This window comes from Blennius ocellaris, assembly GCF_963422515.1.
Source record: "Blennius ocellaris genome assembly, chromosome: 1".
NCBI classification, from domain to species: Eukaryota; Metazoa; Chordata; class Actinopteri; order Blenniiformes; family Blenniidae; genus Blennius; species Blennius ocellaris.
Window position 1 is genome coordinate 3,434,397 of NC_137650.1, and position 124,388 is coordinate 3,558,784.

General features: G+C 46.0%; 3 protein-coding genes across 3 annotated transcripts; 2 read left to right on the top strand and 1 right to left on the bottom strand.

Annotated features, from left to right (window-relative positions):
• Positions 1-1,663: 1,663 nt before the first annotated feature.
• On the top strand, positions 1,664-15,718 carry e2f8 (E2F transcription factor 8; the record flags this gene model as incomplete). Its single annotated transcript, XM_080519645.1, is given in 13 exon segments — positions 1,664-1,837; positions 1,924-2,074; positions 2,188-2,499; positions 2,929-3,090; positions 3,252-3,389; positions 6,725-7,106; positions 8,902-9,007; positions 9,010-9,024; positions 9,026-9,319; positions 12,304-12,564; positions 12,645-12,762; positions 14,339-14,658; positions 15,557-15,718. Coding segments are annotated over 13 exon segments (2,595 nt in total).
• A 15,385-nt stretch (positions 15,719-31,103) lies between these two features.
• csrp3 (cysteine and glycine-rich protein 3 (cardiac LIM protein)) lies at positions 31,104-45,698 on the top strand. Its single transcript, XM_080499709.1, has 6 exons — positions 31,104-31,189; positions 35,195-35,306; positions 41,067-41,238; positions 42,407-42,539; positions 43,001-43,094; positions 45,194-45,698. Exons 2-6 carry the CDS (start codon positions 35,195-35,197, stop codon positions 45,256-45,258), a joined length of 576 nt encoding a protein of 191 aa, XP_080355835.1. The 5' UTR covers positions 31,104-31,189; the 3' UTR covers positions 45,259-45,698.
• A 5,348-nt stretch (positions 45,699-51,046) lies between these two features.
• On the bottom strand, positions 51,047-86,019 carry zdhhc13 (zDHHC palmitoyltransferase 13). Its single transcript, XM_080497223.1, has 17 exons — positions 85,977-86,019; positions 79,977-80,200; positions 75,355-75,477; positions 74,328-74,405; positions 74,001-74,145; positions 73,853-73,917; positions 73,507-73,669; positions 71,411-71,536; positions 71,210-71,343; positions 71,015-71,117; positions 70,231-70,353; positions 70,103-70,165; positions 69,911-70,004; positions 68,877-68,960; positions 68,588-68,745; positions 67,813-67,910; positions 51,047-51,648 (listed from the first exon to the last, which is right to left on the bottom strand). Exons 1-17 carry the CDS (start codon positions 85,998-86,000, stop codon positions 51,510-51,512), a joined length of 1,944 nt encoding a protein of 647 aa, XP_080353349.1. The 5' UTR covers positions 86,001-86,019; the 3' UTR covers positions 51,047-51,509.
• Positions 86,020-124,388: the final 38,369 nt, after the last annotated feature.

Here is a 124,388-nt window from a genome sequence, read left to right on the forward strand (position 1 = left end):
GGAGCACATACATAATCGTGGATATCTGCAGATACACCCCTCTTTATTTCATTACTGAACACACTTGCCCTGCGGGGTTCTGCGCCCCTCCCCGGTTACCGTGACGTCATCACGCATGCGCGTGATGGGCGGGCCCCAGACGCCGTCGCTGCTGCATTCATTCACACAACTGGGAAAGAACTTTTCACAACTGGAGTAAAGTTGACCGAGACACTTCGGCTTTCCCGCGAGGTTTGCGTCAAACGAGCTTTTTTCCTGTTAATCACTTTATTTACATTTTCAGTTTTCCAGTTTTCTCGATTCGCTCTGATTTGGGAAATCTGAACCGTTAATCCACTGCTGGGCGCCTTATCTTCTTGGAATAAACGTGGCTTCAAACTCCTGCACTTTGCCGCGAATATGGACAGTTTCGTCTGAATGACTACTTTACTTTGTTGTGAATTTGGGTGAGTAAGCTCCTTCTTTATTATCATCTACTTCAAAAGAGGAACAACATGAGAGTATTACATGACGTGGGTGTACATGGCGGTATTTTCAGATATTTACATTTATTATTAGGATGCAACTTAATTGTTACTTGGCTATTGAAGGGATAATATGTGTGATGGCTGAACACTGACTGGATCTACTGGTTTTACAGCATTTAATCACACGGGGCTCTTCTCCGCCTCTGACGTGGCAACAAACACTGAAAGTGAAGCGTTTTCAGCCACAATCCCTCCTAAAACAGTCAATCTGTCCCTGCGAGGCGAACGACGGCTGTAGATTTGCCACACATGTGTTAAAGTGAGATTTATCCGCCGCTGTTACCGGGAATGAATTCCGCGCCAAGGATTTCAAAAACAGTTTACCTGCGCGGGACGCTCCTCACTTCCGGTTCGCCGACAGGCGCCGCGCTCCCATTGGCTGATTCACGCTAAAAGGGCGGGACGGCCGCGCTCGTTGAAGCCGGCGATTCGACGGAAGACACGTCAGTTACCGCCAAGATTACGTCTCGTGTTTTGATTCATTTTTAAAATTGAAAAATGTTTTAATCGTGGGGCGGATGACGTTATTTAAAACTACTAGTATGTTTGATCATTGATGGAAGGTAAACTGCACCGAAAAAGTGGATGAAGGCGTACAAATATTTGTGTTGATTTAACATGAAATAGTTTTAAAATGTTCACTAATGTATCATCAGAAAATATAAGAAGGGAATCTTACGTATTAAATAAAAAAAATACCATTATACATGACACTTATAGCTGCATGTCACAGTTAATCTGCGCAATTTCTCTCCTGAAAGACTTTTCCCAACTTAAAATGTTCATTTTCCACCCAGTTAATTATGGGACAGATAAAGATTGAAGTTCTAACAATTTCCTATCTATAAATTCGTTTCATTTACTTTGAGAAGTTGCTTTCTTTCTCACCCTGATATTTTACTAAAGTTTATCTTTGTCGATGCCGACTTTGTGCTTTCCCCTTCCGTGAAGACGGGCAAAAACACAGATAGAAATACAAATCACACATTTTTGTGTGTGTGTCTTAAATCTCCCAACTGTCTCCTTTTCCCCTCCATGTCTAGGATGTTGTGTTTGTTGTTCCAGTCCACGTTCTGGTGAATGCTAAGAAGAAATCAGGCGACTCGTGTGCGGTCTGACTTGTGACCTGGCTCACCATGGGTCCTCTCGCTACGCCCAAAAAGGGAAGAGAAGGAGGCTCCGTTGATCCCTGGACTCCGACCTCCAACCTCAAAATGCTGATCAGTGCTGCGAGTCCTGAGATCAGGAACCGAGAAAAGGAGCTGGTCCTTCTCGACGGCGACGTGCAGGTGGGCCTCGACGCTTTACAGGTACGACACAATAACACGACGACCGACGGTGACGCCTGCTGATTTATCTGGCTTTTAATGGCTATTTCCTGTCTGTCTTTCTCTAGGAACTTGACAACGGAGAGGATTCTGAGAAGATAAGCAGAAAAGAGAAAAGTCTGGGGTTGCTCTGCCATAAGTTCCTCGCCCGCTACCCGGATTATCCAGACCCCAACGCCAGCAATGATATCTGCCTGGACGACGTGGCCACGGAGCTCAGTATGTTCTCTGTCGATCAGCGCAGATCACAGTTCCTACGTGTAGTTCCCATCTTTTCCTGTCACAGTTCTGCAATTCTTCATTTGTCGATGTTTCACGTCCGACCTGCGCAGGCGTGGAGCGCCGACGCATCTACGACATCATGAACGTGCTGGAGAGCCTCCACATGGTGAGCCGCTCCGCCAAGAACCGCTACAGCTGGCACGGCCGCTCCAAGCTGGCCCAGACGCTGGCCATCCTGAAGGGCGTGGGCGAGGAGCAGCGGTACGGCCAGCAGATCCAGCAGCGCTGTGCAGAGAAAGCTCTGGAGTTCAGCTGGAAGGAGAAGGAGAACGAGGCGGCGGCGGTGAGGCAGGCGGACGGCGAGGAGCAGGGGCACAAAGAGCTGTTCTTCGTGGAGCTGCCAGGGGTGGAGTTCAAAGCAGGTGAGGGTCCTGGCGCGTCGGAGTCAGATTGGAACGTCATCGTCACCCCCCCCCCCCAAATAAAAACCACATTCGCATTGTAGATTTGGATTCTCAAACAGGTCCGTCCGCTTATTGTGGAACCTTCTTGAAGTGGTGTTTGTGGAGCTGGTCCCAGGGGAGGATGTCTCCAGGCGGACTGGACCCTGGAGAGTCACCAGTTTTTCACAGGACAAACTAGGACAAAGGGACATTTCAGAGTCGCTTCTTAAGCAGACACACATGTTTAAGTGTAAATTCCTCAGAAAGGCTCCGTTCCAGCCCCAGCTGCCACAGAGCCCTCCTTTGTCAAGGTCCTGCTGATCCATTAAGAAGAATGTTTCAGAGAACAGAATCGCTGAACTGCAGGAACCCCTGGCAGGTGTTGATCCAGTGTCTCTGTCTGTCCAGCCTCTGTCAACAGCAGGAAGGACAAATCCCTGCGGGTGATGAGCCAGAAGTTCATCATGCTCTTCCTCGTGTCCAACCCTCGCGTCATCAGTCTGGACGTGGCTGCAAAGATCCTGATCGGAGAAGATCAAGACGCCTGTCGGGACAAGAACAAGTACAAGAGTGAGTGAAACCAACCAACACAGGCCTGAGTGGCTTTTCTATTGAAATGTCTCCACACTTCAGTGGATATACAGGACAGAGGATTCAAATGCACATGCTTTGTGTTTATTTGTTCCTGGATTTTCACCGTAACCAAAAAAGTTCTTTTCATTGTTTTGCAGCTAAAGTGCGGCGCTTGTATGACATCGCCAACGTGCTGCGGAGCCTGAAGCTCATCGAGAAAGTCCACGTGAACGAGCTGAGGGGGAGGAAGCCGGCTTTCAAATGGGTCGGCCCCGAGGAGTTCCTCCACCTGAAAGGTACCCTGAACCTGGTCCTCATCAGTCCCTGAACCTGGTCCTCATCAGTCCTGAACCTGGTCCCACCAGGGCCTCACTGGTCCCACCAGGACCTCACTGGTCCTCATCAGTCCCTGAACCTGGTCCCACCAGGGCCTCACTGGTCCTCATCAGTCCTGAACCTGGTCCCACCAGGGCCTCACTGGTCCCACCAGGACCTCACTGGTCCTCATCAGTCCCTGAACCTGGTCCCACCAGGGCCTCACTGGTCCCACCAGGACCTCACTGGTCCTCATCAGTCCTGAACCTGGTCCCACCAGGACCTCACTGGTCCTCATCAGTCCCTGAACCTGGTCCCACCAGGACCTCACTGGTCCTCATCAGTCCTGAACCTGGTCCCACCAGGACCTCACTGGTCCTCATCAGTCCTGAACCTGGTCCCACCAGGGCCTCACTGGTCCCACCAGGGCCTCACTGGTCCTCATCAGTCCTGAACCTGGTCCCACCAGGGCCTCACTGGTCCCACCAGGACCTCACTGGTCCTCATCAGTCCTGAACCTGGTCCCACCAGGGCCTCACTGGTCCTCATCAGTCCTGAACCTGGTCCCACCAGGACCTCACTGGTCCTCATCAGTCCCTGAACCTGGTCCCACCAGGACCTCACTGGTCCTCATCAGTCCCTGAACCTGGTCCCACCAGGACCTCACTGGTCCTCATCAGTCCTGAACCTGGTCCCACCAGGACCTCACTGGTCCTCATCAGTCCTGAACCTGGTCCCACCAGGACCTCACTGGTCCTCATCAGTCCCTGAACCTGGTCCCACCAGGACCTCACTGGTCCTCATCAGTCCCTGAACCTGGTCCCACCAGGACCTCACTGGTCCTCATCAGTCCTGAACCTGGTCCCACCAGGACCTCACTGGTCCTCATCAGTCTCTGAACCTGGTCCCACCAGGACCTCACTGGTCCTCATCAGTCCCTGAACCTGGTCCCACCAGGACCTCACTGGTCCTCATCAGTCCTGAACCTGGTCCCACCAGGGCCTCACTGGTCCCACCAGGGCCTCACTGGTCCTCATCAGTCCTGAACCTGGTCCCACCAGGACCTCACTGGTCCTCATCAGTCCCTGAACCTGGTCCCACCAGGACCTCACTGGTCCTCATCAGTCCTGAACCTGGTCCCACCAGGGCCTCACTGGTCCCACCAGGACCTCACTGGTCCTCATCAGTCCCTGAACCTGGTCCCACCAGGACCTCACTGGTCCTCATCAGTCCTGAACCTGGTCCCACCAGGGCCTCACTGGTCCCACCAGGACCTCACTGGTCCTCATCAGTCCCTGAACCTGGTCCCACCAGGACCTCACTGGTCCTCATCAGTCCTGAACCTGGTCCCACCAGGGCCTCACTGGTCCTCATCAGTCCTGAACCTGGTCCCACCAGGACCTCACTGGTCCTCATCAGTCCCTGAACCTGGTCCCACCAGGACCTCACTGGTCCTCATCAGTCCTGAACCTGGTCCCACCAGGGCCTCACTGGTCCCACCAGGACCTCACTGGTCCTCATCAGTCCCTGAACCTGGTCCCACCAGGACCTCACTGGTCCTCATCAGTCCTGAACCTGGTCCCACCAGGGCCTCACTGGTCCTCATCAGTCCTGAACCTGGTCCCACCAGGACCTCACTGGTCCTCATCAGTCCTGAACCTGGTCCCACCAGGACCTCACTGGTCCTCATCAGTCCTGAACCTGGTCCCACCAGGGCCTCACTGGTCCCACCAGGACCTCACTGGTCCTCATCAGTCCCTGAACCTGGTCCCACCAGGACCTCACTGGTCCTCATCAGTCCTGAACCTGGTCCCACCAGGGCCTCACTGGTCCCACCAGGACCTCACTGGTCCTCATCAGTCCCTGAACCTGGTCCCACCAGGACCTCACTGGTCCTCATCAGTCCTGAACCTGGTCCCACCAGGGCCTCACTGGTCCTCATCAGTCCTGAACCTGGTCCCACCAGGACCTCACTGGTCCTCATCAGTCCCTGAACCTGGTCCCACCAGGACCTCACTGGTCCTCATCAGTCCCTGAACCTGGTCCCACCAGGACCTCACTGGTCCTCATCAGTCCTGAACCTGGTCCCACCAGGACCTCACTGGTCCTCATCAGTCCTGAACCTGGTCCCACCAGGACCTCACTGGTCCTCATCAGTCCCAGAACCTGGTCCCACCAGGACCTCACTGGTCCTCATCAGTCCCTGAACCTGGTCCCACCAGGACCTCACTGGTCCTCATCAGTCCTGAACCTGGTCCCACCAGGACCTCACTGGTCCTCATCAGTCTCTGAACCTGGTCCCACCAGGACCTCACTGGTCCTCATCAGTCCCTGAACCTGGTCCCACCAGGACCTCACTGGTCCTCATCAGTCCTGAACCTGGTCCCACCAGGGCCTCACTGGTCCCACCAGGGCCTCACTGGTCCTCATCAGTCCTGAACCTGGTCCCACCAGGACCTCACTGGTCCTCATCAGTCCCTGAACCTGGTCCCACCAGGACCTCACTGGTCCTCATCAGTCCTGAACCTGGTCCCACCAGGGCCTCACTGGTCCCACCAGGACCTCACTGGTCCTCATCAGTCCCTGAACCTGGTCCCACCAGGACCTCACTGGTCCTCATCAGTCCTGAACCTGGTCCCACCAGGGCCTCACTGGTCCCACCAGGACCTCACTGGTCCTCATCAGTCCCTGAACCTGGTCCCACCAGGACCTCACTGGTCCTCATCAGTCCTGAACCTGGTCCCACCAGGGCCTCACTGGTCCTCATCAGTCCTGAACCTGGTCCCACCAGGACCTCACTGGTCCTCATCAGTCCCTGAACCTGGTCCCACCAGGACCTCACTGGTCCTCATCAGTCCTGAACCTGGTCCCACCAGGGCCTCACTGGTCCCACCAGGACCTCACTGGTCCTCATCAGTCCCTGAACCTGGTCCCACCAGGACCTCACTGGTCCTCATCAGTCCTGAACCTGGTCCCACCAGGGCCTCACTGGTCCTCATCAGTCCTGAACCTGGTCCCACCAGGACCTCACTGGTCCTCATCAGTCCTGAACCTGGTCCCACCAGGACCTCACTGGTCCTCATCAGTCCTGAACCTGGTCCCACCAGGGCCTCACTGGTCCCACCAGGACCTCACTGGTCCTTCTCATCAGTCCTGAACCTGGTCCCACCAGGACCTCACTGGTCCTTCTCATCAGTCCTGAACCTGGTCCCACCAGGACCTCACTGGTCCTCATCAGTCCTGAACCTGGTCCCACCAGGACCTCACTGGTCCTTCTCATCACTTCCTCTCACTCTCCCTCCGTTTGGTGTTCCAGATGTGGAGACCAGCTGCCCGTCCAAGAGGAGGGGGGTTCTGGAGTCCCGCTCGTCTGCTGACAACTGTGCCAAGAACCTGTTTTCATCGCCCAGCAGCAGACGCAGCTTCACCCGCCACGCCTCCCTCATCAAGCTGGCCAAGAGCATCCAGGACGACCGGCGCAAGATCAGCTCTGCGCCCAGCAGCCCCGTCAGGACCCCCGTCAGGACCCCCGTCAGGACCCCCGGTGAGTCGGCCAGCATTCCTTCACTGCCATCAGTGACGTTTCCTGTATTGAAGCGCTTTGCTTGGTCTCCAGGTGACTCGTCCAACGTGGACTTCCCCAACAAAATGGCCCAACTCGCTGCTATCTGCCAGATCGAGCTGGACCAGGAGTCCACGTGAGTTCAACCTGCAAAGTTTTCTTCTGAGAAAAATGGGAATATTTTTCTTTCCACTCTTGCTAATGTGGATTTGAGAGCTTCTATGTCAGAGCGCCCTGAAATGACTGTTTACAGGTGAATGAACTGACATTGAGTTGAGATGACGTTCCCCCAGGCCGCCTGTGTGCTAATTCATCTTTTCATTTCAGTTTGTTTTGAAATCCTTCTATGAAGATTCCCTCCTCGTGTCTTCAGTCTGGGTGTTGTGGTTCTTTCTAAGCCCCCCCCCACCACAGTGATGCTTCACGCTGACGCAGCTTTAGATACCAGTTCTACTTGTGTGTAACGGACATTCCTTGTGGTCGGTTACTGGAAAAGTCCAACCAGTTTAACGTTTGAGGGGAAATTCACAAATATGCTGAAATGAAATGGGACATTTAAACAAATGGATGAAGTCCAGAACCTATAATGTGCCTTGGAAAGCCTTGCTGGCCCACTTTGATGTATTGACAGTGGTTCCCTGCTGGCCCAGTGGTTCCCTGCTGGCCCAGTGGTTCCCTGCTGGTCCAGTGGTTCCCTGCTGGCCCAGCGGTTCCCTGCTGGCCCAGTGGTTCCCTGCTGGCCCAGTGGTTCCCTGCTGGCCCAGTGGTTCCCTGCTGGCCCAGTGGTTCCCTGCTGGCCCAGTGGTTCCCTGCTGGCCCAGTGGTTCCCTGCTGGCCCAGTGGTTCCCTGCTAGACCAGTGGTTCCCTGCTGGCCCAGTGGTTCCCTGCTGGCCCAGCGGTTCCCTGCTGGACCAGCGGTTCCCTGCTAGACCAGTGGTTCCCTGCTGGTCCAGTGGTTCCCTGCTAGACCAGTGGTTCCCTGCTGGCCCAGTGGTTCCCTGCTGGCCCAGTGGTTCCCTGCTGGCCCAGTGGTTCCCTGCTGGACCAGTGGTTCCCTGCTGGCCCAGTGGTTCCCTGCTAGACCAGTGGTTCCCTGCTGGCCCAGTGGTTCCCTGCTGGCCCAGTGGTTCCCTGCTGGCCCAGCGGTTCCCTGCTGGACCAGCGGTTCCCTGCTAGACCAGTGGTTCCCTGCTGGTCCAGTGGTTCCCTGCTAGACCAGTGGTTCCCTGCTGGCCCAGTGGTTCCCTGCTAGACCAGTGGTTCCCTGCTGGTCCAGTGGTTCCCTGCTGGTCCAGTGGTTCCCTGCTGGCCCAGTGGTTCCCTGCTGGTCCAGTGGTTCTCTGCTGGTCCAGTGGTTCCCTGCTAGACCAGTGGTTCCCTGCTGGCCCAGTGGTTCCCTGCTGGCCCAGCGGTTCCCTGCTGGACCAGCGGTTCCCTGCTAGACCAGTGGTTCCCTGCTGGTCCAGTGGTTCCCTGCTAGACCAGTGGTTCCCTGCTAGACCAGTGGTTCCCTGCTGGTCCAGTGGTTCCCTGCTAGACCAGCGGTTCCCTGCTGGCCCAGTGGTTCCCTGCTGGCCCAGTGGTTCCCTGCTAGACCAGTGGTTCCCTGCTGGTCCAGTGGTTCCCTGCTGGCCCAGTGGTTCCCTGCTGGTCCAGTGGTTCTCTGCTGGTCCAGTGGTTCCCTGCTAGACCAGTGGTTCCCTGCTGGCCCAGTGGTTCCCTGCTGGCCCAGCGGTTCCCTGCTGGACCAGCGGTTCCCTGCTAGACCAGTGGTTCCCTGCTGGTCCAGTGGTTCCCTGCTAGACCAGTGGTTCCCTGCTGGTCCAGTGGTTCCCTGCTAGACCAGCGGTTCCCTGCTAGACCAGCGGTTCCCTGCTGGCCCAGTGGTTCCCTAGAGGAATATGAACGGTGCTGCCTCCTCCCGTTGCAGGACCAGAGCGGTGGAAGTGACCCCCCCTGCCCTGAAGCTGCTGCCGGCCGCCTCCATGCTGCTACAAACCCCGACACCGGAGTGTGTGGTCACCGGCGCCGTGCGGCCCCCCGTCCAGCGGCCCCCCGCCGCCCCCCTGGCCTACCTCCCTGCTCAGTGCTCCCCCCTGATCCCGGTCCTGCTGCCCCGGCAGCGGGGCGACGGGCCCTGCCCCGTGTACCTGTACCCCTCCGCCAGGCCCCACCCCCTGGCCAAGCCGCAGCCCACCAGCCTGGCCGTGCGCTCCATGACCTTTGAGGAGAAGAGTGGGCGGGGCCCGCCTGCGGCCAGGAGCTCCTCGGACGCCAAACGCCTCCTTTCAGACTCGGCGTCGGAGAGCAGCCCCTCCAAAACCCAGAGGGTCGGCCCCGACTTCAAGGTACAGAGAAAAACTGCTTCTGGCACGTTTCCTTACAATCAACAGTTCAGTGTGACCTTCAGGCTGAACCACGCTGAGGACCAGCCGCGGTCTGGCTGCAGCTGGACGGGTGGGGGACACAGAGGACGGTGGGGGACACAGAGGATGGGTGGGGGACACAGAGGACGGGTGGGGGGCACAGAGGACGTGTGTGGGGGACACAGAGGACGGGTGGGGGACACAGAGGACAGTTAGGGGGCACAGAGGACGGGTGGGGGACACAGAGGATGGGTGTGGGGCACAGAGGACGGGTGGGGGACACAGAGGACCGTTGGGGGACACAGAGGACGGGTGGGGGACACAGAGGACGGGTGTGGGACACAGAGGACAGTTAGGGGGCACAGAGGACGGGTGTGGGACACAGAGGACGGGTGGGGGACACAGAGGACGGGTGGGGGACACAGATGACAGTTGGGGGACACATAGGACGGGTGGGGGGGCACAGAGGATGGGTGGGGGACACAGAGGACAGTTGGGAGACACAGAGGACGGGTGGGGGGGGCACAGAGGACGGGTGGGGGACACAGAGGACGGTTGGGGCACAGAGGACAGGTGGGGGGGGCACAGAGGACAGGTGTGGGACACAGAGGACGGGTGGGGGACACAGAGGACAGTTAGGGGGCACAGAGGGCGGGTGGGGGGGACACAGGACGGGTGGGGGGGACACAGATGACAGTTGGGGGACACAGATGACAGTTGGGGGACACAGAGGACGGGTGGGGGGACACAGAGGAGAGTTAGGGGGCACAGAGGACAGTTGGGGGACACAGAGGACGGTGGGGGGCACAGAGGACGGGTGGGGGGACACAGAGGAGAGTTAGGGGACACAGAGGACGGGTGGGGGGACACAGAGGACGGTGGGGGACACAGAGGACAGTTGGGGGACACAGAGGACGGGTGGGGGACACAGAGGACAGTTAGGGGGCACAGAGGACGGGTGGGGGGACACAGAGGACGGGTGGGGGGACACAGAGGAGAGTTAGGGGACACAGAGGACGGGTGGGGGGACACAGAGGACGGGTGGGGGACACAGAGGACGGTGGGGGACACAGAGGACAGTTAGGGGGCACAGAGGACGGGTGGGGGACACAGAGGACGGTGGGGACACAGAGGACGGGTGGGGGGACACAGAGGACAGTTAGGGGGCACAGAGGACGGGTGGGGGACACAGAGGACGGTGGGGGACACAGAGGACGGTTAGGGGACACAGAGGACGGGTGGGGGGCACAGAGGACGGTGGGGGACACAGAGGACGGTGGGGGACACAGAGGACGGTGGGGGACACAGAGGAGGAGAGCAGGTCTGCTGGCGACCTTCAGACCACTCCGGTTGAAGTGGCGCCACAGAAACACTCAGGAATATTTCTACATGTACTTTTCATCATTTGTTAAAAAGAAACAAGCAAATATTAGTTTTATACAATAAGAATCTCTTGGAGAATATCACCTAAGCTCAATGTCGCTGTATTTTACAAGTTTTAGCCACAAAAATTTAAATTTAAATGTCTTTAATAAAAAACAAGAGAACTTTGACAGTCCTGCTTGGATTTTTTAATGACTACGTAAAATACAAATGTCCTGCAACAAAAGTGTTTTTTATCAGAAACGTAATGCACCTTTACTGTTTCTGCCTTACTTTGAAAGAAACAAGGAGGAAACAAGTAACCATGAAGAGTGATTTGCTCATAAGGCTTTTTAATGTCACAATGACCATTTTAAATGAGATAAAAAGGAAATGTTTGCTCACTGCAGCTCGGTTCCCTTCACAAGTCACTGCAGAGTTTAGATAAGCGTCGCCCTGGTTCAAGGTGAAAGTGGGACTCACTGTTTCTGTGTTGGTGTCTCACCTGTTCTCCTGTCTGTCTCCTGTTAAAGTGTTGGTGTCTCACCTGTTGTCCTGTCTGTTTCCTGTTAAAGTGTTGGTGTCTCACCTGTTGTCCTGTCTGTTTCCTGTTAAAGTGTTGGTGTCTCACCTGTTCTCCTGTCTGTCTCCTGTTAAAGTGTTGGTGTCTCACCTGTTCTCCTGTCTGTCTCCTGTTAAAGTGTTGGTGTCTCACCTGTTCTCCTGTCTGTTTCCTGTTAAAGTGTTGGTGTCTCACCTGTTGTCCTGTCTGTTTCCTGTTAAAGTGTTGGTGTCTCACCTGTTGTCCTGTCTGTTTCCTGTTAAAGTGTTGGTGTCTCACCTGTTGTCCTGTCTGTTTCCTGTTAAAGTGTTGGTGTCTCACCTGTTCTCCTGTCTGTCTCCTGTTAAAGTGTTGGTGTCTCACCTGTTCTCCTGTCTGTTTCCTGTTAAAGTGTTGGTGTCTCACCTGTTGTCCTGTCTGTTTCCTGTTAAAGTGTTGGTGTCTCACCTGTTGTCCTGTCTGTTTCCTGTTAAAGTGTTGGTGTCTCACCTGTTGTCCTGTCTGTTTCCTGTTAAAGTGTTGGTGTCTCACCTGTTGTCCTGTCTGTCTCCTGTTAAAGTGTTGGTGTCTCACCTGTTGTCCTGTCTGTCTCCTGTTAAAGTGTTGGTGTCTCACCTGTTGTCCTGTCTGTTTCCTGTTAAAGTGTTGGTGTCTCACCTGTTGTCCTGTCTGTCTCCTGTTAAAGTGTTGGTGTCTCACCTGTTGTCCTGTCTGTCTCCTGTTAAAGTGTTGGTGTCTCACCTGTTGTCCTGTCTGTCTCCTGTTAAAGTGTTGGTGTCTCACCTGTTCTCCTGTCTGTTTCCTGTTAAAGTGTTGGTGTCTCACCTGTTCTCCTGTCTGTTTCCTGTTAAAGTGTTGGTGTCTCACCTGTTCTCCTGTCTGTTTCCTGTTAAAGTGTTGGTGTCTCACCTGTTCACCTGTCTGTTTCCTGTTAAAGTGTTGGTGTCTCACCTGTTGTCCTGTCTGTTTCCTGTTAAAGTGTTGGTGTCTCACCTGTTGTCCTGTCAAGCCAGATGTTTGTAACTCCCTGGTCTTCTTCCAGGACGCCTCCCCGAAGCTGTGTGAGCTCCTGCAGGCCCGGCTGAAGTCCCGGCGGGGGGGCGAGCTGACGAGCCGTCCGTCTCCCCGCGCCCTCCACCTCGACCCGGAGTTCGTCAACACGCCCGGCGGCGCGGCCAGCCAGCCACTAGAGGGCAGTCTGGAGGTCCTGCTGGACAAAGAGGACAAGGCGCTGAACTCCGACGGCGAGGCGGGTTTGACGCCCATCAGGGCGGCGCTGGCGTCCGGACCTCTGCACACCGAGGTGAAGACGCCTGCTGCTCAGCAGCACTTCAGTAACGGCCCCGTGTTTAACTTAACAAGGCCTCTGTTCCACTGCTGCAGACGCTGGTGCCGGCAGGGTATTTGATCCCCATCTCACAGCAGTCCTTCATCGCCTACAAAGACGTTCAGGACGGCAGCAAGGCTTCACCTTCAAACATCTACCAGACTCCCACCGCAGGTCAGACCATCAACCACGCCTCTTTACATACAGGAGGACACGTTCATGTTGGCTCCAAGCCACTATTTTACCATATTTTCTGCCCTATAAGGCGCACCGGATTATAAGGCGCACCTACATTGATTGACATAATTTACAACTTAGTTCTTATATAAAGAGCACCGCATTACAAGGCACATGGAATAGAGCAGTGTTCAGCAACCTTTATAGCTCAAAGCCATTATGTTACATTTTCCACTGATTCTAACACCCAGAGAGGTGCACACACTTTATTTTGATAGTCCTACCTGCAGCCTGTGCCAGGAGGACACTACACACAAAACCTTCTTCACTGCTGGTTGACAACTTACAACTACCGGTAATAAACTAAACTACATGAACTAAGCAACAAAAACACAACACAACACAATTATTACCGACACCACAAACCAAATAGAACCCCCAATAATTGCATTTAAAACGCCACAAACAGAAACTCCCATAATTCTTTGCAGCTATCGGCTGCACTGAGGAGCTCAGGATGCAAGGCATGATGGGAATTCATGTTTTGTGTTGTTGGAGGTTATTGTGGGTTGTTGTTGGGCTTGGTGTTGTGTTGATTGTGTTTATGTGTTTTTGTTCCCCAGTTTAGGGAGTCATTATTTCATCTAGTTTATTTTGGTTTGTTAGAATGTTGGTGTGCAACCATGAGTGATGAAGGTGTTGTGTGGAGTGTGGTCCGCTCTGAAGCTCCAGTAGCGAAGTTAGAGTTGTCAAAATAAAAGCTTCTGGTTGTTCAGCTGTCAAATAGCAGTCTTGAGTAGAGCAATTCTTCCATATATAAGGCGCACTGGCAGCTTTTGAGAAAATTTGAGGTATTTAGGTGCCTTATAGGGTGGAAAATACGGTACTTTATTCAAATGTAAATGCTTTGTACAGCTTAGTTGGTTTCATGTTCCACAGTGTTTGACTTTGATTTGGGATTCTATGATCGTACATGTATGGTAAGGTGTTTTACATTCCAGCTCGTCTGTATTCAAACGATAATGTCCCAACAATCATGCATCAGCTTTATTCATATTGTACTTTTAGGTTCACAACGTGCTTCCACGAAAATACCTTCAACATAAAAGCATCAACGACGTCCAACAAGAAGTGACAATAGTTAAGAATGTGTCAAATAGCTGGTAGAAGATAACACGTGTTAGATAATAAGCATCACTGTGAGAAGTTCGCCAGCAAGTCGCTGCTCATGATCTGCAGAGGAGTTTGAATCCAGGATCACAAAAGCTGCAATAAAACAATCTGACAAGCGACGTGAAGAGATGAAATAACATGAGTTCATATAAGCTGAAGCCTGTTAACGTGAAGACATTTCTGTTGTTTAAACCTCATGAGCTGGATTAATGCTCCTGCTACAAGCTTTCAAATACCGTTAGAATACCCTGCTGCTGTGTTGAGCAACTTTCCACTGGGAGGTTCCCAGCTCGGCTGCATTCTCCCACCTGGAAGTGGGAACTTCCCGAGTTCCTCCTCTATCGTTTTTAAAAAGTGCAACTAGTAGCTGAGGTGATGACCCTGCTGTGTTTGGCTCCAGGCTCGCGGCCCGGCCTCGCTCAGGAAATCACCCCCACCGGCCTCCGCCTCCCCAGAGCCGCCGCCTCCTCCCCGCACGCCGCCGCCGCCCAGCAGGCCCACCGCCTCCTCAGCCCCAGCCCCGCCATCCTCAACTTCACCCTGCAGAACCTGGGCCTGATCTCCAGCCCGGCCGCCTTCGCCGCCCCGCAGACGCCGGAGCGCGGCGGCGGCGTGGCGAGCCCGCTGAGCCTGCACCAGAGGGGCATGGTGTTCATCAGACCCGTGTCGCCGCTGCAGCAGGCGGCGCCGCAGCCGCTCGCCCTCATCAGCGTGCAACAGGTGAATCAAGTCGTCTGATCGGTGTTTATTCAACAAGTCCTACCTGTTTGACCTTTGACCTCTTTCAATACAGTGACATGACTTCCTGGCAGAAACATTCATTTTGTTTCTCCAAAATATGTTTATTGATTTTTAATAATCAACAATCTGGTAACATCAACCTGAACCAGAGGATATGAGCAAAATAACACGTGAGACGCACATTCATACATCCATCCACACACACACACACACACACACACACACACACACACACACACACACTTAGTGAAGTTTGCACGCGAAAATAAATAAACAATTTTAAACAGACCGTTGTACAGTACAACACAATGGTTTGGATACAGAAATATTGAAACATTAATTTTTAATGTTTTTTATATATATAATGTCCGCTTGGTTTAACCTGCAGGTCCCCGTCCCGTCTGCACGTCTTCAAACTCAACAATCAAAACACAAATCACTCATATTACTGATTAACTGTCCTTTTCTGTTAGTTTAACCTTTTATTGGGCAAATTGTGATGCATGGTAACTTCCTCACTTCTCCCAGATTAGAGGAGTTACTAACAATCACTAAATGCAGGACTGAATAGTTTTGAGAATAATTCTTTTTTTATCACTATTATTATTTATTTCATTCATTTCAAGCATGAATGATTTTTTTTAAATTATTCTCAAAGTTCTGACGTTCTGTTTTAAAAAGTTCTCCTAATCACTGAAGCACAGTTGTATCTCAGTGTTAAAATGTTAAAAATGATTTCATTATGTAATGTTGGACTAAAATACCTTTCATTACCACCTTATTTGGACAAACGTACAAATTAAAGACTAAAAGCAGAACCTTTCTGCTGGTCGTGTGTTGATGGCTGGACTGACGTGGCCGACCCCTCTCCCTCCAGATGACCACCCCCAAAGGGGCGGGACTTCCCCCGCACAGCTTCTTCCACACGCCGGTGTCCCTCTCGCCGCTGGCTGCCGTGGTAACCACCGGCGGACACCAGGCCGCCAAGACTGTTTACGTCCCTCAGAGGAAACTGGACGTGAACGCCGGGGAGTCCTGAGGGAACTTAGGGTGTGGGTGGGGCTGATTTGTGTTTCTGCTTACCTCGGAGATTTCACCGCCGCCCTGCGTTCAGCCGCGCCGCTCGGCAACACTGGTGACGTGCATCACTTTCACTAATTCTGCTTCTTCCCCAGAGACACAAGTTCATTTTTTTATTTCAATTTTTTGCTAATGTGGGTGAGAAATACACATTTTTTTAAAATCACCAATGTGAGTAAAATTCACCTCTGTGCTATTGTAAAATCTAATGACATCACATTTGCCTATTTGTATATTTAAACTGTTACACACACACACACAGTGGAATTGTTCAGAATATGTGAATATTTGTGATGCAGTGTCAAGTTGAATGACAAACTGCTGAACCTAATTTATGAGAAGATTGTTTCCGATGTTAAATGTAAAAATGCAAAATAAATTTTTAACATTTTTGTAAGAACGTCACGTTTCTTTTGAAATCAAGGACACATATTGATATTTCATAATTCATTATTTACATTAATGACTCATCATAAATGGACCAAATAAATTATCTGCAAGTGTTAAATTATCTAAATTCCTTCAGTCTAAATAGAAAAGAATTTAGAATTTGGACAAAAAGTAAAATAACATCTCTAAGGTATTTTTAGTCTAATTTCTCCAACATGTCAGTTGTTCAAGGAACTCATCAAATCAACTATTTAACGCAGCGTCCAATAGTTTCTCTGATTGTTGGAGCTCGTGAGGATACGTGAGGATACATGTGAGGCTTCATATGAGGCTACATGAGGATACATATGAGGCTATGTGAGGCTACATATGAGGCTATGTGAGGATACATATGAGGCTACATATGAGGCTATGTGAGACTACATATGAGGCTATGTGACACTACATATGAGGCTATGTGAGACTACATATGAGGCTATGTGAGACTACATATGAGGCTATGTGAGACTACATATGAGGCTATGTGACACTACATATGAGGCTATGTGACACTACATATGAGGCTATGTGACACTACATATGAGGCTATGTGACACTACATATGAGGCTATGTGACACTACATATGAGGCTATGTGAGACTACATATGAGGCTATGTGAGACTACATATGAGGCTATGTGAGGATACATATGAGGCTATGTGAGACTACATATGAGGCTATGTGAGACTACATATGAGGCTATGTGAGGATACATATGAGGCTATGTGAGACTACATATGAGGCTATGTGAGACTACATATGAGGCTATGTGAGAATACATATGAGGCTATGTGAGACTACATATGAGGCTATGTGAGACTACATATGAGGCTATGTGAGAATACATATGAGGCTATGTGAGAATACATATGAGGCTATGTGACACTACATATGAGGCTATGTGACACTACATATGAGGCTATGTGAGACTACATATGAGGCTATGTGAGACTACATATGAGGCTATGTGAGGATACATATGAGGCTATGTGAGACTACATATGAGGCTATGTGAGACTACATATGAGGCTATGTGAGGATACATATGAGGCTATGTGAGACTACATATGAGGCTATGTGAGACTACATATGAGGCTATGTGAGAATACATATGAGGCTATGTGAGACTACATATGAGGCTATGTGAGACTACATATGAGGCTATGTGAGAATACATATGAGGCTATGTGAGAATACATATGAGGCTATGTGACACTACATATGAGGCTATGTGAGACTACATATGAGGCTATGTGAGACTACATATGAGGCTATGTGAGGATACATATGAGGCTATGTGACACTACATATGAGGCTATGTGAGACTACATATGAGGCTATGTGAGACTACATATGAGGCTATGTGAGGATACATATGAGGCTATGTGAGAATACATATGAGGCTATGTGAGACTACATATGAGGCTATGTGAGACTACATATGAGGCTATGTGACACTACATATGAGGCTATGTGAGACTACATATGAGGCTATGTGAGACTACATATGAGGCTATGTGAGGATACATATGAGGCTATGTGACACTACATATGAGGCTATGTGAGACTACATATGAGGCTATGTGAGACTACATATGAGGCTATGTGACACTACATATGAGGCTATGTGAGACTACATATGAGGCTATGTGAGGATACATATGAGGCTATGTGAGACTACATATGAGGCTATGTGAGACTACATATGAGGCTATGTGAGGATACATATGAGGCTATGTGAGACTACATATGAGGCTATGTGACACTACATATGAGGCTATGTGAGAATACATATGAGGCTATGTGAGACTACATATGAGGCTATGTGAGAATACATATGAGGCTATGTGAGAATACATATGAGGCTATGTGACACTACATATGAGGCTATGTGACACTACATATGAGGCTATGTGAGGATACATATGAGGCTATGTGACACTACATATGAGGCTATGTGAGACTACATATGAGGCTATGTGAGACTACATATGAGGCTATGTGAGGATACATATGAGGCTATGTGACACTACATATGAGGCTATGTAAGACTACATATGAGGCTATGTGAGACTACATATGAGGCTATGTGAGAATACATATGAGGCTATGTGAGACTACATATGAGGCTATGTGAGACTACATATGAGGCTATGTGACACTACATATGAGGCTATGTGAGACTACATATGAGGCTATGTGAGACTACATATGAGGCTATGTGAGAATACATATGAGGCTATGTGAGAATACATATGAGGCTATGTGAGACTACATATGAGGCTATGTGAGGATACATATGAGGCTATGTGAGAATACATATGAGGCTATGTGAGAATACATATGAGGCTATGTGACACTACATATGAGGCTATGTGACACTACATATGAGGCTATGTGACACTACATATGAGGCTATGTGACACTACATATGAGGCTATGTGAGACTACATATGAGGCTATGTGAGACTACATATGAGGCTATGTGAGAATACATATGAGGCTATGTGAGAATACATATGAGGCTATGTGACACTACATATGAGGCTATGTGACACTACATATGAGGCTATGTGACACTACATATGAGGCTATGTGACACTACATATGAGGCTATGTGAGACTACATATGAGGCTATGTGAGACTACATATGAGGCTATGTGAGGATACATATGAGGCTATGTGAGACTACATATGAGGCTATGTGAGACTACATATGAGGCTATGTGAGGATACATATGAGGCTATGTGAGACTACATATGAGGCTATGTGAGACTACATATGAGGCTATGTGACACTACATATGAGGCTATGTGAGAATACATATGAGGCTATGTGAGACTACATATGAGGCTATGTGAGAATACATATGAGGCTATGTGAGAATACATATGAGGCTATGTGACACTACATATGAGGCTATGTGACACTACATATGAGGCTATGTGAGGATACATATGAGGCTATGTGACACTACATATGAGGCTATGTGAGACTACATATGAGGCTATGTGAGGATACATATGAGGCTATGTGAGACTACATATGAGGCTATGTGAGACTACATATGAGGCTATGTGAGGATACATATGAGGCTATGTGAGACTACATATGAGGCTATGTGAGACTACATATGAGGCTATGTGACACTACATATGAGGCTATGTGAGAATACATATGAGGCTATGTGAGACTACATATGAGGCTATGTGAGACTACATATGAGGCTATGTGAGAATACATATGAGGCTATGTGAGAATACATATGAGGCTATGTGACACTACATATGAGGCTATGTGACACTACATATGAGGCTATGTGAGGATACATATGAGGCTATGTGACACTACATATGAGGCTATGTGAGACTACATATGAGGCTATGTGAGACTACATATGAGGCTATGTGAGGATACATATGAGGCTATGTGACACTACATATGAGGCTATGTGAGACTACATATGAGGCTATGTGAGACTACATATGAGGCTATGTGAGGATACATATGAGGCTATGTGACACTACATATGAGGCTATGTGAGACTACATATGAGGCTATGTGAGACTACATATGAGGCTATGTGACACTACATATGAGGCTATGTGAGACTACATATGAGGCTATGTGAGGATACATATGAGGCTATGTGAGACTACATATGAGGCTATGTGAGACTACATATGAGGCTATGTGAGGATACATATGAGGCTATGTGAGACTACATATGAGGCTATGTGAGACTACATATGAGGCTATGTGACACTACATATGAGGCTATGTGAGAATACATATGAGGCTATGTGAGACTACATATGAGGCTATGTGAGAATACATATGAGGCTATGTGAGAATACATATGAGGCTATGTGACACTACATATGAGGCTATGTGACACTACATATAAGGCTATGTGAGGATACATATGAGGCTATGTGACACTACATATGAGGCTATGTGAGACTACATATGAGGCTATGTGAGACTACATATGAGGCTATGTGAGGATACATATGAGGCTATGTGACACTACATATGAGGCTATGTGAGACTACATATGAGGCTATGTGAGACTACATATGAGGCTATGTGAGGATACATATGAGGCTATGTGACACTACATATGAGGCTATGTGAGACTACATATGAGGCTATGTGAGACTACATATGAGGCTATGTGAGAATACATATGAGGCTATGTGAGAATACATATGAGGCTATGTGAGACTACATATGAGGCTATGTGAGACTACATATGAGGCTATGTGAGACTACATATGAGGCTTTGTGACACTACATATGAGGCTATGTGAGGATACATATGAGGCTATGTGAGACTACATATGAGGCTATGTGAGACTACATATGAGGCTATGTGACACTACATATGAGGCTATGTGAGACTACATATGAGGCTATGTGAGACTACATATGAGGCTATGTGAGAATACATATGAGGCTATGTGAGAATACATATGAGGCTATGTGAGAATACATATGAGGCTATGTGAGACTACATATGAGGCTATGTGAGACTACATATGAGGCTATGTGAGACTACATATGAGGCTTTGTGACACTACATATGAGGCTATGTGAGGATACATATGAGGCTATGTGAGACTACATATGAGGCTATGTGAGACTACATATGAGGCTATGTGACACTACATATGAGGCTATGTGAGACTACATATGAGGCTATGTGAGACTACATATGAGGCTATGTGAGAATACATATGAGGCTATGTGAGAATACATATGAGGCTATGTGAGACTACATATGAGGCTATGTGAGACTACATATGAGGCTATGTGACACTACATATGAGGCTATGTGACACTACATATGAGGCTATGTGACACTACATATGAGGCTATGTGAGACTACATATGAGGCTATGTGAGACTACATATGAGGCTATGTGAGGATACATATGAGGCTATGTGAGACTACATATGAGGCTATGTGAGACTACATATGAGGCTATGTGAGGATACATATGAGGCTATGTGAGACTACATATGAGGCTATGTGAGACTACATATGAGGCTATGTGACACTACATATGAGGCTATGTGAGAATACATATGAGGCTATGTGAGACTACATATGAGGCTATGTGAGAATACATATGAGGCTATGTGAGAATACATATGAGGCTATGTGACACTACATATGAGGCTATGTGACACTACATATGAGGCTATGTGAGGATACATATGAGGCTATGTGACACTACATATGAGGCTATGTGAGACTACATATGAGGCTATGTGAGACTACATATGAGGCTATGTGAGGATACATATGAGGCTATGTGACACTACATATGAGGCTATGTGAGACTACATATGAGGCTATGTGAGACTACATATGAGGCTATGTGAGGATACATATGAGGCTATGTGACACTACATATGAGGCTATGTGAGACTACATATGAGGCTATGTGAGACTACATATGAGGCTATGTGACACTACATATGAGGCTATGTGACACTACATATGAGGCTATGTGACACTACATATGAGGCTATGTGAGACTACATATGAGGCTATGTGAGGATACATATGAGGCTATGTGAGACTACATATGAGGCTATGTGAGACTACATATGAGGCTATGTGAGGACTACATATGAGGCTATGTGAGACTACATATGAGGCTATGTGAGACTACATATGAGGCTATGTGACACTACATATGAGGCTATGTGAGAATACATATGAGGCTATGTGAGACTACATATGAGGCTATGTGAGACTACATATGAGGCTATGTGAGGAATACATATGAGGCTATGTGACACTACATATGAGGCTATGTGACACTACATATGAGGCTATGTGAGGATACATATGAGGCTATGTGACACTACATATGAGGCTATGTGAGGACTACATATGAGGCTATGTGAGACTACATATGAGGCTATGTGAGGATACATATGAGGCTATGTGACACTACATATGAGGCTATGTGACACTACATATGAGGCTATGTGAGGATACATATGAGGCTATGTGAGAATACATATGAGGCTATGTGACACTACATATGAGGCTATGTGAGGCTACATATGAGGCTATGTGAGACTACATATGAGGCTATGTGAGACTACATATGAGGCTATGTGAGGATACATATGAGGCTATGTGAGACTACATATGAGGCTATGTGAGGACTACATATGAGGCTATGTGACACTACATATGAGGCTATGTGACACTACATATGAGGCTATGTGAGGCTACATATGAGGCTATGTGAGAATACATATGAGGCTATGTGAGACTACATATGAGGCTATGTGAGGACTACATATGAGGCTATGTGACACTACATATGAGGCTATGTGAGACTACATATGAGGCTATGTGAGGACTACATATGAGGCTATGTGACACTACATATGAGGCTATGTGAGCACTACATATGAGGCTATGTGAGGCTACATATGAGGCTATGTGAGACTACATATGAGGCTATGTGAGACTACATATGAGGCTATGTGAGGATACATATGAGGCTATGTGAGACTACATATGAGGCTATGTGAGGATACATATGAGGCTATGTGACACTACATATGAGGCTATGTGACACTACATATGAGGCTATGTGAGGCTACATATGAGGCTATGTGAGACTACATATGAGGCTATGTGAGACTACATATGAGGCTATGTGAGGATACATATGAGGCTATGTGACACTACATATGAGGCTATGTGAGACTACATATGAGGCTATGTGAGACTACATATGAGGCTATGTGACACTACATATGAGGCTATGTGACACTACATATGAGGCTATGTGAGACTACATATGAGGCTATGTGAGACTACATATGAGGCTATGTGAGGACTACATATGAGGCTATGTGAGACTACATATGAGGCTATGTGAGACTACATATGAGGCTATGTGAGGATACATATGAGGCTATGTGACGACTACATATGAGGCTATGTGACACTACATATGAGGCTATGTGAGGCTACATATGAGGCTATGTGAGAATACATATGAGGCTATGTGAGACTACATATGAGGCTATGTGAGGATACATATGAGGCTATGTGACACTACATATGAGGCTATGTGAGACTACATATGAGGCTATGTGAGACTACATATGAGGGAGGCTATGTGACACTACATATGAGGCTATGTGACACTACATATGAGGCTATGTGAGGCTACATATGAGGCTATGTGAGACTACATATGAGGCTATGTGAGACTACATATGAGGCTATGTGAGGATACATATGAGGCTATGTGAGACTACATATGAGGCTATGTGAGGATACATATGAGGCTATGTGACACTACATATGAGGCTATGTGACACTACATATGAGGCTATGTGAGGCTACATATGAGGCTATGTGAGACTACATATGAGGCTATGTGAGACTACATATGAGGCTATGTGAGGATACATATGAGGCTATGTGACACTACATATGAGGCTATGTGAGGACTACATATGAGGCTATGTGAGACTACATATGAGGCTATGTGACACTACATATGAGGCTATGTGACACTACATATGAGGCTATGTGACACTACATATGAGGCTATGTGAGACTACATATGAGGCTATGTGAGGATACATATGAGGCTATGTGAGACTACATATGAGGCTATGTGAGACTACATATGAGGCTATGTGAGGATACATATGAGGCTATGTGAGACTACATATGAGGCTATGTGAGACTACATATGAGGCTATGTGACACTACATATGAGGCTATGTGAGAATACATATGAGGCTATGTGAGACTACATATGAGGCTATGTGAGAATACATATGAGGCTATGTGAGAATACATATGAGGCTATGTGACACTACATATGAGGCTATGTGACACTACATATGAGGCTATGTGAGGATACATATGAGGCTATGTGACACTACATATGAGGCTATGTGAGACTACATATGAGGCTATGTGAGACTACATATGAGGCTATGTGAGGATACATATGAGGCTATGTGACACTACATATGAGGCTATGTGACACTACATATGAGGCTATGTGAGGATACATATGAGGCTATGTGAGAATACATATGAGGCTATGTGACACTACATATGAGGCTATGTGAGGCTACATATGAGGCTATGTGAGACTACATATGAGGCTATGTGAGGATACATATGAGGCTATGTGAGGCTACATATGAGGCTATGTGAGACTACATATGAGGCTATGTGAGAATACATATGAGGCTATGTGACACTACATATGAGGCTATGTGAGGCTACATATGAGGCTATGTGAGACTACATATGAGGCTATGTGAGACTACATATGAGGCTATGTGAGGATACATATGAGGCTATGTGAGACTACATATGAGGCTATGTGAGGATACATATGAGGCTATGTGACACTACATATGAGGCTATGTGACACTACATATGAGGCTATGTGAGGCTACATATGAGGCTATGTGAGAATACATATGAGGCTATGTGAGACTACATATGAGGCTATGTGAGGATACATATGAGGCTATGTGACACTACATATGAGGCTATGTGAGACTACATATGAGGCTATGTGAGACTACATATGAGGCTATGTGACACTACATATGAGGCTATGTGACACTACATATGAGGCTATGTGAGGCTACATATGAGGCTATGTGAGACTACATATGAGGCTATGTGAGACTACATATGAGGCTATGTGAGGATACATATGAGGCTATGTGAGACTACATATGAGGCTATGTGACACTACATATGAGGCTATGTGACACTACATATGAGGCTATGTGAGGCTACATATGAGGCTATGTGAGACTACATATGAGGCTATGTGAGACTACATATGAGGCTATGTGAGGATACATATGAGGCTATGTGACACTACATATGAGGCTATGTGAGACTACATATGAGGCTATGTGAGACTACATATGAGGCTATGTGACACTACATATGAGGCTATGTGACACTACATATGAGGCTATGTGACACTACATATGAGGCTATGTGAGACTACATATGAGGCTATGTGAGGATACATATGAGGCTATGTGAGACTACATATGAGGCTATGTGAGACTACATATGAGGCTATGTGAGGATACATATGAGGCTATGTGACACTACATATGAGGCTATGTGACACTACATATGAGGCTATGTGAGGCTACATATGAGGCTATGTGAGAATACATATGAGGCTATGTGAGACTACATATGAGGCTATGTGAGGATACATATGAGGCTATGTGACACTACATATGAGGCTATGTGAGACTACATATGAGGCTATGTGAGACTACATATGAGGCTATGTGACACTACATATGAGGCTATGTGACACTACATATGAGGCTATGTGAGGCTACATATGAGGCTATGTGAGACTACATATGAGGCTATGTGAGACTACATATGAGGCTATGTGAGGATACATATGAGGCTATGTGAGACTACATATGAGGCTATGTGAGGATACATATGAGGCTATGTGACACTACATATGAGGCTATGTGACACTACATATGAGGCTATGTGAGGCTACATATGAGGCTATGTGAGACTACATATGAGGCTATGTGAGACTACATATGAGGCTATGTGAGGATACATATGAGGCTATGTGACACTACATATGAGGCTATGTGAGACTACATATGAGGCTATGTGAGACTACATATGAGGCTATGTGACACTACATATGAGGCTATGTGACACTACATATGAGGCTATGTGACACTACATATGAGGCTATGTGAGACTACATATGAGGCTATGTGAGGATACATATGAGGCTATGTGAGACTACATATGAGGCTATGTGAGACTACATATGAGGCTATGTGAGGATACATATGAGGCTATGTGAGACTACATATGAGGCTATGTGAGACTACATATGAGGCTATGTGACACTACATATGAGGCTATGTGAGAATACATATGAGGCTATGTGAGACTACATATGAGGCTATGTGAGAATACATATGAGGCTATGTGAGAATACATATGAGGCTATGTGACACTACATATGAGGCTATGTGACACTACATATGAGGCTATGTGAGGATACATATGAGGCTATGTGACACTACATATGAGGCTATGTGAGACTACATATGAGGCTATGTGAGACTACATATGAGGCTATGTGAGGATACATATGAGGCTATGTGACACTACATATGAGGCTATGTGACACTACATATGAGGCTATGTGAGGATACATATGAGGCTATGTGAGAATACATATGAGGCTATGTGACACTACATATGAGGCTATGTGAGGCTACATATGAGGCTATGTGAGACTACATATGAGGCTATGTGAGACTACATATGAGGCTATGTGAGGATACATATGAGGCTATGTGAGACTACATATGAGGCTATGTGAGGATACATATGAGGCTATGTGACACTACATATGAGGCTATGTGACACTACATATGAGGCTATGTGAGGCTACATATGAGGCTATGTGAGAATACATATGAGGCTGTGTGACACTACATATGAGGCTATGTGAGGCTACATATGAGGCTATGTGAGACTACATATGAGGCTATGTGAGACTACATATGAGGCTATGTGAGGATACATATGAGGCTATGTGAGACTACATATGAGGCTATGTGAGAATACATATGAGGCTATGTGAGAATACATATGAGGCTATGTGAGAATACATATGAGGCTATGTGACACTACATATGAGGCTATGTGAGAATACATATGAGGCTATGTGAGACTACATATGAGGCTATGTGAGAATACATATGAGGCTATGTGAGGCTACATATGAGGCTATGTGAGACTACATATGAGGCTATGTGAGACTACATATGAGGCTATGTGAGGATACATATGAGGCTATGTGAGACTACATATGAGGCTATGTGAGAATACATATGAGGCTATGTGAGACTACATATGAGGCTATGTGAGACTACATATGAGGCTATGTGAGACTACATATGAGGCTATGTGAGACTACATATGAGGCTATGTGAGAATACATATGAGGCTATGTGAGATTACACACAGCTATGTTCAGAATAATAGCAGTCCAACATGACGAACCAGATAAATCACTGTTTTTGGTATAAAACATAATAATAAATGGAAAATAATTTACCAGCAGGTGTAGTAAAGTCAGAGGAACCAACAGACCCAACTTTGATGATATGAATACGCCTGGTTCTGTGTAATTGACTAATTAAATAAAAGGGGCATGTTCAAACAAATAGCAGTGTGGAGTTCAATCAGTGAGATCATTCATTATGGCCCTTATTGAAGGATGAAGCCAGCACATGTTGTGCAGGCAATTCTCTGTGAAAACTGATGAAAGATGGGTCGTGCCAAACATTGTTCAGAAGAAAAGCGTGCTTTGATTAAAAAGTTGATTGTTGAGGGGAAAACGTATAAAAAAGTGCAGGAAATGATCAGCTGCTCAGCTAGAATGATCTCCAATGCTTTAAAATGGAAAGACAAACCAGAGAGACGTGGAAGAAAGCGGAAGACTACCATTGGAATGGACCGAAGGATAGTCAGAATGGCAAAGACTAAGCCAAGGGTCTGCTCCAGGAGGTCAGAGACGGTCTGAAGGGACCTGTGAGTGCTGGGACAATTAGAAGACGCTATGTGAGGCTAATCTACCAGCAAGAAGCCCCCGCAAAGTCCCACTGTTGCAAAAAAGACATGTGCTGAAGAGGATTGCATTTTCCAAACATCATGTTGACTGGCCTCTAGAGAAATGGAGAAATATTTTGTGGACTGATGAAAGTAAGATTGTTCTTTTTGGATCCAGTTTGTCAGACGACCCCCAAACCCTGAATACAAGCCCCAGCACACTCTGAAGACCATGAAGCATGGTGGTGCAAGCATCATGATGTGGGGCTGTTTCTCTTACCATGGTGTCGGGCCTTTATATCGCATACCAGGGATCATGGATCAATGTGGATACATCACAATACTTGAGGAGGTCATGCTGCCTTATGCCAAATGGGAAATGCCCCTGAAATGGATGTTTCAACAGGACAATGACCCCAAACATACCAGTAACCAGCCAAATCTTGGTTCCAGACCAACAACATTGAGGTTCTGGAGTGGCCAGCCCAATCCCCGGACCTTAATCCAATGGAGCACTTGTGGTGTGACAGAAAATTTGCTGTTTCTGAGGCAAAACCCCAAAATGCAGAGGAATTGTGGAAGGTTGTCCAATGTTCCTGTTCAGAGGTGCCAGAGGTTGGTTGACTCCATGCAGCACAGATGTGCAGCAGTTATCAAAAACAGGGGTTATTCAACGAAATATTAGTTAACTAATTGTCAGGATTGCTAAATGTTAATATTTTTTCAGTTTGTTTAGTAAATATTTGAGTTTGTAATGAGAAATGCCGACACTGCTATTTTTTTTAACACAGAAATATCACCTTTTCCTTCATGTTCTGTAAAGTAATTAAATATTGATACTTTTTTCTTCATGATTTGTTGTGCAATACCATGTGCAGCGTTCCTAATGAAAGAAAAGAAAAAAATATTATAAGGATTTTGAGCTTTATTCACATTTTTAACAACACTGCTATTATTTTGAACATAGCTGTATGAGGATACATATGAGGCTATGTGACACTACATATGAGGCTACGTGAGGCTACATATGAGGCTATGTGAGACTACATGTGAGGCTACATATGAGGCTATGTGAGACTACGTGAGGCTACATATGAGGCTATGTGGGGCTACATATGAGGCTATGTGAGACTACATGTGAGGCTACATATGAGGATACATGTGAGGCTACATGTGAGGCTACAGGTGAGACAACATAAGAGGCTACATATGAGTCTATGTGAGGCTACATATGAGGCTACATGTGAGGCTACATATGAGTCTACGTGAGGCTACATATGAGGCTACATGAGACTACATATGAGGCTATATGTGAGGCTACGTGTGAGGCTATATGTGAGGCTACGTGTGAGGCTACGTGAGGATACATGTGAGGCTACATATGAGGATACATGTGAGGCTACAGGTGAGACAACATAAGAGGCTACATATGAGGCTATGTGAGGCTACGTGAGGCGACATATGAGGATACATGTGAGGCTACGTGAGGCTACGTGTGAGGCTATGTGAGACTACATGTGAGGCTACATATGAGGCTACATGTGAGGCTACATATGAGGATGCATATGAGGCTATGTGAGGCTACATATGAGGATACATGTGAGGCTACAGGTGAGACAACATAAGAGGCAACATATGAGGCTACATGAGACTACATATGAGGCTACGAGAGGCTACATGTGAGGCTACGTGAGGCTACATATGAGGCTATGTGTGAGGCTCCATATGAGCTACGTGAGGCTACATGTGAGGCTACATATGAGGCTACGTGAGGCTACATGAAGATACATATGAGGCTACGTGAGGCTACATGTGAGGCTACATATGAGGCTACGTGAGGCTATGTGAGGCTACATGTGAGGCTACGTGAGGCTACATGTGAGGCTACATGTGAGGCTACAAATGAGGCTACGTGAGGCTACATATGAGGCTATAAAGGATGATTATTCAGGGTCACTGATATAAAGAGATGATTATTCAGGGTCACTGATATAAAGGATGATTATTCAGGATCACTGATATAAAGAGATGATTATTCAGGGTCACTGATATAAATAGATGATTATTCAGATATTTTGGGACAGATTCCAATATTAGTAAATAAACAATTCTATTAAGTGACATGTCGACTCATTGGATAATTCTCAGTATTGGTGTTGATATGAATATGTGCGTCGATGTGCCACATCACAGATGGCGACTTTGGGCCAATGTGGCGGCAGCGTGGACGGGCTAACCTCAGTCAAGCGTGAACGCCATGAGGCGGCGCGTCGTGGGAAACGTATTGATTTGTTTGCGTATTTACTGCACTGCTCCCTGCAGTCGATGCGCCCTCGGCTGTTCAGGTCACGTTTACACGGACCCTGGTATTTGAAAAGCTGATATTTCTCTGATTGGCCATCATGGCGCCAGGCTTCTCGTTACACTGCCCCCTACAGGTGAGGCTGCTCATAGGGGCTCTGAACCAGGTGGACATGTGGGTCCATGTCAATGAAGATTTCTTTGTAAACATAGAGGGGGAAATGTCCCTTTTGGTAAAAGCTTGGGTTTGTGTAGACGTGGCCCCACCCTTCACCTCACTCTGTTGTGGACAGGAGCGCCTCCTACTGGATATGTAACACAAGGACATCAGGAAAACAACATAATCACTCCATTTTAATGGTGAAAAGTAAATGTGAACATTCAGCCCTTTTGGCTGAGCATTGATTGTTCTCAAATGGCTTCATTCGGCAGATTAAATCGACCAGCCGATTAATCGAATGATTCTTTAATGAGCTTGAATCCAACACCACCGGTTCAAACAGGTGAATACTGTATTGATATTACTTACAGTCTTCCATGTTGCTGTGAGGAGGACAAAGGTAGTTCCTCTTCCTCCCTCTCTAAACAGCAGTTTAGTGACAACGTGGCTCATGCTAACAGAACTTCTACTCAGTGAAGCTCCATCGGTTGTATTTGCATTATTGTTCCAAAGTGAATCATGTGGTGTTTCCAGCAAGTATTACCTGCAACTGTGAGTCGCAGCGACTCCTGTTCCCCCGATGATGATCATTCACGTTCGCCCTCCCTCTATGACTTGAATCTCCAAACAAGCCATGCCGGACGGACGCAGCTGTTTGGTGACGGTCGGAGTTTGTTCCAGAACAAATGTGTGGGCGATTGATGCTCGGGGCCCTTTCAGCCGCTGATGGAGGGTCCGAGCGCCGTCACCAGTTATTTTAGGAGGATGCTTTCACTGGAGCGTCACTGATGGACTGTGGCGATGGCGAGATGGACAGTATTTAAACCCCTCAGTGTCTCTGCAGCCACATTCAGACCGACGTGCAAAGACCTGCAGTCAAGGTAAGAGCCTGGCGTCGTCACTGGAACTAATCTGCCTCTGGGGCTTCTTACAACTCAGGAATGTCCATTTATTCTTTATTTTAACTTTAATTTCCACTGAATGAACAGTCACGTTTTTCTCATATAAAGAGGTGAAGAGGCAGATCTCTGACGTCTCTCAACCATATTCAGACATTCCAGAAAAGTCTGCCGGTGAGCGTCAGCCTCTGTTCTTGAAATATCACATAGCAGTGCTGTGAGGCGACGGCAGCTGCTGAGAGGAACTGCAATGTCCAACAAAGAGCCAGAGCAGGGCAGCAGGACCGGAGCTTCAGGGGAGGCAAATCAGAAGCCCCACAAAACATCTTCAGTCTTAGGAAACAAGGACACAGGAAGCCAAATTTCAGATTTCCTGCTTGACCGTGCTTTTATGTTCTTATTTACACGTTTAATCCTCAGGGACCGCTGCTGTAAAGGGAGTGGATAATGCTTTTATTGAGAAGCAGGATTTATTGAATGAACCTCAGTTTGGGTTTAGGTGGAATCACTCAACATCATTAGCATTGATGGATATGCAGAACACATTGCAACCACTATAGATAATGAGATGTATGGAGTTGGCGTGTTTGTTGATTTTTATTGAGCTTTTGATACGATCGATCATTCATTAATTCTGAAGAAGCAATGAATGATCAGTATCATTGCTAACCCTAACCCTCAATATCTGACCCTAACCCTAACCCTAACCCTAACCCTCAATATCTGACCCTAACCCTCAATATCTAACCCTAACCCTAACCCTCAATATCTAACCCTAACCCTAACCCTCAATATCTGACCCTAACCTAACCCTCAATATCTGACCCTAACCCTCCTGCCTGGTCCGTTTCAACCTCAACTGCTAAAGTTTATTTGTTAATGTAGGACAGACTGAAATGAACATGAAATTATTTTTTATGAAAGAAGTGGCTAGTTTCTCCATTAGCCTAGGAAACACTGATGCTTCCTTTAGCCTAGGAAACACTGATGCTTCCTTTAGAACCTCCTTTAGCCTAGGAAAGACTGATGCTTCCTTTAGAGCCTCCTTTAGCCTAGGAAACACTGATGCTTCCTTTAGAGCCTCCTTTAGCCTAGGAAACACTGATGCTTCCTTTAGAGTCTCCTTTAAGAAGCCTCCTCACGCCTTTCCTTAACTCCTTCAGGAAGCCTCCTAACACCTCTCCTAACTCCTTCAGGAAGCCTCCTAACACCATCCTAACACCTCTCCTAGCTCCTTTAAGAAGCCTCCTAACTCCTCTCCTAGCTCCTTCAGGAAGCCTCCTAACACCTCTCCTAGCTCCTTCAGGAAGCCTCCTAACACCTGTCCTAGCACCTTCAGGAAGCCTCCTAACACCTCTCCTAGCTCCTTCAGGAAGCCTCCTATCAGCCTCCTAGCACCTCTCCTAGCTCCTTCAGGAAGCCTCCTAGCACCTCTCCTAGCCCCTTCAGGAAGCCTCCTAACAGCCTCCTAACACCTCTCCTAGCACCTTCAGGAAGCCTCCTAACACCTCTCCTAGCTCCTTCAGGAAGCCTCCTAACACCTCTCCTAGCCCCTTCAGGAAGCCTCCTAACAGCCTCCTAACACCTGTCCTAGCACCTTCAGGAAGCCTCCTAACTCCTCTCCTAGCTCCTTCAGGAAGCCTCCTAACACCTCTCCTAGCTCCTTCAGGAAGCCTCCTATCAGCCTCCTAACACCTCTCCTAGCTCCTTCAGGAAGCCTCCTAACACCCTCCTAACACCTCTCCTAGCTCCTTCAGGAAGCCTCCTAACACCCTCCTAACACTCTCCTAGCTCCTTCAGGAAGTCTTCTAACACCTCTCCTAGCTCCTTTTAGAAGCCTCCTAACTCCTCTCCTAGCTCCTTCAGGAAGCCTCCTAGCACCTCTCCTAGCTCCTTCAGGAAGCCTCCTAGCACCTCTCCTAGCCCCTTCAGGAAGCCTCCTAACAGCCTCCTAACACCTGTCCTAGCACCTTCAGGAAGCCTCCTAACTCCTCTCCTAGCTCCTTCAGGAAGCCTCCTAACACCTCTCCTAGCTCCTTCAGGAGGCCTCCTAACACCCTCCTAACACTCTCCTAGCTCCTTCAGGAAGTCTTCTAACACCTCTCCTAGCTCCTTTTAGAAGCCTCCTAACTCCTCTCCTAGCTCCTTCAGGAAGCCTCCTAGCACCTCTCCTAGCTCCTTCAGGAAGCCTCCTAGCACCTCTCCTAGCCCCTTCAGGAAACCTCCTAACAGCCTCCTAACACCTGTCCTAGCACCTTCAGGAAGCCTCCTAACACCTCTCCTAGCTCCTTCAGGAAGCCTCCTAACACCTCTCCTAGCCCCTTCAGGAAGCCTCCTAACAGCCTCCTAACACCTGTCCTAGCACCTTCAGGAAGCCTCCTAACTCCTCTCCTAGCTCCTTCAGGAAGCCTCCTAACACCTGTCCTAGCTCCTTCAGGAAGCCTCCTAACAGCCTCCTAACTCCTCTCCTAGCTCCTTCAGGAAGCCTCCTAACACCTCTCCTAGCTCCTTCAGGAAGCCTCCTAACACCTGTCCTAGCACCTTCAGGAAGCCTCCTAACACCTCTCCTAGCTCCTTCAGGAAGCCTCCTATCAGCCTCCTAGCACCTCTCCTAGCTCCTTCAGGAAGCCTCCTAGCACCTCTCCTAGCCCCTTCAGGAAGCCTCCTAACAGCCTCCTAACACCTGTCCTAGCACCTTCAGGAAGCCTCCTAACACCTCTCCTAGCTCCTTCAGGAAGCCTCCTAACACCTCTCCTAGCCCCTTCAGGAAGCCTCCTAACAGCCTCCTAACACCTGTCCTAGCACCTTCAGGAAGCCTCCTAACTCCTCTCCTAGCTCCTTCAGGAAGCCTCCTAACACCTCTCCTAGCTCCTTCAGGAAGCCTCCTATCAGCCTCCTAACACCTCTCCTAGCTCCTTCAGGAAGCCTCCTAACACCCTCCTAACACCTCTCCTAGCTCCTTCAGGAGGCCTCCTAACACCCTCCTAACACTCTCCTAGCTCCTTCAGGAAGTCTTCTAACACCTCTCCTAGCTCCTTTTAGAAGCCTCCTAACTCCTCTCCTAGCTCCTTCAGGAAGCCTCCTAGCACCTCTCCTAGCTCCTTCAGGAAGCCTCCTAGCACCTCTCCTAGCCCCTTCAGGAAGCCTCCTAACTCCTCTCCTAGCTCCTTCAGGAAGCCTCCTAACACCTCTCCTAGCTCCTTCAGGAGGCCTCCTAACACCCTCCTAACACTCTCCTAGCTCCTTCAGGAAGTCTTCTAACACCTCTCCTAGCTCCTTTTAGAAGCCTCCTAACTCCTCTCCTAGCTCCTTCAGGAAGCCTCCTAGCACCTCTCCTAGCTCCTTCAGGAAGCCTCCTAGCACCTCTCCTAGCCCCTTCAGGAAACCTCCTAACAGCCTCCTAACACCTGTCCTAGCACCTTCAGGAAGCCTCCTAACACCTCTCCTAGCTCCTTCAGGAAGCCTCCTAACACCTCTCCTAGCCCCTTCAGGAAGCCTCCTAACAGCCTCCTAACACCTGTCCTAGCACCTTCAGGAAGCCTCCTAACTCCTCTCCTAGCTCCTTCAGGAAGCCTCCTAACACCTCTCCTAGCTCCTTCAGGAAGCCTCCTAACACCTGTCCTAGCTCCTTCAGGAAGCCTCCTAACAGCCTCCTAACACCTGTCCTAGCACCTTCAGGAAGCCTCCTAACTCCTCTCCTAGCTCCTTCAGGAAGCCTCCTAACACCTCTCCTAGCTCCTTCAGGAAGCCTCCTAACACCTGTCCTAGCTCCTTCAGGAAGCCTCCTAACAGCCTCCTAACTCCTCTCCTAGCTCCTTCAGGAAGCCTCCTAACACCTGTCCTAGCTCCTTCAGGAAGCCTCCTAACAGCCTCCTAAGTGTGGTTGTGGTTGGTTAGTTGAGTTTTCACCCAGCGAGTTAGAAAGATCCAGAATGAGGTGACTAAATGAGGTTACAGTGAGCGCTCAGCGGAGTGATGTTGTTTCAGATGCCACACTGGGGAGGCGGGGTGAAGTGCGGCGCCTGTGAGGCGACGGTCTACCACGCTGAGGAGGTCCAGTGTAACGGCAGAAGCTTCCATAAGACCTGCTTCATCTGCAGTGAGTGAACCTGGTCCTGCGGGCCTGGACTGGACCAGCAGGTCCCAGTGGTCTCCACTGGTTCCTCTCCTCCCGGGGTTCCACAGGGCTCAGCCTCAGAGCCCTGCTCTTTTCACTGTTGGCTACATTGTCAGAACCCTGGAAGTCCTTCCACCGCTCCGGAGACCACAGTCACAGTCATGTCTGGGTTCTCTCAGGTTTTAGGGCTTCAGAAGCACAAACTCTGAACAAGGAGACACTTTTATTTTCACACTTGTTAAACCAGCTTCAGTTACACATGTGAGATTTAGTTCCACTGCCAGGGTCGTGAAAAGTACCAAATAAAGTAGTATAATAATGTAGTACTCCTAACCTTTAGACCCAAGTTTGATACAATCAATAATGCAAATATGGAAGTTTCATGGAGTTCAAGAATTTCTATTCTATTCTAGTCTATTCTTTTCTATTCTATTCTATTCTATTCATAGTTTTTGTTATAACTGAATACAGTTGAAAAGTTGCAGCGCTGCTGTCACTCCATCAACTATAAATCTGTTTTGTTTACTGGTTTTTATTTCACTAAACTCCTGTTTACTTTCAGATTAGTACTTAACTAGCTTTGTGACGGATCCACATTACCTGAAACACATTGGTTTAATCTCAAAACTATAAAATGTTCTCTTTCTAAAAGTGGTGTGCATGTTTGTAAAACTTTGTTTTGTTGCTGTCTACAGTTTATAAATCAGCTTTTAAGAAGCCCGAGGTTATGGAACAAATGAGTCCCAGCAACACGACCATGAACTTGATTTGGAAATAATAATAAAGGAGAAGAGAAAGAAAGTGAAATGTAGAGATGAGTTACTCCGACTGTAACTTAACCCTTCGTAGGGCAGCTCACTGGATTTGGTAGTTCTGGAATGTATTCCTCTTTCTTCCAATCTGACCATTTTCATCTGCTTTGACTAAAGTGTGTTCATCGTAGTCAAAGTGCAATACACATGTTGTTTGTATTAAAAACTGTGCAGATACACAAACACACATATAGTGGGCCTTTTGTTGCACAAAAACTATGATAAAAAGTGAAACTTTAAGTGATAATGCAATGTAAAGTGTAAAGTGTACAGATATTTAAGGAAATATATTGAAGGAAAAATTGTTCTTACTGGTCAGTTTGATGTTGCTGAAACTCAATTTGATAAAATTGTCCCTTCAGGGTGTTTATGATGGAGGAGCAGGAATCCTGGAGGCCACGACTGTGGTGTTTGTCTAATGTTGGTTATTATTGTTTTGTTGCTGCCTGGAGGCCAAATGTGACCCACGAAACACACAAAAATGTTGAATCAAATGTTGGACGCTCACCAAGACTGACGACAGGATTGACTGACGGTAGGATTGACTGACGGTAGAATTGACTGACGACATGATTGACTGACGACATGATTGACTGACGGTAGGTTTGACTGACGGTAGGTTTGACTGACGGTAGGTTTGACTGACGGTAGGGTTGACTGACGGTAGGATGACTGACGGTAGGTTTGACTGACGGTAGGTTTGACTGACGACATGATTGACTGACGGGAGGAGTGACTGACGGTAGGTTTGACTGACGGTAGGGTTGACTGATGGTAGGGTTGACTGACGGTAGGGTTGACTGACGGTAGGAGTGACTGACGGTAGAATTGACTGACGACATGATTGACTGACGACATGATTGACTGACAGTAGGTTTGACTGACGGTAGGGTTGACTGACGGTAGGAGTGACTGACGGTAGTTTGACTGACGGTAGGGTTGACTGACGGTAGGATGACTGACGGTAGGTTTGACTGACGGTAGGGTTGACTGATGGTAGGGTTGACTGACGGTAGGGTTGACTGACGGTAGGAGTGACTGACGGTAGAATTGACTGACGACATGATTGACTGACGACATGATTGACTGACAGTAGGTTTGACTGACGGTAGGTTTGACTGACGGTAGGGTTGACTGACGGTAGGGTTGACTGACGGTAGGTTTGACTGATGGTAGGGTTGACTGACGGTCAACGGTTGGCTGACAGTAGGTTTGACTGACGGTAGGGTTGACTGACGGTAGGTTTGACTGACGGTAGGGTTGACTGACGGTAGGGTAAAATCCAACAGGAGGTCTGCAATTTGCCTTTCAAAGAACGATTTTCACCCCAAAAAGCCCCTCAGCGTCTGAGAGAGAATAGATTTGACCCCCTAAACATCCAAATGTGCCTTGCTCATCAACACTGGAGAACTTCATGAGAAAATGTAAGAATGTGCTCTCTAGTGCATCTACACACACTACCTAGCCAGCACTTTGCCTTTCAAAATAAGATTGTCAACGCTCTCCTGAGGGTGACTGTTGTCGTCAGACACTAAATGACGGAGGAGCCTCTGCTGCTCAACACATCTGGAACACTGAATCCTCCTCCTCTTTGGCTTTGAGCTCAAACTTCACCACTCAACTTTCTCAGATGTTGACGAAATGACACCAGACCTAACTGCAGGTCTTTAATGACACCAGACCTAACTGCAGGTCTTTAATGACACCAGACCTAACTGCAGGTCTTTAATGACACCAGACCTAACTGCAGGTCTTTAATGACACCAGACCTAACTGCAGGTCTTTAATGACACCAGACCTAACTGCAGGTCTTTAATGACACCAGGCCTAACTGCAGGTCTTTAATGACACCAGACCTAACTGCAGGTCTTTAATGACACCAGACCTAACTGCAGGTCTTTAATGACACCAGACCTAACTGCAGGTCTTTAATGACACCAGACCTAACTGCAGGTCTTTAATGACACCAGACCTAACTGCAGGTCTTTAATGAGGACGACTGTAGTTCTTCTTTTAACGCTTCTACATTCACCATTACTTGTTCAGGAGGTTGGAGTGGGCTGGGATCTGTCTGAGTCTCCTTGCTGTGGAGAATGACACACACACACACACACACACACACACACACACACACACACACACACACACACACACACACACACACACACACACACACACACACAGACACACACACACACACACACAGACACACACACACACACACACACACACACACACACACACACACACACACACACACACAGACACACGGTCCAGCTGGCAGTGTGTGACAGTCATATGGGTCCACAGGGAGGGTGAAGTCCAGCTCCTGGTCGTTTCTCCGTCGTTCATCTTTCACTCGTCCGTCTGGCTGCAAATAGAAACACCCCCCCCCCACCCCCCCCCCCCCCAAGTGCTGCTGATCCCCCTGACCCTCCTGAGCCCCCGTCTCAGTGGTTCATGACATCTGGTCCATGTGGTTCACGGTGACGTGTTCAGAGAGACGAGTTCATAGAGACGTGTTCATAGAGACGTGTTCATAGAGACGAGTTCATAGAGACGTGTTCATAGAGATGTGTTCATAGAGACAAGCTTATAGAGATGAGTTTATAGAGACGTGTTCATAGAGACGAGTTCATAGAGACGTGTTCAGAGACGTGTTCATAGAGCCGTGTTCATAGACGAGTTCATAGAGACGTGTTCATAGAGACGTGTTCATAGACGTGTTCATAGAGACGAGTTCATAGAGACGAGTTCATAGTGACGTGTTCATAGAGACGTGTTTATAGAGACGAGTTCATAGAGACGTGTTCATAGAGACGTGTTCATAGAGACAAGCTTATAGAGACGAGTTTATAGAGACGTGTTCATAGACGAGTTCATAGAGACGTGTTCATAGAGACGTGTTAATAGTGACGTGTTCATAGACGTGTTCATAGAGACGAGTTCATAGAGACGAGTTCATAGTGACGTGTTCATAGAGACGTGTTCATAGAGCCGTGTTCATAGACGTGTTCATAGAGACGTGTTCATAGAGCCATGTTCATAGTGACGTGTTTATAGAAGTGTTCATAGAGACGAGTTCATAGAGCCGTGTTCATAGAGACGTGTTCATAGAGACGTGTTCATAGAGACGTGTTCATAGAGACGAGTTCATAGAGATGTGTTCATAGAGACGTGTTCATAGTGACGTGTTCATAGACGTGTTCATAGAGACGAGTTCATAGAGACGAGTTCATAGTGACGTGTTCATAGATACGTGTTCATAGAGCCGTGTTCATAGACGTGTTCATAGAGACGTGTTCATAGAGCCATGTTCATAGTGACGTGTTCATAGAAGTGTTCATAGAGACGAGTTCATAGAGCCGTGTTCATAGAGACGTGTTCATAGAGACGAGTTCATAGAGACGTGTTCATAGAGACGTGTTCATAGAGACGTGTTCATAGAGACAAGCTTATAGAGACGAGTTCATGGAGACGTGTTCATAGAGACGAGTTCATAGAGACGTGTTCAGAGACGTGTTCATAGAGCCGTGTTCATAGACGAGTTCATAGAGACGTGTTCATAGTGACGTGTTCATAGAGACGTGTTCATAGAGCCGTGTTCATAGAGACGAGTTCATAGTGACGTGTTCATAGAGCCGTGTTCATAGAGACGAGTTCATAGAGACGTGTTCATAGAGACGTGTTCATAGAGACGAGTTCATAGAGACGTGTTCATAGTGACGTGTTCATAGAGACGATTTCATAGAGACGTGTTCATAGAGACGTGTTCATAGAGACGTGTTCATAGAGAAGAGTTCATAGAGACGAGTTCATAGAGACGTGTTCATAGAGACGTGTTCATAGAGACGAGTTCATAGACGTGTTCATAGAGACGTGTTCATAGAGACGAGTTCATAGAGACTTGTTCATAGAGACGAGTTCATAGAGACGTGTTCATAGAGACAAGCTTATAGAGACGAGTTCATAGAGACGTGTTCATAGAGACGAGTTCATAGAGACGTGTTCAGAGACGTGTTCATAGAGACGTGTTCATAGAGACGTGTTCATAGAGCCATGTTCATAGAGACGTGTTCATAGAGACGTGTTCATAGAGCCGTGTTCATAGAGACGTGTTCATAGAGCCGTGTTCATAGAGACGTGTTCATAGAGACGAGTTCATAGTGACGTGTTCATAGAGCCGTGTTCATAGAGACGTGTTCATAGAGACGAGTTCATAGAGACGTGTTCATAGAGACGAGTTCATAGAGACTTGTTCATAGTGACGTGTTCATAGAGACGTGTTTATAGAGACGAGTTCATAGAGACGTGTTCATAGAGACGAGTTCATAGAGACGAGTTCATAGAGACGTGTTCATAGAGACGAGTTCATAGAGACTTGTTCATAGAGACGAGTTCATAGACGTGTTCATAGAGACGTGTTCATAGAGACGAGTTCATAGAGACGTGTTCATAGAGACGAGTTCATAGAGACGTGTTCATAGAGACGAGTTCATAGAGACTTGTTCATAGAGACGAGTTCATAGAGACGAGTTCATAGAGACGAGTTCATAGACGTGTACATAGAGACGTGTTCATAGAGACGAGTTCATAGAGACGAGTTCATAGAGACGAGTTCATAGAGACAAGTTCATAGAGACGTGTTCATAGAGATGTGTTCTAGAGACGTTTGGGCAGAAGCTTTGTGGAGAACTTTGGGGATAGACAAGAGGGTTCTTCATTGTGTGGACGGACACTTTGACTTCATGATATTTACATGCGACTTCCAAACGAGCTTTTCATCAAAAGTAACTCTTAAACATGTATTTACATGCACTTGTTCTCTTTGTTTACCATGAAGAGAATGTAAACAAAGCCATGATACTATACTAGAGATCTATGGTCGTGTCCTCTCTGGACGAGTACATAGCATCTCTTCTTCCCACAGTGACCTGCAGGAAGGGTCTGGACAGCACCACGGTGGCGGCGCACGAGTCTGAGATCTACTGCAAGTCGTGTTACGGCAAGAAGTACGGGCCCAAGGGCTACGGGTACGGGCAGGGAGCCGGCACCCTGAGCTCCGGTCCTCCAGGACGCTTTGAGACCCGGCAGCCTCCACAGTGAGTGTCCAGTGGTGCCTGGACAACTTGTCCACCAAACTATACCAGGACGATTCGTCCACCAAACTAAACCTGGACGACTTGTCCACCAAACTAAACCTGGACGACTCGTCCACCAAACTAAACCTGGACGACTCGTCCACCAAACTATACCAGGACGACTCGTCCACCAAACTAAACCTGGACGACTCGTCCACCAAACTAAACCTGGACGACTCGTCCACCAAACTAAACCTGGACGACTCGTCCACCAAACTATACCAGGACGACTCGTCCACCAAACTTAACCTGGACGACTCGTCCACCAAACTGTAAATCAGGAGGACTCGTCCACCAAACTGTAAATCAGGACGACTCGTCCACCAAACTAAACCTGGACGACTCGTCCACCAAACTGCACGACTCGTCCACCAAACTAAACCTGGACAACTCGTCCACCAAACTAAACCTGAACGACTCGTCCACCAAACTGCACGACTCGTCCACCAAACTAAACCTGGACGACTCGTCCACCAAACTGGACGACTTGTCCACCAAACTAAACCTGGACGACTCATCCACCAAACTGTAAATCAGGACGACTCGTCCACCAAACTAAATCAGGACGACTCGTCCACCAAACTAAACCAGGACGACTCGTCCACCAAACTGGACGACTCGTCCACCAAACTAAATTAGGACGACTCGTCCACCAAACTAAATCAGGACGACTCGTCCACCAAACTAAACCAGGATGACTCGTCCACCAAACTAAATTAGGACGACTCGTCCACCAAACTAAATCAGGACGACTCGTCCACCAAACTAAACCTGGACGACTCGTCCACAACAATTTCCTTCAGCATTATTGATTTGAAAGATTGGATTTCAAAGTATGTTTATCATGTTTGGAAGGATTATTAAGTATATTTGACACAAAAATACAAGATATCTTGATATTTTTGACATAATAATAATGAAGCTAAAACAGATGACGGCATTGAGTGATGCATTCAAGTGCATCATGTAAAACCGCCTTCCGACAGGGACTTTAAGTGATAAAGATGAATAACATGATTGATAGTCATTAGGGGACGGAGACAGGTTGTCCTGGACGTGTTGAGCAGCGAGGCGCCGCGCCGCAGAGCTTCCTGTTGGATTCATCTTATTCATGTTCCCCGGCCCTCAGGTCCAAACCTCGTCCCGCCTCCAACACAGACACCAGCGCCAACAAATTGTCCCAGAAGTTTGGGAGTTCGGACCGCTGCCCACGCTGCTCCACAGCCGTTTACGCTGCCGAGAAAGTGATGGGAGCCGGGAAGGTACGCAAACAAACACACCTTGTGGCAAACACCATGTCGTTTTGTTTCTCCAATCAAATCAATCCTCATCTTAGTTTCTATCGTTTTAGATCAGGGCCTGTGGCTCTGTAGCGCTGCAGTAGTAGCTCCTTGTAAAAACTTTATTTGCATTATGAGTAATTATCAGAACAATAAAAAAGGAAAAATTTCTGAAAGATCCAAAATAGTTAAAACAACTACAAAAGTGCATTATGTTATGCAATTATTATTTGTTATGCAGAAAAACGTTGATTCCATTATTATGAGCTATGTGGCGCTACACACCTTTCTGGATTCAAAAGAAACAGTTGTTTACCATTGAAGTAGTGAACAGCTTGTTATCAGACTTTCTGCATCGCTTGACTGTGACGTGAGGTTTTATGTGTCGGAGCAGTGAAAACGTGAACTGAGGTGCAGTGATGGACTAACGTGTTTGTGTGCAGCCGTGGCACCGAACCTGTTTCCGCTGCGCCTTGTGTGGGAAGAGCCTGGACTCCACCTCAGTGACGGAGAAGGACGGAGAACTGTACTGCAAAGGTACCGACACACAACACGCAGCCTCGTCACAACACGCAGCCTCGTCACAACACGCAGCATGTCACAACACGCAGCCTCGTCACAACACGCAGCATGTCACAACACGCAGCCTCGTCACAACACGCAGCCTCGTCACAACACGCAGCCCCGTCACAACGCGCAGCCCCGTCACAACGCGCAGCCTCGTCACAACACGCAGCATGTCACAACACGCAGCCTCGTCACAACACGCCACCTCGTCACAACACGTAGCCTCGTCACAACACGCAGCCTCGCCACAACACGCAGTCCCGTCACAACACGCAGCCTCGCCACAACACGCAGCCCCGTCACAACACGCAGTCTCGTCACAACACGCAGCCCCGCAACAACACGCAGCTCCGTCCCAACACGCAGCCCCGTCCCAACACGCAGCCCCGTCACAACACGCTGACTCGTCACAACACGCAGCCTCGTCACAACATGCAGCCTCGTCACAACACGCAGCTTCGCCACAACACGCAGCCACATCACAACACGCAGCCTCGTCACAACACGCTAACTTGTCACAACATGCAGCCTCGCCACAACACGCAGCCTCGCCACAACACGCAGCCTCGCCACAACACGCAGCCTCGTCACAACACGCAGCTTCGCCACAACACGCAGCCACGTCACAACACGCAGCCTCGTCACAACACGCTAACTTGTCACAACATGCAGCCTCGCCACAACACGCAGTCTCGTCACAACACGCAGCCTCGTCACAACACGCAGCCCCGTCACAACACGCAGCCCCGTCACAACACGCAGCCTCGCCACAACACGCAGCCCCGTCACAACACGCTGACTCGTCACAACACGCAGCCTCGTGACAACACGCAGCCTCGATACAACATGCAGCCTCGTCACAACACGCAGCATGTCACAACACGCAGCCTCGTCACAACACGCAGCCTCGTCACAACACGCAGCCCCGTCACAACGCGCAGCCCCGTCACAACGCGCAGCCTCGTCACAACACGCAGCATGTCACAACACGCAGCCTCGTCACAACACGCCACCTCGTCACAACACGTAGCCTCGTCACAACACGCAGCCTCGCCACAACACGCAGTCCCGTCACAACACGCAGCCCCGTCACAACACGCAGCCCCGTCACAACACGCAGCCTCGCCACAACACGCAGCCCCGTCACAACACGCAGTCTCGTCACAACACGCAGCCCCGCAACAACACGCAGCTCCGTCCCAACACGCAGCCCCGTCCCAACACGCAGCCCCGTCACAACACGCTGACTCGTCACAACACGCAGCCTCGTCACAACATGCAGCCTCGTCACAACACGCAGCTTCGCCACAACACGCAGCCACATCACAACACGCAGCCTCGTCACAACACGCTAACTTGTCACAACATGCAGCCTCGCCACAACACGCAGCCTCGCCACAACACGCAGCCTCGCCACAACACGCAGCCTCGTCACAACACGCAGCTTCGCCACAACACGCAGCCACGTCACAACACGCAGCCTCGTCACAACACGCTAACTTGTCACAACATGCAGCCTCGCCACAACACGCAGTCTCGTCACAACACGCAGCCTCGTCACAACACGCAGCCCCGTCACAACACGCAGCCCCGTCACAACACGCAGCCTCGCCACAACACGCAGCCCCGTCACAACACGCTGACTCGTCACAACACGCAGCCTCGTGACAACACGCAGCCTCGATACAACATGCAGCCTCGTCACAACACGCAGCTTCGCCACAACACGCAGCCACGTCACAACACGCAGCCTCATCACAACACGCTAACTTGTCACAACATGCAGCCTCGTCACAACACGTAGCCTCGTCACAACACGCAGCCTCGCCACAACACGCAGCCTCGTGACAACACGCAGCATGTCACAACACGCAGCCTCGTCACAACACGCAGCCTCGTCACAACATGCAGCCCCGTCACAACACGCCGCCTCATCACAACATGCAGCCTCATCACAACACGCAGCCTCACCACAACACGCAGCCCCGTCACAACACGCAGCCTCGTCATAACACGCTGCCTCGCCACAACACGCAGCCTCGTCACAACTCTTCTCATTTCCTCCTCAGTGTGCTACGCTAAAAACTTTGGGCCCAAAGGCTTCGGACTGGGGAATGAAGCCATGCTGGACTAACGGAGCCGGAACCGACACTGGACGGCATCGTACACGTCATACACGTCGTACACGTCACATCGAGGATAAAAAGCCTTGTGGATTTTTATCCCCGATGTGACATGTACAACGCCTTCAATTCAAAATGCTGTTATTGTTAACAGCATTTTTAAGTTCAAATTACCTTGAAATTCAAACAGAAGTGCCAAATTAAATGAGCTTTGCTTCTGGAAATGTTTCCTGAAAGAGTCTTCTGTAATGACTCATATACAGGAAGGAGCTCGAATGCTTCATTATTGGATTGGTTCTGAATATTACTCGTGTTGAGCTGAACGTTTCCACCGACAGCAACTGGCCACTTTCTTCTTCTGAGACTTAATTAACAATCCAATGTTCCCTGCATTCATGAATGATTGTGTGACCGCTGATTTACCTAAATTCAATAAAAGAGTTGATTACCAGTGTGTTGAATGTATGAATGTGTTGAATGTGAACCAAACAATGGTTCAGAGGGAGACGGCGGGACGAATCGCCGTCAAGCAAGAATTAAAGTCATGACCGGGCAGGACCGACTCAGAGGAGCTGAACAGAGGAACAGATTCAGAAAACGGAAATGAAGTCATTACCTAGTCTGTGTTATTTGCAAACACCCAGTGATGGACACCAAGAGTGGCGTTTACACAACCACCTCCACCACGTCAGCGTGAAGCTGCAGGCTGTGGAGGGAAAGTAGAATCAAACCCTCTCAATCCAGACAACAGGCAAACTGCAGACGCCCTGCTGGGAAGCAAACCCTCATTCTGTGCTGGAAACACAAACCACTGCAGCACCGTGCCGTCGGATAAACACCATTTCTGCTCCAGGGTCAAGTTTAAAGTCCCCGCTGACCAACAGACTGACTTCTTTATACGGAACTTTAGATCAACCTGGAGTCGATAGAAAGCTCCCAAGTCACTTCGACGTGCTTCTCACTGGATAAAACAACCAGAATATTTCAGATGTTCAGTGTTTTAACTGGAAAATATCATTTAGAGTGAGAATTGAAGATATTCAAGGGCCATTTATAGTTTATACGAGGGAAAATGCCTTAAATCAGTAATAACCACCACTGCACACAAACCATCCCTCCATCCATCCATCCATCCATCCATCCAGTATCTTCCTCTTATCCAGGCCGGGTTCTGGAGGCAGCAGTCTTCCAGAGTTCCCCAGACTTCCCTCACCCCAGACACTTCCTCCAGCTCTTCTGGTGGCACCCCAAGGTGTTCCCAGGCCATAGAGAGACATAGTCCCTCCAGGTGTCCTAGGTCTGCCCCGAGATGTTGGTGAGGTGTTGGTGAAGTGTTGGTGAGGTGTTGGTGAAGTGTTGGTGAGGTGTTGGTGAAGTTGGTGGTGTTGAAGTGTTGGTGAAATGTTGGTGAGGTGTTGGTGAAGTGTTGGTGGTGTTGGTGAAATGTTGGTGAGGTTTTGGTGGTGTTGGTGAAGTGTTGGTGTGGTGTTGGTGAAGTTGGTGGTGTTGAAGTGTTGGTGAGGTGTTGGTGAAATGTTGGTGAGGTGTTGGTGAAGTGTTGGTGGTGTTGGTGAAATGTTGGTGAGGTTTTGGTGGTGTTGGTGGTGTTGGTGGTGTTGGTGAAATGTTGGTGAGGTGTTGGTGGTGATGGTGAAATGTTTGTTAGGTGTTGGTGAAGTGTTGGTGGTGTTGGTGAAATGTTGGTGAAATGTTGGTGGTGTTGGTGAAATGTTGGTGAAGTGTTGGTGAGGTGTTGGTGAAATGTTGGTGAGGTGTTGGTGAAATGTTGTTGGTGTTGGTGATGTTGGTGAAATGTTGGTGAGGTTTTGGTGAGGTGTTGGTGGTGTTGGTGAAATGTTGGTGAGGTGTTGGTGAAGTGTTGGTGGTGTTGGTGAGGTGTTGTTGGTGTTGGTGAAATGTTGGTGGTGTTGGTGAAATGTTGGTGGTGTTGGTGAAGTGTTGGTGGTGTTGGTGAAGTTGGTGGTGTTGGTGAAATGTTGGTGATGTGTTGGTGAAGTGTTGGTGAAATGTTGGTGGTGTTGGTGAAATGTTGGTGGTGTTGGTGAAATGTTGGTGAAGTGTTGGTGAAATGTTGGTGAAGTGTTGGTGAGGTGTTGGTGAAATGTTGAAGTGTTGGTGAGGTGTTGGTGAAGTGTTGGTGAGGTGTTGGTGAAATGTTGGTGAGGTGTTGGTGAAATGTTGGTGGTGTTGGTGAAATGTTGGTGGTGTTGGTGAAATGTTGGTGAAGTGTTGGTGAGGTGTTGGTGAAGTGTTGGTGAAATGTTGGTGAGGTGTTGTTGGTGTTGGTGAAATGTTGTTGGTGTTGGTGAGGTTTTGGTGAAGTGTTGGGGAGGTGTTGGTGAAGTGTTGGTGGTGTTGGTGAGGTGTTGTTGGTGTTGGTGAAGTGTTGGTGAAATGTTGGTGAGGTTTTGGTGAAGTGTTGGTGAGGTGTTGTTGGTGAGGTTTTGGTGAGGTGTTGGTGAAGTGTTGGTGAGGTGTTGTTGGTGTTGGTGAAATGTTGGTGGTGTTGGTGAAATGTTGGTGGTGTTGGTGAAATGTTGGTGATGTTGGTGAAATGTTGGTGAGGTGTTGGTGCGGTGTTGTTGGTGTTGGTGAAATGTTGTTGGTGATGTTGGTGACATGTTGGTGAGGTTTTGGTGGTGTTGGTGAAATGTTGGTGAGGTGTTGGTGGTGTTGTTGGTGAAATGTTGGTGGTGTTGGTGAAATGTTGGTGAGGTTTTGGTGAGGTGTTGGTGAGGTGTTGTTGGTGTTGGTGAAATGTTGGTGGTGTTGGTGAGGTGTTGTTGGTGTTGGTGAAGTGTTGGTGGTGTTGGTGAAATGTTGGTGAGGTGTTGGTGAAGTGTTGGTGAAATGTTGGTGGTGTTGGTGAAATGTTGGTGAAGTGTTGGTGAGGTGTTGGTGAAGTGTTGGTGAAGTGTTGGTGAAATGTTGGTGAGGTATTGTTGGTGTTGGTGAGGTTTTGGTGAGGTGTTGGTGAAGTGTTGGTGGTGTTGGTGAGGTGTTGTTGGTGTTGGTGAAATGTTGGTGAGGTTTTGGTGAAGTGTTGGTGAGGTGTTGGTGAAGTTGGTGGTGTTGAAGTGTTGGTGAAATGTTGGTGAGGTGTTGGTGGTGTTGGTGAAATGTTGGTGAGGTGTTGGTGCGGTGTTGTTGGTGTTGGTGAAATGTTGTTGGTGATGTTGGTGACATGTTGGTGAGGTTTTGGTGGTGTTGGTGAAATGTTGGTGAGGTGTTGGTGGTGTTGTTGGTGAAATGTTGGTGGTGTTGGTGAAATGTTGGTGAGGTTTTGGTGAGGTGTTGGTGAGGTGTTGTTGGTGTTGGTGAAATGTTGGTGGTGTTGGTGAGGTGTTGTTGGTGTTGGTGAAGTGTTGGTGGTGTTGGTGAAATGTTGGTGAGGTGTTGGTGAAGTGTTGGTGAAATGTTGGTGGTGTTGGTGAAATGTTGGTGAAGTGTTGGTGAGGTGTTGGTGAAGTGTTGGTGAAGTGTTGGTGAAATGTTGGTGAGGTATTGTTGGTGTTGGTGAGGTTTTGGTGAGGTGTTGGTGAAGTGTTGGTGGTGTTGGTGAGGTGTTGTTGGTGTTGGTGAAATGTTGGTGAGGTTTTGGTGAAGTGTTGGTGAGGTGTTGGTGAAGTTGGTGGTGTTGAAGTGTTGGTGAAATGTTGGTGAGGTGTTGGTGGTGTTGGTGAAATGTTGGTGAGGTTTTGGTGGTGTTGGTGAAGTGTTGGTGTGGTGTTGGTGAAGTTGGTGGTGTTGAAGTGTTGGTGAGGTGTTGGTGAAATGTTGGTGAGGTGTTGGTGAAGTGTTGGTGGTGTTGGTGAAATGTTGGTGAGGTTTTGGTGGTGTTGGTGAAATGTTGGTGAGGTGTTGGTGGTGTTGGTGAAATGTTGGTGAGGTGTTGGTGAAGTGTTGGTGAAATGTTGGTGAAATGTTGGTGGTGTTGGTGAAATGTTGGTGAAGTGTTGGTGAGGTGTTGGTGAAATGTTGGTGAGGTGTTGGTGAAATGTTGTTGGTGTTGGTGATGTTGGTGAAATGTTGGTGAGGTGTTGGTGGTGTTGGTGAAATGTTGGTGAGGTGTTGGTGAAGTGTTGGTGGTGTTGGTGAGGTGTTGTTGGTGTTGGTGAAATGTTGGTGGTGTTGGTGAAATGTTGGTGGTGTTGGTGAAGTGTTGGTGGTGTTGGTGAAGTTGGTGGTGTTGGTGAAATGTTGGTGATGTGTTGGTGAAGTGTTGGTGAAATGTTGGTGGTGTTGGTGAAATGTTGGTGGTGTTGGTGAAATGTTGGTGAAGTGTTGGTGAGGTGTTGGTGAAATGTTGAAGTGTTGGTGAGGTGTTGGTGAAGTGTTGGTGAGGTGTTGGTGAAATGTTGGTGAGGTGTTGGTGAAATGTTGGTGGTGTTGGTGAAATGTTGGTGGTGTTGGTGAAGTGTTGGTGAGGTGTTGGTGAAGTGTTGGTGAAATGTTGGTGAGGTGTTGTTGGTGTTGGTGAAATGTTGTTGGTGTTGGTGAGGTTTTGGTGAAGTGTTGGGGAGGTGTTGGTGAAGTGTTGGTGGTGTTGGTGAGGTGTTGTTGGTGTTGGTGAAATGTTGGTGAGGTTTTGGTGAAGTGTTGGTGAGGTGTTGTTGGTGAGGTTTTGGTGAGGTGTTGGTGAAGTGTTGGTGAGGTGTTGTTGGTGTTGGTGAAATGTTGGTGGTGTTGGTGAAATGTTGGTGGTGTTGGTGAAATGTTGGTGATGTTGGTGAAATGTTGGTGAGGTGTTGGTGCGGTGTTGTTGGTGTTGGTGAAATGTTGTTGGTGATGTTGGTGACATGTTGGTGAGGTTTTGGTGGTGTTGGTGAAATGTTGGTGAGGTGTTGGTGGTGTTGTTGGTGAAATGTTGGTGGTGTTGGTGAAATGTTGGTGAGGTTTTGGTGAGGTGTTGGTGAGGTGTTGTTGGTGTTGGTGAAATGTTGGTGGTGTTGGTGAGGTGTTGTTGGTGTTGGTGAAGTGTTGGTGGTGTTGGTGAAATGTTGGTGAGGTGTTGGTGAAATGTTGGTGGTGTTGGTGAAATGTTGGTGAAGTGTTGGTGAGGTGTTGGTGAAGTGTTGGTGAAGTGTTGGTGAAATGTTGGTGAGGTATTGTTGGTGTTGGTGAGGTTTTGGTGAGGTGTTGGTGAAGTGTTGGTGGTGTTGGTGAGGTGTTGTTGGTGTTGGTGAAATGTTGGTGAGGTTTTGGTGAAGTGTTGGTGAGGTGTTGTTGGTGAAGTGTTGGTGAAATGTTGGTGAGGTTTTGGTGAGGTGTTGGTGAAGTGTTGGTGAGGTGTTGGTGGTGTTGGTGAAATGTTGGTGGTGTTGGTGAAGTGTTGGTGGTGTTGGTGAAATGTTGGTGGTGTTGGTGAAATGTTGGTGAGGTGTTGGTGCGGTGTTGTTGGTGTTGGTGATGCTGGTGACATGTTGGTGAGGTTTTGGTGGTGTTGGTGAGGTGTTGTTGGTGAAATGTTGGTGAGGTGTTGGTGGTGTTGAAATGTTGGTGGTGTTGGTGAAATGTTGGTGGTGTTGGTGAAATGTTGTTAAGGTGTTGGTGAAGTGTTGGTGAAATGTTGGTGGTGTTGGTGAAATGTTGGTGGTGTTGGTGAGGTGTTGGTGGTGTTGGTGAGGTGTTGGTGAAGTGTTGGTGGTGTTGGTGAAATGTTGGTGAGGTGTTGGTGAGGTGTTGGTGAGGTGTTGGGCTGCAGCCTCACACAGACTTTAAAAGGTTAAAAGACAGGCACAACATTGTTTATTGAAGAATGATAGTGGCTTGTTGTTAATAAACACATGCAACCTTTACAAAAGTCATAAAGCCGTGTTTACACAAAGATCTCTCTTTTCACAACGGATGATAAAAATAGGCTTCATGTGTTCATAAAAACAGCCCAGAACTCTGCTCGCCCTCAGAGGCGGAGCTAATCTGGTCCACGCTCAGAGGCGGAGCTAATCTGGTCCACGCTCAGTCCGTCATCAGTTTGTTGTTTCCACACTCACTGGTGAAGTCTCAGGCAGCAGCAGTCCTTACAGAGCAACCAGTCAAACTGCACCTCCACCTTTCTTCTCTCACCACCGCGTAGAAAAATAAATAATTACAATCTGTGTTTGGTCCTGAACCGCTGTGGTAAGAGGGCGACGCCACCCCGAGGGAGGAGGAGGAGGAGGAGGAGGAGGAGGGGGAGGAGGAGGGGGAGGAGGAGGGGAAGGAGGAGGAGGAGGAGGAGCAGGAGGAGCAGGAGGAGGAGTCACACTAGGTCGGCGTGTCCGAACACGTCCTGCTGGCGTCCCGGGGGGAACTGCTGCATCCAGTCGATGGCGGGCGGCTTGAAGACGCCGCAGCAGCGCAGCTGGAAGAAGGACACCAGGTTCCTCACCACGCCCAGGCTGCACAGGAGACACACAGTGAGCGGCGCCACACCTCTGAGGCCATACCACGCCTTCCTCACACTGAACCACTCAGAGCTGCTGTTTGCACAACTGGAATCCAGAAGACGCTGTGGGAGCTCTGAAACCGGGGTTGGGTCGTAACTACTTGTAACGGCGGGACATAATCAGGATACAAACAAATGTAACTGTAATCTGTTTAAAGTACATAGAAAAGTGTAATCTGGTTCCAGGTATATTGATAAAAAGTGGGATTACTGAGCAGGATTACAATAGAAAATCAGATAGTAAACTAGAACTGCAGCGTCACATGATCCGTCCTCTGGCATTGTGACACTTCCTGATGCGTTGCCATGGATACTGCAGCCAGCTGCTCTCATCACGATGTTTTAAAGTGGGAGGAGCCTCTTCACCTCTCTGTACAATGCTAATGACGCCTCCAGCAGTGAAAGTGTTGTGAACGTCTCACCTGAAGAAACATCTGGTAGATAAAACCTGCTGACTTTACTGAAACACACCTGGTCAACTAGTTTTATTAGCTACTAACCTGCTAGTAACCTGCCAATGCCAACTAGTTTTATTAGCTCATAACCTGCTAGTAACCTGCCAATACCAACTAGTTTTATTAGCTCATAACCTGCTAGTAACCTGCCAATGCCAACTAGTTTTATTAGCTACTAACCTGCTAGTAACCTGCCAATACCAACTAGTTTTATTAGCTCATAACCTGCTAGTAACCTGCCAATACCAACTAGTTTTATTAGCTCATAACCTGCTAGTAACCTGCCAATACCAACTAGTTTTATTAGCTCATAACCTGCTAGTAACCTGCCAATACCAACTAGTTTTATTAGCTACTAACCTGCTAGTAACCTGCCAATGCCAACTAGTTTTATTAGCTCATAACCTGCCAGTAACCTGCCAATACCAACTAGTTTTATTAGCTCAATACCTGCCAGGAACCTGCCAATACCAACTAGTTTTATTAGCTCATAACCTGCCAGTACCAACTAGTTTTATTAGCTCATAACCTGCCAGTAACCAGCCAATACCAACTAGTTTTATGAGCTCATAACCTGCCAGTAACCTGCCAATACCAACTAGTTTTATTAGCTCATAACCTGTCAGTAACCTGCCAATACCAACTAGTTTTATTAGCTCATAACCTGCCAGTAACCTGCCAATACTAACTAGTTTTATTAGCTCATAACCTGCCAGTAACCTGCCAATACCAACTAGTTTTATTAGCTCATAACCTGTCAGTAACCTGCCAATACCAACTAGTTTTATTAGCTCATAACCTGTCAGTAACCTGCCAATACCAACTAGTTTTATTAGCTCGTAACCTGCCAGTCACCTGCCAATACCAACTAGTTTTATTAGCTCATAACCTGCCAGTAACCTGCCAATACCAACTAGTTTTATTAGCTCATAACCTGCCAGTAACCTGCCAATACCAACTAGTTTTATTAGCTCATAACCTGCCAGTAACCTGCCAATACCAACTAGTTTTATTAGCTCAATACCTGCCAGGAACCTGCCAATACCAACTAGTTTTATTAGCTCATAACCTGCCAGTACCAACTAGTTTTATTAGCTCATAACCTGCCAGTAACCAGCCAATACCAACTAGTTTTATGAGCTCATAACCTGCCAGTAACCTGCCAATACCAACTAGTTTTATTAGCTCATAACCTGCCAGTAACCTGCCAATACCAACTAGTTTTATTAGCTCATAACCTGCCATAACCTGCCAATACCAACTAGTTTTATTAGCTCATAACCTGCCAGCAACCTGCCAATACCAACTAGTTTTATTAGCTCATAACCTGCTAGTAACCTGCCAATGCCAACTAGTTTTATTAGCTCATAACCTGCCGTAACCTGCCAATACCAACTAGTTTTATTAGCTCATAACCTGCTAGTAACCTGCCAATACCAACTAGTTTTATTAGCTCATAACCTGCTAGTAACCTGCCAATACCAACTAGTTTTATTAGCTCATAACCTGTCAGTAACCTGCCAATACCAACTAGTTTTATTAGCTCCTAACCTGTCAGAAACCTGCCAATACCAACTAGTTTTATTAGCTCCAAACCTGTCAGTAACCTGCCAATACCAACTAGTTTTATTAGCTCATAACCTGCCAGTACCAACTAGTTTTATTAGCTCATAACCTGCCAGTAACCAGCCAATACCAACTAGTTTTATTAGCTCATAACCTGCCAGTACCAACTAGTTTTATTAGCTCATAACCTGCCAGTAACCAGCCAATACCAACTAGTTTTATTAGCTCATAACCTGCCAGTAACCTGCCAATACCAACTAGTTTTATTAGCTCATAACCTGCCAGTAACCTGCCAATACCAACTAGTTTTATTAGCTCATAACCTGCCAGTAACCTGCCAATACCAACTAGTTTTATTAGCTCATAACCTGCCAGTAACCTGCCAATACCAACTAGTTTTATTAGCTCATAACCTGCCAATACCAACTAGTTTTATTAGCTCATAACCTGCCAGCAACCTGCCAATACCAACTAGTTTTATTAGCTCATAACCTGCTAGTAACCTGCCAATGCCAACTAGTTTTATTAGCTCATAACCTGCCGTAACCTGCCAATACCAACTAGTTTTATTAGCTCATAACCTGCCGTAACCTGCCAATACCAACTAGTTTTATTAGCTCATAACCTGCTAGTAACCTGCCAGTACCAATTAGTTTTATTAGCTCCTAACCTGTCAGTAACCTGCCAATACCAACTAGTTTTATTAGCTCATAACCTGTCAGTAACCTGCCAATACCAACTAGTTTTATTAGCTCCTAACCTGTCAGTAACCTGCCAATACCAACTAGTTGTATTAGCTCATAACCTGCCAGTAACCTGCCAATACCAACTAGTTTTATTAGCTCATAACCTGTCAGTAACCTGCCAATACCAACTAGTTTTATTAGCTCATAACCTGCCAGTACCAACTAGTTTTATTAGCTCATAACCTACCAGGAACCTGCCAATACCAACTAGTTTTATTAGCTCATAACCTGCCAGTACCAACTAGTTTTATTAGCTCATAACCTACCAGGAACCTGCCAATACCAACTAGTTTTATTAGCTCATAACCTGCCAGTACCAACTAGTTTTATTAGCTCATAACCTGCCAATACCAACTAGTTTTATTAGCTCATAACCTGCCAGTAACCAGCCAATACCAACTAGTTTTATTAGCTCATAACCTGCCAGTAAACTGCCAATACCAACTAGTTTTATTAGCTCATAACCTGCCAGTAACCTGCCAATACCAACTAGTTTTATTAGCTCATAACCTGCCATAACCTGCCAATACCAACTAGTTTTATTAGCTCATAACCTGCCAGCAACCTGCCAATACCAAATAGTTTTATTAGCTCATAACCTGCTAGTAACCTGCCAATGCCAACTAGTTTTATTAGCTCATAACCTGCCGTAACCTGCCAATACCAACTAGTTTTATTAGCTCATAACCTGCTAGTAACCTGCCAATACCAACTAGTTTTATTAGCTCATAACCTGCCAGTAACCTGCCAGTACCAACTAGTTTTATTAGCTCCTAACCTGTCAGTAACCTGCCAATACCAACTTGTTTTATTAGCTCCAAACCTGTCAGTAACCTGCCAATACCAACTAGTTTTATTAGCTCAATACCTGCCAGGAACCTGCCAATACCAACTAGTTTTATTAGCTCATAACCTGCTAGTAACCTGCCAATGCCAACTAGTTTTATTAGCTCATAACCTGCTAGTAACCTGCCAATACCAACTAGTTTTATTAGCTCATAACCTGCTAGTAACCTGCCAATACCAACTAGTTTTATTAGCTCATAACCTGTCAGTAACCTGCCAATACCAACTAGTTTTATTAGCTCATAACCTGCCAGTAACCTGCCAGTACCAACTAGTTTTATTAGCTCCTAACCTGTCAGTAACCTGCCAATACCAACTTGTTTTATTAGCTCCAAACCTGTCAGTAACCTGCCAATACCAACTAGTTTTATTAGCTCAATACCTGCCAGGAACCTGCCAATACCAACTAGTTTTATTAGCTCATAACCTGCCAGTACCAACTAGTTTTATTAGCTCATAACCTGCCAGTAACCAGCCAATACCAACTAGTTTTATTAGCTCATAACCTGCCAGTAACCTGCCAATACAAACTAGTTTTATTAGCTCATAACCTGCCAGTAACCTGCCAGTACCAACTAGTTTTATTAGCTCCTAACCTGTCAGTAACCTGCCAATACCAACTAGTTTTATTCGCTCATAACCTGCCAGTAACATGCCAATACCAACTAGTTTTATTAGCTCATAACCTGCCAGAAACCTACCAGTACCAACTAGTTTTATTAGTTCACAACCTGTCAGAAACCTGCCAATACCAACTAGTTTTATTAGCTCATAACCTGCCAGAAACCTGCCAATACCAACTAGTTTTATTAGCTCATAACCTGCCAGTAACCTGCCAGTACCAACTAGTTTTATTAGCTCCTAACCTGTCAGTAACCTGCCAATACCAACTAGTTTTATTAGCTCATAACCTGCCAGTACCAACTAGTTTTATTAGCTCATAACCTGCCAGTAACCTGCCAATACCAACTAGTTTTATTAGCTCATAACCTGCCAGTACTAACTAGTTTTATTAGCTCATAACCTGCCAGTAACCTGCCAGTACCAACTAGTTTTATTAGCTCCTAACCTGTCAGTAACCTGCCAATACCAACTAGTTTTATTAGCTCATAACCTGCCAGAAACCTACCAGTACCAACTAGTTTTATTAGCTCATAACCTGCCAGAAACCTGCCAATACCAACTAGTTGTATTAGCTCATAACCTGCCAGTAACCTGCCAGTACCAACTAGTTTTATTAGCTCCTAACCTGTCAGTAACCTGCCAATACCAACTAGTTTTATTAGCTCAATACCTGCCAGGAACCTGCCAATACCAACTAGTTTTATTAGCTCATAACCTGCCAGTACCAACTAGTTTTATTAGGTCATAACCTGCCAGTAACCTGCCAGTACCAACTAGTTTTATTAGCTCATAACCTGCCAGAAACCTACTAGTACCAACTAGTTTTATTAGCTCCTAACCTGTCAGTAACCTGCCAATACCAACTAGTTTTATTAGCTCCTAACCTGTCAGTAACCTGCCAATACCAACTAGTTTTATTAGCTCATAACCTGCCAGTAACCTGGCAATACCAACTAGTTTTATTAGCTCATAAACTGCCAGTAACCTGACAATACCAACTAGTTTTATTAGCTCACAACCTGCCAGTAACCTGCCAATACCAACTAGTTTTATTAGCTCATAACCTGCCAATACAAACTAGTTTTATTAGCTCATAACCTGCCAGTAACCTGCCAACACCAACTAGTTTTATTAGCTCATAACCTGCCAGTAACCTGCCAACACCAACTAGTTTTATTAGCTCATAACCTGCCAGTAACCTGCCAGTACCAACTAGTTTTATTTGCTCCTAACCTGTCAGTAACCTGCCAATACCAACTAGTTTTATTAGCTCATAACCTGCCAGTAACCTGCCAATACCAACTAGTTTTATTTGCTCCTAACCTGTCAGTAACCTGCCAATACCAACTAGTTTTGTTAGCTCATAACCTGCCAGTAACCTGCCAATACCAACTAGTTTTATTAGCTCATAACCTGCCAGTAACCTGCCAATACCAACTAGTTTTATTAGAACATAACCTGCCAGTAACCTGCCAGTACCAACTAGTTTTATTAGCTCCTAACCTGTCAGAAACCTGCCAATACCAACTAGTTTTATTAGCTCCAAACCTGTCAGTAACCTGCCAATACCAACTAGTTTTATTAGCTCATAACCTGCCAGTACCAACTAGTTTTATTAGCTCATAACCTGCCAGTAACCAGCCAATACCAACTAGTTTTATTAGCTCATAACCTGCCAGTACCAACTAGTTTTATTAGCTCATAACCTGCCAGTAACCAGCCAATACCAACTAGTTTTATTAGCTCATAACCTGCCAGTAACCTGCCAATACCAACTAGTTTTATTAGCTCATAACCTGCCAGTAACCTGCCAATACCAACTAGTTTTATTAGCTCATAACCTGCCAGTAACCTGCCAATACCAACTAGTTTTATTAGCTCATAACCTGCCAATACCAACTAGTTTTATTAGCTCATAACCTGCCAGCAACCTGCCAATACCAACTAGTTTTATTAGCTCATAACCTGCCGTAACCTGCCAATACCAACTAGTTTTATTAGCTCATAACCTGCCGTAACCTGCCAATACCAACTAGTTTTATTAGCTCATAACCTGCTAGTAACCTGCCAGTACCAATTAGTTTTATTAGCTCCTAACCTGTCAGTAACCTGCCAATACCAACTAGTTTTATTAGCTCATAACCTGTCAGTAACCTGCCAATACCAACTAGTTTTATTAGCTCCTAACCTGTCAGTAACCTGCCAATACCAACTAGTTGTATTAGCTCATAACCTGCCAGTAACCTGCCAATACCAACTAGTTTTATTAGCTCATAACCTGTCAGTAACCTGCCAATACCAACTAGTTTTATTAGCTCATAACCTGCCAGTACCAACTAGTTTTATTAGCTCATAACCTACCAGGAACCTGCCAATACCCACTAGTTTTATTAGCTCATAACCTGCCAGTACCAACTAGTTTTATTAGCTCATAACCTACCAGGAACCTGCCAATACCAACTAGTTTTATTAGCTCATAACCTGCCAGTACCAACTAGTTTTATTAGCTCATAACCTGCCAATACATACTAGTTTTATTAGCTCATAACCTGCCAGTAACCAGCCAATACCAACTAGTTTTATTAGCTCATAACCTGCCAGTAACCTGCCAATACCAACTAGTTTTATTAGCTCATAACCTGCCAGTAACCTGCCAATACCAACTAGTTTTATTAGCTCATAACCTGCCATAACCTGCCAATACCAACTAGTTTTATTAGCTCATAACCTGCCAGCAACCTGCCAATACCAAATAGTTTTATTAGCTCATAACCTGCTAGTAACCTGCCAATGCCAACTAGTTTTATTAGCTCATAACCTGCCGTAACCTGCCAATACCAACTAGTTTTATTAGCTCATAACCTGCTAGTAACCTGCCAATACCAACTAGTTTTATTAGCTCATAACCTGTCAGTAACCTGCCAATACCAACTAGTTTTATTAGCTCATAACCTGCCAGTAACCTGCCAGTACCAACTAGTTTTATTAGCTCCTAACCTGTCAGTAACCTGCCAATACCAACTTGTTTTATTAGCTCCAAACCTGTCAGTAACCTGCCAATACCAACTAGTTTTATTAGCTCAATACCTGCCAGGAACCTGCCAATACCAACTAGTTTTATTAGCTCATAACCTGCTAGTAACCTGCCAATGCCAACTAGTTTTATTAGCTCATAACCTGCTAGTAACCTGCCAATACCAACTAGTTTTATTAGCTCATAACCTGCTAGTAACCTGCCAATACCAACTAGTTTTATTAGCTCATAACCTGTCAGTAACCTGCCAATACCAACTTGTTTTATTAGCTCATAACCTGCCAGTAACCTGCCAGTACCAACTAGTTTTATTAGCTCCTAACCTGTCAGTAACCTGCCAATACCAACTAGTTTTATTCGCTCATAACCTGCCAGTAACCTGCCAATACCAACTAGTTTTATTAGCTCATAACCTGCCAGAAACCTACCAGTACCAACTAGTTTTATTAGTTCACAACCTGTCAGAAACCTGCCAATACCAACTAGTTTTATTAGCTCATAACCTGCCAGAAACCTGCCAATACCAACTAGTTTTATTAGCTCATAACCTGCCAGTAACCTGCCAGTACCAACTAGTTTTATTAGCTCCTAACCTGTCAGAAACCTGCCAATACCAACTAGTTTTATTAGCTCATAACCTGCCAGTACCAACTAGTTTTATTAGCTCATAACCTGCCAGTAACCTGCCAATACCAACTAGTTTTATTAGCTCCTAACCTGTCAGTACCAACTAGTTTTATTAGCTCATAACCTGCCAGTACTAACTAGTTTTATTAGCTCATAACCTGCCAGTAACCTGCCAGTACCAACTAGTTTTATTAGCTCCTAACCTGTCAGTAACCTGCCAATACCAACTAGTTTTATTAGCTCATAACCTGCCAGAAACCTACCAGTACCAAGTAGTTTTATTAGCTCATAACCTGCCAGTAACCTGCCAATACCAACTAGTTTTATTAGCTCATAACCTGCCAGAAACCTGCCAATACCAACTAGTTGTATTAGCTCATAACCTGCCAGTAACCTGCCAGTACCAACTAGTTTTATTAGCTCCTAACCTGTCAGTAACCTGCCAATACCAACTAGTTTTATTAGCTCAATACCTGCCAGGAACCTGCCAATACCAACTAGTTTTATTAGCTCATAACCTGCCAGTACCAACTAGTTTTATTAGGTCATAACCTGCCAGTAACCTGCCAGTACCAACTAGTTTTATTAGCTCATAACCTGCCAGTAACCTGCCAATACCAACTAGTTTTATTAGCTCATAACCTGCCAATACAAACTAGTTTTATTAGCTCATAACCTGTCAGTAACCTGCCAATACCAACTAGTTTTATTAGCTCATAACCTGCCAGAAACCTACCAGTACCAACTAGTTTTATTAGCTCATAACCTGCCAGAAACCTGCCAATACCAACTAGTTGTATTAGCTCATAACCTGCCAGTAACCTGCCAGTACCAACTAGTTTTATTAGCTCCTAACCTGTCAGTAACCTGCCAATACCAACTAGTTTTATTAGCTCAATACCTGCCAGGAACCTGCCAATACCAACTAGTTTTATTAGCTCATAACCTGCCAGTACCAACTAGTTTTATTAGGTCATAACCTGCCAGTAACCTGCCAGTACCAACTAGTTTTATTAGCTCATAACCTGCCAGAAACCTACTAGTACCAACTAGTTTTATTAGCTCCTAACCTGTCAGTAACCTGCCAATACCAACTAGTTTTATTAGCTCCTAACCTGTCAGTAACCTGCCAATACCAACTAGTTTTATTAGCTCATAACCTGCCAGTAACCTGGCAATACCAACTAGTTTTATTAGCTCATAAACTGCCAGTAACCTGACAATACCAACTAGTTTTATTAGCTCACAACCTGCCAGTAACCTGCCAATACCAACTAGTTTTATTAGCTCATAACCTGCCAGTAACCTGCCAATACCAACTAGTTTTATTAGCTCACAACCTGCCAGTAACCTGCCAATACAAACTAGTTTTATTAGCTCATAACCTGCCAGTAACCTGCCAACACCAACTAGTTTTATTAGCTCATAACCTGCCAGTAACCTGCCAGTACCAACTAGTTTTATTTGCTCCTAACCTGTCAGTAACCTGCCAATACCAACTAGTTTTATTAGCTCATAACCTGCCAGTAACCTGCCAATACCAACTAGTTTTATTTGCTCCTAACCTGCCAGTAACCTGCCAATACCAACTAGTTTTATTAGCTCATAACCTGTCAGTAACCTGACAATACCAACTAGTTTTATTAGCTCACAACCTGCCAGTAACCTGCCAATACAAACTAGTTTTATTAGCTCATAACCTGCCAGTAACCTGCCAACACCAACTAGTTTTATTAGCTCATAACCTGCCAGTAACCTGCCAGTACCAACTAGTTTTATTTGCTCCTAACCTGTCAGTAACCTGCCAATACCAACTAGTTTTATTAGCTCATAACCTGCCAGTAACCTGCCAATACCAACTAGTTTTATTTGCTCCTAACCTGCCAGTAACCTGCCAATACCAACTAGTTTTATTAGCTCATAACCTGCCAGTAACCTGCCAATACCAACTAGTTTTATTAGCTCATAACCTGCCAGTAACCTGCCAATACCAACTAGTTTTATTAGAACATAACCTGCCAGTAACCTGCCAGTACCAACTAGTTTTATTAGCTCCTAACCTGTCAGAAACCTGCCAATACCAACTAGTTTTATTAGCTCCAAACCTGTCAGTAACCTGCCAATACCAACTAGTTTTATTAGCTCATAACCTGCCAGTACCAACTAGTTTTATTAGCTCATAACCTGCCAGTAACCAGCCAATACCAACTAGTTTTATTAGCTCATAACCTGCCAGTACCAACTAGTTTTATTAGCTCATAACCTGCCAGTAACCAGCCAATACCAACTAGTTTTATTAGCTCATAACCTGCCAGTAACCTGCCAATACCAACTAGTTTTATTAGCTCATAACCTGCCAATACCAACTAGTTTTATTAGCTCATAACCTGCCAGTAACCTGCCAATACCAACTAGTTTTATTAGCTCATAACCTGCCAATACCAACTAGTTTTATTAGCTCATAACCTGCCAGCAACCTGCCAATACCAACTAGTTTTATTAGCTCATAACCTGCCGTAACCTGCCAATACCAACTAGTTTTATTAGCTCATAACCTGCCGTAACCTGCCAATACCAACTAGTTTTATTAGCTCATAACCTGCTAGTAACCTGCCAGTACCAATTAGTTTTATTAGCTCCTAACCTGTCAGTAACCTGCCAATACCAACTAGTTTTATTAGCTCATAACCTGTCAGTAACCTGCCAATACCAACTAGTTTTATTAGCTCCTAACCTGTCAGTAACCTGCCAATACCAACTAGTTGTATTAGCTCATAACCTGCCAGTAACCTGCCAATACCAACTAGTTTTATTAGCTCATAACCTGTCAGTAACCTGCCAATACCAACTAGTTTTATTAGCTCATAACCTGCCAGTACCAACTAGTTTTATTAGCTCATAACCTACCAGGAACCTGCCAATACCAACTAGTTTTATTAGCTCATAACCTGCCAGTACCAACTAGTTTTATTAGCTCATAACCTACCAGGAACCTGCCAATACCAACTAGTTTTATTAGCTCATAACCTGCCAGTACCAACTAGTTTTATTAGCTCATAACCTGCCAATACATACTAGTTTTATTAGCTCATAACCTGCCAGTAACCAGCCAATACCAACTAGTTTTATTAGCTCATAACCTGCCAGTAACCTACCAATACCAACTAGTTTTATTAGCTCATAACCTGCCAGTAACCTGCCAATACCAACTAGTTTTATTAGCTCATAACCTGCCATAACCTGCCAATACCAACTAGTTTTATTAGCTCATAACCTGCCAGCAACCTGCCAATACCAAATAGTTTTATTAGCTCATAACCTGCTAGTAACCTGCCAATGCCAACTAGTTTTATTAGCTCATAACCTGCCGTAACCTGCCAATACCAACTAGTTTTATTAGCTCATAACCTGCTAGTAACCTGCCAATACCAACTAGTTTTATTAGCTCATAACCTGTCAGTAACCTGCCAATACCAACTAGTTTTATTAGCTCATAACCTGCCAGTAACCTGCCAGTACCAACTAGTTTTATTAGCTCCTAACCTGTCAGTAACCTGCCAATACCAACTTGTTTTATTAGCTCCAAACCTGTCAGTAACCTGCCAATACCAACTAGTTTTATTAGCTCAATACCTGCCAGGAACCTGCCAATACCAACTAGTTTTATTAGCTCATAACCTGCTAGTAACCTGCCAATGCCAACTAGTTTTATTAGCTCATAACCTGCTAGTAACCTGCCAATACCAACTAGTTTTATTAGCTCATAACCTGCTAGTAACCTGCCAATACCAACTAGTTTTATTAGCTCATAACCTGTCAGTAACCTGCCAATACCAACTTGTTTTATTAGCTCATAACCTGCCAGTAACCTGCCAGTACCAACTAGTTTTATTAGCTCCTAACCTGTCAGTAACCTGCCAATACCAACTAGTTTTATTCGCTCATAACCTGCCAGTAACCTGCCAATACCAACTAGTTTTATTAGCTCATAACCTGCCAGAAACCTACCAGTACCAACTAGTTTTATTAGTTCACAACCTGTCAGAAACCTGCCAATACCAACTAGTTTTATTAGCTCATAACCTGCCAGAAACCTGCCAATACCAACTAGTTTTATTAGCTCATAACCTGCCAGTAACCTGCCAGTACCAACTAGTTTTATTAGCTCCTAACCTGTCAGTAACCTGCCAATACCAACTAGTTTTATCAGCTCAATACCTGCCAGGAACCTGCCAATACCAACTAGTTTTATTAGCTCATAACCTGCCAGTACCAACTAGTTTTATTAGCTCATAACCTGCCAGTAACCTGCCAATACCAACTAGTTTTATTAGCTCCTAACCTGTCAGTACCAACTAGTTTTATTAGCTCATAACCTGCCAGTACTAACTAGTTTTATTAGCTCATAACCTGCCAGTAACCTGCCAGTACCAACTAGTTTTATTAGCTCCTAACCTGTCAGTAACCTGCCAATACCAACTAGTTTTATTAGCTCATAACCTGCCAGAAACCTACCAGTACCAAGTAGTTTTATTAGCTCATAACCTGCCAGTAACCTGCCAATACCAACTAGTTTTATTAGCTCATAACCTGCCAGAAACCTGCCAATACCAACTAGTTGTATTAGCTCATAACCTGCCAGTAACCTGCCAGTACCAACTAGTTTTATTAGCTCCTAACCTGTCAGTAACCTGCCAATACCAACTAGTTTTATTAGCTCATAACCTGCCAGTAACCTGGCAATACCAACTAGTTTTATTAGCTCATAAACTGCCAGTAACCTGACAATACCAACTAGTTTTATTAGCTCACAACCTGCCAGTAACCTGCCAATACCAACTAGTTTTATTAGCTCATAACCTGCCAATACAAACTAGTTTTATTAGCTCATAACCTGCCAGTAACCTGCCAACACCAACTAGTTTTATTAGCTCATAACCTGCCAGTAACCTGCCAACACCAACTAGTTTTATTAGCTCATAACCTGCCAGTAACCTGCCAATACCAACTAGTTTTATTAGAACATAACCTGCCAGTAACCTGCCAGTACCAACTAGTTTTATTAGCTCCTAACCTGTCAGTAACCTGCCAATACCAACTAGTTTTATTAGCTCAATACCTGCCAGGAACCTGCCAATACCAACTAGTTTTATTAGCTCATAACCTGCCAGTACCAACTAGTTTTATTAGCTCATAACCCGCCAGTAACCTGCCAATACCAACTAGTTTTATTAGCTCATAACCTGCCAGAAACCTACCAGTACCAACTAGTTTTATTAGCTCATAACCTGCCAGTAACAGCCAATACCAACTAGTTTTATTAGGTCATAACCTGCCAGTAACCTGCCAATACCAACTAGTTTTATTAGCTCATAACCTGCCAGCAACCTGCCAGTACCAACTAGTTTTATTAGCTCATAACCTGCCAGTAACCTGCCAATACCAACTAGTTTTATTAGCTCATAACCTGCCAGCAACCTGCCAGTACCAACTAGTTTTATTAGCTCATAACCTGCCAGTAACCTGCCAGTACCAACTAGTTTTATTAGCTCATAACCTGTCAGTAACCTGCCAATACCAACTAGTTGTATTAGCTCATAACCTGCCAGTAACCTGGCAATACCAACTAGTTTTATTAGCTCATAACCTGCCAGTAACCTGCCAATACCAAATAGTTTTATTAGCTCATAACCTGCCAGCAACCTGCCAGTACTAACTAGTTTTATTAGCTCATAACCTGCCAGTAACCTGCCAATACCAACTAGTTTTATTAGCTCATAACCTGCCAGTAACCTGCCAATACCAACTAGTTTTATTAGCTCATAACCTGCCAGAAACCTACCAGTACCAACTAGTTTTATTAGCTCATAACCTGCCAGTAACCTGCCAATACCAACTAGTTTTATTAGCTCATAACCTGCCAGCAACCTGCCAGTACCAACTAGTTTTATTAGCTCATAACCTGCCAGCAACCTGCCAGTACCAACTAGTTTTATTAGCTCATAACCTGCCAGTAACCTGGCAATACCAACTAGTTTTATTAGCTCATAAACTGCCAGTACCCTGGCAATACCAACTAGTTTTATTAGCTCACAACCTGCCAGTAACCTGCCAATACCAACTAGTTTTATTAGCTCATAACCTGCCAGTACCAATTAGTTTTATTAGCTCATAACCTGCCAGTACCAACTAGTTTTATTAGCTCATAACCTGCCAGTAACCTGCCAATACCAACTAGTTTTATTAGCTCATAACCTGCCAGCAACCTGCCAATACCAACTAGTTTTATTAGCTCATAACCTGCCAGTAACCTGCCAATACCAACTAGTTTTATTAGCTCATAACCTTCCAGTAACCTGCCAGTACCAACTAGTTTTATTAGCTCATAACCTGCCAGTAACCTGCCAGTACCAACTAGTTTTATTAGCTCATAACCTGTCAGTAACCTGCCAATACCAACTAGTTTTATTAGCTCATAACCTGCCAGTAACCTGGCAATACCAACTAGTTTTATTAGCTCATAAACTGCCAGTACCCTGACAATACCAACTAGTTTTATTAGCTCACAACCTGCCAGTAACCTGCCAATACCAACTAGTTTTATTAGCTCATAACCTTCCAATACAAACTAGTTTTATTAGCTCATAACCTGCCAGTTACCTGCCAACACCAACTAGTTTTATTAGGTCATAACCTGCCAGTAACCTGCCAATACCAACTAGTTTTATTAGCTCATAACCTGCCAGTAACCTGCCAATACCATCTAGTTTTATAGCTCATAACCTGTCAGTACCAACTAGTTTTATTAGCTCACAACCTGCCAGTAACCTGCCAGTACCAACTAGTTTCATTAGCTCATAACCTGTTAGTAACCTGCCAATACCAACTAGTTTTATTAGCTCATAACCTGTCAGTAACCTGCCAATACCAACTAGTTGTATTAGCTCATAACCTGCCAGTACCAACTAGTTTTATTAGCTCATAACCTGCCAATACCAACTAGTTTTATTAGCTCATAACCTGCCAATACCAACTAGTTTTATTAGCTCATAACCTGCCAGTAACCTGCCAATACCAACTAGTTTTATTAGCTCATAACCTGCCAGCAACCTGCCAATACCAACTAGTTTTATTAGCTCATAACCTGCCAGTAACCTGCCAATACCAACTAGTTTTATTAGCTCATAACCTGCCAGTAACCTGCCAATACCAACTAGTTTTATTAGCTCATAACCTTCCAGTAACCTGCCAGTACCAACTAGTTTTATTAGCTCATAACCTGCCAGTAACCTGCCAGTACCAACTAGTTTTATTAGCTCATAACCTGTCAGTAACCTGCCAATACCAACTAGTTTTATTAGCTCATAACCTGCCAGTAACCTGGCAATACCAACTAGTTTTATTAGCTCATAAACTGCCAGTACCCTGACAATACCAACTAGTTTTATTAGCTCACAACCTGCCAGTAACCTGCCAATACCAACTAGTTTTATTAGCTCATAACCTTCCAATACAAACTAGTTTTATTAGCTCATAACCTGCCAGTTACCTGCCAACACCAACTAGTTTTATTAGCTCATAACCTTCCAATACAAACTAGTTTTATTAGCTCATAACCTGCCAGTTACCTGCCAACACCAACTAGTTTTATTAGCTCATAACCTGCCAGTAACCTGCCAATACCAACTAGTTTTATTAGCTCATAACCTGCCAGTAACCTGCCAATACCAACTAGTTTTATTAGCTCACAACCTGCCAGTAACCTGCCAGTACCAACTAGTTTCATTAGCTCATAACCTGTTAGTAACCTGCCAATACCAACTAGTTTTATTAGCTCATAACCTGTCAGTAACCTGCCAATACCAACTAGTTTTATTAGCTCATAACCTGCCAGTACCAACTAGTTTTATTAGCTCATAACCTGCCAATACCAACTAGTTTTATTAGCTCATAACCTGTCAGTAACCTGCCAGTACCAACTAGTTTTATTAGCTCATAACCTGCCAATACCAACTAGTTTTATTAGCTCATAACCTGCCAGTACCAGTACTGGTGCTGGTGGGAGGAAGACATTCTCAATATGTTTAGAGGGTCTCAGGTTTCAGGATTCATTGGGAGACACAGGACATAAGGTTGTTTTCTTTTCACTCTGCTGGTTGGTTACTTGAGTTAATAAGTTGATAAGAGAACAACACTTTGAATGTAAAACATGAACTCACTTGTAGGGATTGTGTCTGAGGGAGACGTTCTGTCTGACTTTCCTCTGGTGGAGGGTGAGGTTGGCCCGCTCAGCCGTGGTCAGGCCCAGATAGGCAATCTGTGGTGGAAACACAAGTGTGGAGGGCTACAACGCTCGCCTGGACCACCAGAGACCCTGGACCACCAGAGACTCTGGACCACCAGACAGCCTGGACCAACAGAGACCCTGGACCAACAGAGACTCAGGATCCACGGCTCCCCTTCTGGCTGAACTCTGAACCAAAACTGAGCTTTCAAGCTCACAACTCTGGTTCAAATGATGAGAAACCTTCAATGCAGACGAGCCAAAGTACAAGACGAGAAGTAAACAAGAAGTCTTCAATGGTTTCTGGGGGAAATGCAGTTTTATGTGGGAACAAACATCTTTATCTGAAGCTCTTACTTAGTTTCTGTTGAGGCTTACTGCCAGTTTGATTATTAACCTGTTGGAAATGTCCCTGACTAACATTTCTATTAGTTACACACCCGCAGCTTTTCTCTAGACATATGTCAACATGATGATATCAACTTTTGGGTATTTTATATGATTTAGAAATCAGAGGAAACGTAGAAATGATATATGAAGCAAGTAATATATCAATCATTTGCTTGGTGTAACATATTGAGCTGAAATACATAAAATAAGCAAATAGGAGCATTTTATCCTGGAAACAAGTGTCAACTAGAGACATGGTCTAAATGAAGGGTGACCCACCGAGCTGCTGGTGTCACATCCACACTAGCAGGAGGACTCACCTGGTAGAGCTGCAGCAGCAGCACCAAGCTGGACCAGCAGGTGTGGTAGAAGGCCAGCAGGAAGACGCTGAGCACCCAGGGCGAGCAGCTGACCAGGGTGGACACCACGCCCCACAGGCCCTGCTGCTCGTAGTGCAGCACGCAGTGAGACGACCAGTCTGCAGGAGGACCTGAACGTCAGCACAGCCTCACAGCCTCACACCACCATCCACGTGTTCCACAGCCTCACACCACCATCAACGTGTTCCACAGCCTCACACCACCATCAACGTGTTCCACAGCCACTCACACACGAGGGAACCGTAGAACATCCAGGCGCCCATCAGCGTGAGGGAGAACAGGAAGAGGACGAAGTAGTGGTGGTTCCTCGCTCCTGAGAGCAAAGCAGGTAGAAAACCACAGGTGGAATTAGAGCAAGGCCTTAAATATGTACGGCAAGATCCACTCCACAGGGAACCCCCCCCCCATGTCTTTATTGCTTTTGAACAATGGTTTTACACATTTATCTCATGCACAACCAACTTATCAAACACAAACAAGCTTGCAAAGAAACATAAACACATAACACACATTTCTTGTGTCCATGCTCATATGCACATGGAGATTCAAAATAATAATAAGAATTGAAAGAGAAAAATAAAATACATATATTGTGCATATAGAGGTGGATGTCCTTGAATGGAAAGCCTCAAAATTCTATCTGAGTCCATATCAAGCGTTATGAAGTGCAGAAGGCCAGAGACTCATCCCAGGTTCTCCTGGACTCTGCAGACACATGATGAGGGGCCCACAGAGATTCTGCAGCCCATTTCCTCTAAGGGCGGTGTCCAGGACAGGGGGAAACTTTGATTGGAATTGAAAAGATTTTTAAATCAGCCCAAAAATACATCCAGCCTCTCCAGTTTAATTATTGATTGTTGGACTTTTGTCTGAATTTTAAAGGGTCACATTATGTAAATCCACTTGCTAAAGATTCTCCAGCAGTACTGACCGTCTACAGACCTGGATCGACCCCCAGAGGTGAAGACAGTGTGTTCTCTCTCTCTCTCTCTCTCAAACCCTCTATAGCGTCATCAGGGGTCTAGGCCCTCCCTATGGCTCCTCCCACAATCAGGCAACTCTGCTCCCAAGATGCTCCAGGTCACACAGACACAGCAGATTGTGAATGTAGCTCCTAGGATCAATATTGTAATGGAGGAGAATCCAGGAGGAGCTGGAAACCTGGACTTCCAGGTGTCTGGACCAGTGAGGCCCAGAGGAGTTAGTGTGTCTCCCAGGGTGTTGTGGACCTCGTCCAACAGGCCTGCAGTGTGTTGGTCCTACCGATGCAGGTGTTGGTCCAGACGGAGTGGTGGTCCTGCTTGGCCACGCAGGCGTCGCAGGTGAAGCAGTGGTTGGTTCTCATGGGCTTCTTGATCTGCCAGACAACCAAAGGACAGCAGAGGTTCCGTGGTTGTTGCAGTGGCATCACAGGGCCGCTAGCTTAGCTCACAGTGGTTTGTAGCAGACGCTCACCATACAGGAAGTGCAGAATATTCTGGGGTCCAGACAGCCGGCTTCAGCCAGGACCAGCACGTTCTGACAACACAAACACCTCTTAGCCAGGACACAAACACCTTTTCAGGCACAAGCACTTTGCTTACCATCTTCTTCTCCTCCTCTGTGGCTTTGACGAAGCCCGGGTCGGTCCTGCAGGTGCGGAGGTAGAAGTAGAGCAGAGCCGTGGCGTTGAGCGTGAACAAAACCTGAGCCGTGGCGCTCGGCCCATGTGCAGCTCAAAGTTAAGAAACAAACTGTTTCCACGTGCAAAACAAGACTCAGAAAACCAAAGAGGAGTCCCGAGTTACCATTTCCTGTCTGCTGATGACGATGAAGTGTGGTTCACCTGCTTGGAGCCAGAACCCCCAGGCTCTGCTCCTCGTCACAACCTGGGGTTGAAGTCTGCCTCCCGCTGGTTCTCACAGCAAATCAGTGTGTAGCAACACAGCAGCTTGTGAAAATCTATTCACACCAATTCACATGAAAAACCAAGAGCGGAGGAAGTTTGCTTGTTTCTGGTTTTAAAATCTACAACTGAAGGAGAATATCTGGAAGATCCAGAGAAACGCCCTTGAAATGTGCTCTTTTCAGCATCTGTCTGTAAATATGACCATACGCATATTGTATATTTTCACTCCATCTATTTATTTTGTTTTGTCAGGACCCAATTTGCAGGTTTATGCAAGGCTGTGATTGATGAGGTGCTACTCCGACACTCACCAGTTCAGACATGAACATATTTAGACGTCAGCGCTGGCTGATGTTGGCACATGAACAAGAAGCTTTGCAGCTTCAGTAACTACGTGTTACCACTTTCACTGCCGGATTCAGCTAGCCGTATGCAACTCGTCATGTGTTCTCTCCCTCTGCAAGAACGGAAGAAAGGATATCTGGGAGAAACCAGAGGCCCCAGGTGACGAGCATCCAGAAGATTGAAGCCATGAGAGACGTCGCTGGCAGGAGAGACTGAAAGGCCGGGACTGAGAAATTCCTGGTTGACAAACATCACTCGTTAAGTCAGAGAAAGAAAAAGACCTGGGCATGAACAATGGGGGGACAGCCATTTAGACAATGTGTGCTCACCTCACGGCCAGATTCATCACGCCCAGCAAACAAGCCAGCAGGAGCCCTTTGAGCAACCAGGACTCAGAGTCCATGTCCACTATTGCCCCGACGCTGCCCAGGGAGGCGGTGCAGAGGACAAACTGCAGGAACACCTGGACGACACGCACAACATGAGGAGGAGAGGCTGAGGAGCCTCCGCTCTCAGACAGGAGCACGTACCCTGTATCTGTTGAGGAGGCGCCTGCAGCGCGAGTTGGAGCGGAGCCTCTCCAGCTTCACGTGGCTCAGCATGTGGACCAGCAGCGGGCTGTGGACCTGGTGGGCCAGGTCGATGGGCGTGTGACCCTGAGGGACAGACGGCAGGCAATGAGGAAGGCTTCCGCCAGTCCTTACACAGCTCCCAGCTGTCTAAAGGCTTCTGTCACCATGGCTGAACAGGATGAACCATGGACTGAACTTTGATAATTTATATATATATATATATATATATATATATATATATATATATATATATATATATATATGATATCCTGGTCTCAGTTTAAACTCCCGGTCTCAGCTGAAACTCCCGGTCTCAGCTTAAACTCCCGGTCTCAGCTTAAACTCCCGGTCTCAGTTTAAACTCCCGGTCTCACTTTAAACTCCCGGTCTCAGTTTAAACTCCCGGTCTCAGTTTAAATTCCCGGTCTCAGTTTAAACTCCCGGTCTCAGTTTAAACTCCCGGTCTCAGTTTTAACTCCCGGTCTCAGTTTAAACTCCCGGTCTCAGTTTAAACTCCCGGTCTCAGTTTAAACTCCCGGTCTCACTTTAAACTCCCGGTCTCAGTTTAAACTCCCGGTCTCAGTTTAAACTCCCGGTCTCAGTTGAAACTCCCGGTCTCAGTTGAAACTCCCGGTCTCACTTTAAACTCCCGGTCTCAGTTTAAACTCCCGGTCTCAGTTTAAACTCCCGGTCTCACTTTAAACTCCCGGTCTCAGTTTAAACTCCCGGTCTCAGTTTAAACTCCCGGTCTCAGTTTAAACTCCCGGTCTCAGTTTAAACTCCCGGTCTCAGTTTAAACTCCCGGTCTCAGTTTAAACTCCCGGTCTCACTTTAAACTCCCGGTCTCAGTTTAAACTCCCGGTCTCAGTTTAAACTCCCGGTCTCACTTTAAACTCCCGGTCTCAGTTTAAACTCCCGGTCTCAGTTGAAACTCCCGGTCTCAGTTGAAACTCCCGGTCTCAGTTTAAACTCCCGGTCTCAGTTTAAACTCCTGGTCTCAGTTGAAACTCCCGGTCTCAGTTTAAACTCCTGGCCTCAGCGGAGTTCGTCCTGGTTGATGGAGGTTTTATAGAGCAGATAAAAACCTCCACTGTGTTTAACGCGACACATGAAAGTGTGTAAAAAGTTAATAGTGAGGTTAACAAGGCTCCGCGCCTTGTTAACCTCACTATTTACTTTTTAACTAACCATGTTTTAAACAATGCATATTTAACGGCGGGTTAGCTGACGGCGGGCTAGGTAGTTTACCGGCAGGTTAGGGCTTAACCACCGGTTAAGATAATGCAGTGTAGAACTACCGGGCCGTGTTAAATGTAGCCGTTTTATCAAGTTTGTGTGATTTAAACGGAGCCTGTATTAGATGTTGGCCTTCAGGGGCGTTGCTCTGTGGCCTGGTGTTGGAGACGCTCCACATGTGTTCTTTATCTTTGTTTGAGCACAGGATCACCATGCTGTCGCCATGACTCACTGACTCCTGCAGCCAATCAACACGCCTTACATCCACGCCCGTCAACATCTCACTTGAACTCTCAGAGGAAACGTTGAAACAGGGTCAGAACAAGAACTGGTTTTGACTTTATTTTGTTTCTTAATAAATTTCAGAAATTGATTTAAAAGACAATTTAAGGGAGACCAGAGATGCAAGAATACAAGATATGACTCCTTTAACTGATCAAATGTAAAATGCCTATGGTGGCATTGTGTGTGTGTGTGAGGACATGTTTATAGACATAATCATAACTTCTACTCTCTCATAGCTTTTGTGGCATTTTCAGCAAATTATCAGTTCCTAAAGAAATGTTATTTAAATAATGAATAAATTCATTTTCATAATTTTTTTATTTCTGCTCTTGAATTCACACATTTGAATTATGATCGAGTCAATCAATAGTCGGTTTGATGAGTGAGAAATTAACCCTCCTCAACTTTTGACGCTTATATAGTGAAGTATTGCGCAACATGTCTCCGTTCATGCCTTGCAGCCCAGAGGAAGAGCGGGTGTTCCTGGGTGTTTGAACGGAGAGTGAACAGGTGTTGGGTCTGGTGAAGCTCACGTTGATGTTTTCTGCGTCCACGCTGGCGCCGGCCTCCAGCAGGATGTGGGCAGCGTCCACGTTTCCCGCCAGCACGGCGCAGTGCAGCGGCGTGTTCCGGTTGACTTTGTCCACGGCGCCGACCGAGGCGTTGTTCTTGAGGAGGAAGTTGGTGGGGTCGGGCCTGGAGGGCAGAAGGCAACACATCCAGCTGACTTTCCTCACCGTCCAACAGCTGAAAACATTCATGTCTTTGTCTCCTCACAACTGACATGATTCATATCTGTTGATTAATACCAGTTCTTAATTCACCAACATTTCTCCTCTGGTACTGGTCAAAGGTCTCAATGGGACCTGGCTCTCCTACCCGATTATCTTCTGGGCAGCCAGCATCAGCGGCGTCTGTCCGTTACAGTCGGGCCCGTCCACTTCCTGCAGGACACAAACAGGGTGAGGACAGAGACAGGACACCTGCAGGACGGCTGTGAGGAAGTGAAGGTGTCAGGAAGGCCCACCTGTCCCTTCGCCATGAGGTAAGCTGCGATGGCCATGTGCTGGAAGAGGATGGCGAGGTGGAGCGCTCGGTAGCCTTCTCCGTCGGCGACGGCGGGGTCGGCGCCGTACCTCATCAGCTGGATCACTGTGGGGAGGTGACCCTGTCTGGAGGGCCAATCAGAGAGCAGCACATCATCATCATCACCACATAACCCAAAGTCAGGCCTGCATGACCTCCAGGAGAAAAGTGCAGCAGCAGACACTAAACCAACACTAATGACATCACAACCAGCTGCCCCCCCCTTGTTTCCTTTCACACACTACATGTGGATGAACCACAGTCTCACCTGATGGCCCAGTGAAGAGGGGTGGAGTTGAGGTCGCCGCCCAGCTGGTCAACGATCGCCCCTTTGGAAATGAGATACCTGAGAGATGAAGCAGACAAGATTCAGCAGCCAGCAATGTAAGGTGTTTCATTAAACCAACGCCACAGTAAATTCATGTGAAAATTACTTTGGAAAAAGCCGATTTAAATCCACATAATTAGTACATACAATCAGGGCTGGGTCGTAACGGACTACTTGTAACGGCGGTACGTAATCAGGATACAGAGGGGGAAATAAATCGGAGGAATCATGGAAATCTTGGAAGAATGAATGAATGAAAAGTCAGGTCCTGATGTCCGATGCCATCATTCACAGAAAAGACTAAAAACGTTTGCTGTATACACATACGGGAAGCGTCTATTCCATATGATGACAAAGAAAATGAGAAACAGTTATATATAAATATATTATGTAGAGAGGAGGAAGCAGCCTGGCCTGTCTCTTACTTGATGACCTCAGAGCTATATATGTATATATATATGTATATATGTGGGCCTGTCTCTTACTTGATGACCTCAGAGCTATATATGTATATATAGATATATGTGTATATATATATGTGGGCCTGTCTCTTACTTGATGACCTCAGAGCTATATATGTATATATAGATATATGTATATATATACGTGGGCCTGTCTCTTACTTGATGACCTCAGAGCTATATATGTATATATATATATATATATATATATGTACATATGTCGGCCTGTCTCTTACTTGATGACCTCAGAGCTATATATGTATATATATATATATATATATATATATGTATATATGTCGGCCTGTCTCTTACTTGATGACCTCAGAGCTATATATGTATATATATATATATATATATATATGTACATATGTCGGCCTGTCTCTTACTTGATGACCTCAGAGCTATATATGTACATATATATGTGGGCCTGTCTCTTACTTGATGACCTCAGAGCTATATATGTATATATAGATATATGTATATATATATGTGGGCCTGTCTCTTACTTGATGACCTCAGAGCGGTTGTTGATGGCCGCCCAGTGCAGCAGGGTGACGTTCTCTTTGTCGGGCTGTGTGACGTGGTACCCGGCCTCCACCAGCTCCTTGCAGCGCTCCAGGATCCCAAACCTGGAACGGCCCCAAGGAAAGGTTGTGATCAGTTGTCAACATGGAGCCGGCCAGCAGGGGGTCACTGACAGGACCTGTCCCACCAAGACACACGTCCACACAGGACTCACACAGTCTGTAAACACTGTGATCTTTTTCATTTAGATCTGATCTGAAATATGGTTCACTTTACACACCGTCACCGATACCGAGCACTGGAAGGGTTAACGGCTTCTAACTGCTTTACACACCGTCACCGATACCGAGCACTGGAAGGGTTAACGGCTTCTAACTGCTTTACACACCGTCACCGATACCGAACACTGCAAGGGTTAACGGCTTCTAACTGCTTTACACACCGTCACCGATACCGAGCACTGGAAGGGTTAACGGCTTCTAACTGCTTTACACACCGTCACCGATACCGAGCACTGCAAGGGTTAACGGCTTCTAACTGCTTTACACACCGTCACCGATACCGAGCACTGGAAGGGTTAACGGCTTCTAACTGCTTTACACACCGTCACCGATACCGAGCACTGGAAGGGTTAACGGCTTCTAACTGCTTTACACACCGTCACCGATACCGAGCACTGGAAGGGTTAACGGCTTCTAACTGCTTTACACACCGTCACCGATACCGAGCACTGGAAGGGTTAACGGCTTCTAACTGCTTTACACACCGTCACCGATACCGAGCACTGGAAGGGTTAACGGCTTCTAACTGCTTTACACACCGTCACCGATACCGAGCACTGGAAGGGTTAACGGCTTCTAACTGCTTTACACACCGTCACCGATACCGAGCACTGCAAGGGTTAACGGCTTCTGACTGCTTTACACACCGTCACCGATGCCGAGCACTGCAAGGGTTAACGGCTTCTAACTGCTTTACACACCGTCACCGATACCGAGCACTGGAAGGGTTAACAGCTTCTAACTGCTTTACACACCGTCACCGATACCGAGCACTGGAAGGGTTAACGGCTTCTAACTGCTTTACACACCGTCACCGATACCGAGCACTGGAAGGGTTAACGGCTTCTAACTGCTTTACACACCGTCACCGATACCGAGCACTGGAAGGGTTAACGGCTTCTAACTGCTTTACACACCGTCACCGATACCGAACACTGGAAGGGTTAACGGCTTCTAACTGCTTTACACACCGTCACCGATACCGAGCACTGGAAGGGTTAACGGCTTCTAACTGCTTTACACACCGTCACCGATACCGAGCACTGGAAGGGTTAACGGCTTCTAACTGCTTTACACACCGTCACCGATACCGAGCACTGGAAGGGTTAACGGCTTCTAACTGCTTTACACACCGTCACCGATACCGAGCACTGGAAGGGTTAACGGCTTCTAACTGCTTTACACACCGTCACCGATACCGAGCACTGGAAGGGTTAACGGCTTCTAACTGCTTTACACACCGTCACCGATACCGAGCACTGGAAGGGTTAACGGCTTCTAACTGCTTTACACACCGTCACCGATACCGAGCACTGGAAGGGTTAACGGCTTCTAACTGCTTTACACACCGTCACCGATACCGAGCACTGGAAGGGTTAACGGCTTCTAACTGCTTTACACACCGTCACCGATACCGAACACTGCAAGGGTTAACGGCTTCTAACTGCTTTACACACCGTCACCGATACCGAGCACTGGAAGGGTTAACGGCTTCTAACTGCTTTACACACCGTCACCGATACCGAGCACTGGAAGGGTTAACGGCTTCTAACTGCTTTACACACCGTCACCGATACCGAGCACTGGAAGGGTTAACGGCTTCTAACTGCTTTACACACCGTCACCGATACCGAGCACTGGAAGGGTTAACGGCTTCTAACTGCTTTACACACCGTCACCGATACCGAGCACTGGAAGGGTTAACGGCTTCTAACTGCTTTACACACCGTCACCGATACCGAGCACTGCAAGGGTTAACGGCTTCTGACTGCTTTACACACCGTCACCGATGCCGAGCACTGCAAGGGTTAACGGCTTCTAACTGCTTTACACACCGTCACCGATACCGAGCACTGGAAGGGTTAACGGCTTCTAACTGCTTTACACACCGTCACCGATACCGAGCACTGGAAGGGTTAACGGCTTCTAACTGCTTTACACACCGTCACCGATACCGAGCACTGGAAGGGTTAACGGCTTCTAACTGCTTTACACACCGTCACCGATACCGAGCACTGGAAGGGTTAACGGCTTCTAACTGCTTTACACACCGTCACCGATACCGAGCACTGGAAGGGTTAACGGCTTCTAACTGCTTTACACACCGTCACCGATACCGAACACTGCAAGGGTTAACGGCTTCTAACTGCTTTACACACCGTCACCGATACCGAGCACTGGAAGGGTTAACGGCTTCTAACTGCTTTACACACCGTCACCGATACCGAGCACTGGAAGGGTTAACGGCTTCTAACTGCTTTACACACCGTCACCGATACCGAGCACTGGAAGGGTTAACGGCTTCTAACTGCTTTACACACCGTCACCGATACCGAGCACTGGAAGGGTTAACGGCTTCTAACTGCTTTACACACCGTCACCGATACCGAGCACTGGAAGGGTTAACGGCTTCTAACTGCTTTACACACCGTCACCGATACCGAGCACTGGAAGGGTTAACGGCTTCTAACTGCTTTACACACCGTCACCGATACCGAGCACTGGAAGGGTTAACGGCTTCTAACTGCTTTACACACCGTCACCGATACCGAGCACTGGAAGGGTTAACGGCTTCTAACTGCTTTACACACCGTCACCGATACCGAACACTGCAAGGGTTAACGGCTTCTAACTGCTTTACACACCGTCACCGATACCGAGCACTGGAAGGGTTAACGGCTTCTAACTGCTTTACACACCGTCACCGATACCGAGCACTGGAAGGGTTAACGGCTTCTAACTGCTTTACACACCGTCACCGATACCGAGCACTGGAAGGGTTAACGGCTTCTAACTGCTTTACACACCGTCACCGATACCGAGCACTGGAAGTGTTAACGGCTTCTAACTGCTTTACACACCGTCACCGATACCGAGCACTGGAAGGGTTAACGGCTTCTAACTGAGCATTTTAACTGTGATTCCTGCAGCTGGGAATTCAGTCTGCTACATCCCTGTTGTCCTTATTGTACATTAGTACAGGGTCTCACAAACACACACACACACACACACACACACACACACACACACACACACACACACACACACACACACACACACACACACACACACACACACACACACACACACACACACACACACACACACACACACACACACACACACACACACACAGACAGACAGACAGACAGACAGACAGACAGACAGACAGACAGACAGACACAGACACAGACACACAGACAGACAGACACAGACAGACAGACACACAGACACACACACACACACACACAGACAGGCGGTTATTTCACTTTTTTTGGTTAAACAGAGAAAAATGATAAAAGCTACAACATGAAAATAGAAAAAACAAAAACTTTTAAAGTCACTAAAATAATAAAGCTTTGAGAGAAAACTCAAATGTTAATACTATATTTCATCTTACCGTATATTTTGCTCCCCTTAGAACTTATTATACTTTATTATAGTCTGTGATTTTTATCTTATTTTTATTTTAGTCCTATTTTATTTTATTTTACTTATTATTACTTCTACTGTAAATGCTTTTGGCCCTTAGAGTTCTTGATAGTCATTGTATATAAGATATAAAACATATAATATACCTATTCTTTGCACATTTCTACTCATGAGTGTCCTTAAGAGCAGAATGTCACAAGTACATTTCTCCTTTGTGAGATCAATAAAGGCTTATCTTATCTTATAACAAGTATGGGTGTAAAATATCTACATCAACTTGGATTGAAAGAAATGTTTTTAGGTGTTTTGAAGGACGAAATAGAATCTGAAGAGCTTTAAACACCATCAGATAGCAGAAACCTTCTCATCAAGTTCTACAAAAAAAGTGTCAGTTTCCCAGAGATCAGACTCTGTCCTTAAATTACTGGAAAATCACCTCCATTAGTATCAGTGCACTTTTCACGATCGTCTGAGCAAAAGGCCTTGTTTCACATTTGGATGCAGGCTTAACAAAGTAGAACTGTTCAGCTGCGTATGTTTCTGACACAATGAGTCACCATTCTATCATATATCGTTGTATAATCACTCACTGTAATGGGCTTCATTCTGATTCCCTGCACTTCCCTGTGTCAGAGGCTGCTGATCAATAATTAAACTACTATTATAGTAGGGTGAGGGTTCGACTTTGACTGTCTGGAGAGGAAGGAAGTCCCTGGTGACCAGGACTTTTCAGGCTCCTCATGTCTTCCTGAGGCCTGAACTCTGTGATGTGGAGCTTTTATTGTGACATTCCCAGCCTCCATTGGAGGCGACGTGAGGCAGGAAGTTGGTTGAGTTGGTAGTATTGTGTGTGAACCTGAGGAGAACATGAAACATGTGGAGCTGCTCACTGCGTGGCCTTCACGATGTCCCAGCTGCTGCTGTCCTCCAGAAGACCGCGTCTCTTCGGCTGCTGGCTGATGTCCATCGTCTGCTCACAGCTCTGGCCCAACTCTCCGTACAACGTCGGCATGAATGGAGGCGGCGTGGCGCCGAATGCTGCCGCTCGGGGGCCGTGGGAGTGGCCTGAGGGCCCGTGGGAGTGGCCTGAGGGCCCCTGGTGGCAACTGTGACCCTGGAACACCAAGAGGACACGAAAACAAGGCATTGGCTGTGCTTCACTTTCATCTTCCAAGATGGAACACACCCTTCATGAGGACAGCCTGCTGAACCAGGACCCCCTGCTGAACCAGGACCACCTGCTGAACCAGGACCACCTGCTGAACCAGGACCCCCTGCTGAACCAGGACAACCTGCTGAACCAGGACAACCTGCTGAACCAGGACCCCCTGCTGAACCAGGACAACCTGCTGAACCAGGACAACGGACAGGTTCTCCTGGAACATTTCAAGCTGAGTGACACTGAAACGACCAAAATACTTGGTCTGGACCAGATTATTACAATATTCAGACGTTGTGGTTTCAGGAGATTAGAAGACCTGAATGTTCAACCATGATGCTCTGATCTCCTCGTTACGTTACGTTACGTTACGTTACGTTACGTTACGTTACGTTACGTTACGTTACGTTACATTACGTTACATTACATTATGTTACATTATGTTACATTACATTACATTATGTTACATTACATTACGTTACATTACAGTGTCGGTGGGCCTGTTCTGCTACATGGTCGCATCCATACTTCACTCTGGTTCACTTCCATAACGTTCCTTAAAGTAACTTAACGTTCCTTAAAATAACTAAATGTTCCTTAAAGTAACTTAACGTTCCATAACATAACTTAACGTTCCTTAAAATAACTTAACGTTCCATAACATAACTTAACGTTCCTTAAAATAACTTAACGTTCCATAACATAACTTAACGTTCCTTAAAGTAACTTAACGTTCCTTAAAATAACTAAATGTTCCTTAAAATAACTTAACGTTCCTTAAAGTAACTTAACGTTCCATAACATAACTTAACGTTCCTTAAAGTAACTTAACGTTCCATAACATAACTGAACGTTCCTTAAAGTAACTTGACGTTCCATAACATAACTTAACGTTCCTTAAAGTAACTTAACGTTCCATAACATAACTTAACGTTCCTTAAAGTAACTTAACGTTCCATAACATAACTTAACGTTCCTTAAAGTAACTTAACGTTCCTTAAAATAACTAAATGTTCCTTAAAATAACTTAACGTTCCTTAAAGTAACTTAACGTTCCATAACATAACTTAACGTTCCTTAAAGTAACTTAACGTTCCATAACATAACTGAACGTTCCTTAAAGTAACTTGACGTTCCATAACATAACTTAACGTTCCTTAAAGTAACTTAACGTTCCATAACATAACTTAACATTCCTTAAAGTAACTTAACGTTCCATAACATAACTTAACGTTCCTTAAAGTAACTTAACGTTCCATAACATAACTTAACGTTCCTTAAAATAACTTAACGTTCCATAACATAACTTAAAGGTATAGTAGAGGATTTTCTTCTTCCGGGTGGATCATCAAAATAACTGGTCCTCCCAATTGTCAATCATTCTGGTGATATATGACGTAAGCCCGTCGTACGTGCTCGTCCCTGCGCGCAGCTCACTCCACACGGTTCTCATCATGCCGGTGGCCGACCCGACGCATTATTCTCCCACATTTTTACACAGTTTCACCCCCTCTGGTGCAAATCTTCTTGTAAAGTGAGCTTATGTGAGCGATGCCGACTTGTGACTTGTAAACAGAGCGTGCACGAGGAGAACTGGGCTCGTGCACGTCTCTCACACGCGTTTTAGTAGGCGTTCCGTCTCGGGAGCAGGTACAGCGTTGCGCATGCGCATTTTTTTCAAAAGGTGGAGAGGGCGGTTCTTTCCTAAAATTCGGGAAAATCCTCCTGTATACCTTTAACGTTCCTTAAAATAACTTAACGTTCCTTAAAGTAACTTAACGTTCCATAATATAACTTAACGTTCCATAACATAACTTAACGTTCCTTAACATAACTTAACGTTCCATAACATAACTTAACGTTCCTTAAAGTAACTTAACGTTCCAAAACATAACTTAACGTTCCATAACATAACTTAACGTTCCATAACATAACTTAGCGTTCCATAACATAACCTAACGTTCCTTGAAATAACTTAACGTTCCTTAAAGTAACTTAACGTTCCATAACATAACTTAACGTTCCATAACATATCTTAACGTTCCATAACAAAACTTAACGTTCCATAACATAACTTAACGTTCCAGAACATATCTTAACGTTCCATAACATAACCTAACGTTCCTTGAAATAACTTAACGTTCCTTAAAATAACTTTACGTTCCATAACATATCTTAACGTTCCATAACTTAACGTTCCATAACATAACGTTCCATAACATAAGCTAACGTTCCTTAAAGTAACTTAACGCTCCATAACATAACTTAACGTTCCATAACATATCTTAACGTTCCATAACTTAACGTTCCATAACATAAGCTAACGTTCCTTAAAGTAACTTAACGCTCCATAACATAACTTAACGTTCCTTAAAATAACTTAACGTTCCATAACATAACTTAACGTTCCTTAACATAGCTTAACGCTCCATAACATAACTTAATGTTCCTTAAAGTAACTTAACATTCCATAACATAACTTAATGTTCCTTAAAGTAACTTAACGTTCCATAACATAACTTAACGTTCCTTAAAGTAACTTAACGTTCCAAAACATAACTTAACGTTCCATAACATATCTTAGCGTTCCATAACATAACTTAACGTTCCAGAACATATCTTAACGTTCCATAACATAACCTAACGTTCCTTGAAATAACTTAACGTTCCTTAAAATAACTTTACGTTCCATAACATATCTTAACGTTCCATAACTTAACGTTCCATAACATAAGCTAACGTTCCTTAAAGTAACTTAACGCTCCATAACATAACTTAACGTTCCTTAAAATAACTTAACGTTCCATAACATAACTTAACGTTCCTTAAAGTAACTTAACGTTCCATAACATAACTTAATGTTCCTTAAAGTAACTTAACATTCCATAACATAACTTAATGTTCCTTAAAGTAACTTAATGTTCCATAACATAACTTAACGTTCCTTAAAATAACTTGATTTCCATAACAATGGAACGTTAAGTTGGAACAGGAACAGGTTGAGTATTGGAGCGCAGAGGGGCGGAGCCTAGTGCAGAGGGGCGGAGCCTAGCGAACAGGGTCTTAACATCACGTGTCCTCTGGTACATGAAGGTTCCACTTCCTCTTAACAGCAGAGAACATCAAACCAACCAGAGGCTCCATCTGGTCCCACCAAGCAAGGAGCTGATTGACCATTTATACTGCTTTTACTTTACACTTCATTGTGTTTTAATGCACCACAACGTTTCATTGAAATGGACTTTATGTTGACATTGTCATCATTTTCAGTACGAAGTGTTTGATCTTGATCAAATATAGACAGTTTCATTACAAACACTGTGACCACAGAGAAAGAGAAACTTTATATTGGTTCAGTTATGTTCTTTTAAATAACCAGAACATATTTAGTCCGCCAGGTAACGTGTATATGAAGCCAGGTAACGTGTATATGAAGCCGAGTAACGTGTATATGAAGCCGAGTAACGTGTATATGAAGCCAGGTAACGTGTATATGAAGCAGGGTAACGTGTATATGAAGCCTGGTAACGTGTATATGAAGCCTGGTAACGTGTATATGAAGCCGGACAACGTGCATATGAAGCCTGGTAACGTGTATATGAAGCCTGGTAACGTGCATATGAAGCAGGGTAACGTGTATATGAAGCCAGGTAATGTGTATATGAAGCAGGGTAACGTGTATATGAAGCCAGGTAACGTGTATATGAAGCAGGGTAACGTGTATATGAAGCCAGGTAGCGTGTATATGATGCCGGGTAACGTGTATATGAAGCAGGGTAACGTGTATATGAAGCAGGGTAACGTGTATATGAAGCCAGGTAACGTGTATATGAAGCCAGGTAGCGTGTATATGATGCCGGGTAACGTGTCTATGAAGCAGGGTAACGTGTATATGATGCCGGGTAACGTGTATATGAAGCAGGGTAACGTGTCTATGAAGCCGGGTAACGTGTATATGAAGCCGGGTAACGTGTATATGAAGCAGGGTAACGTGTATATGAAGCCAGGTAACGTGTATATGAAGCAGGGTAACGTGTATATGAAGCAGGGTAACGTGCATATGAAGCAGGGTAACGTGTATATGAAGCCAGGTAACGTGTATATGAAGCCAGGTAACGTGTATATGAAGCAGGGTAACGTGTATATGAAGCAGGGTAACGTGTATATGAAGCAGGGTAACGTGTATATGAAGCAGGGTAACGTGTATATGAAGCCAGGTAGCGTGTATATGATGCCGGGTAACGTGTCTATGAAGCAGGGTAACGTGTATATGATGCCGGGTAACGTGTATATGATGCCGGGTAACGTGTCTATGAAGCAGGGTAACGTGTATATGAAGCAGGGTAACGTGTATATGAAGCCAGGTAACGTGCATATGAAGCAGGGTAACGTGTATATGAAGCCAGGTAACGTGTATATGAAGCAGGGTAACGTGTATATGAAGCAGGGTAACGTGTATATGAAGCCAGGTAACGTGTATATGAAGCCAGGTAGCGTGTATATGATGCCGGGTAACGTGTCTATGAAGCAGGGTAACGTGTATATGATGCCGGGTAACGTGTATATGATGCCGGGTAACGTGTCTATGAAGCAGGGTAACGTGTATATGATGCCGGGTAACGTGTATATGAAGCAGGGTAACGTGTCTATGAAGCCGGGTAACGTGTATATGAAGCCGGGTAACGTGTATATGAAGCAGGGTAACGTGTATATGAAGCCAGGTAACGTGTATATGAAGCAGGGTAACGTGTATATGAAGCAGGGTAACGTGCATATGAAGCAGGGTAACGTGTATATGAAGCCAGGTAACGTGTATATGAAGCCAGGTAACGTGTATATGAAGCAGGGTAACGTGTATATGAAGCAGGGTAACGTGTATATGAAGCAGGGTAACGTGTATATGAAGCAGGGTAACGTGTATATGAAGCCAGGTAGCGTGTATATGATGCCGGGTAACGTGTCTATGAAGCAGGGTAACGTGTATATGAAGCAGGGTAACGTGTATATGATGCCGGGTAACGTGTCTATGAAGCAGGGTAACGTGTATATGAAGCAGGGTAACGTGTATATGAAGCCAGGTAACGTGCATATGAAGCAGGGTAACGTGTATATGAAGCCAGGTAACGTGTATATGAAGCAGGGTAACGTGTATATGAAGCCAGGTAACGTGTATATGAAGCAGGGTAACGTGTATATGAAGCCAGGTAGCGTGTATATGAAGCAGGGTAACGTGTATATGAAGCCAGGTAGCGTGTATATGAAGCAGGGTAACGTGTATATGAAGCAGGGTAACGTGTATATGAAGCAGGGTGACGTGTATATGAAGCCAGGTAACGTGTATATGAAGCCAGGTAACGTGTATATGAAGCCAGGTAACGTGTATATGAAGCAGGGTGACGTGTATATGAAGCCGAGTAACGTGTCGCTGGTATGAAGCCCGGTAACGTGTATATGAAGCCGGGTAACGTGTAGCAGATATAAAGCGAGATAACGCGTAGGTAACTGCCGGTAACGTGTAGCAGCCTCCCTCCGCCCACTCGGGCTCACAGACAACCGTCAGTCGCCTTGACGTGGATCCGTCAGCAGGTTATTCCGCCTGACGAGCTAATTTCCGGCCACTTTATGAAAGAGCCGCCGGGAGAGACGCGGGGATGAAACGCCTCAGGAAGAACTCAGTATTTCCACCAATAAACCCGCGACACAGACGTCCGGAACACAAAACCCGACTTACATGTCCATCTTCTGTCCAGTCCATCTTGTTGTGAAGAACCAAGTTCCTGACGCGTGTGAGCCACCGCACTTCCGGTATGATTTCCTTCAAAATAAGTCAGCCCAGTCCGAGCAACCTGGATCAATGCAGGAAATTAAGAGAGAGAACCGCGTAAAACGTGAAACACTATAACAAATTGATATATATTTCAACATGAAAGCACACAGAAGCGTAGAGACAAAAGTTTGACTCGTAGATCTTCAACCCCATCTCAATTTTTTATAATTAAATAAATTAACAATGACGTTAGATCTAATCTTGGGGAAGAATAACTGTGAACATTTTGAGCACATTCATTTTTCAGCCAAGATAAAATTACAATATTCAGAAAAATTTATTAAAACGAAATCAGCAGGTTTTCTTCTCAAGCAGAAAGTATTTTATTTTGAAGGACCGTAGTTTTAACCGGAGGTGGCGTTCCCTCCGAAATTCTTCCTCCTTCCTCCTTCCTCCTTCCTGTGGTTTCATTTTTGAGCTTTTGTTTGTCACGGCTGCAGTTGTCTGCCTCCACCTGCATTATTCAAGGAGGGAATTAATGTTTTAAAGCCTCTCTGTAGGAAAACAACGGGGAAACCACAGCAGAGCCTTTTAATAAAGCAAACACACAAGCTGCTGCACATTTACTGTAGGTTAATGGGTTTTACACCATCCTCACTCATATGTTCATTACACTACTACAGGATTTTTCAAAGTGACTTTCAGTGACATCAGTCTGAATCAGGGACAGACTTAGATTTGTTTGCTTGTATGAAAAACCCTCTTTCAGCCGTGTTAATCCTGAGAGGTTTATAGGACCATAAACAGGTTGGACCAGGTATGATTCATGTTTCAGGTTGTTTCAGGGTAATGAAACCAATGTCACTGAAATGTCAAGAAAGCAGTGTGTGGGTGCGACAAAGTGGCCACCAGCCTCAATAAAGCAGATATGAAAGAGACTACGAATACTTTTAAAACTAAACATACTGGCCAATAGGCTCATAATTATCTCTTGAAAACTTATCATCTGCATATTTGACTCCAAACAAGTTGAAATTTCTTATTTATATCTAAAGCTGTACACAAAAACAATTATGAGAGTATATTTTCATACGCAGTACTTTAATGTTCCTTCTCAGAAATGTACTTTGAACATGCTGACAATGCTATGATACAGTCGTCCCTCACTATAACGCGGATCATCTTTCGCAGCCTCACTGTTTAGCTGATTTGTTGTGTGCAATTCTGCATGCTGGCTTAGGGAGAACCTGCACATTGTGTTCTGCGTCCTGATTGGCTGAGGGAGAACCTGCACATTGCGTTCTGCGTCCTGATTGGCTAAGGGAGAACCTGGACATTGTGTTCTGCGTCCTGATTGGCTGACGGAGAACCTGCACATTGTGTTCTGTGTCCTGATTGGCTGACGGAGAACCTGCACATTGTGTTCTGTGTCCTGATTGGCTGACGGAGAACCTGCACATTGTGTTCTGCATCCTGACTGGCTAAGGGAGAACCTGCACACTGTGTTCTGCGTCCTGATTGGCTGAGGGAGAACCTAAACATTGTGTTCTGCATCCTGAATGGCTGAGGGAGAACCTGCACATTGTGTTCTGCGTCCTGATTGGCTAAGGGAGAACCTGCACATTGTGTTCTGCTTCCTCATTGGCTGAGGGAGAACCTGCACATTGTGTTCTGCATCCTGATTGGCTAAGGGAGAACCTGCACATTGTGTTCTGCTTCCTCATTGGCTGACGGAGAACCTGCACATTGTGTTCTGCGTCCTGACTGGCTGAGGGAGAACCTGCACATTGTGTTCTGCGTCCTGATTGGCTGAGGGAGAACCTGCACATTGTGTTCTGTGTCCTGACTGGCTGAGGGAGAACCTGCACATTGTGTTCTGCATCCTGATTGGCTGACGGACTGTAGAGCCTTGTCAATCAATCTGGTGCCTCATGTCTCGTGGACACGAATGCGTTCAACTTGCCAAATATACATCAATGTGTGATCGATAGCAGTGAGACGGAAGTTTTGTTCCTGACAAACTCCACAATGTCGACAAAACGTTCTGCATCGACAAAGGAACCTGCAGAGGAATGTTTATGTTCTAAAATCTACCAAGGTTTCAACTTTGGGAGTTTAAACAAGAGAAATGTGAGAAAATGTTCATTCCTGTCTGAGAAGAGTGTATAAAGTGTGTGGTGACGGCTTTTACAGCCTTAAAACATGTAGAGTACTTGTAAAAAAAAAAATACTACTTTGCGGATTTTCGATGATTGCGGGATATTTTTAGAATGTAACCCCGGGATAAACAAGGGACCACTGTATACAACTTTATTCTTTTTAGTAGTTTTGTATTATTCATTTCTGTTTGACTTCTGTCCAAAAGTAGTACTGTTATTTGCAATGTAGTACAATTTTAAAATAATACATGTACATTTTCACACAATTCCAGTATTCTTCCTGCTTCTGAAATAAAAATAAATGCAAATGCATGATAGAAGAGAAAAATAGAAAACATCCATCAGACAGCGGGCTGGTTTCTTGGAATTGGGAGCTCAGACCCCTAAACTATGACACGTTGTCCTAGAACACATCTGATCTTGAAGAGAGGAACATGACTGGACCAAACGTCATTGTACTGATATTGTAGATAATAGAAAAGAGCTCCACCCTTCACTCAATGCTCAATCATTCTACTCACTTCTTCTTTTATTGCTTGAGTTTAACACCTTTTGCATATTTACAATGAAATCCCTGACCCTGAAGCAACGAGGCCAGTTTCAGTGCATGCTGTCATTAAATAAAAGAGAAACGTCCGACTTGGCAATTCAAGTTCAGGCTGAACGAGTTGCAGCCTGCAGGATTGCTGCTGCAGCTCGTGATCCACCCAAAGACAGGATAAGATGAGATAAGATGAGATAAGATAAGATCAGATCAGATCAGATCAGATAAGCCTTTATTGATCTCACAAAGGAGAAATGTACTTGTTCCATTCTGCTCTTAAGGACTCTCATGAGTAGGAAAGACAAGAAATGTGCAAACAGTTAGATAAGAATAGAGGAATCTTATATACAATGACTATCAAGAACTCTATGGGCCAAAAGTATTTACAGTAAAAAGTAATAATACATAAAATAAAATAGGACTAAAATAAAAAAAAAAAAAAAAAAAAAAAATAACATACAAGTTGGTTGAACCTGAGTCAAATCAGCCCAACAGCCTTTGTGATTCTCAGGTTACTCATTAAACAAATATGAGGATTTCCAGTAATTTTCTGTTTTATTCTCGTTATGTGAGAATAACATCAGAACACCAGACCTTCGTCCTCCTGCACTTCCACGTCAGAACCAGCAGGTGGCGCCCGCCTCTAGTTAATAACGAGCTCTGCAGGATTGGTCTGCACGTGTCGAAGCAACGTTGACGTAAAATATGATTTCCGTTGTTCCACTGAAGAACAGCAAACAAAGAGATGATTTTTGTGAGATAAAGAAATTTGCGAAAAATATTTGAATAAATGATGAACACAAATGAGGATGAATGTTTATAACTGAACGTACTTCTGCTAATAAATCGTGACGTGATGGTAAAACCATACAGTTTGACCAACTGCGTTCTTTAAGATCAAACACTTCGATTTTTAATCAGCTTCAGTGTTTTTACTCATTTTACCTTTTTCTTTGTCCTCTTCTTCCTCTTTTCTTGTGACACACACACACACACACACACACACACACACACACACACACACACACACACACACACACACACACACACACACACCAGGCCTATATAATTTTAATAAAAAGCTCACTGATGTGGGTATTTAATCATAACAACAGCAACAATAATAATAATAATGAATGAATGAATGGTTTATTTCAGTTACAGTTTCAGTATAAGTGCAGTCGATGAATTTCTGTGCAGTTCCTGGTAAAAGTTCACACACCTGTGATTTTTCACTGTTTCCACAATAGACTTGCAACTGAAATGGGTTTCGGCTGAAGCCAAGGCTTATTTTAGCCTCTCCCTTAAAAACCCGTGCGGTTAGCCCAGACGCCAGTGATGCAAGAAATATAATCATATTTTAAAAAAGCAACTGGAGAAAAAAAAAAAAAATAATAATAATAAACATAGCAGTCGTAATACGGGAGAAAAAATTAATATGGAACATAACAGAAGTAATACATGAGAAAAACCCAACCAAACAAAAAGAAGTAACAGAAATGATTGTTCATTGTAAACATTAATTATTTTTCTTTTTACTGTTTTTTTGAAGCAGAACAGTGATTTGCACAGTTTGAAGTCGTCACTGAGACGTTCCATAAACCTGCTCCCAGAATAGAAACACATCTGTATTTCATGTTGGTTCTCGCACCACCTTTTTCAAATATACACAGTCCTCTTAAGTTCTAGTTGTTTTCTCTTCATTTAAAAACATTTTAAATAGATGTGGGAAAACTTTTATTCTTTATTCGAAATAGTATTTCTAATGTTTTTAAATATACTATATACTATAGCTTTAAAAAAAAAAATAATAATAATAATAATTCATGCTTTTATACATTCCAAGACACTTTACATCGCAAAAACAAAATTAAATTAAATTAAATTAAATTAAGAGTGGTTGTATTGTTATAGACAGGGACCGTTCTGAATATGATATTAGTAGATATTAACTATAATAGACTGAGTTAAAAGCAAGGATATACCTTAGGTCAACCAATCAAATCCCACATCAGTAAATCAAAGCATTTACAAAGTGACGTGAAGTATGTTCTCTACACACTTTATCCAGATGTTTGACGCTGCAGCCCATCATGGCTGCCGCTGGCTGAAGGGCACGACCATCTACAGGTCATTTACAGTCTCCAATGACCCCCCAGTCATGACCCCCCCAGTCATGACCTCAGAGGAGGAAGAAACCTGGAAAAGGAAAACAAACAAACATGCAAACTGGAGAGGAAGACCACCAGTCTGGTGCTGGAAGCACCGTGGCGTCAGCCCCCAAGTGGTGTCGCCGGGCAGGTGGAAGGCTGCTGGCGTGGAGCTGAACCCAGCGAGATGGAGACACACACACACACACACACACACACACACACACACACACACACACACACACACACACACACACACACACACACATTCAGATCTTTATGGTAATTGCAGTTACCATAAAGTTGACCACCTGCATGGTCAGGTCAGAGAAGCGTCTGAAACATGAGCAGTCCCCACGGCGCCCTCCTGTGGTGCAGTGGCATCATGACTCCTGTCCCAGGTCCTGGGACCGGAGAAAACGGGACTATCAAGACCCCATTGGGCTGGGAGAACATGCAAACGACACGGTGGAAATCTGGACCTTGAATGTGCTATATTTGACCACTTCCCACTTCCCATTTCCCACTGTTCCATGAGGGTTGAAAACATTTTCACATCTTAAAACCCTGAAACTTGAAGATCTGATGAAAGAAGGCATCAACAAAAACAACCCCTGTTTGGGGGGTAAAGATGCATTTGATTTGGTGTAATGGCAAATAAAACACATGCAAACAAACAAACAAACAATAACTCGACTCTGATCCTGCACAGAAACGCCAAAGAAAATGTCAAGCAAACGTGTTTTTTAATATAATCTTACCTTGATAGTGAACGTTTTCAAAGAGAAATGTTCACAACCAATGATTGGTGTCTAATCAGTGTTTCACTCAAGGTGAGAGCTGTTTTTGATGAAAACCAATAAAAGAAGGGATTTTTGATTACAGCAATCACCACAACTGTCATGCATCTTTATTCATTGAAACAGAATCCATGTCAGTTCATGAGGCGTTAAAAAACATGTTTTATTTGCTATTTACTGTCTGAGTACATATAAATGTTCATGGATTCAAGCACTGGCAAGAAATAATAAATGTTTAAGCTGAATTACATCAAAGCAGGCAGTCCGCCTAGCAGAACTGGATTGTGTAGCCAAAGCTGCTGAACAAAGTAACTGAGCTGTCAGGAGGAAGTCATAACAGCGAGGAGGACAAAAGATCAAGAGGAGAACAGACGTGAGCGTCGAGGCAACATGGAAAAGAATTACTATATTATTTCTTTTCTCAAACAGAAGGACGCACATTAACCCACGTATGAGTTCTTCATTATGGCGGCGAGGAGCCGCCGAGGCACTGGAGGCACTGGAGGCACTGGAGGCACTGGATGCCACTGGAGCCACTGGAGGCACTAGAGGCCACTGGAGGCCACTGGAGGCACGGCGATTGAGGAAATGGGGTCGTCCAGGGGAAACATGGGAAGGATGTGTGTTTGGAGCTGATAGAGGCCGGCAGCACGGAGGCCTTGGGTGTAATGGACAAAAGTGTGCAGCTGCACAAATGGTTCCACCGTGACTCTGAGCCCCTGAACACCGCCAACAAGGGGCGGGATCACAGTTTCGCTGAGTCTGCGAGTTTATTGAAAAAAAGCAGTTTTGTTGTGTGTGTCTTTCTTTTTTTCCAACTGTGTGTTTTGTATGATCATTTGTATGGTTTGTTAGTTTAGCTTAAACTCAGCTCATTGGTGTTTTGTGAGTTTTTACGTGTCTCGTGGCCTGGATGGCGTCCTCCGGGGCGTCTCCCGTGTCTCTGAGACATGGAGTCCGGTTGGTGTCTCACCCCGGCTCCACCTGGAGCAGGTGAAGGTGAAGGGGAGAAGGTGGAGCAGGTGTAGGTGAAGGGGAGAAGGTGGAGCAGGTGAAGGTGAAGGGGAGAAGGTGGAGCAGGTGAAGGTGAAGGGGAGAAGGTGGAGCAGGTGAAGGTGAAGGGGAGAAGGTGGAGCAGGTGTAGGTGAAGGGGAGAAGGTGGAGCAGGTGAAGGTGAAGGGGAGAAGGTGGAGCAGGTGAAGGTGAAGGGGAGAAGGTGGAGCAGGTGAAGGTGAAGGGGAGAAGGTGGAGCAGGTGTAGGTGAAGGGGAGAAGGTGGAGCAGGTGTAGGTGAAGGGGAGAAGGTGGAGCAGGTGAAGGTGAAGGGGAGAAGGTGGAGCAGGTGAAGGTGAAGGGGAGAAGGTGGAGCAGGTGAAGGTGAAGGGGAGAAGGTGGAACAGGTGTAGGTGAAGGGGAGAAGGTGGAGCAGGTGAAGGTGAAGGGGAGAAGGTGGAGCAGGTGAAGGTGAAGGGGAGAAGGTGGAGCAGGTGAAGGTGAAGGGGAGAAGGTGGAGCAGGTGAAGGTGAAGGGGAGAAGGTGGAGCAGGTGAAGGTGAAGGGGAGAAGGTGGAGCAGGTGAAGGTGAATGGGAGAAGGTGGAGCAGGTGTAGGTGAAGGGGAGAAGGTGGAGCAGGTGTAGGTGAAGGGGAGAAGGTGGAGCAGGTGAAGGTGAAGGGGAGAAGGTGGAGCAGGTGAAGGTGAAGGGGAGAAGGTGGAGCAGGTGTAGGTGAAGGGGAGAAGGTGGAGCAGGTGAAGGTGAAGGGGAGAAGGTGGAGCAGGTGAAGGTGAAGGGGAGAAGGTGGAGCAGGTGAAGGGGAGAAGGTGGAGCAGGTGAAGGTGAAGGGGAGAAGGTGGAGCAGGTGAAGGGGAGAAGGTGGAGCAGGTGAAGGTGAAGGGGAGAAGGTGGAGCAGGTGAAGGTGAAGGGGAGAAGGTGGGATATGAGAACATCTCATATGAATAAAGCAGTGGTGGTTTTCTTTAAGGACGCAAAGTTTGTGGCTGATCTCATTGAAAGTGGACTTGTTATAAATGACGAGTTTATTCAAGTGTCCCCACTGGCTGTACCGTCCACGGTGTCCAGAGTCCCCCCTGGCTCTACTATCCACGGTCCACGGTGTCCAGAGTCCCCCCTGGCTGTACCGTCCACACGGTCCACGGTGTCCAGAGTCCCCCGTCCATCTCCAATGAGGCTCTGGAGCAAGAACTGAGGAGGGTCGGTAAGTTCCCAGTGGTTTCCTGTTGGTCTGGACTCCCTCATTACCCTGGCGGTCAAGGTGGATAATCGTCTGACGGTCTGTGATCGCCTGAGGCAGACTGACCAGCAGGGAGGAGAATCCAGGAGCGCGTGGGAGGAGCACGCCCCTCTCCGCCCCGCCCTCCAGCAGGAGTGAGTTCCGAGTGCTGCACAACCTCCGGAGGAGCCGATGCAGCTTGGCCGCACCAGCATCTCCACGCAGGAGCGGCATCGGCGCCTGACCGGCGGCCTGTGTCTGTACTGTGGTCAGCACGGGCACAGAGCTGCAGCGTGTCCTCTTAAAGGGACAGGCTCACCTGGGTTAAGGAGGGCCCCGGTGAGTCTTAAGAACTCCTCTACTGCGCCTTTAAGAAGACTTACGCCGGCTCAACTGAGGTATGCCGACACCACCTTGGACATTGATGTTTTCATTGACTCTGGTGCAGATGAGAACTTTATGGACCTTAAGTGGGCTGAGAGACACAATATTCCCACTGAACTGTTATCATTGCCCTTAAAGGCTTTTGCTTTGGATGGACGTAAGATATTCTCTATTGATAAAAAGACTCTTTCTGTTCAGTTATTGTTTGGTCCCTCCCATGTTGAGATTTCATTTCATTTAGGTTTAAGTCCGTCCTACCAAGTTATCCTGGGCCTTCCTTGGTTATGTTTGCACAAGCCCCATATTGACTGGGAGTCGGGGGTTATTTTGAGTTGGGAAGGAACTGTTCTGGACGTTGTCGGTCAGTGTCTGGAGTTAAGGTAGCAGCTGTGGAGGTTCCTGAGTATCCGGACCTAGAGCGAGTTCCCAGCTGCTACCACGATCTAAAGGAGGTGTTCAATAAGGGAAAGGCAACGTCTCTGCCACCGCACCGTCCTTATGACTGTGTCATTGATTTATTTCCAGGTACCACTCCCCCCAAGGGTCGCATTTACTCGCTCTCACAACCCGAGAATCAGGCCATGAAGGATTATATCGAGTCCGCCTTAAAGGCTGGGATAATCAGACCCTCGTCCTCCCCTGCAGGGGCGGGATTTTCTTTGTGGAGAAGAAGGACAAGACACTTCGGCCGTGCATTGACTACAGGGGCCTCAATGAGATAACCGTTAAGAACCGCTATCCACTACCCCTCATGACTTTGACCTTTGAACACCTGCAGGGAGCCAAGGTCTTTACTAAGCTGGACTTCCCAATGCTTACCACCTGGTCCGGATTAGGCAGGGGGACGAATGGAAAACTACGTTTAACACACCTTCTGGCCACTACGAATATTTGGTGATGCACTTCTGAGAGACGTATTAAATAAGTTTTTGTTTGTGTACCTCAATGATATTTTGAATTTGTCTTCGGATCTAGCCAGTCATGTTAAGCATGTTCGTTTTGTTTTGGAGCGTCTTCTCAGCAACAACTTGTTTGTTAAAGCTGAGAAATGTGTTTTTCATGCTCCCACAGTTTCTTTTCTTGGGCACGTCATCTCAGAGGGGAGGGTGGAGATGGACAGGGAGAAGGTCAGGGCTGTAGCGGATTGGCCGACCCCGGGCAACCACAAACAATTATTACAATTTTTGGGATTTGCTAACTTCTACCGGCGGTTTATCAGGGGATTCAGCTCCATCGCGGTGCCACTACATGCCTTAACTTCCCCCAAGGTCCCGTTTGCTTGGGGTCCCTCAGCTGAGCAGGCGTTTTCTGAGCTCAGGGCCAGGTTCACCTCTTCTCCGGTGCTGTGTTTTGTGGATCCAGGACGGCAGTTTGTGGTGGAGGTGGACGCTTCAGATGTCGGTGTCGGGGCAGTGCTCTCTCAGCGCAGCAGTGAAGATGGGAAGCTGCAACTTGTGCCTTTTTCTCCAGGCGGCTGACCCCGGCTGAGCAGAACTATGACATCGGCAATCGAGAGCTCCTGGCCATCAAGGCTGCGTTGGAGGAGTGGAGGCACTATCTGGAGGGCACGGAGCACCCGTTTGTGGTATGGACCGACCATAGGAACCTCGAATACATCAAGTCAGCCAAACGATTAAATTCTCGGCAAGCTCGGTGGGCTCTGTTCTTCACCAGGTTTGACTTTGTGGTGTCGTATCGGCCTGGGTCTAAGAACGTGAAGCCTGATGCCTTTTCCCGGGTCTTTGAGCCGGATCCTGCTCCTCGTTCCCCCACGCCAATTTTACCTCCGACCTGTGTGGTGGGGGCGGTGACGTGGGAGATTGAGGAGCCGGTTCGGCGGGCTCTGGAGGGGGTGACGGTGCCGCCAGGTTGTCCTCCCAACTCAGCGCACCCTGTTTGTGGTGAAGCAGCGTTTCTGGTGGCCAGGAATGAACAGGGAGGTCCGTGAGTATGTCCGTGGTTGCCCTGTTTGTGCTCGTAACAAGACTTCTCGGTCTCGCCCCTCTGGTCTGTTGCAGCCGCTCCCGGTACCCACCCGACCATGGGCAGACCTGTCCATTGACTTTGTCACTGGCCTCCCGGACGCAGAAGGGTTTACCACCATCCTCACCGTAGTGGACTGGCTTTCTTTCTTTTTTTAATAATATTTTTATTGTATTTTCAAACAAACGACAAACACAACAACACAATAGCTCACATACAGCACTATATACATTTGTCTAGATTAAGATGCTTCTCAATTCTTGACAGTAACCACATAAGGTATCAGCTCAGAACACAGACATCCCAGTACAAGAAGATGAACAGGTTGTATACAAAGCATATCACATATCACGCTGACCTCGGGAATCCCCAGAAAAGCGTTGATGATGCAGTAGGACCAACATGTTGTAAATAAAGATCCCAGATTCTGTAAAATGCATTCAATCTTGAGTGAGACATACGGGTAATTAGTTCACTTGGAATGCAGTCCCTGATTATATTGTGCCATGAGCTTAAAGTTGGGGCAGACTCACCAATCCAACAGGATAGGATATGTTTCCTAGCAGCAAAGGTCAGGATATTATAAAGCCTCTTGTGATCTCTGTTGGTGATACCTTTGTCTGTTAGACCAAGTAAGAGACACATAGGGTCCAGCTGGATTGGGATATTGAAAATCGAGCACAGTACATTTACATTGCTGGACCAATATCTCTGCAATTTAACACAAGACCACATGCAGTGAACATAATTACCCATCTCAGATTTGCATTTCCAGCACAGTGGTGAAACGCTAGGGTCCATTTTGTTCTTAATGGCAGGTGTTATATGGATACGGTGCACAATTCTGAGCTGTATTGACCTGGTCCGATTGCACACAGAAATATTCATAGCATTGGACCAAACCTTTTGCCACTGGAATTCGCCGATGGTGATGTTTAAATCCCTCTCCCATGCTTGCCTTGTGGGCTGTGATGATAGAGGTGAGTTTAAGTGATGATAGATGTAAAAGATTGTGATATGCTTCCTATCTATGGAGAGAGAGAGAGCGCTTTTTCAACATGTGAGGTGGTGTTATTGGCTTTTAATGTGGTGTTTTTAATTATAAAGTCCCGAATCTGGAAGAATCTGAAAAAATCGCCCTTACAGAACAGATTGAATTGTTGTTCCAGTTGTTGAAAGCAGGACAGTGTCTCCCCTCTGAACAAATCACCTAGTTTTTTCAGCCCATGCTTTCTCCAGACTACAAAGCCCTGGTCATTACAACCAGGCAGGAAGTCTGGATTGTTTGTTATTGGAGTGAGAGGGGACGTTAGCTGAGCACGGCCTTCAAGAGCACGAACAAGCCTCCACGCTTTAATTGTAGTGGACCGGTTTTCTAAGATGGCCCACTTTGTGCCCTTAGTGAAACTCCCATCAGCCAAGGAGCTGGCAGAGGTGATGTTGACTAATGTGTTCCTCCTTCATGGGTTCCTGCGGGACATTGTCTCTGACAGGGGGCCTCAGTTCGTGTCTCGGTTTTGGAGGGAGTTTTGCAGGCTGTTGGGAACTATGGTGAGCCTTTCGTCTGGGTACCACCCAGAGTCTAACGGCCAGACAGAGAGGGTGAACCAGGAGCTGGAGTCCATCCTTCATAGTCTGGTCTCTGACAGTCCAGCTTCGTGGTACAGGCAGTTGGTCTGGGTAGAGTACACCCACAATTCCCTGCCCTGTTCGTCCACTGGGCTGTCTCCCTTTGAGTGTGTGTATGGTTACCAACCTCCCCTGTTCCCTGCCCTGGAGTCGGAGGTTAGTGTCCCTTCAGCTCTGGCGTTGGTGCGGCGATGCAAGTGCACTTGGCTTAGAGCCAGAACCAAGCTTTTGCTGTGTTCTGCAGAGCGTAAGAGGCTTGCAGACCGGCGCCGGGTTCCCGCACCAACTTACGCGGTAGGTCAGCGTGTGTGGATCTCCACCCGGGACCTGCCTATCCGCTCGGACGCAAAGAAGCTGGCGTCAAGGTTTATTGGACCTTATCCAATAGTCAAGCTGGTTGGTCCCTCTGCAGTCCGCCTTCGCTTGCCCCGCTCACTTCGGGTCCACCCCACCTTTCATGTGTCGAAGGTTAAACCTGCCCGGGAAAGCCCCCTGGTTCCCTCCTCAAGAGCCCCTCCTCCCCCCGTATGGTAGAGGGTGAGGAGATTTTTACTGTCAGGCGGCTCCTGGCAGCTCGCCGGCGTGGACATGGCCTTCAGTACCTAGTTGATTGGGAGGGGTATGGCCCTGAGGAACGTGCCTGGGTACCTGCTAGGGACATTTTGGACCTAGATATGGTAAGGGACTTCCACAGGCAGCATCTTGACATGCTACTGTCAGGAGGTAGGCTGGGATCTCTCTTAAGAGTGGGCAGGCCACAGGTCTGGGCGGTCCCGTTCCACACCTGTGGCCAGTTCCAGTCATTACCCTGCCAACAATATATGTCCTGTCTGTGTGTTTGTTCAGTGTTGGTCTGTTAGTCATCTATGTCTCGTCGGTCCTGTCCAGTGATTTGGAATCAAGTCTGCTGCTCCTCAGGTCCAGGAGCAACCTGCTATTCGTCGGTCTGTACTGTCATTATGAATAAAAGACTTGATTGAACTCAGCCTGCCTCCAGAGTCCTGCACTTGGGTCCTGTCTGCGATCCGTGACAGTATGTCTCTATGGTGTATGTCTCTATGGTGTATGTCTACATGGTGTATGTCTACATGGTGTATGTCTACATGGTGTCTACATGGTATCTTCAAGGTGTAGATTGGAGCCGGCCCTCCATTGACCTCCCTGGCCCCATGGTGTATATTTCTCTATGGTGTATGTCTCTATGGTGTATGTCTCTATGGTGTATGTCTACATGGTGTCTACATGGTGTATGTCTCTATGGTGTATGTCTCTATGGTGTATGTCTACATGGTGTATGTCTCTATGGTGTATGTCTACATGGTGTATGTCTACATGGTGTCTACATGGTGTCTACATGGTGTATGTCTACAGGGTGTATGTCTCTATGGTGTCAGTCTACATGGTGTATGTCTACATGGTGTCTGTCTACATGGTGTATGTCTCCATTGTGTATGTCTCCATGGTGTCTCCATGGTGTCTGTCTACATGGTGTATGTCTACATGGTGTCTACATGATGTCTACATGGTGTATGTCTACATGGTGTCTACATGGTGTATGTCTACATGGTGTCTGTCTCCATGGTGTATGTCTCCATGGTGTCTGTCTCCATGGTGTATGTCTCCATGGTGTATGTCTACATGGTGTCTGTCTCCATGGTGTATGTCTCCATGGTGTATGTCTCCATGGTGTATGTCTACATGGTGTATGTCTACATGGTGTCTGTCTACATGGTGTCTACATGGTGTATGTCTCCATGGTGTCTACATGGTGTCTCCATGGTGTATGTCTCCATGGTGTATGTCTCCATGGTGTCTCCATGGTGTCTACATGGTGTCTACATGGTGTCTGTCTACATGGTGTATGTCTACATGATGTCTACATGGTGTCTACATGGTGTCTACATGGTGTTGTCTACGTGGTGTATGTCTACATGGTGTATGTCTCCATGGTGTCTACATGGTGTCTGTCTACATGGTGTATGTCTACATGGTGTATGTCTACATGTTGTCTCCATGGTGTCTGTCTACATGGTGTCTGTCTACATGGTGTATCCATGGTGTATGTCTGCATGGTGTCTACATGGTGTCTACATGGTGTATGTCTCTATGGTGTCTACATGGTGTCTACATGGTGTATGTCTCCATGGTGTATGTCTCCATGGTGTCTACATGGTGTCTACATGGTGTCTACATGGTGTATGTCTACATGGTGTCTACATGGTGTCTACATGGTGTCTACATGGTGTATGTAAGTGGACCTGGTGTGCGGTTATCACCAGGTCCCTGTGTGCAGATGATGTGCCTCAGACTGCAGTGATTACCCCGTTCAGGCTTTTTGAGTTCCTGCGCATGCCTTTTGGCCTTAAAGGGGCAGCACAGACTTTTCAGAGGTTGATGGACTCGGTGCTGCGCGACCTCGCTTTCGTGTTTGTTTACCTGGACGACATCTTGGAGGTAGGAGGCCTCGGGGCAGACCCAGGACACGCTGGAGGGACTATGTCTCTCGGCTGGCCTGGGAACGCCTTGGGGTGCCACCGGAGGAGCTGGAGGAAGTGTCTGGGGCGAGGGAAGTCTGGGCTACTCTGCTCAGACTGCTGCCTCCGCGACCCGGCCCCGGATAAAGCGGTAGCCAATGGATGGATGGATGGGACATCTTGGAGGCGAGTTCTTCAGCTGAGGAGCATTTGTTGCATCTGAAGCAAGTTTTTCAGCGCCTTGAGGAACATGGCCTTATCGTCAATCCTGCCAAGTGCCAGTTTGGTCTGCCTGTGATTGACTTTTTGGGTCATGGTGTTTCAGCTCAGGGTGCCATTCCGTTGCCTTCTAAGGTGCAGGCGGTGACAGATTTCCCTCGTCCAGCCTCGGTTAAGGCCCTGCGGGAGTTTTTGGGCATGATTCATTTCTACAACCGTTTTCTTCTGCGTGCCGCCCACCTTCTGCAGCCACTTTATGGGGCTTTGCGTGTGAAGAAAGGCTCCGATCCACTTGACTGGACACCGGATCGTGTCAAGGCCTTTGAGAATGCCAAGACTGCTCTTGCTGATGCAGCTCTTTTAGCCCATCCAGCACCTTCAGCACCCGTCTCTTTAACGACTAACGCGTCTGATATAGCGGTGGGGGCTGTGGTGGAACAGCAGGTGGCTGGAGTTTGGCAGCCTCTTGCATTTTTCAGCCGCAAGCTACGAGATAGCGAGTGCAAGTATAGTGTTTTCAACCGTGAGTTGTTGGTGTTATATCTGGCAACTCGTCATTTCCGTTTCCTTTTGGAGGTTCGTTCATTCACAGCTTATGTGGATCTCAAACTGTTGACCTTTGCGATGTCTAAGGTGACGGAGCTTTTCCTCCAGCAGCTTTTTGGCTCCGGGCCCCGTTCACCACGGTTTTCCACGGTCGTTTGTTCCGGCGGGGGGGGGGGGGGGGGGGGCTGTGTGGCGGCCGTTAGGACTCAGGCCTCTCACCCAGCAGGATGATGGGAAAAGGGGCGTGGTTTTAGGCTTCCACACCTGGGGCTGTTGCCATTTTGTTAAGTGGAGTTTTGGCAATTGCTGAATAAAGACGTGTTCATACCTTCAGCTCTGACTCATCCTTCGTCCTGCCACACAGTGATCTTATTGAATTTTATCTTTGCATGTGCGAAACTTTCCATCTGGCGAAGCAGGAAGAACCAGGTCTCAGGTGTTGGTTTTACGGATCCACTGCATGTTTTTAAGGGTCTGGTCTCTGCTCGCCTGAGGAGGAACACAGCTTTTATAAACTCACAAGAAACTTGTCTGGTTTTATTTCAGTGTGGGGAATCAGGCAGGTCCTGTGCTCCCTTGGTGAGGAGGACTGTCTGATCGTGACTTTTTAATATTCTATGTGACCTTGTGTTCTTATAGCCCACCACAGTGTGTGACCTGATTGTGGTTCCACACTGTGTGATTGTTTGCAAACTATTGTTTTCCTCTGTGAGGAAGGACAAACATTGATTTTTGTGTTTTTTAAATTAAATTTTTGTCAAGTCTTTCTCTTCTTCTTCTCCTCCTTGCAGCTTGTCCATACCATTTCCCATCAATCCCCCCAAAGAATGATTGAAAGAAAGAAGCAGTAGAAGAAAAGGAGAAGAAAGAAAGAAGAAGCTAAGATGTGAGGCTGAAAGTGTTTCCGTGTTCAACTGCTTATATGTTCAAATGTATTTCTGGTATTCTCACTGCATTTGGATCCTCTCCAGCCTAAACCTGGACGTACAGTATAAAGTCTTTAAAACGTCTTCAGTGATGACTAGAAAAAGTAAACAGCCACTGCAGACCATAGACTGACAGTGAATAGTAGTGAATCTCAAGTCACGTCTATTGTTCATCCAGTAATATTTGAACAAGAGTACGGAGAAACGACTACAATAAAAGCAACTTAACCAGTAGATGTGCCCTCTGAAAGAGCTTTGAATATACAGTATGTCTTTAAAAATGTAGACTTGTCACGTCTGTAACTGGCTCTAAACTGGACACCAATTGTTTTCCTCACAACTACGACATTTTGTCGCATGCCTTAAATTTTGACCTGAAAGAAAGAAATTACATTTTGGCTATGAATCTACGTTTTATTGCGTGATTGCCTAGTTAATCGCTGTTAACTCATGAGTGGCACATTTAAATCTATGTTCATTATCTCCATGAAATTTCATTTCTTCATTTTGCAGCAGCAGCAGCTTCCAGCAGAAGAATTAAATCCTGCAGTTCATTCTTGTTTTTCTCTCTTTATTTATTGTTTTGCCTCATTTTGCAGGTTGTAGATTATGTTAATGGACACATTTATAGTAGTTTTGCATGACCTTGAAATTTCCCCTGTGTTGTCGCTTTTGCGGAAATTCAGTACTCCCTCGGTTGTCCTCTAGTGGTCCTGCAACACAGTGAGGTTATTGCACATATTTAATAACCTTTTGCAGCAGATAGCACAAATGTTTTTTGGAATATGATTACTTAAAGTTGTTATTTAACAATTTTTAAAAATAAATTCAACACTTGGTTGTGGAAATGACCACATTTGCTCAGTTACACATTACTTCCTGTTTCTTCTCATCTAATCATTATAAATTGATGACAGTCACACAGTACATGATTAAAAAGAGGTATTTGACATTGAGGCATCAGCTGCTTGTGTAATATAACTATAATTTGTACAATTTGATGAATGCAGACTAACAAGAGAAACCCTGCTGTGTTTTATTGCTGAATTGGTTCAAACTAGTTCGTGTCAGTATGTTAGATTTAATACATTCACTCTTCAAGCGAATCATATTTAGGGGAATTGTACATTTCACCCAGCGGTGAATAGGCAATATTTTGTAGACATTTAGTGAGAAATGTATCTGATTGAGAGAATATTCCAACATAAATGTGTTAAATATGTATGATGATGTTCATTTCAGTGGTTTCCATCAAGAATAATGATGTTTACTGACGTGTCCTTCAACACACTCCAGGGTTCACAATTCTTAGAATTTGAGCCCAAAAAAACAGTAAAAGGAAGGGAAATGTCAAATGGCAGCCCACTGAAGCTCCAGACTGATATTTACTCACCGTTTGATTCAGTTTTGATTCAAATACAAAATGCTCTGTGAGAAAAGTTAGTTATCAAGAACTTACGTAAAAGAAATGGAAGAAAGTCCAGTTTTGTTTTTCCCCTCCATGCAGGGAACAAATTGTGCTTAAAAGACACAAATAGTATAAATGTAATAAAGTTCTGCTTTAGACATTTTCTTCTCTACTGCTGCCTTCATTTATATGAGTGTTTTATTTCCTTTTATATCTTGTTTGACTGTGTCGTAAAAATGACTCTGTTGTAGGTGGTGCTTCATAAATAAGCAGAAAATATCTTTTCTTATGAGCGTTAATTAAAACTCTAATATATAATTCATCTACTATATGACTTGCGTGTGGACTCCCTCACCACGCAGCTCATTCACGCAGTATTATTCCCTCAGTGCAGAAACAAGAGGAAGGATTTCCACGTGGTTTCAGTCTAACGATGCAAAGATGGAAAGGATTTGAGGTTTTTCAAGACCGATTGCAGCGACGTCAGAAGTCATCTCACCCTGAAAACTGACATCTAAATGTTGTCCTACTGAGAATAAATAAGTAATATGCTGGCCAACCTGCAGCGCCTGGACTCTCCAGAGACGCTTGCAGATATGAAGGAGAGGAGACCCTGGCTGCTGGAAGTTAATTATGGTAATAAAGTGTGTTCCGCCTGTGGGACTGAACATCGCGGCTGCTGCTCTCGCTGCTGGTTCTTCATGAAACAAAGAGGGAAGACGAGGCGAGGGTGTTCATGTTGGAGCTGGTGTACGACGGAGCATCACTAAATCTGTAATGCTTTTCTCTTCCGAACCAGAAAGAAGCATTTTAATTTACAGAGGATGACTTGCTGATGTTTATTCTCATCCATTGTTTCTCAAACGGTGGTATGTGGAGCCATCGATCTTTCAAAATTGAGATCTTTAAAAATAACTGTTGTCATGAAGCTACCTCTTGGGCTTTGCATGTGTCTGCAGTAACACTGTCCACTATGGTTTCCTCCTCGTCCGCTGAAGGTTCCACTGCAGGACAAAGACGAAGCTCATGAAGAAGCAAAGGAGGTGTTCAATTAAGGTCTTTGTCAGTTTTGTCCAGTGTGGAAGTGATCAGCAGCAACTTGGCGTCTATTGATCGCGAGCCTTTGTTGGAATATTTTCCCTTGAGTTCTTCATGTCGTCTGTCCTTTTGGGTTCAGTGTTCCAGACAACATGGAGGATTAATATTCCTCCATGTTGGCTTCACGAATGATTCGACCACGACTCCTCCATGGATGACGTCTCAGAATTTTAGGGAGAAAATATATCCTGTCCAGTGTACATACATATTGTTTCTAATTGATATTTTATATATGTTTCATATATCCAGTCTATATTTAGTATGAGATGGCTTTTTATTCTCATGAAGAATGTTCTTCTTTGCGCACACGACCCCCCCAACCCAAAACTTCGGCACGTTCCAGCTGGCTAATGACAATCAGCCATATTTTAATCCTGTTTATCATGTAACGTTGCTGCTGCAGAGCCCCGCAGCTCATTAATATGTTGGAAGATGCTCTTACGTGATGCACCTGAACGCATCACTCAGAGCGCTCAGCTACGAAGTGGCGTTATACCGTTCAGACACCGAGACGCGATAATGTCTTTACACTGTTATAACGATATATTAGTCCTGAGCTAGATATCCAAAGTTCTCCATGTGTAATCCTGCAGTTTATCTTTAAAATCAGTGTTTAAATTCGGGACTATTTTTTACTAGCGTAATGATATTGTTGTTATGAGTCACATGTAAGCTGCTGGTCAGAGGAGGAAAACCTGACAAAACCCTTTATTAAGCCATCAAATATACTGATATATCTTGTGTTTTTGTGTCAAATACACTTAATAATCCTTCCAAATGTCCCAAATGATTTGCAATCCAATCCGAGGCGGCGTGCAGTTTTATTGACATCCAGAAAAGGCAATAAAGAGCAGGAACAGAACGGAACAGAACAGAACTCTCCACTCGGCGGTTGCTAAACAGCTAATAACACCAACCGCCCGTGCACCAGTATCAACTGTCCCCCCGGAACCATTTACCTAACTTAGGTTCCGCGGGTGAATTCTGTAAACGCACAACACCTTCAAATTAATAATGCTGAAAGAAATTGTGGACAAGTTGTCCACACACCTTCACTGATACTCAGAGACAAGAGCCTTCTGAGCTGAAAACAAGGACCATATGAATAAATACATATACACACACATATATATATATGTATATATATACATATATATATATATATATATATATATATATATATATATATATATATATATATATATATATATATATATATATATATATATATATATATATATATATATATATATATATATATATATATGCATATGTATATGCATATATATATATATGCATAGAATAGCTTCAAAATGTTGATGCCAAACTCTAAATTGCAGGGTGATATTTCTCTTCAAGCTTGATCATACATCCAAAATGAGGAAATCTTTTCCACTCCATAGACTTTAAGGGCAATAAAAACAGGATTTGTTTTTAGCACTTCATGTCATTTGGTGTCTGGTGGCATAGTGGTGCAGTGCTGAGCAAGAGAAAGAGATTTTCTTTTCTGAATGCAGAAATATACTGGATAAGATAAAGAAATGATAATGATGATGCAAGTGGAGACTGGCAGTTAGTTTTTTTTCTTTTTACCCCCCCCCCCCCAAACAAAAAACAACAACAATCCTTCGAGTTGATGAGAGTGAAAAGGAAGAAATATTTGCAGAACCAACCTCAGAGGTGGAAACTTTCTGCAGTTATAGAATAGCAGGAGAGTAAATGATAGAAAACAAAAATAGAAGGAAAAAAAACCCTTAGAAAGAAGCCAGCATGATGAGAAATTGCCAAATTGTCAGTTTACCTCCTTTCGTCACACGATTCTGTCACACTTCATCACATCCCTGCTGACGTTCCCCAGAGACACGTAGAGGGAGTTTAATGACACATTTTACAAGGCGGCACTCCTATAAATGGGGAGAGAAATGCTGCAGCCGTCATATGTTGATAACCTGGTCAGCTCCTCGCCCTCTCTCCCCCCCGCCCCCACCCCCTCTCTCCCCCCTCTTCCCCCTTGGGGAGTTCAGCGGCTGGGTCACGGTCTGCATTTGACCTGGAGGACTGGTGGCACTAGAGGAGAGGTCACAGGTCGGCCCCCAACACCGCCGACCAGACGAGCGGGGGTCACCGACTAAACTCCCCGCTTGACCTCTTCTGCACGCCTGCATAGTAATGGTGAAGGCAGGCCGGGGGGGGGGGGGGGTCTGTTTTAAAAGGCAGTTCCAGACACTCGACGGAGTAAATCAGTGTGAAGACGGGCACTTGTATCTGCGTGGGATGGAAGATTTAAAGGCCCGGGAGCCGATGAATGAGGCTTTGAAGAAACAAACAAGCTGGAGCCGCTCGAGGACGACACCGGGTCAAAGACATTCGGCCACACCTCCGGCGAGACGGCAGTTTCGCTCGTCGGGGTTCAGGGACGAGTCGAGTGGCAAGTATTACAGGCTGGGATGTGAAAGATCAAGGCGCAGCTTTGAACGGCAGCGCAGGTTGGAATTCAGACAAAGAGTCTCAGTGAAACGAGACTCACAACCGCACATCCGCTCCGGCTGAGACGCTGCAGCGGATCAGAGGTAAGTACATGATGGAATTCAGCTGAAAGGGCGGCTGGTCCTTTCTTTTGTCCGGGTCACTGATGCACACATCACAAACTAAAGCCGGCCTATGAAATATGAATGAAATGCGGGAAAAAGAATAAAGTAGAACGTGTACCTGAAGGTGAAAGTACGCTCTTGACTTTTGAAATCCCAGTTTGTTGAGTGGAGCTCAGGAGGAGTAGACTTTTATTTCACATCAAGTGTTCAGTAGAGAAGTATGTGAGGACTGTGTTGATCAAACACTAAAACAGTGTTTTGCTATTTACAAATTAACGGTGTGCGATGTTGCAAGATTTGGCATCGATCCCCTAGTAAACACAGATCCAATACTGATCCTTGTCCGAGGCTAATGCATCATACAATTCTGAAATCTGGATACATTTTAATCACCATTCTGTGTTTTTCAGATTTTTCTTTTGGTTTACCAATTAGTTCAGACCTAGACGTTCATAGATAAATATATAATACTTTATTACTAACATGTTTTGTTAAAAAAAACAGAAAAAAAGATCAGCACTCATGCATTATTTTTTCTTAAATAAAGTTTACAAAAACATCACTCCAGAACAAATTAGAACACCATATTATTCCAGGTTGAGTGTTCAGGATGGAGCAGCATGCATAAGGAGAAAAACTCAAAGTAAATATCGATCTCATTGCTCTGGTATTGCTCGATATCGACACTGACGTAGGTATTGATATTGTCGATGTTTGGATCAATTCACCCACCGCCACTGTTAATGTATGAAATGAGGGATGGATGTACAGTAATATGGTTTGATCAGTCAGAAGGACTGAGAGTCACAGGAGAGAGACAGCAGCTCTGCACCAAACGGAAAAGTTTCTCGTCCTCATGCTGAAAGTACATAACAATATAGGGCAACTGACCAACGGAAACCAACGAGTCTGAAAAATTCACAAAGCAGGTGAGTAATAACACACAACACATTGTATAGCCTGTATTTCCTTTAGTTCAGAACCTCAAATAAACTGACTCAGTATCATAAATGTAACCCTCCACAAACACATGAATCTTAGTCCATGGCTCTTTTACACGTTACGGTAATGAACAGTGCAGTTGAGCGTGGATATATGATGAGTTAGGAGGACAAAGAGCTGCAGCGCTGCAGTTTGACCCACACAGCCCAAACTGAAACCTCTCCAGTAAAGTGATCACATGTCGCACACAGAGGTACGTTCATGAAAGTGGTTTGACTTTGCTGAGCCTCCTTTGCCTTGATTCTCTTTAATGAAGGTATAATGTTAAACATGAAGAACCAACCTCAGTCAAGGAAAACAGGTCAGCAGACTAAACACTGACCAATAAACGACGAGAATGACGTGAAACGGAGCTCATTTCAATTGACTGTGGTTGATTATGATTGATGGCATTTATACAGCAGGTTGTTTTAATTTCTATAGATTGCACAATGTAAATCAGCGTTGACTTTGTTAAAGTTTTCTATGAAATATTTTCAACTCCTGCCCAATGTTGTGAAAAGTGGCTTCATCAATACACCAAATGTGAATTTTATTGTCTTATCCAACATGTTTAAACCAACTCCAATAGGGCAGATATCTATTCAAACCAACTTATCATTTCAACATGATCAATAAAAACAACTGTCTTCACATGATAACAAACTAATCAACTTAACTTCTATGCTGAACTCCATTTAATTCATATGAAAATGACCTCATAAAGTCTTTTTTACCAGCAGATTTACCAGCAGGGATGACGGCTTTCTGTTGCACCAATTCATGTTTGTGGATCGAGAAGAAAAGAATAGAACAGAAGTGGAGAGCAAGTGACGAATAAACCGATTCATTCAGTCTTGATGTGGAAAGGAAACGGTGTCATCCCAGGTAGACGATTCCCAGGTAGACGATTCCCAGGTAGACGATTCCCAGTGAGACGATTCCCAGTTAGACGATTCTCAGGTAGACGATTCCCAGGTAGACGATTCCCAGGTAGACGATTCTCAGGTAGACGATTCCCAGGTAGACGATTCTCAGGTAGACGATTCCCAGGTAGACGATTCCCAGTGAGACGATTCCCAGGTAGACGATTCTCAGGTAGACGATTCCCAGGTAGACGATTCCCAGGTAGACGATTCCCAGGTAGACGATTCCCAGGTAGACGATTCTCAGGTAGACGATTCCCAGTTAGACGATTCTCAGGTAGACGATTCCCAGGTAGACGATTCCCAGGTAGACGATTCCCAGTGAGACGATTCCCAGTTAGACGATTCTCAGGTAGACGATTCCCAGGTAGACGATTCCCAGGTAGACGATTCCCAGGTAGACGATTCTCAGGTAGACGATTCCCAGGTAGACGATTCTCAGGTAGACGATTCCCAGGTAGACGATTCCCAGTGAGACGATTCCCAGGTAGACGATTCTCAGGTAGACGATTCCCAGGTAGACGATTCCCAGGTAGACGATTCCCAGGTAGACGATTCCCAGGTAGACGATTCTCAGGTAGACGATTCCCAGTTAGACGATTCTCAGGTAGACGATTCCCAGGTAGACGATTCCCAGGTAGACGATTCCCAGGTAGACGATTCTCAGGTAGACGATTCCCAGGTAGACGATTCTCAGGTAGACGATTCCAAGGTAGACGATTCCCAGGTAGACGATTCCCAGGTAGACGATTCTCAGGTAGACGATTCCCAGGTAGACGATTCCCAGATAGACGATTCCCAGGTAGACGATTCTCAGGTAGACGATTCCAAGGTAGACGATTCCCAGGTAGACGATTCCCAGGCAGACGATTCTCAGGTAGACGATTCCCAGGTAGACGATTCCCAGGTAGACGACTTCCAGTGAGACGATTCCCAGTTAGACGATTCCAAGATAGGCGACTCAGTCAGATTAATCATTTTCTATTCCAAGATTCTAAAAATTGGTCTCCTACTATAAACGATTTTAAATAATTTGATTGAGTCCAGTGATTGTGTAGGAGAGAATGACGATGTGCAGACCAGGGGGCTTTGTGGTTGAGGTTTTGCTAGGGATCTGTTTTTGTTGTTGTCTGTTCCCCCTCCCTTTTTCTGTTTCTGTGCAGGGTGTGTGTGACAGGGGGCGTGGCCAGCTCCTCCAGGAGAGTGAGGCACACCTGAATCTACTCCACACTACTTACAGTCTTCAAAACCCTGGTTCTCACTCCACACCTCTGCCAGATTATTCCGTCTACTTGGTAGTGCCCTGTCCGGATTCTAGTATAGTTCTCTGCCATTTTTTGATATTAATACTTGTTCCTGTACTCAGGTTTTTTGTGCCTCTCCTGGAGTGTCGTTGCCAGCCTGCCAGCCCCCCCCCCCCTGTCTCCACTGCCTGTCCTGCCTGCCGCTTGGAAAATAAATGTTTGAACTCTGTTTGATCAGTCTCTGGGCTCTGCTTTGGGGTTCTAGCTTCAAGCCCTAACAGGTTTGTCTCTAACTTTGATTTCTCAAATACATTCTGCTCATACGTTTACTGCAGGTAAATCATGAATTATATATAAAAAACAACTTCAGGAAACTGAGAAATCCTCTTTGTACCAAATAAAAGACGAGTGCAAGGCAGAGACATTCACAGTGAATTGACAGTGTGAAACTTCAGCTGTGTGTGTGTGTGTGTGTGTGTGTGTGTGTGTGTGTGTGTGTGTGTGTGTGTGTGTGTGTGTGTGTGTGTGTGTGTGTGTGTTTTAATTTGCGTGAGTGAGCTTACGTGTGTCCAGAGCAGGAGTGGTTTTCTGGTTTCAGCCTGCCAGTGAGCGGCTTCTCTGTAGCAGTGCCAGGGAGGAACAGGCTGGTGTGTGTGTGTGTGTGGGGGGGGGGGCATCAAAATAACAAAGGGCAGCAGGGGTGATAATCCCCCCTAATGCCCTCCGTCTACCCCATGTCTGCGTGGCTCTGTGGTGAGGGGCAGATTGAGTGCACTCATGCAAAAGGTTACTTGGGTGATCAAGTGCTCTTCTTGGGGGTGGGGTGTGCTGGGGGGGGGTAGTCCTTGGTCATCTTGTGGGCCCTCGATGGTTCAGGGTAGCAGCAGCATGTTTTTATGTTTTTTCGTATGTTTTGATTTTGCAGCTGACTCAGCAGAGCTTTGCCACGTCGTCAGCAGTCATGTATTATGTAACAGCCCCCGTAGTGTCTGGACGCTCATTAATGTAACACTCAGGTCAGTCTTACTGTGGGGGGGGGGGGGGGCACTCTGGACAGAGGGCCAGTCCGTCACTGGACACACAGGGAGGACTTTTCCTCCAGAAAGAACCAGGTTCTAGTTCAGGTCCAGTTCTTAAATGAGCACCGCCAGAGAACTGGTTCTTTTTCCACCGTTAACTGAGTCAAGTGAGAGCCACGTCATTGCGTCACTCCAAAACCTGATACGTCACTGATTTCACCCATCAGCACTGACAGTCCTCATATAGAAGAACCAGGAGACAGACTGTATTCATCAGTTTGGTCCAGGAACCAGGAGACAGACTCTATTCATCAGTTTGGTCCAGGAACCAGGAGACAGAGTGTATTCATCAGTTTGGTCCAGGAACCAGGAGACAGACTCTATTCATCAGTTTGGTCCAGGAACCAGGAGACAGACTGTATTCATGGTCTGGTCCAGGAACCAGAAGACAGACTCTATTCATCAGTCTGGTCCAGGAACCAGAAGACAGACTCTATTCATCAGTCTGGTCCAGGAACCAGGAGACAGACTCTATTCAACAGTCTGGTCCAGGAACCAGGAGACGGACTCTATTCATGGTCTGGTCCAGGAACCAGGAGACAGACTGTATTCATGGTCTGGTCCAGGAACCAGGAGACAGACTCTATTCATCAGTTTGGTCCAGGAACCAGGAGACAGACTGTATTCATGGTCTGGTCCAGGAACCAGGAGACAGACTGTATTCATGGTCTGGTCCAGGTCACTGCATCTAGTCTGTCCTGAACCTCAGATTCAGACCAAAGAGACAGAAAACATTGAGTCTCCTCGTCCTCTATTGGTGTTTATTCACGTCCTCCTTGCTTTAGTCTGGAGCCCCTAGTGGCCAGAGAGAGAAAATAAATAATAATATATATAATATGAGCTTGGAGTTTTTCTTTTTTGGCCATTACATAGTGAATTTCTGCTCCTTTCATTGTATATCTGGACGTGTCTGAATCAAAAGCTTCAACATCAGGAGGAATGGAGGTGTAGAATGATAGAAGGAGGAATGGAGGTGTAGAATGATAGGAGGAATGGAGGTGTAGAATGATAGAACACAGCTCTACAGCCATTTATAAGGAAAACCTATATAAACACACTGATTAAAGTTCTCTTTCACATGAAGCCATTAAAAGACTCATTTGATGGTTAAAGATCCAGCTTTCATTTACACTAGTTTGTAGTTTGGTTTTTAGTTGCCGATGGAGCAAAAGAGTCGCTTCATTCTAAAGTCCCATGGTAGAAAACAGTGGAGCGTCTCGGAGCAGAGCGCCCCCTGCTGCCTCACATTGCGCGGCGGCTCAGCCTGCGGTCGTAGCGCCAAACAAGACATGAAAGTGAAGTTGGTTAGAATGATGTTAGGAAGAAAAGCATGAAAACAATGGAAAAGTGCTTCTAATTTCTGGATCTGACGCAGCAGAGAGCGCAGTGGAGGAGCTCTGCTCAAAAGTCAGGAAATGAAGAACCCTCAGATTCCTGCTTTGAATGGATCTGTGACAGTAATACTAATGTTCTAAAATAATAGGTTACAACGTTACGTCATTAGCATTTAAACCATGGTGGTGGTTTGATTGTGATAATGGAAATAAAACAATGATAAGAGAGAGATCATGTGTCCTGCTATTGGTATTAATGAACTCTCAGATGCATTGCTGGGGTCAAAAATGTCCCCACGGGTTGTTATTTTTCAAAATCTTTGAAATGAAAAGGTTGTATATTTTCATATTCCAGGTATTCCTCATGAAGCATGTTTGTGACATGAGGCCATTTGCATTTTTTTAAAATTCCCCATATGTTTTTAGAAATTGCAGTTTTTGTATCGCGACATCTCTTTTCCATAAACACAGTGAAAAATGAGCCCAAGCATTTCCTATGAACATCAAGGGTTAACCTCAGGAACCTTTAATTCTTCACCTCCCAGGAGCTCCTTTACTCTTCTTTTCATTTAGGAACTTATTTCCCACATCCGTGACTCTTCTGTGATACAGTACTGGTCAACGAAGTAGACAATAGTTGGAAAACTACAAAATGCTGTTAGTACTGTAATATTAGCTGGCTTAGTTAGCTAGCAAACAGTATTTCATTTGCTGTGGGAAGACTTACACTTGTTAGCCTATTATACAATTATTATATAATTATTATACAATTATCAATTATTTTGTGTGTGTGTGTGTGTGTGTGTGTGTTGTCTCTTAGTGTCTTTAACAGACCAGTCCTTCACCTGCTTCCAGCTTCGCCTCCCCAATAGATGCATGGAAGCTGTTTATTACTGATCATATATTAGAAGAGCTGCTGACCTGCTCAAACCTGGAGGGACAAAGAGAAGCACATTACAAAAGGAATGAGTGTCAAACATAAACAAAGATGAGCTCGTGGCCTTCATTGTTGCAGGAAGAGTGAACAGGATGTTCCAGTCCAGGAGTCCTCTCAAAAAGCCAATGGGCCAGAGCACCATGTCCAGTGGAAGATGTTAAACCCTCTTTTGGTTGTGCTTTGATGACAAGAGGACCAGAGTCCACTGAGTGGAACCAGAGCCCATGGCAGCTCCATGTGGGCCGGTTCCTGGTCACCTGCAGCTCCAGTCATGGTGTCTCGGTGGAGGAACAACCTGTGCCTTCAGAGGAGGACCAGTTTCTGCAGCATGACGCCGATCAGGCCACCCAGTACGGCATGAAGAGCTATATATACTGGCAGAAAAAGGGATGAATCAGCAATCTATTGTTGACTGACGTATTATTAAAAATCATCTTTAACCAAAATTAAAGACATTTCTTAAGTCTTTATTGGTGAATGGTGGACTTGATGTTTTGAAATGACATTAAATACGAGGGGCAGATACAATACAGTCGTCTCTCACTATAACACGGTTCACTTTTCAACACCTCACTTTTTTGCCAATTTTTTTGTGTGCAAAAAAATTGTGCATGCTTTTTTGCTTGCTTGTTTTTTAACAGCATATGACCGTACAGTGTTCTGGGTCCTGATTGGCTAAGGGAGAACCTGCACATTGTATTCTGCGTCCTGATTGGCTAAGGGAGAACCTGCACATTGTGTTCTGCATCCTGATTGGCTAAGGGAGAACCTGTACATTGTGTTCTGCATCCTGATTGGCTGAGGGAGAACCTGAACATTGTGTTCTGCGTCCTGATTGGCTGAGGGAGAACCTGCACATTGTGTTCTGCGTCCTGATTGGCTAAGGGAGAACCTGCACATTGTGTTCTGCATCCTGATTGGCTGAGGGAGAACCTGCACGTTGTGTTCTGCGTCCTGATTGGCTGAGGGAGAACCTGCACATTGTGTTCTGTGTCCTGATTGGCTAAGGGAGAACCTGCACATTGTGTTCTGCATCCTGATTGGCTAAGGGAAAACCTGCACATTGTGTTCTGCATCCTGATTGGCTGAGGGAGAACCTGCACGTTGTGTTCTGCGTCCTGATTGGCTGATGGAGAACCTGCACATTGTGTTCTGCGTCCTGATTGGCTGAGGGAGAACCTGCACATTGTGTTCTGCATCCTGATTGGCTGAGGGAGAACCTGCACATTGTGTTCTGCGTCCTGATTGGCTAAGGGAGAACCTGCACATTGTGTTCTGCATCCTGATTGGCTAGGGAGAACCTGCACATTGTGTTCTGCGTCCTGATTGGCTAAGGGAGAACCTGCACATTGTGTTCTGCTTCCTCATTGGCTGAGGGAGAACCTGCACATTGTGTTCTGCGTCCTGATTGGCTGACGGACTGTAGAGTCTTGTCAATCAATCTGGTGCCTCATGTCTCGTGGACACGAATGCGTTCAACTTGCCAAATATACATCAATGTGTGATCGATAGCAGTGAGATGGAAGTTTTGTTCCTGACAAACTCCACAATGTCGACAAAACGTTCTGCATCGACAAAGGAACCTGCAGAGGAATGTTTATGTTCTAAAATCTACCAAGGTTTCAACTTTGGGAGTTTAAACAAGAGAAATGTGAGAAAATGTTCATTCCTGTCTGAGAAGAGTGTATAAAGTGTGTGGTGACGGCTTTTACAGCCTTAAAACATGTAGAGTACTTGTAAAAAAAGAAATAAGTTAAGTACTTCGCAGATTTAGCTTATTGTGGGTTATTTTTAGAACGTAACCCTGCGATAGACGAGGGACCACTGTAATCACATTTTCCCCTCTGTACTTTCAGTTGGGATCCCAGAGCCAGGCCCCGGACCCCCAACTGTTCCGGGGATCTGTTTAAATGCAGAGAAGAAAATTCTGTGTAAGTGTGACAAATAAAGCATTGTTCATTCTAATGACCGACCTCTCCATTCACCTCCAATAATTCCTTTACTGGAACACTCCCAGTGGTAAAACTTCCTTGAAAGGCGAGTTGTGTCATTAAACCTTGTTCTTCTTGCTTTCACAGCTGCTCCCCAGTGTGCTGGTTTCACGTGGTTTCAGTCAATGTATTGTGGGATATCTCAGCAGGGGGAAGACACTGAGTACTATATCCTCTATATCCATATCAGCTCCAGTGAAGTCCTTGATGGAGAAGAATACCTGGAGTGTTGTTGGACCTGCTACAACCGCATAGGGACGTTTCTTTCCTTTCAGTCATGAACCTGATGAAGACATATATAAACATTGCAGGTGTTTCCTGCTGCTGGCGTCCATGAAGATGAATCAGTTCTTCTTCTTGACCATTGATTCATCAGGGTGAAAGTGCTGGGTGGGTCATTGTACCAGAGCTGACAGCCACACACTACCAGTCACACACAACCAGCCACACACTACCACAGTCACACACAACCACAGTCACGCACATTTAGAGTTACTGGGTTACATCAAACTTTGATCCCGTGGGGAAAACTCAAGAAGTGACAAGGAAGAAAATCCCAAACAAACACCACAACGAAACTCTCAAGAAAGACTCACACTGAGGATGTTCTTGCAGTAAGGCAGTGGCACCAACCACCACACCAACATGACTCCATCCCTGGATTCAGGCAGTGAGCCGTCCAGGACAAAACGATAGGGGACACGTTTCTCAAAGCCTCTAAAATATGTGTATAATGTCCATCACTGCTTGTCACTGTCACGGGTAACGGACAGGACCCAAGTGCAGGACTCTGGAGACAGGCTGACTTCATTCAAGTCTTTTATTCATAATGACAGTACAGACCGACGAATAGCAGGTTGCTCCTGGACCTGAGGAGCAGCAGACTTGATTCCAAATCACTGGACAGGACCGACGAGACATAGATGACTAACAGACCAACACTGAACAAACACACAGACAGGACATATATTGCTGGCAGGGTAATGACTGGAACTGGCCACAGGTGTGGAACGGGACCGCCCAGACCTGTGGCCTGCCCACTCTTAAAGGGAGATCACAGCCTACCTCCTGACAGTAGCATGTCAAGATGGTGCCTGTGGAAGTCCCTTACCATATCTAGGTCCAAAATGTCCCTAGCAGGTACCCAGGCACGTTCCTCAGGGCCATACCCCTCACAATCAACTAGGTACTGAAGGCCATGTCCACGCCGGCGAGCTGCCAGGAGCCGCCTGACAGTAAAAACCTCCTCACCCTCTACCATACGGGGAGGAGGAGGGGCTCTTGAGGAGGGAACCAGGGGGCTTTCCCGGGCAGGTTTAACCTTCGACACATGAAAGGTGGGATGGACCTGAAGAGAGCGGGGCAAGCGAAGGCGGACTGCAGCGGGACCAACCAGCTTGACTATTGGATAAGGTCCAATAAACCTTGACGCCAGCTTCTTTGCGTCCGAGCGGATAGGCAGGTCCCGGGTGGAGAGCCACACACGCTGACCTACCGCGTAAGTTGGTGCGGGAACCCGGCGCCGGTCTGCAAGCCTCTTACGCTCTGCAGAACACAGCAAAAGCTTGGTTCTGGCTCTAAGCCAAGCGCACTTGCATCGCCGCACCATCACCAGAGCTGAAGGCACACTAATCTCCGATTCCAAGGCAGGGAACAGGGGAGGTTGGTAACCATACACACACTCAAAGGGAGACAGCCCAGTGGACGAACAGGGCAGGGAATTGTGGGTGTACTCTACCCAGACTAACTGCCTGTACCACGAAGCCGGACTGTCAGAGACCAGACTACGAAGGATGGACTCCAGCTCCTGGTTCACCCTCTCTGTCTGGCCGTTAGACTCTGGGTGGTACCCGGACGAAAGGCTCACCGTAGTTCCCAACAGCCTGCAAAACTCCCTCCAAAACCGAGACACGAACTGAGGCCCCCTGTCAGAGACAATGTCCCGCGGGAACCCATGACATTACCTCTGCCAGCTCCTTGGCTGATGGGAGTTTCACTAAGGGCACAAAGTGGGACATCTTGGAGAACCGGTCCACTACGGTGAGGATGGTGGTAAACCATTCTGCGTCTGGGAGACCAGTGACAAAGTCAATGGACAGGTCTGCCCATGGTCGGGTGGGTACCGGGAGCGGCTGCAACAGACCAGAGGGGCGAGACCGAGAGGTCTTGTTACGAGCACAAACAGGGCACGCCCGGACATACTCATGAACCTCCCTGTTCATTGCTGGCCACCAGAAGCGCTGTTTCACCACAAACATGGTGCGCTGAGTTCCTGGGTGACACGACAGAAGGTTAGTGTGGGCCCATTGAATCACACCAGACCGTACCGGGGGACACAAACAGGCGGTTGGGAGGACAACCTGGCGGCACCGTCACCCCCTCCAGAGCCCACCAAACCCACTCCTCAATCTCCCAAGTCACCGCCCCCACCACGCAGGTCGGAGGTATAAATTGGCGTGGGGGAACGAGGAGCAGGATCTGGCTCAAAGACCCAGGAAAGGGCATCGGGCTTCACGTTCTTAGACCCAGGCCGATATGAAACCACAAAGTCGAACCTGGTGAAGAACAGAGCCCACCGGGCCTGCCGAGAATTTAACCGTTTGGCTGACTTGATGTACTTGAGGTTTCTATGGTCAGTCCAGACCACAAACGGGTGCTCTGCGCCCTCCAGATAATGCCTCCACTCCTCCAACGCAGCCTTGATGGCCAGGAGCTCCCGATTGCCAATGTCATAGTTCTGCTCAGCCAGGGTCAGCCGCCTGGAGAAAAAGGCACAACGGTGCAGCTTCCCATCCTTACTGCTGCGCTGAGAGAGCACTGCCCCGACACCGACATCTGAAGCGTCCACCTCCACCACAAACTGCCATCCTGGATCCACAAAACACAGCACCGGAGAAGAGGTGAACCTGGCCCTGAGCTCAGAAAACGCCTGCTCAGCTGAGGGACCCCAAGCAAACGGGACCTTGGGGGAAGTTAAGGCATGTAGAGGCGCCGCGACGGAGCTGAATCCCCTGATAAACCGCCGGTAGAAGTTAGCAAACCCCAAAAATCGTAATAATTGCTTGCGGCTACCCGGGGTCGGCCAATCCGCTACAGTCCTGACCTTCTCCCTGTCCATCTCCACCCTCCCCTCTGAGATGACGTGTCCAAGAAAAGAAACTGTGGGAGCATGAAAAACACATTTCTCTGCTTTAACAAACAAGTTGTTGCTGAGAAGACGCTCCAAAACATAATGAACATGCTTAACATGTTCAACACTCTTAAAGGGAAATCTCAGCCTACCTACTGACAGTCACCGTCTAATTTTGCCTAAATTCATCTTTTTTTGTCGAAATATAGCAAATTATCGGCTCAAGTACACAACTGACTGTCACGGTTCACTCTCAGAGACTCAGGTGCGGACAGAAACACGGCAATCAGAAGTACTCTCATAACACTTTATTAACAAGTGATGAGGCAAAGAACTCAAAACCACAATCCCAAGGAAAGCAAAACTCTAACAAAACAGAACTAATGACAACCCAGGTACTTTACCCAAACAAAACTATAAGGACCCGGCGGGAGACTAAGGAGCACACTGCCCGGAATGAAGCGGCAAATGCGGAGTGGCGTGGCCGGAGCTGGAGGACACGGGAGGTGGTGTTGTGCTGAAGTCGTTGGAGGGGGTCAAGAACGGAGTCACAGGCAGGGGCTTGGTGCAGCAGAGTGGGTCCGGTATGTTGGTAGTTCTACGGTCCGACTCCGAGTCTTCATCTGATGCCAGCTTTATAGAGGAAAAGGTGTATTGTTGGGTGAAGCCACACCCTGCTGCAGGTGAGAGCACTCAGGAAATTAGCACTGCACTCCTCCACACCTCACACAGCATGCAGCACACGCCCACCTGGGAAAAAGGAAAGGAGGGAGGGGGAAGGGAACAAATGCTGCCACTAGGCAGAGCCAGAGGTGGAGGTCATGACACTGACTCCCGGTTCTGTATTATGGCCATTAACGAGCAACGTGATTGGTTAATTGATATCATGTGGACTATTCCTGAACTCTCTGACTCTTCCTGGTGCGTTTAGATGCCGGGGCAGGAAGGAGGATTTACATTTCCGTTCCAAGATGCTGAGGAATATCTGCAGAATCCACATAGGTGGTATTAGATTAGATTAGATTAGATTAGAAGCTTTTATTGTCATTGTACAATAAATTGCACAACGAAATTACGGTGTAGCTAAAAAACACAGTAGACAGACAATAAACACCGGCAGCCATTCTCACATTCAGCATTGCATTCATCTCAGCAGACGCACCATATATACAGAATAACCTAAACATTCACACACACATTCAGCTCTCACACAGACCCGCTCACACATACCCAAGGACATAGTGCAGTAATGTAAAAAGTTAAAAGAAGCGACCGATAATAAGTTACAATGTAGCTGCCTGAGGTACCTTGGCTAATAAGTAGTGCGGTTGAGCACAAGGTACCTGTTATTGCTCAGAGTAATATGGAGTATGGTGTATTGCACACAGTATGAGGTAGATGGTCTGAGATAGTAGTTTATAAGTGTTCAGTGCCGTGATAGCTTGAGGGAAGAAACTGTCCCTCAGTCTGTTGGTCCTGGTCCTGATGGACCGGTACCGCAGTCCCTCAGTCTGTTGGTCCTGGTCCTGATGGACCGATACCGCCGTCCCTCAGTCTGTTGGTCCTGGTCCTGATGGACCGGTACCGCAGTCCCTCAGTCTGTTGGTCCTGGTCCTGATGGACCGGTACTGCCGGCCTGAGGGCAGCAGTTCAAACAGGTGGTGTGCAGGGTGGGTGTGGTCAGCTATGATCGCCTCGGCTCTTCTGAGGCGCCGTGTCATGTAGATGTCTTTTAGTGTGGGGAGGGGGCCGTCTTTACGACCCTCTGGAGCCTCCTACGGTCTGCCTCAGTGCAGTGGGAGAACCACACGGGGATGCAGTAGGTCAGGATGCTCTCCATGGTCGATCGGTAGAAGGTCACCAGCAGCTTCTGGCAGATGTCATTCTTCCTGAATCTATGATCGATCTACATTTTTAACTTCCAAAATGAAATGGAAAAAGGAAATAATCCCCCCCCCCCCCCCCCCCCACACACACACACACACACACACACACGCACACACACACAGTTTCCTTATTGATTTATTTGAGCACTATCTGCATCAGCACTGCGTCACACAAGGTGACGGTGTTTTATGGAGTTTGGATCAATATGATCCACTGGTTTTCATGGCAGGTGGCGTAGTGGTCATAGCGCCTCACACTGACAGGACTGGTGTTTGCCGCCAAGGCAGGTACGTTTGTCTGAGAACTGCAGATCAGCAGCAGAGGCCACGTTCTCTGAATGAAGCAACAACACTGCAAATATCTCACACTGATGGTGTCAGACAGCATCTAAAAGTACATTTCAACCTTTTTCAGAAATCTGACAATTGTCGCATTCATGTGTTGATAAACTGGTGCATATTAGACTGGGAGGACACGAACTCGCTCTGTAAAGCACTGATTTCCATTAGCACTGAAGCAGCCAGAGATGAACTTCAGAGGTGACCTTTATCAAAACCACTTCACCACGTGAAATTGTTGTTGTTGCATCGCCGGCTCGTCTGCACCGCCGCTTTTAATGAAAGCACCTCTTTTTCCCCTGGATATGCAAATCTGCCGCGGCACAAGTGAGCCGACACACAAGGTGAGCTGAGCTGGAGGGTTTTAAACGCTTTCTGCGAGATAAAAGAATGTTTCATCTGAGTGAAGGGTTGGCAAGTGTCTTCACTGGACCGTAGTCAAGTTGTGTTTAATCTGCTGGTGTGAACTGTGCCGCCACGGCCATCTGCTGCCGGCCACAACGGCAGTTCTGTGAATTAGACGACTTTCTCACATCGGTACCAGTTGGTTCACAAAATACGAGTGTGTTTGGATTGAGTTCAATGTTTTTGGGAACTCCTCAACTGTTCAAACGGAAAATTCACCTCTTTTATTTTAGTATGACAACTGATTGAGAGAGTTACCATTTGTCTGTCAATTGGAGAATCAGTAAACATGTTACACACAGCTTTTATTTTTTAAATTAACTTTATTGTGATTCTATAACAAAACCATTTCCTTCTCATAATCAAAAAGTATGTCTTGCATCACAACAAAATCAATAAGTGTTCAAAAAGGTTTTGGGGGGTCGAGAGGGACAAAAAACAGACATTGGAAAAGTGCCTTTTATATGTTGTGAGAGTCAAATCCAAAATGTATGAGGGAAACTTCAGTCTTATGAATCAGTTCTTAGCTTTGGGGACAGTTTGTGTCTCAGTGAGCAGAAAAGTCTTTTGTTACTGGACACGGTTACTTAAGGTCTACAAGCTCTTCAATTAAGAATGATATCAATCCTTTGAAGTCCTCTCGTGGTTTCTCTAAAGTTCTCTGAATGGTATTTATTTGGAGTGGAAGTAGTTGAGTTTAGTCGTCCTCCAAACCAGGGTTGCTGGTTCAATCCCCGTAATCACAACAGCCATTGGTCAAAGTGAAATTATTTACCATTACTATTTACTGCTTTAGCCATCCATCCATCCATCCATCCATCCATCCATCCATCCATCCATCCATCCATCCATCATCCATCCATCCATCCATCATCCATCTTTCATCATCCATCCATCCATCCATCATCCATCATCCATCCATCCATCATCCATCATCCATCATCCATCATCCATCATCCATCATCCATCATCCATCATCCATCCATCCATCATCCATCCATCCATCATCCATCCATCCATCCATCATCCATCCATCCAGTGCAGGAATAACATGTACCCTCCACAGGTGGCCCATCCTGGACTGGAGCCCAGGACAAAGGAGGACACCACTGTCCAACAGTCTCACAGTGATGTCTTGTCCAGTGTGTCTCCTGTTGGGACATGAAGCTGCAGGGAAACAGAAGATGAGCTACTTCCCCACCTGAGCTGCAGCCGTGTGGTTTAGAGGAGTTGGATAGGAGGACGATAAACGTTGGCGGTACACATTATTATTTGCGAGCCGACCCGAGGGGGTCCCTGCTGCGGCGACCCCCCGCCGGCTGCACACTCTAAGACGTGGCCATTTGCGAGCACGATGGTTTCCACATTAAAGGGAATGATACGGCGCTCCGAGTCTGTTGCTGATGAAAGTTGTTAATGGTGGTTGTTCTGCGTTTATGGCCTCATAAGGACGCATCGGTTTGGGCGCTCAGGGAGGTTGTGCAGTATTTAAACTGCAGCCATGTGCGTTGGTCAATTTGTTTGTTGGTGAGGGAGAGAAAGTGTCCGTCGCCCTGAGAAAAGCACAACAACCGTGGCTTTATCCATCAGAGGTAAATGGACCAAGTCAGAAAATGCATGACCCTTTTGACTCTGACTGAAGACTCAGCAATGCTCGGTGGCATTTCCCTCACAGCTGCCCACACTCAGCGCCAAGCCAGGTGGTCTTTCTCATATGTGGCCAGTTTTTCCAACTCTGGAAAGGAGTGTGTGACCTTGTGTGATGAGGTGAGGTAGCGTGGAGCCAGGGGAGCTGTACATTCTCTCTCTGGGCCACCACTCTGTGACTTTGGCTCGTAACTCCACAAAACAGAACCATGGGAACATTGTCCTTGATTGGTGGCCCACCTCCTCCTGGCAGGCCAGCCGGCACGCCGTGGCACTTTATGGTGGATCGAAACTGCTCAAGTTTAATGTGTTTGTGGCTGTCGCAGCTCTGACGAAGGGTGCAATACATAACATGGGAGTAATAGAGGAGGACAAGCCAATCAATAACCCGAGAGGCCGTTTGACCCACGCTCTGAAATGACAAATTTCCAGCCATGCATCACTTACGGTGTCTATTTTTTTTTTTTTTTTGCCTTAACCACGGCCTGCAGGAACAGCATGCAGAAACACCGCCATCCCAGAGAGATGCTTCCCTTTTCGACACCTCAGTTAATTATTTGTAATATTTCAGTGACGTAGGATGAACAGTAATGTATTGATACACATAAAGACACAGTCCTTTGACAAAGTAGCTCAACATGGTAAATACCTCTGCAGGTAAAACAAACACTCCACAGGGCCCTTCACTGGAAAGAAACCCACACATATGTGAACGCCATGGGAGGAAACAGGGATGGAGACGTGACAGATCCATAGACCAGGGTGTCCAACCCTGGAGGGTCCCTGTCCTGCATGTTATAATCCTCTCTGCTTCAGCACACCTCAATCTAATGATGATGTCATCACCAAGGCCTCATTGCCATCAGGTGTGTTGAAGTGGGAGGAGCTAAACCCTGCAGGACAGGGGACTCGAGGAGGTTGGAGACATCTGTCCTGGACGCTGACCAGCGCCTGGCCGCTCACCACTACATAGAATGAGAAATAGTCGGTATTCCTTCCGGGGGAAAGAAAAAAGCTGTGTCCCGATGTCCGATGCAAACCTTCACCGAAAAGACAACAAAAGTTCATTATAAATATATATATATGTGATCTAAGTGGGCTGTGGGAAGCGTCTCTCTGGATGAGCCCTGCAGCAGTGAGGTGGAGGATCCTCTCACTGCTTGGCGGTGCAGCTGACTGGTCCTCCAGACGCTGTGCAGCTCTGGAGGAATCTCAGTTTCAGGTTGTGTCACAAAGGCCAGACTGGCAGTAAGAGCCTTGTAAGTAAAGCCTGGGTCTTCACCTGTGGAGGACGGCTTTTGTGGAGCCGCCTCCTGTTTCCTGGCAGATAAAGCAG

Coding starts and splice junctions, on each gene's coding strand:
- csrp3 (XM_080499709.1), top strand. CDS start 35,195: ATGCCACACTGGGGAGGCGGGGTGAAGTGCGGCGCCTGTGAGGCGACG. Junction 41,239..42,406: donor GAGACCCGGCAGCCTCCACA/GTGAGTGTCCAG, acceptor CCCGGCCCTCAG/GTCCAAACCTCGTCCCGCCT. Junction 43,095..45,193: donor CGGAGAACTGTACTGCAAAG/GTACCGACACAC, acceptor TTTCCTCCTCAG/TGTGCTACGCTAAAAACTTT.
- zdhhc13 (XM_080497223.1), bottom strand. CDS start 86,000: ATGGACTGGACAGAAGATGGACAT. Junction 75,478..79,976: donor GACATCGTGAAGGCCACGCA/GTGAGCAGCTCC, acceptor GGGCCGTTCCAG/GTTTGGGATCCTGGAGCGCT. Junction 71,537..73,506: donor TGGACGCAGAAAACATCAAC/GTGAGCTTCACC, acceptor TCTGTCCCTCAG/GGTCACACGCCCATCGACCT.